Source organism: Ursus arctos, unplaced genomic scaffold, assembly GCF_023065955.2.
Source record: "Ursus arctos isolate Adak ecotype North America unplaced genomic scaffold, UrsArc2.0 scaffold_3, whole genome shotgun sequence".
NCBI classification, from domain to species: domain Eukaryota; kingdom Metazoa; phylum Chordata; class Mammalia; order Carnivora; family Ursidae; genus Ursus; species Ursus arctos.
Window position 1 is genome coordinate 57,518,942 of NW_026622985.1, and position 103,798 is coordinate 57,622,739.

Consider the following 103,798-nt stretch of genomic DNA (forward strand, 5'->3'; position numbering starts at 1 on the left):
TCGAATGTTATCCCTGCGCTTGTGGTTTGCCACGTGAGTGAATGGATAGTGGCAGAAGGCTGAGGGAATCAGTGAAATACTACAGGTAGAGCAGTGGTCATACACCCTTGGAGCGCAAAAGGACCTTATGGTGCAAAGAGTCCAACCATGGAAACCGTCCTTTTACTTTTAACCTCTTTCCTCTTTATGTTAGAGTAGGTCTGTTTTTGATTTTATTTTTTTAAAGAATGAATATAACTGGATCCTGCTTTTCATTCAGACACTCTTTGCCTTTTAATTAGAGTGTTTAGATCAGCAGCTCTTAACATTTGGCAATGACTGGAGATATTTTTGGTTGTCAAAATGGCAGAGGTGGGGGAGGTCTCTGCTGGTATCTAGTGCACAGAGGCGGGGGATGCTGTTAACACCCTAGGATATAAAGCACAACCACCCACACCAAGAATTATCTGGCCCTAAATGTCAATAGTACTGAGGTTGAGAAACTCTGGTTCAAACCATTGATATTTAATGGAATTATCAACACGGTAGGTTATAAATGTAACATCTTGCTACTTCCATTTGTTCCATCTGTTCTTTGTTTCTCTCTCTCCCCCCACCTTTTTTTTTTCACTTTTTACTTGCCTTCTTTTGAAGAATTGAGGGGTTTTTTGGTATTCCATTTTATATCCATTATTGGTTTATTAGTCATACTGTGTGTTTTACTTTTGATAACTCTAAGATTTACAATATGCATCTTAAACCTATCACTGTCTACCTTCAAATAATATAATTTCAGGTATAAAGCAAAACACTTTCAACAATATCCTTCTATCCCCCACCCCTCCTCACCTTTAGTGTCATTGCTGTCATTTATTGTGGGGGCAGGTTTGATGGTAGTGAGCTCTCTCCAGTTTTGTCTGAAAGACTCATTACACCCCTTTCATTTTTGAAACATTTTCATTGGGTATATGATTTTTGGCTGGGAGTTTTTTTTTCTCTCAGCACTTTAAAGGTACCATTCTGTTGTCATAAAACATTGTCACAAGACTTGCAAAGTTTCTGGAGAAAAGTTAGTGTTTGATTATTTTTCTTCCTTTGTATATAATCTATCCTTACCCCCCTCCTCCCCGCCATGGCTGCTTTTAAGAGTTTTCTCTTTAACACAGTCTTTGGGGAGAAAAAAACCATAGGCTTTGAGCAATAGGATTATGATATACCTTAGTCTGTTTTGTTTTGTTTTTTATTGTGTTTATCCCACTAGGGTTCATTAAGCTTCTTGAATCTGTAGGTTTATAGTTTTCATCAAATTAGGAAAATTTTTTTGCCATTTACTCTACACATATTTTACGCATTGTATGCTGCCCCTCCCAAATTCAGGGACTCCAATTATATACATATATTAGACTACTTCATATTGTCCTACAGGTCACTAAGTTTCTGTTCTATGCCCCCAACCTCCATCAGTCTTTTTTCTCTCTGTGCTTTATTTTGAATATTTTATTTTAAATAATTTGTATTCACTTATCTTTTCTTCTGCAGGCTCTAATCTGTTAATGCCATCAGTGAAATTTTTTTAAAAAGATTTTATTTATTAGAGAGAGAGAGAGCACAAGTAGGCAGAGCGGCAGGCAGAGGGAGAGGGAGAAGCAGACCCCCAGCCGAGCAGGGAGCCCGATGCGGGGCTGGATCCCAGGACCCCGGGATCATGACCTGAGCCGAAGGCAGACGCTTAACTGACTGAGCCACCCAGGTGCCCCAACCATCAGCAAAATTTTTATATCAGATATTTTATTTTTCATCCCTTGGAGTTCTATTTGGTTCTTTTTAATTATATCATCCATTTCTCTTATATATTTTTGCCTTAAAGTCTCTGATCATACTTATATTTTAAAAGCTGTTTTAAATTACTTCTATGCTAATTCCGCCATCTGTCAATTTTTACTCTATTTGTATGTATTGATTTCTCTCTGGCCTCTTTGTCTCTCTTGCAATTATTCATTGGATGCCAGACTTTGTGAATTTTATGTTTTGAGTAATGGATTTTTTTGTATTCCTTTAAAGGTTGTTGGACTTTGTTCTGGCAGTTATTTAAGGATCAGCTTGGCCCATTTTGGCTTGTTTATAAACTATTTAGGACAGGTCTGGGGTAGCTTTAACTCTACTGCTACTTTAGCCCTTCTGCTAAGGTATGACTCACAGAGGGGCTCTAATAAATGTCCCATGCAATCCATAAGGTGATCCCGGCTCGTAGAAATGTGAACAAGTCCCAGTTTTGTGTGGGCTCTGGAAAGTTTGGGGTGCCCAGCACCCAACAGTTATTCTTTCCTCAACTTTGCGGAGATTCATCGTCCGCGTGTGTAGACTGATATTCAACTGATGACTAAAATGCAAATTTCTGAATTTCTTTTCCACTTAGTTTTCTGAAGAACTCTATCCCACAAACTCTAACTGCTTTGACCTTCCTGAACTCTGATCTCTGTTTCCCCAACCCCACAAGACAACTGGGCTCTGTTTTGTTTCCCTTCTCTTTGCCATGTATGGTTCTGGAATTGCCTCCAAGCAGAAAGCTGAGGTAATTGTAGGTCTCATCTCATTTGTTTCCTTTCTCTTGAGAAACAATCCTATGCTGCCCGCTGTCCAATGTCTGACCCAAGCTGTCTCATGTATTTTGCCCAGTTTTCTAGTTGCTTATAATAGGATAGCAAGTCTTATAGCAATTTTCCTTCATGGGCAGATGTGGAAGGCTAGGAACACTGATCTTAGTGCCTGTAAGGAACCAAATGTACTGATACAGAATCAACTAGGCCCATTATTTTATGAACTATAAATGCATAGCTTACTTATAGAAGTTCTGCATCATGCCTAACTTAACAAGAGACATTTATGGAACCCCTGTACCAGGAACTGTGTTTTTGCTACAAAGATGTAAAAGGTATATCATAGCCTCTCCTCTCAGAAGTTAGAGGCAAGCAAGGAAATTAATTAAGTATAAAGTAAATATATGCATATATTCCATGTTCCTATCAGAGTAACCTAAGAGCTATGCACAGATAAATATGTTAATCTAGCTTACTAGGAAACGTGAACAAGTGTGAAAGATGATCATAAATGAGGGTTATCGAAACAGAGACCACTTTAAAAAAATTATTGATGACAACGTTGCCTTTTCTTCTAACAGGAATTGTTGTCTAAAGAACCCTACCCTGGGCAATGATTTTGAGGAGCTGAAGTACATGTGTAATTGAGAAATGCCTTTAACACATTACTCATGGAGGTATTTTCCACTTAGTGCTTCTTTTAGTGTATAATTGTAGCAGGAAGAAAAAGATCTGTCACTGGGCAGATCTCATGGGGATGAACAACAGACAGTATTATGTGAATGAGACACTCATAAATGGGTAAGAAAGCCTGTGTAATTGCTTTGTATGTAATCTTGTGAGAACCAAAGAAAGCAGCTGAGAGAAAAACCATGGAAAAATGAGAAAGAAAAGCACTAGTTAAGATTAGTCAGCCACCTGCCTTAATCCTATGACAACCATCTTTAAGAGGTTAGTGTTCTGAATTTGGTTACCATAGAAACAAACCTTTAGAATGCCCTGAAATCAATTTACAGAATTACTGCCCATATTGAGTATAGGCAACACCAAGAGATTTTAAGTATTAAAATCTATTTTTAAATTATCTTGAGAATTTAAATGATCCATCAAGCCTTTTGAATATGTAATTTACATAGCCATAAATTGTATTTTGGCAAAAGGGTACAAAATCCTATTTATTATAATCAGGTGATGGGTCTTTAAGTTCAATTATTTAAATGTGTCATTTCAATGAATGGCTCCTATTTAATTTGAAATAACAGTTCATAAATGTTCTGGACCTCTTTTAAAAAACGAATGATTATGTATGCTTCACACTCATTGCTATACCTCCAGGAGTCATTCACGGGTTTAGCCAACTGTACAGATAATTTAAAGGAGAATTGCCGAGACCTTGTCTCGTGATCATTAGAGAAAAGACTAGAGAATTCTATGATCAGACTGGGAGTTTCAACCTAGTTCTGTCTTGCTGATGTTTTCCTAGTTTATGTGTGTGGAAAAGGTCCAAGCTTGTTTTTAATAGTCTAGTGACGGCTGAGGCCACCTTTTAATAGATGAAAGCCAATCCAGAATTGTAGAAGTCGAGCCTCCTATATCTGCAACTTTAACACCACTGATCACTTGAGATAATATAGAACTTTAAACAGAAGTTATTAGTTATTTTCCAACCTTCCAAGAACTAAACAAAGTCTGGCTAAATTGCTGTAGAAATTTTGCGTTCAATTAAAGGAGGACTTCCTTCATGCTTCAGTGATTAAACAATGATTCGAAAGATTGAGAGAATGTATAAAATTTCTGACTCCAGAGGAAGAGTATTTTGTTTTGGACATGCTTCTATTTTCCATGAAAGAGCAGAAAATTGGTATCATTTTGTTCCCTGTTGGATTAATTACCTGGCTTTCAGACAGTTGGGAATAATCTAGGTATATGGAGATATTTTAGTTTTTAAATTCCTAATTATTCTTCACTCTCTTTTCCATTGACTTTCTACTATTCAGTCATAAACCAAGCTCTAGGTTTTTACTGTTATTACATCCTTTATACCATTGGTTCCAGCTCTTACATGTGCAAAGGATTTGACTTTTTGTGTACACAGAGTCATTTATTCCTTGGAGTTGGAACCTGTGTCTCGTTCAATTTGATTTTCAAAAAGTACCTATCATATTTTTGAAACAAAAATTAAAAGCAGAAATGTTTTACTGTATGAATTTTCAGATAGTCAGTTTTTCTTTACTGTGAATATAAAGAAAGAATTGAGCTTTAAGAATTATTATGGAAATTTCTAGAATAGGCAAATAGATAAAGTAGTTTGATAGTTGCTTAGGGAGTTGGTGAAAAGGGGGATGGACTACTAATGGGTATGGGGATTTCTTTTTGATAAGAAAAATGTTCTAAAATTAATTGTGATGGGGCACCTGGGTGGCTAGGTTGGTAAGTGTCCAACTCTTGATCTCAACTCAGGTCTTGATCTCAGGGTCGTTGAGGTCAAGCCCTGAGGTGGGTTCCACGCTGGGCAGGGAGCCTACCTAAAGAAAACATCTGTAAAATTAATTGTGATGGTTGCACAACTCTGTGAGTATACTAAAATTTATTGAACCATAAAAAAGTGTTGTATTACATATTAATTTAATTTTTAAAAAGTACCCTACCTCAAAAAAAAAAAAAAAAAAAAAAGACAACTATTTGACATTGCCCAGCTCAGAAGAAATAGGTCAATAATAAAGAGTGAGTACTTTTGAAGAATTATTGTCATAGTAATAAAATGTTAGAGAAAAGGAATCCAAGGAGCAGAGTTGATTTACTGTTCAGTCTTAATGTGAGTAAGAATCAATTAACTTTAGTAGGCTGCTTAATTTTCTTAAAAATTATGAAACAGGGGCGCCTGGGTAGCGCAGTCGTTAAAGCGTCTGCCTTCGGCTCAGGGCGTGATCCCGGCGTTATGGGATCGAGTCCCACATTGGGCTCCTCCGCTATGAGCCTGCTTCTTCCTCTCCCACTCCCCCTGCTGTGTTCCCTCTCTCGCTGGCTGTCTCTATCTCTGTCACATAAATAAATAAAATCTTTAAAAAAAAAAATTATGAAACAAAGCAGAAAACCTTAAATACTAATGCATGTAGCGAGAAAAAAAAAGGCACATGACATTTTGTAAAAGATTACATACCTTATAAAATTTAGCCAAAACAATGCATGGAAAAACAGGAGAGAACAATTATACTGCAGGGAAATCTGGCAATTCAAATGGGGATTTCATTGAAAGATCCTTTTTAGTTCTTTCCTATTTTCTTGCAAGTAAAATGTTTCTTATTTTAAGGCAAATTTCCTGTATTTACACTCGTCCTCTTCTTAGTTATTCTACACAACTATATTACCCATTTAATTTAATTTAGCTCCTAACTTAAGAGATACTTAAAAAAAAATCTAGAATGTCTCAAGCAAAATGTGTTCTGCATGAAACAGCTGCACAGCGATTCAAGGAGATATGATCTTCACAGGAAAAAAAACCCAGTATGTGGCTGAATGTTATAATATCCTAGTCTCCTGCCCAGAGGTAAAAGTATAATCAGTTATATTAACATAAAATACACTGTAGCAGAGTAAGTCCAACAAATGAATGAGAAAGTGTTCTAAGAAATTGGAACTAAGGTCCAAAGGGTCTCCCTACGCTTCTTTCATTCTGTACAGTAATGAGAACCGTCCCTCACGGCCTCAGTTCACATCGTGTGTGGCATTGTTTCTACTGCAACTGTTTACTGGAAAGGAAATTACTTTTACCTTAAAGCAGTGTGGAATTTCAAATTAAAGAAATGACTTGTAAGTTCCCAGAAATCCCCAAGTGGGATATAATTTAGCTATTACTACAGACCAAGGGGACAGCATTCACTTTACTCCAGATTTTTAGAGTAAAACCTCAGCAAACATCTCATGCAATTTGTATTTAGATCATAAAATAAAATTAATGTTAGTCTAGCTCGTAGGCACCTAGATTGGCTTTGGAAATTATCAGCTGACTCATACTCACTAAAGTCATCCATTCTATGCCAGAGGCTTTATTAGCAGTACAGGAACACAGAGGACCGGTAAACAAAAGAATCCATGGAGAGCGTGCTAGGTGTTACAGATCTCCCAAATCTTCCCAATGTGTGTATCCATTTCTTTTCCTTTACAATAATCTATGTATATCAAAAGGAGTCACTTAATTCCTTTGGTAAACCAAAGCTGAAGGGATTTAAAAAAATTATTGTTGGTTTTACATGGAGAACTACTAGGAAATGTTACCTAAATTATAAGCGAAACATAGAAATGTAGGCAAAGTACGGAAAGATTCCAAATTGACCAAATGGAAGTTTAACTGCATGGAAAAGACAAGTCTTCAGAGAAGGGAAATCATGTACTAGAGAGAGCATGTCAATGACTATCTTTGATACAAAACTATATACATACATGCATATGTATGTATATATGTGTAATTTATTCATAATATATGTATATATTATACACAGCACATAGTTTATACACTTTACACACATATACATATATTTATGTTTTTAAGAGAATAGTTTCATTTTTTCCTAAATCTCTTGACCTTATATTCTTCTCAAGGGATAGGCTGTAGATAATTCTGAAAAAAATAATATAGAATAATAATTTTGGAGACGTCTGGGACTCTTTTCTCTCTTCTAGTAGAAAAGTTCACAAAAACATATTTACTGATGATCTAACTTTTTGCTGTAGGAATTCAGAGTCATAAAAAAATTTCTCTCGGGAAAATACTATCTCACACAACTTATCCTTTTGACCGTATATTCATTTTCAGGCACAATTAGTTGCCCCCGTGACCAACACTTTACAGAAGACAAAAAAAGACTATTAAGAGAAAAATATAGGAGACTGTATATTTAAGGGCAGGGAAATAATTAATCATCTCTCAAATTAAGATTCTTAGACCACCCGCATGAGTATCATCTAGCAAGGCAGGTTAAAATGCAGATTCATGGGCCTAATCCAAGAATTAATCAGAATCTCTGGGGAAAGGGTTCAGAAATCTGCATTTTAAACACATTTTCCATGCAATTCTGGTATCCACTAAATGTGAGTGACTGCTACATTTCTGCAACATTTAGGAACCAAAGCGTACCTCTCCTTGTATTTGAGGGTGGAACTATGAAGGATCTTTTCCTGCTGTCAGCCTGGACCTGGAGGTAGCAGAGGCAGGGCTGAAAGCAAAGGCAAAACAATATTTTTTTTTCAAGATTTATTTATTTTAGAGAGAGTGAGAGCACAAGGTGGGGGGAGGGAGGCAGAGGGAGAGAGAGAATCTCAAGCAGACTTCCCACTGAGCACGGAGCCCGAAGACTCAGGGCTCGATCCCACAACCCTGAGATCTTGACCTGAGCCGAAATCAACAGTCTGACGCTTAACCAACTGAGCCACCCAGGCGCCCCAAGGCAAACCAATATTTTAAACAGAAGAAAGAATTTACCTTCCAGTAAAGACTCCAAACCCAGACATAAGAATATATGGATTTCATTGCACTAAAGAGAATATGCAAATCTTACTAAAAACAATGCTACAGATATAGGAGACAGAAGTACTATAATTTTCATGTTTTCAAATGGGCATATAACATTTTAGATTTCAATTCAAACGAAAGTCTGTAAGAAACAGAAACTAAACAAAACACCCTTATGACCAAGTGCTCTGTATCTCTTGAAAATAAGTTCCTTGTTATTTTTCCCCAGGGTGGCTATTACGATGACAATTCATTTTTTTTTAGTAAAAAGTTAAAAGATAGAGTTTTTCCCATAATACTCCACCAAGTCTCTTTTTCTCGAACTCTTGCAATTTCCAAACAACACTGAGAAATCATCCATACATTCAGTTCAGTGGGGACAGATAGCATGCTGATATCTAATATCATTGTAGATGGACAGAATATACTATTATCATGAATAAGGTGAGTACAAATTCATTTCCACAAGTAAAGATTCAAATGGCTAATTCCCCATTCAAATCAGAAATCATTGTTCCCGTTATTTTTATGGCAACCCGGTATTTCATTTAATTACAAAAGGTATTTTATAGTACTCATGTACTCATTGGGCATTAATCATCATAATGTCCATCTCTGACAAAATAAAATCCCAAACCAAAACAATAGTGATAACTACCACCAAAACCAAACAAATTAAACAAAACCCAACACATATACTTTCTCCCATACCCCACGTTCACTATTAACTACTGCCCGTCCTGCTCAATATTTAATGCTTATTTCAAGACAATTTAAAAGGAACCACAGCTTTCCTTACAAATATATCTAAACAGAATAGATAATCAGAGGCACCAAGTGTCACTACACCCCTCTCCTACGACGACTTGTCCATCTTCCCCATCTGGTTTCAACATAAAACCTAGAATAATAGTTAGGAACATCAATAAAGCTGCTGAGGAAACAGGTGCTTGAAGAATTTTTCAGAAAACCAATTATTCCCCAAGTAAAGTTTATTTTGAAAATACAACATTGTCATATAAATTTAAATAGGACACATCTAGCAATATTAATGAGTCAAATTATATTACAAGTGAGGTCGCCATTGATGTCTGATTATTTCCGTGAATGGAAAGACATAAACTTGCAGCTAAACCAAAGGCAGATACTTAAAAACAATCATAACTTATTTATATGCTTTCATTTCATACTTCTGTCTAAATATTTAGATGGGAATTGATATAAAGTCACGTGAGATAAAGAAATATGCTGCCCGAATAATCAAAATTCTTTTTACTTTCCCTGCTCTACCAGAGATAGCATTGCCAGTAATGTCTATACGAGGTGGTACCACGTGACAAGCTCGTTCCCTCCTGATGAACACAGCATAAGGCTTTCATATTGTGGTTCGTAACTCCTCCAGGTTGAGGAAAACAGCAGTGACAATTTAAGAGTTTTCTACATATAGCTGATTTCATCAGAAAAAGGTGTTATATATGTCCTTCCCAAGACCTTTATGTTTTAATGAGGAAAATGCAATATACAACTAGTGAAAATAGCCTGTATATGATATAATAATTATTCGTAATTCTCTAAAACAACAACAACAGCAACAACCTACAGGTAAAACAAGAATGAAAGAACTAAGACACACACCCGGACCTTCTCACAGTAGAGGGTTTTTGAGGGAATTCAGTGCTAACCCCAACAATGAAACCAGAGCCATTCCTAGATCAGGGGAAGAATTCAAAAGCACCCAAAACAGCCAATAAACCATCTTCAAAGGATAAGGACCCAAAGATAAAAACAGCGTTGACTGTTAGGAGAACAAATTGAAGAGAGAAGTAGGCCCAGTGAAGTCAAAGGAGGACAATACAAGATACTGAACTTGGGGACTGCAATCTTGCTGTACAACTTAGCTGTTGACCTCGGGCAAAACAATCTCTTTGAAGAATAATTTCCTCATCTATAAAATAGGTTCGCCAAGATCCACCAGCTTTGTTCATAGGCTTCAGAACAATGAAAATCAAAGACGATGCCCTTGAGATCACTTCCTAAACAATAAAGAACTATTCTTAGTGAAATGGAGATTTGGGGGCTTTTTCAAAGTAGTAAGGATAAAAGCCAATTTCAGGGAAAATTATAAAATCCCATTTTTTTGACCCAGGACAGATTTCTATGCAATAGTAGCTACTGTAGGCCTGTGTCATATTTTTGATAAGCAGAAATGGGAAATTTTTGATTGGCTTATAAATTTCACTCATGATACAATGTTACTGTAGTGGAATACACTAGTTATAGATTTTATTCATTAATATACCAGGAAGGGTCATCGGCTAGACTTAAAAAGTAAACACTGACTAAACACAACTCTGTACCTCAGCTACAAAATTTTGACACATTATTACAAAGAACCACATACATAAATAATTTGTCCTATTAATCATTATAGGTTATTTATTAGTCACTAGGAACCGAACCTTATAGAGCTTAAGTCCTGGGCAGAATGTTTCAATGTATACATATTTATAAGTCATTAACTTTGTTATTCACTGCAGCATTGCACATCTACTCAGTAGAGCAATAACTGTGAACAAGGCCAGTTCAACAACTATTTTCCTCTTCCCTTAAGCAGACTCAAAGGCAGTTACAGACACACTGTTTCATTATAACATGAAAACAGTAAGCCTTGGGCTATCGCCCAAGGCTCTTCAAATGTCAGTATCTAACTTGGAGAAAATAGAGAGAAGTAGAAATAGAGGCGGCTGATTTGTGCTATAACCTGGTCTCATGTTGGGCTTGCTCCCGGCTGCAATATTTTTAAAATTACAAGTAAGCAAGTTAAACAGAAGGCTTCATATGTGAAAGTGGAAAATGGTCCAGAAGTCTTCTACTCAAAGACAAATTAATTTTTTCTTCCCAATAACTCACCAGAAAGAAATGGGCACTTAGGACTCCTAAGGGTTTCTTCGAATAATATTCAGAAAAATATATAGAAATAAAAAACAGAAAAAGAACAGCACATTATTTAAAAATAAGACTTTCTTTAAAAATGGTTGCCCTGTCTTTAAGGATGCATGCCGTAGAAAGTGGGCACGTGTTTCTCTATAACTCATCATGTTTGTATGTAAATTCTCTGGCAGATATAAATCCATCTTTGTCTTCATCTTCTTTATCGAAAATATCCTCCACCAAAACATCATGATGACTTTCATTCACCACTGCTCCGTGCTTTTCAAACTCCTTCTTTAAATACACTTTAACCTATAAAATAATGGGTCTCGTTAATAATTCTAATTCATAAGATACCCATATCAAGCCAGTTAATATCACAGAGCAGACTGGTAGTTCATTTGATTATATATAACAATGACTAAACAACTGTAATATATTTCTAATGACAGTAAAAGAACTGTAAGGAATTTTTTCCCCTTAAAAACTGGTGCTATACTGCTCCAGTAGAGACACAGAATATTGCTCAGAGGCAAAGATAAGCCTTATATTATCTGAAAAATACCCAATGAAAGCATATTATCTATTCTTAATCTGAGTCTAAATAAAGCTAAGCATTTGAAAGACTGCAGTCTTTCACTTCATTGAATTATCCAGATCTCATTTTCTAACTAGGGTCAGAATTCCAGATATTTCTTAAAATAAGATTAAAGGATGGCATTTTTTTAAACTTATTTTTAAAAATCTTTTAAAAGTTTTATTATTTTAAAAAAATCCAGTATAACATACAGTGTTACATTAGTTTCAGATGTACAATATTGTGAGTGATTCAAGAATTCTATACATTACTCAGTGCTCATCATGGTAAGTGTACTCTTAATCGCCTTCACTTATTTCACCCATCCCCCATCGGTCTCCCCCCTCTCCTAACGGCATTTTTTAATTTAAGTAAGTGTATGGTAATAGTACATGCAGTGGACCTGATTATGAGCATGCCTCATGACCTTCCAATCTCAGAAATTAAAGCAAAATCCACCCTAATGAGTGCTTAGACTAAAAATTTCCACTCTCGTTCAGATATTTAAAGATATAAACAAAATACTGTTCTTAATTACCCGCTAGGTTCACCATAATGCAGTTCAACCTGTATTTTCATTTTTAATCAGATCTCTAGTACTCCTTCGGTTAGATCAGTAATTTCAAATCCTTCCCCCCCTACTGCCAATATGCAAACATATGACATATATTAACTTTTAAGAGTCAGGAGATTTAATGAAGTTGTAAAAAAAGAAAAAAAAAAGGATGATTAAAGTTAAATGGATTAATGTAGAATGAATCTCTAGGATATACTGTGTGAATAAAGCAAGATGCCAAATATTATGTATATCATGCTACTTTTTGTGTAAGAAAAGGGGAAATAGGAAAATGTATTCACATTTGTTTGTATTTGCATAAAGAAAACACTGGAAAGACACTTTAGAACCCAACAAAACTGCATGCAGAAAGGGGTAGATGACATAGTTGAAGAGGATGTGGATAGGAGAAAGACTTCTTAATAAACACTTTTTAACTGGATTGATTTTTTTTTTGAACCACGTGAATGTGTTATATATTTAAGATTTTTTTTTAAAGGAAAGGTAATTAAAATTTATCTTGGACAGAAAAAAGTCCTATGACTGGTAATACGATGAGGTGTTATAAATTTAGTAACTTGTAGATCATGACCCTGTGAGTTCATAACAACTTGATTTATTTAAGACTTAATCATTTCCTGGCTGTTAGAATGAAATTGATCAAAACATAAAAAAGGACTTGATTTCTGACCAGCCAAGGAACGGTGGAGAACATGGGCAAACAGAAAAACACAGAGCAGATGTCTACCTCCACTTCTTTCCCCACAGCAGCCAGACTAAGACAGGTATGTGTAAAGATGGCTGCAAAAGCCTAAATAAATAAAGATAGAAGTCTTCTTGCTTTCTCCTTACTCAAACACCAGGACCAAAAGGGGGCTGGGAAAGATCTCCTGCTCTGGAAAACCCACGCTGAAGTCTCCTTTCTCCAGGTGTGAACCAGAACAAAACAGCATGTGGGTTGTTTGCTGCTAACTGCTAGGAAATTATAAGTGCATTTAACAGCCAGTTTACAGTTTTAAACAGAAACCATCAACATGAGATATTTCTCAGGACATCTATGTTTCTTATATAGCAACTCCAAAATGAGAATTGTCTTACCAAAATGGATCTTTCAGACACTCAGGGTAAGGGCAAGATACAGTGAACCTTAAGTATGGTGGGGGGGAGGTGGGTGGGGGCAAAAGAACGAATGATGTTTCTTAAGTCTCAATATATTTCTCTCCAAAACAAGGATTTCCAAATGGGGGGGGGGGGGAGCCAACATTTGAAGCATCAGTATTTTAAGAAAACTTATAAATAATACTTTATCCAAATAAAAATAGACTTTCTTTAAAAATATATTTTTTAAAAAGTGAGAAGAAAGAAAGAAAGAAAGAAAGAAAGAAAGAAAGAAAGAAAGAAAACAGAACATGAGGAAGGAAAGATCACCTCAGCTTTAGAGAGTTTCCAGTCATCATTAAGATCCATTTCTTGGAATGACTCATGGGATCTTGGTCCATTTCGAATTTCCAAAAGATCAATGTTAAATATCAGCGTGCTCTCTGGGGGAATTTTACCTGACATGAGGAGAAAGGAGGTTAAGGCTTATTTAAACAATCCCAGAGTTCTGATGACAGAAAACTTACGATACTGAATAAAATATTCTTTTGATTGAATTAAATGAAAAGCCTTCCTAACATTATCACATGTAAATTACTTATATTTTACTCAAACAAATAGAATAGAGAAGGACTAATCCAAACTAGTAGATCAAAAGCAGTCTGTTTCTGGTTTTGCAATTACAAATTGTTTTGTGCACACAAACAGACACATACATACAGATATGCCTAATGGCCTGGTATTAAATTTCAATATAATTAAGATATTACATATTACATGCCAAGAATGACTTAAAGGGCTTTAGATAATTCAGAGTTAATTATAGTACAAGTGATTTACTAACGTTGGGGTCACCAAAGTCCTGACCTAGAAATATATATAGTTCTGCCATCTCCACCACTGGGAGGCAGTATCAAGCTGAGTGAGAGCTGGTGTCATAGTAGCTGGTATTAAAGCTTACTCCTGCCCTTCTTTAAGCCTTTCCTCATCTGTAAGATGCAGAATTTGTGGAGGATGAAGGAAGATAAATCCACGCAAAATATTTAGCATCATACTTGATAACTAGTGAGCTCTCAGTATATGTTAATAAGACATAATTCTCTTACAGGCTTTAAAAACAATACAGAAAGGTTCAACAATTTCAGAAAGTTAGGCAACACCCCCTCTGATATAGAAGTTATACCTATTTTGAAGACATTTCATGGAGAAGAAATTAAAATAAATTTCTGAGAAGGAAGATAAAAATCTTTAAAAACGAAAAGAGCTTTGTTAAAGTCCCAGGGACCTAAAAAAAAAAAAACAAAACAAAACAGAAAACAAAACCTTTCTGGGAAGTATGAACAGTTTTTTTCAACTCGTTTCCTTATATTTAACATACAGGTCTGGGTAAACATTACGAGTATTTCTTAGTCCTCCCCACCCACCCAAATCCCACACATTTCCATGAAAGAGCATTTGTTAACTATTAAAGAGAACAAAACTTACACTGTGTGCCCAAGCTTACCATTCCAGATCTAGACAGAGAAGGGGCATGCACTAGGTCGTTGATGAAACTGGTGTCTTTCCAAAGGAGGCATGCAAACATGGTACCAAAGGACTACAAAATTAGTGTTAAATACATATTAGCAGAGTTAGTTTCATGGCTCTCAGTTTGGAGGAAATGACTCAAATTTAGATCTCGACTTGTTACAAAGTAAAATTGAGTTAAATACAGTAGGACTAATACTACATATACATTAAAGGTGAGACAATAAAGATACAGGAGGAAGTTGTAAAATAATATTTGAACACCAGAGAAACATTTTCTTTTCTTTTCTTTTTTAAGATTTTATTTATTTGACAGAGAGAGAGACAGCCAGCGAGAGAGGGAGCACAAGCAGGGGGAGTGGGAGAGGAAGAAGCAGGCTCCCAGCAGAGGAGCCTGATGTGGGACTCGATCCTAGAACGCCGGGATCACGCCCTGAGCCTAAGGCAGACGCTTAACGACTGAGCCACCCAGGCGCCCCAGAGAAACATTTTCTAGATACTTGATTTTCTTCCCTAAAGAGATTATTAAAATAAGAATTGAATTTGGTTAGTAAATCCCATTCTGTGCATAAGATTTATATGGCAAGCTCCATTTTAAAATATACAATGCCTCACAGATGGCACTTACTTTCTTCTCAGGAAACTGGGGCTAGGATTCTCACTTTGTAAATGGTTAAGCTTAGACCTAAGGATCCTGTGAAGTCTATATTTCTACAGTATCAGAGTGGTTCCCTGTCTGTTCTGATGACTACTTAATAATTTCTTTTGGGAGGGGCACCTGGATGGCTCAGTTGGCTAAGTGTCCCACTCTTGATTACAGCTCAGGTCATGATCTCCTGGGTCATAAGATCAACTCCTGGGTAGGGCTCAGTGCTCCGTGGGGAGTCAGCTTGAGATTCTCTCCCTCTGCCCCTCCCCCCACTCACTCACACACATGCACTCTCTCTAAAATAAATACTTAAAAATAATATTTTTTCTTCCTTATGTAATACATGCCCATTGTAGAGAATTTGTAAGAGACAGAACCAGAAATAAAAATAATTCCCAGCCATCCATTGTTATCATTCTTAATTATTTCCTTGTGATTCACTCTGTATGTCTATATACTTTTCTCTAATACTTAGTATTATATATACTACAGCTTTATTTTCCACTTTTATATATAACATTATATCATACATACTTGGATATAATTTTTTTTAATCTTTGAAATGCCATTTCTTAATAACTGGGCCCTATTTTATTTAGCTAAAGCCTTCTCATTATCCACTGAAGTTGGTTCCAATTATTTTTGCTATTAGAAACAGTGTAGTAATGGACATCTCTGTTCACAAATCTTTCTCCTGATACCTGACTATTCCCTTAGGCTAAATGAGAAAGGAATTATAGGACACATGCATATCCTACACGGGAAACATCATCTGGTCTCTTGTAAATAGTCCTTTGGAAAGCTGCTCAGCTTCCCATGCAAACAGCAGGAGTGCATGCCCGCCCTGCCACAAACTAGCACAAAGTCTCCTGGAATCAGCTAGCCCATTTGCTTCTGTTTTATTAAACTCATTTCATGTCACTCCATTCATTTTTATAAATGAATTATTAAAAAAGTTATAAAACAACTTTAAAACAAGAGTGAAAACAACCTCCAAAAAAAAAAAAAGCCTGGGTGTAGAAAACTTCAGTTGTGAGTCACTGGCAGCCCACATCTAACCCTCATTCAATGCCTTAATCATCTACATTTTACATGTTCAACTCATCAAAACACATCTGTTGAATAAGCTTTCTTTGCATTGTTAAAATAAATCGATGAGTTTCAGCTGGGGAGGATGAAAAAGTTATGGAAGTGGATAGTGGTGATGCCTGTATAACAACGTGAATGTTCATAGTGTCACTGAACTGTACACTTAAAAAATGGTTAAAATAGTAAACATTATGTTATGTGTACTGTGCCACAATTTTTTTTAAAAAAAACCATTATTTGGGTTATATGGTGGTTAATTGTTAATGATAGAGTTGAAAGTTCCAGAACTTCTTATCATTAGCTCAGTTGACCATTAAGATATAATGGCTTTAATCTGATCATTTCAAATGATAATCAAGACACAATCATACTTCCAAAAAAAATACACATTCTCTACTTACTTTTAGGGGAAAAAAAAACACATAATAGTTACTCTGATTTCGGTCTCCTAAACCAGAGAAAAACTCCAATGCTATAGTAAAAATGTAGAATTGTTATTACCTTTTCCTTCTTTTCCATAACCCAGGGCAGGAGGAATGATGAGCTTTCTCTTCTCTCCTACACACATTCCCTTCAAGCCTTGGTCCCAACCTTTGAGAGCCTCCAGGATGCCCAAGGTAAACCAGATGGGCTGACCATTGTTATGTTTGTGACTACAGTGGAAAGAAAACACATTAGAACTGTTTAGTAACTCTATTTTTTTATTGCTATGGTGTATTTTTTCCACCCATAAGTGATTAAATTTGGAAATTAACAAAAACAGCTACATACATACACACAAAACCAAGTCAATTTTGTAATTCCCTGCCCATATTTCTTGATACAAATTTCACACATGACTCAGGTAGAGAAGGGCAGAGGGAATCATAATAAAAACAGTTAATAACTATTTGTGATTTACTGTTTACCAGGTATTACCCTAAATGCTTTGCTTTTTTTAAACTCTGACAATGATCATCTGAGATAAATACTATTATTTCCCCATTGTACAGAGGAGGAAACTGAGGTTAAATGTGCCAGTGTTGATCCAGCTCCAAAGTTCAAGGTCTTAACGATAGTGATGCTGTCCCAGGAAAATCTTAAGGGGGCAGAAGAGGGAAAGAATAATGGAAAATGGGAGAGTTTGGGAAGGAAGATGAGAAGCTAAGGAGAATTTACTGCCAAGACACACGGGTCCATACCCACATGGACAATGGAGGGTCTAGCCTACTTACAAACTGTCCTGATGTAAGCCTGGTGATGGCTCTGAGAGGTGGAAAAGGCTGTTCTTAACCCTGAACCCTACCTAGATGCTGGCTGCAGGCATCTTCTGTGGGGCTCTGCAGGGAAGCCTGGAGGAATGGCCCCTCAAGGACTGAGGGAGAAGGAGATAAAAGTGTCCTGGCTCATGAGCTGGAGAGAGGCCAGCCTAAGAAACCCAGTTAGTGAGCTACTAGGGGGCTTGCAGGCTGAGTAGTGCCTGAGTTCCAAATAGCTCTTTCAGTGCAATAAGGAAAGTGTTCTCAAAGATATCTTATAGGTGAGAATGAGAAATCACTCTGCTAGGTTTCATGGGCACCATGGTTAGTTACTAAATCCAGGTAAAGGCCATTACTTCCTCTTTTCCTTAATTTCCCCCCATGACTAAAGAAACAAATTGCCAACTGTAGAATACTTGGGAAGGCTAGAACAGAATAAAGAAGGAAGAAAACAATCTGCCACCCAGCGCTGACTACAGTTTTGACACATTTCTTGTCACAGCTAAAGGATTTAAGCTATTTACCACACAGGCTATCGTTCTGAAAACGGCAAATGTGCTTTGCAATGGACCATTTGATGGTAACTCTTCACAAAGCTCAGGGTTAGCAGTTCCTGACCATTTACATTGAGGCTGCATGACAATAGTCCCCTCGTCAGGTACTATAACATTAGTAGCAAACTGCCAAATAGTGTCTTATGGCTACCACCAAAGTCCACATAGGTTCTGAGACCTGAAAGAAATCAGGCTATGTCAATATCAGACTAAAAATAAAGATGTGATTGAAAATTTAAAACACAAATCTTAATATTGTTTAACATTCACTGTGGCACTAGCCTTGTCGATAAAGAGATAGAGCAGTTGAGAATTCTATGGCAAGCCACTGTTTTGGTAAGTTGTGGAAGGGCTAACAGAGTTCAGAGAAGGGTGCCGTTCCCTTCTCCAAAGACAGACCAGGACTGAATGCTCAGTGAAGGCAGGTTATCAAAAACCAGATCTAGGAGGGGCCACAAAGTTTCACTACTTTAGTTCATGCCATTCTCTCTACCTGGAATGTCCCCTCTGCTCCCATTCTCCACCGGGAAGGAACCCTCCACCCATCTTTCAAGGCCCATCTCAATTGTGATCTCTGGGAAGTCTTTCTCTTTCTCCACCTCTCAGAGCATAAATAATTCCAGACTCCATTATGCTTTGTGAACATTTGAAAATGCCATACTATTTGGCATGAGTTACTGACTTGTCTTCCTCCTCTCTGCAGCTGATGTACTGCTGGAGGACAAGAATCCACTCTTAGTCACCTTTGCATCCTTAAGGCCTGATTGTGGCCACTCAACAAGGGTTTGTTAGGTGGACAGATAAATGAATGGACAAAGGTGGAGAAGCCAAAAATTTTTAATCTCCCTAGTATCAAGTACAGGGCCTAACATAAAAGAAATACTCAATAAATACTTTTGGAATGGAATGAAGAGAATCAATGCCTAAGTAGGAATCAGTACACTTGTAAAACTTTTCCATGTCGCAATTTCTTTGTTTATAGAACAGAAATAATGATAGTGTAACCACCTGAAAATCCTTCACTGTAGGTATTGGATTAATCTTCCATAACCACACCCACACCCATCAATGAAGTCTTTGAATTTCTAGAAAGAAACAAATAATGAAACAAATCATGGTACTGTGCTTTGACCAAAATGTCATCTGTAAGAACAAAGTTTAAAGAGATCAATGGCTTAGCATTAGCATACCCTACAACAAGCAAATAAATGATTGTGTATTCTCATCAAGTCGCTATGGAAAGTTTTCAGTAAATTTCACCTACACCAAATAAAAAATGGAATTGGGTCATTTTCCCTCGGGAATGGAATTTGAAAAATGAGAATTCCTTTAAGTTTTTTTTCCCTATGTATTGCCTAACTATACACCTAGATATTTCTGTAGTATTTCAAAGATTCTAGCGCTAATTTTTATAATAAAAAATTAAACCTTTATCCTTATCACGTTTCCAGTAAGAACTTCAAAGGCCCCGTTATGCAAGATTGTCGTTAAACAATTTCCTTTTCCAAAGAAGAAAATAATATATTGCAGTTTTTTAAAAGAGAGGTAAAACCTGATACAGGCTACTTTCCTGCCCGAGAGCTGGCATAGGTGGGTGGGTTTTTCACTATTTTACCTTGAGGGTATAATTACTTACGTGGAGTGAAATAAGGAGCCATCCTTTTCTAAGTAACCTTCATAGTGGACCAACATCAAATCCCCCCCTTTGGTCTTGCGATGGCAGATGAAAGGCTTCTGGAGCACCTCAATTTTCACTTCTGGTTCAGGGATCAGAGCCCCACTCAAAGAAGTGACCAACAGCGTCAGCACCGCGTTCCACAAGAAAAGCCTCATGTTGCTGGAGTAGGAAGGAAGTTCCTACAAAAACAGGGAAAGGGCCCCCGACCTCATAGAGCTAAGAATGTAGTTGAAGACTTAAGGACAGCCTCTGGCACGTTCATAATTCCCTGTTCCTAGCAGACGTGGCACATTTACTACAACTTTCCCACGCACTGCGAACCCACCTCTAAAGAGTTAAATTCCATACCCTGGTCTGACTGGCTCTCACAGCTCTGCCGCCGGCGAAGGACGGCTTCCCATTGGCTTGCGGTGCTGTCCGCTGGAGCCTCTCAAACCAATGATGCTGCAACAGTCACAGCCGGGCGGAGCCGGACACCAGTCTGGCTGTGAACCGCAGGGAGTGGTCCTAGAGCTCGACGGATTAAAGAATTTCACAACCTCGGATTTCGGGAGACCGGGTGAAGCTCTGGGCTAACCGGAAACGCCTCCGGCAGATTTACATCTGTAAAATATGCGAGCTCAGCTTGCTGGGAAGAGTCCTGGGCCAGGTGAAAGGGTAGCGGTTTCCGGAAGCACTCGTTTACTCTCGCCGATGCTGAGAGGCCGCCCCCAGAATTCCATAATCCTGCTATTGCGATTGTTTAATTTACCGTAGAAACGATAAAGACTTAAATAGTTCTGTAGGGTTCGCAAAGCGCGTTCCGGTGCGTAAACCTCACAACACTGCCAGTAAAGCAGGTTCCTTAATCCCATATAAATGATAGGTATGGCTGGGCAAGGAGAGGTTAAGTGTCCCGCTTAAAGTTGTTCAGCCTCAAAGCAGTTGAGCTCCGCCTTCAAACCAGGTCTTCTGATTCATTCTACAACACCGCATAATGTTATGGCTGCTAATAATTTATCACTTAGGTGGTGACCCTAGTGTAGAGGGTCAATGTTACCTTCTATCGTGGCTAAGGACATGCAGACCTTCACTTCAAAAAAGAAACAATCACGGTTATGAGTTACATTGGCTCATCTTGGCTTAAAATTATTAGCTTTACCTTTTTTGCCTAATTTCAAAAGCAAAACATTTCATTATAGTCGATTTGGAAGAAATTGGAAAGCATGAAAGGTTTTCCGGTTAAAATACACGAGTGGAATTAAATATGAATTTCAGACAACGAATCCATCGTTCTGTATTTTATTTGCTAAATCTGACAATCTTATGCTAAAGAGAAAGAGGGGGAAAAAAGATCGCCTATAGCGCCACCATATACAAATGATCACCTTAACATTTTTGGTGCATGCTTCTATGACATATGCCTAAAATAATTTGGACCAGATTGTACACTTTGTTTCGTAACCTGCTCTTTCCACTTAATCTGTTGTTAGCACTTTCCCTCGTCAAATATCCTTAGCAGAGTACTTTCTCACACTTTAATATGCTTAGGAATTCCCCGGAGAATCTTGTAAAAATGCAGATTCCAACTCAGGAGGTCTGGGCTTGAGGTGAGATCCTGCAATTTCGAAAAGCTCCTAGGTGATGCCAGTGCTGCTGTCCATGGATCATACTTCCAGTAGCGAGGCCTTAGAGTTTAGACAACATGTTTCCTCCCGCACAGTATCCTATCGTGAAATTCCCATCAACTCCGTAGGCTCTATTGCTGGCGACCTCGATTTTGTGGGATCAATTAGCCTGGAAATAAGAATTGGACCCTGGGGGACTAGAACGCAGGAGGCACCCTAAGGGGTCACATTGACCCCCAAACATCGAGAGGTGGCTTCTTCCCAATCTACGGTACTATTTACAGTCAAGACTGTATCCCACACAGTCCCTATTGGTCTCCCTCCTTCGCTCAGACCCAACGCCTACTCCCAAGCCCGCCTCCCGGGACTTAATTTTCCTGCCAGCCCCTCCCCTTACGTCAGGCCCTCCGCCGCCGTCGCCGCGGTTGCTGCCAAAACCCGGAGTGGATTTCGGGAACGTGCGCGCAAACGGCGCACTGGGCATGCGCAAGCGGGCCCCGGGCCCGGAGGGTGGAGGACTCAGGTAGCTCCCTGTGGCGCCGCGAGCTAACCGCTGCTTCGCCAGCGGCAACTTGGAGGCTGCAGCCACCGCTCAGGCCCACCCGGTGCCTTGGCCTCCTTGTGGACAGTGCGCCGGCTCCACCGGGCGGGCCCTCTGGCCGGCCGCGTCCTCACGTGCCGAGGCAGCCGCAGTGACCCCGCCCCCGGGCCGAGGATGTGAGACTGGCCGGGCGTCCCCGCACCGGGCCCGGGCTCCGGGAGTCGGCGCCTCGGCAGCGCTGGGCGATGGCCCTGCTGCCGGTGCTCCTCGCCTCCTGGGGCTTGGGGCAGTGAGGGGGCCGACGGGTGAGGGGAAACGGCCCCGGCGCGGCGGGGACCAAGGAGCCGCGGGCGCCATGGAGGGGGTGCTGTACAAGTGGACCAACTATCTGAGCGGTGAGTGGGGGGCGCGCCAGACGCCGGGTCCTTTGTTTGAGCGGCCGGAGGGCGGTGTCAGGACGCGAATCCTGGGGGTCGGGGTCACGGTCCCTTCTGAAACCAGAGAGGCCTGCACGGGCCGGGAGTATTTCCCCAAAGCTATTCTCACAGGACCGTGTCACCCATGCTGTACGGACACAGCCCCCCGTTGGGGCTGGGTGAGGGCCGTAGCTGCCCTTTCACTTCAAGGGAAGGAAGCTACGAGATACTGAGCTTTGGGCTGACTTGAAAGGCAGGATGTCGTCGGTGTCAGCGGGAGAGGGGCGCTGACTCCCGCAGTGAGTCTGTCTTCTGGGGAGTCTATCGAATTCTGGAGAAGGAGCTGGTCTCGCCTGACCAGCAGATAGGTTGGAAGATTTCTAATGAATGCCAAAGGTGAGCTGGAACTCCAGAGGTGAAAGGTCCTTTTTCAAACAAAATCCCCAGTGCAAACACTTCCCTTTTGTCACCTTCGGAGTCATATGTGCGGGCCACGGCATCAGAGTTCCATCTCAACAGTTTCAAAGCTCCAAAGTATGTACACGGTTTTTGCTTTTCTCACTGAGCATTCTTTTTGTTTTACAGACTCAGAAATTACCATAAAATGAAACCGTAGCAACTGTTTTGTTGCACTGCTGAGCAGAATGGCTTAAAAATAGTACCCCGCCCCCTTTCCAATGTGTGGAAGTACTTTATTTCTTATCTTGGAAGGTCATAACTATTCTCCAACTGTGAATATGATTCAGAACGAGCATTTTTTTCATTTGTGCAACCAGTGTTTAGTAAAAGCCTTCTGCTTGCTAGAAACTTGTGTTAGGCACCTTTGGGGAACTAAACTTTATTATGGAAAATTAGCTGGACACTTTTAATTTTAATAGCAGTGTATTTGAAACCAGAAGTATTCTCAGTATCTCTTATAGTGGGAGAGATATATTGTCCCACCCTTTCTTTGATAGAACAGTTTTTTAAATGTTGCAGTGTGGTGATGCTCTGGGGTCGTTTAAGGACTGATTTATCTGGGAGGATCAGTTGGCAGAATGATTTTGATGAGGTTATGTAGCACAGCCAGAAGTGCACCTGTTGGGTGTACCCAGAATGTCTTCCTTATACAAACTGTGGTTAGAAGTGAGTTCTGTTTATTTTTCTTATAATCATTAGTAGAGACTGAGTGAGGAGAAGTGTTTTAGAAGATCTGGCCTTTGCTTTTGAGGACTTTCTTTGATGTCAGGTGATTAAGTTAGATGTGGGTAACTCGTGGCTGGACTTTGGTGAATGTCAGATACTGGTTAACACTCTGCTAAGTTAAAGGGAACATGTTTGCTCAGGTAATTTTCCTTTGAGGTATCTCTAAGTCCTGAGATGTATGGATCTTATGCCCTTGAGTAAAATTTAGTTCCCAGTCTTTCACCCCTTTCTGTCACACATGCTGTTTAACTTTTTTCTTTTATCCTGAACACTCATCTTTCTTTTCTTCTACCTCCTCCCCCCACTTTTTTTTGCTTCACCTTTCTTCCTCTCCTTTTCTATATAGAAAGGTTGGTCTCTGGGTGCAGTATCTGCTTCCTGTTGTGAAATGCCTTTTTTCCCCCGACTGTTTTTATGTATCCTTCAATAAAGTAAAATTTCTCTGGAAGGATCTTTTGGAATCTTTATCATGTGATGCCTGTACCATCTGTCCTGTTGGAAGAGAGTCTTTTTTTTTTTCCTGCCCTAAGTAAGAGAAGTCAATTCTGCAAGTGTGCCAGGGTGGAAGCCCTAAAAAAAAGGGGGCTGGAGCCATTGCCAAGGTAGCTGTCCTTATATCATGCTTGACCCAGGTGCCTTTTTATTCTGGGCACACTGTTCATAGAAACCCATCACACCACTGGGTACTTTTCCTGGATATACTTAAAATTATGTATCAGCATATTGTCTTTCCTTAGGAGATAAATTTACTTCGGAAAGGAGCGGTATAGCCTAGGAGGAACAAATGCATTCTTGTTTCTTCCACCTTTCTCTGTGAGTTAGTCTCACAGAAGTGCATTGTGTAACTGTTAATGACAAGCTTTGATGAAAACGTTGCTACTTTTTCTCTTCTGAAGCTTGGTTTTGTTTGTTTTTTTAAAGATTTTATTCAGGGGTGCCTGGGTGGCTCCGTTGTTAAGCCTCTGCCTTTGGCTCAGGGCGTGATCCCAGGGTTCTGGGCTTGAGTCCTGCATTGGCTCCCTGCTCCTCTGGGAACCTGCTTCTTCCTCTCCCACTCCCCCTGCTTGTGTTCCCCCTTAAAAAAAAAAATAAAGATTTTATTCATGTATTTGATAGAGAGCACAAGCAGGGGAAGTGGAAGAGGGAGAAGCAGGCTCCCCGCCAAGCAGGGAGCCCAACATGGGGCTCAATCCCAGGACCCTGAGATCATGACCTGAGCCAAAGGCAGACGATCAAACGACTGAGCCACCCAGGCACCCCATGAAGCTTGTTTTTAAAAGTAATATTTTTTCTTAGTGTTTTGCATGTAGTAATTTTTAAATACATATAATCCCAGCCCCAGTTTTTGTCCATTCTGAATTTTTCTCTAAATCATACCTGTTTGTGTAATTTTGTCATGCCAACAGCTTGATATGGGAAGCCTTTTCTCAAATTTGAGTGGAGAAATTAGGAAATCAGTTTATTAGCTGATCCTTTGACTACTTGGAAGATATCGCTAACTTCATTCACCACGGGCTGTGGTGTCCTAGGCACTATCTTAGCCGCAGAGCAAACAACATTGAGTAAGATAGACAGTCCTAGCCTTCCTTGAGTTTATAGTCTCATGGGGGAGAAAGATATTCATTGAATAAGTACTGAGAAGCTTGTTCCAAGTGTGTGTGATTTGGGGGAAGGTGAAGGAGAGAAGCTAGTTTGGGTCATTGGGGAGGGCTTCTCTGAAGAAAAGATCTTAAGCAGAGCCTGAAGGATAAATAGAAGCTAGCTAGTTAGCAAGGCCAAGGCAGAGCTGCAATTGGAGGTTGCAAAGAATTTTTAGCTACAGGAAATGTCAGTATGAAGGCCCCAAAGCGGGATGGAGACAGGTGAGTGAGGAAAGGAAAGAAGACCCACGTGACTGCAGAGTTTAGAGTGAGTCTAAGGCTCCAACAAGGCTGAAGGAGTGGGTAGGAAGCTTGATAGGTCCCTGCAGGACCTCTCACACTGGTGTAAACACTGTGGAGTGGTTGGAGTGTGTGAAAGAGAGAGAAATGATGAGATTTCTTAAAAGCTTACTTTGGTTGCATTTATTGTATTTTGTTAAATATTGTATTTATTTTGTGACTTTCTCTTGCCTCTTGAATTAAACTGGTAGGTATCAATTGCTGAAAGTTGGAAACATCATCAAACCCTGAGAATAGCACCTAAATTGCTTGCATGAGTGTAGTGCTAAAATACAGAAATAGAAGCAGTCCCTTTTCCTAATACACTAGGTATTATACTCAGTTACTCTGTGCTCCTTAAAAGGAAAATGAAAAGAAGAAGAAGGAGAAGGAGAAGGGGAAGGGGAAGGGGAAGAGGAAGAGAAAAGCAAGGGCTTATGTGTATTTTCTTCTTCAACAGCCCTGAACCATCCCACTTTTAAGCATCAGAACATTGGACATTCTGGGAGTTAGTGTCAACCCTCTCTTCAAATATTAGATTAAACCTGGAATGAAAAGGAAATAGATCAGACATTTCACAAACACCTATATTGTGTGAGACCCAGAGTTAGGCACGGTATGTTTGTTATTTGTATCTTTCAAGCCCTAAAAGTTGGTCAAGGAATATTATACACGTTCAGTTGTAAATTAATGCTCTACAGTAAAACCCTAGTTGAGGAGTCACTTGATACCAGCTCTATCACTGTCGGCTTCAGAGTCACTTTACCTTTCTGAGCTTAGCATCTTCCTCCATAAAAATGATGAGATTTACCAGTTAATAATTATAAAACCAGTAAAAGACTTAATAATGTTCCAGGCACTATTCTAAACATTTTACATGGATTAACTCATTTAATCTTCATAGAAATTTTAAGGAGCAGTTGCCTTTATTATTCCCATTTTCCAGATGAAGATATTAAGACACAGGAAGGTAAAGGAACTGGCCCAAGGTCACAGTTAATAAGTGCCTTCAGAGTCATTGCTCCATTATATAATACTTTGAAAGGTCCTTCCTGTTTGATCATTATATAATTCTAGCTGATTCATAATGCACCTATATTTAAAGTATGCTGACCTAGAACAGCAGACTCTATTTGGGGGTAGGAGGAAGGGAGGAGTTCAGGAGTGAGGAAGACTTTGTTCAGCATTGTGCATGTTTTGTCACAAGGAGATTTTCTGAGCTGTGCTGTGAGCTTTCTGCTTCACAGTTTTAGGTGCCTTTCCTGCTCACTCAGCAAACAAGAGGACTGCTGCCCTGAGCTCTATCCAGCTGCAGGCTTCATGGGCCCAAAGAGCAGGTTAGGGCACAAGCACATTGCAGTACTGCATTCCAAAAATAACAAAAGCTTGCATCATGCTGACCAGATGGTTGTCTGAGGAGGTGCTATAATTTTGCTTACTACCCCCCCTCAACCCAAGTGGAGGAAGGTGACACTTGCCCATATATGTTTGTGCTGTGTAAACAGTGCCAAGAGAACATCTAGAATGTGAGTGATCCAGAGCAAGATTCTCTGGTCTCATACCCTGTCAACATTTTTGTTGTTGTTGTTTTAACATCTTTATCGAGATAATGATTCTTTTAATGTAATTTTCACCATTTAAAGTATACTAGTTAATAGTTTTTAGTGTATTTACAGAATGCAGCCATCACCACAGTTTTAAAACATTTACATTATTCCCAAAAGAAACCCAGTTAGCAATCATTCCCACCCCACCCCCTCTTGCCTTTGACAACCACTAATCTTATGTCTGTGTAAACTTGTCTATTCTAGACATTTCATATAAAGGGAATCATACATTATGTGTTCTTTTGTGACTGGCTTCTTTTACCTAGCATAATGTTTTTTGGGTTCATGAATGTATAACATGCATCAGTACTTCATTTCTTTTTATTACAAATAATACTCCATTGTACAGGTACACTATATTTTGTTTATCCATTCATCAATTGAAAATTTGAGTTGCTCTGTTTGTTTTGGTTATGAGTAAAGGTGCTGTGAATATTTGTGTCAAGTTTTTGTGTGGATGTGTTTTCATTTCTCTTGAATATAAACCGAGGAGTGGAATTGCTTGTTCATAAGGTAACTCTGTGGAATAGTTTGGAGGAACTATCAAGCCGTTTGTCAAACTGGCTACACCATTTTACATTCTTAACGGTAATGAAAGACTGTCCCATTTCTCCACATTCTCACCAATACTCATTATTATCTGTCTTTTTTATTATATCCATTCCAGTGAGTATGAAGTGGTATCTCATTGTAGTTTTGATTTCTGTTTCTCTGATGACTAATGATGTTGATCATCTTTTCACGTGCTTATGAACCATTTGTATATCTTCTTTGGAGAAATGTCTATTTACAGCCTTTGCCCACTTGTTGACCAGTTATTTTGTCATTATGGAATTGTAAGAATTCTTTATTCTGGATACAGGTTCCTTATCAAATATATGATTTGCAAATATTTTTTCCTGTTCTTTAGATTACCTTTCACTTTCTTGGTGGTATCATTTGTAGCACAAAAGTTTTTAATTTTGATGCCCAGTTTATCAATTTTTTTTTCTTTTATTGCTTGTGCTTTTACTGTCATATCTTGAGAAACTATTGCCTAACTTAACCCAACGTCATGAATATTTACTCCTGGCTTTTTCTAAGTTTTTATAATTTGAGCCCCTACATTTAGGTCTGTGGTCCATTTTGAGTTAATTTTTGTGTGTGATTTCAGAGTTAAGGGTCATCTTTATTCTTCACATTCTCTGTGGTATCCACTGTTCAACTCTTTATTCATGATTAGAGTGACGGGACCATGGGCCGGTATATTTGAATGTTTTACATACAAAAATGTGAAGTCAGAAAGCCCTGAGTTCAAAGTTCTGCTCTGCTCCTTACTAGTGCTGACACCTTGAGCAAGTTACTTGATCTCCCTGAGCCTCGGTTTTAAGACGACAGCAAGAATAATAGCCATACTAGGTTTATTATGAAGATGAGATGGATAACATATATGAACCTGCCTGGTACATAGTTCGCTTACTGTTAGGTTAATTGGGCAGCTGTTTTGATCAATGATGCCAGAGCAATTCAGTTGTTTATTTTATCTGTGTGCAAACTGTGGCTCCTCATGGCTTCTGAGAGTATATGTATCCTGAATTCTTTAAATCCTCCTTTTGGAAGTTGGAGTGGAATAATTTATAAAGGAAAGTATTCAAATGAACCATCAGAATCTTGGAATTGACTCTGTAGTCCTATGACAGTCGTTCTTTTGAATGAATGCTGATTACAGATCATGTAATTTTGTGTACTACTGTACTTTTGCTTCTAGCAAAAATTAGTAATCTGGTAAGGAACATAAGAGATGTTAGACCATTGCCTCAGTGGCACTCCTTCAAAAGCAGTACCAGTCTGCTGTACACATTCTGATGTGTGATGTGGTTGGAGATGTTAGGGGTGACCATGGAATTATGTCATTGAAGTGGTCTGTAGACTGAAGAGGGTTGGGGACCATTTTTCTTTTACTATACTCTCAGTGTTTAATTTTTGCCATTTCCTGTTACCATTACTTTCATCTTGTTTAGAATTGAACAAAAAGCCAGTTAAATTCCATTAGGAATAGATTTGAGACAGATAAGAAAACAGGCAATGGAGCTCTGTTGGACACAAGACGGATGAATGAGACAACAGGGAGGGTAAGTCCAAAAAAATACCACGATGCTTGGGCATTTCTCTCCCTAGATCTATTTTCAAGTTTGTGGATGGTGTGACAGTACCAGGAGAGATGGAAGAATGGATAACTTAAAGAGTTAGCCAGAGAGGGCTGACCTTTCTCAGTATTCCTATTACATCAAAGAAGGCAAAGTGTCATTTGCTTAAGAATCTATTCCATGTCCTTTAGATAGACTTGTTCCTGTATAATCCAAGACAAGGATGGCTCTGTCTTGATTTTTAAATACCTGAGGAATGGTTTCAACAGTCTACTTTTTAACACAGTCTAATAGCCCCCAATCAGTCTATCATTCATTCATTGAGAATGAATGAAACACTAAGTATCAGCTTCTTACTAGACCCTGTGTGGGCGTTAGGGATACTGTTTTGAGTAAGACATGATCCTGTTCTCAAGGCGATCATAGTCTAGTGGATATCCTTCTTAACTATGAAAAATGTCCTTCAAAATTCATGATTTTGACCCTTAAGCCTTTACGTGGTTGTTTCAAGGCTGGCTTGACAAGGATTAGAAGAACCACATTGCATATAGCTGGTCCCTAGGTGTAGTTAGCCGTTACCTATCACCCTCCACTGTCTTTATTGGAATTTTAAAGGCAAATTTGGGGCAACCCTGACAGGCTGGAATGTTAAAGTCTTTGGTTGTCCAGGTTGACATCACACATGTCCTTTTGCTTTTCTGCCTCAACTGGCCAATATATGCAACTTGGATGGAGACCAGCCCTTCATTTTCTGAGGCCTGTGTAAATACCCAGAAATGATACAGAGAAGAAATAATATGAGTAAGGTGTAAAACTGGTCCAAGGAGACAGGCATACCTTGGTCAAGAAAAATATAGGAATCCTAAAAAGAAGGAAGGGAGAGAGAAAGAGAGGAAGGGAAGATGGGAAGGAGGGAGGAAGGAAGGAAGATGGATGGGAAGGGAAAGGAGGGGAAAGAAAAGGAAAATCTAGGAATCCTTTTTCAGGAGTGGTCAGGGAAAACTTCATGGAAGAGGTGGGACCAATAGGTGGGTGGAATAAACCTGGACAGAAGGGGAAGGTGAGGGAACAGAAGCGACCCTCCATGAGGAAATCAGCCATACTAAAAAGGAGAGTTCTGTCCTGAGAGCAGGAGGAAATACTGGGGTGTTATTGGGTTAAGCCAAGTCAAGCCTGAGAGTTTTTAGTTGGTAGGGAGTCACTTGGGGTTTCTGAATAGGAAGGAAGAACGGGTAAAAACAGCATATAAGGAAGATTTAGCTGTCTAAAACATGATAAGGGAGGAGGGAAAGCTGAAATACAGGAGGAGATGACGACAAAAGGGGAAAAGGGAGGCAGTATCCTCCATATCACAGATGAATAAACCAAGGCTTTTAAGGTAAATGATGTAAATGATTAACATAGAATCACACAGCATGGGGCGCCTGGGTGGCATAGTCGGTTGAGTGTCCCAGCTCTAGGTGTTGCCTCAAGTCTGATCTCAGGGTTGAGCCCTGTGTGAGGCTCTGCGCTCAGCAAGAAGTCTGCTTGGGTTTCTCTCTCTCTCTCAAATAAATCTTTAAAAAAAAAAAAAAAATTGCACAGCAATTAAGTCTTGAGCCAGGTCTCTCCAACTTCATGTCCTTCCCATGATTTTATACCATATGCCTCAGCATAGGCACGGTATAGTGTTGAATCCAAGAGTGAAAATGAGGGCAATTGGGAAAGACTTAGGGACTGACCTGGAGGGATGGGGCAGAAGTGGCCCTCAGGTTTAGAGCTAGGATAGAAAGAGGATGCTGGGTTTGTTAAAAGTGATGTTATAGTCAGAAGGAAGATGACATGTTAAACCTTAATTATTCAGTTTAGTCCATCTCTCTCATTTATAAATTGGAAAATAATGCCCAGAGGACTTAAGTAACATGCTCAAGATGATAATTCTAGATGTTATGAGTCTGAACTTGAACCAGTTTCATGACTATGTTCTTGAGTAAGGTGATGGTGGGACATATATGAGAATCATTGCCCAGAACAAGTAAATATAACAAATACCTAGTTTGATAGCCCAGAGCACACAGCAGAGGTGACTTACAGCAGGCTCAACAGAAGAGAATTTATATGATATTTTGTAATTATAGTCTCCCCACCATCTGCATGTCTGACTCCTCAATAGACTATTACTCTTTGAAGGCTGGGATCTTCTTTTCTCTAAATCCCTAAGCCTGGCAAATTATAAGTGCTCAAAAAATGCTTAGTGAATTAATTAATGGTAAATTGAGGAACCTATAATTTAGTTAATGCTTGGTTATTATCTCTTACTGTTAAGGATGTCTCTTCTTCCCTCCTTCCCAGCTGCAACAAAGGTCTTATGAGTGACCTGGTGGAGGAGCCCACAGCCTTGTTATCCCCTGTCCTGTCTGAAGCTCCCAGAGGGAAGCTGAGTTGTGGGGGAGGGCTCTGATGAGGTGAAATATGGCTGAGCACCCACAGCTGGGTGTGGAAAACACCAGGACTATAGCAGTCAGGGGTCAGTAACTGTGCTTTCCTTTAGTGTAAAAATGGTAGGTTTTCTCACCTTTAACATATCTGTAAAACGTTCATAATATACTGTAGTGTAACCATTATATAATATATATGGACTATGAATACAGCAACCATAATTTTATGGTGAATAAATTAAGTCTTGATCACCACTTCACAAAGATTGTTACTCCTATGAAGAAATTCAGTCTCCTTTTATTTTCTTGACATTACTTTCTCTTAAAATAGATTCTGCAAAAGAATTGACTTTCCTGTTACTTTGAATTAAGATAGAGGTTTACAGGTTTTGAAAGCTGGAAGAGACTGATAGACTCATGATGTAATTCTGTAGAAAAGGAAAATAAAGCTGAAAGAAGTTAGAGGCTCATTCAGGTTTTTGCTGCTTCTGTTCCTGTGTGATTATGGTCACTAGTTTTTACCTCTTATGGTTTATGAAAAAGCACCTTCATTTTTTTTCTTTACGTTTAGCTTAATTTTCTTTTCTTTTCTTTTTTTTCAAGATTTTGTTTTTTTATTTGAGAGAGAGTGAGTGCAAGAGAGAGCGGAGCAGGGGCAGGGTCAGAGAGAAAGGAAGTAGACTCCCCACTGAGTGGGGAGCCCAACTTGGGACTCGATCCCAGGACCCTGGGATCATGACCTGAGCTGAAGACAGACGCTTAACTGACTGAGCCACCCAGGTGCCCCTTAGCTTAATTTTCTATAAGAGATAAGAAGCCCCTTCTTGCGTTTTTCTGCTTTTCTACACAACATTATTTCATTAGGGACTTTTAAAAATTCACAACATGTTAATGTTTTTTTTATCTTGTTTTTTTTTTTTTCCTGTTAAACAATAAGATTGTAAACTTCTGGTTTCCCATAACATCTAATCTAATTGGCAGAAATTCTGAAGAAACTATGATGGGTTTATATGCAGAGTGATGTACCTTAGCACGAGGTAGACATTTCACTTAGTGGGTATCCTACTAGTTCTATATAAGAATGTTGTTATTGGGCTAAGATGGAATGAGTTCACTGTAGCCTCTTTCCCACTGATTACAACTAAAAACTGAACAAAGTACTCAAGCAACTACCTGAGAACTCTGAAAAGTAAATAATAGCAAGCAGACTGGGAAGGGAAGACAGAACAACCACCATGGTAAAGGTGAACACTCTTGAAACAAATGGAAAGACACAGATTCTTAGCAGAGAAATATAAAATACTGAGAAGGACGAAATGGACATTTTAGCACTAAGAAGTATAATATAATTTTTTTTAAATCACTCAGTAGATGGGCTCAGTAGAATATAGACGACACAGAAAAGAATCAGTGAGCTTGAGGATAAGTCAATAGAAATTTTCCAGTCTTAAGGGAACAGAGAAAAAAAAATTGGTAGAACCGAAAGGAGAAGTAAATCCACAATTATCTCTGGAAACTTCAACATTCTTCTCTCTTCAATCCATAGAACAAGTAGACAGTAAATCATCCAAAGATAAAGAACACTATCAACCAACTTGACCTAATTGACATTTGTAGAGTAATCCCTCAAACAACAGCTGAATGCTGCATTTTTTTTTCTTTTTTAAAAAGATTTATTTATTTATTTATTTGAGAGAGAGGGTGAGCATGAGCAGGGGGAGAGGCAGACGGAGAGGCAGGTTACCCTTAAGCAGGGAGCTGGACTTGGGGCTGGATCCAAGGACCCCTGGACCATGACCCCAGCTGAAGGCAGCTGCTTAACCACTGAGCCGGCTGCCCAGGCACCCCTACTGCATTTTTTTTGTTCAGATGCACGTGGGACATTCACTAAGATCAACCATGTTCTGGGCTGTAGTAGAAACTGCCCAATTGAAAAGAATGCCCTTGTCTTTAACAGAAATAAACTAGAAATCAATGACAGAAAGATGTGGGAAATCCCCAAATATTAGGAAATTAAACAGTGTATTTCTGAGTAACCCGTGGATCAAGAGGAAGTCTCCAAGAAAATTGGGAAATATTTTCAACTTAAAATGAAAAGACAACAGTGGTCGGCCAGGGGAAAAGTGTGGGAAGAGGGCTTGACTACAAAGGGGCAGCACAAGGGAATTTTGAGGGAAGGGTAATGGAATTTTTCTGTATCTTTATTATGGTGATTGTTAGAAGATTATGCATTTATCAAAACTCAAAACTGTTAACCGAATAAAAAATTTCACTACATGTAAATTTTAAAATATTTTTAAGAATTTAAGTGTCAGGATGCCTGGCTGGCTCAATCGGTAGAGTGTGTGACTCTTGATCTTGGGGTCGTGAGTTGGAGCCTCATGATGGGGGTGGAGTTACTTAAAATAAAATCTTGGGGAAAAAAAGAAGTAAAGTGTCTTTTTTAATGGAGTACCTTTTTTTTTTTCCTTAGTGAAATGTTTGGATGAGTTACTTATCACAAGGGTGCTGAGTAAAAAAAGGAAGCTACGGTATTTTTTAGACATAGGTATGACTCACAAGTAATCACTTTTTGGTTTGGATCTTTAAAGGAATAAGAACATCTCTAGAAATTCTGATTTAAAAATGGTAGTTGTGAAATAAAAAAGGAAGAAAATATAGTATAAATTACCATGAGCTATGCTATTTTAGAACCAAATATATGTACATTTTTATCAAGAAAATTATGCTCATTGAAAAAATAGATATTGTTCAACAATTAGTTGAGCTGAAAAAAGTGCATTTTGCAAACAGTTGCTATCAATTAAGTATAGAAAGACATTGCACTATGTGAGAAAAGACCAAGCGGGTAACGGTTTTAGAATAATGATGTTCAAATCTTCAATTTCTTTGAAAAATGTTTTACAGTTTTCAGAGTATAAGTTTTATACTTCTTTTGTTGAGTTTACTCCTAAGTATCTTACTCTCTTTGATGTTATTTTAAAAGGAACTGTCTACTTAATTTCATTTTCAGTTCATTGCAACTGTATAGCAATACAATTGATATCTGTATAGTGCTCTTCTATCTTGCAACCTTGCTAATCAACTTATTTATTCTAATAGTCTTTTTTATTGGACTCCTTAGGTTTTTGCTTTGTTTTGAAATATACAAGAGTGTGTCTGCAAATAGAGGTAGATTTGCTTCTTCCTTTCCAATATGGATACCTTTTATTTCATTTTGTACCCTAATTGCCCTGGCTAGAACCTCTAATAAAATGTTGAATAGAAGTGGTGAGAGGAAGCATCTGTATGTTGTCTCAGGGGAAGAGCATCCAGTCTTTTGTCATTAAGTATGATGTTAGTTGTGGGGTTTGTTGTTGTTGTTGTTGTTTTAGGTGCCTTTATTAGGGTGAAGAGGTTCCCTTCTATTCCTAGTTGGTTGAGAATTTTTATTATGAAAGGGTGTTAGATTTTTGTCAAGTGCTTTTTGCTTTTTTTTATATTTAGTGAAGTTGATCATGTGATATTTAATGTTCTTTTATTTAGGAAAAAACTTAACTCAGGCTTGAAGTAAAAAAAAAAAAAGGATATTCATTGGCTCACTTTTTTTTTTTTTTTTTTTTTAAGCTCACTTACCTGAAAAGTTCAGTGGGTATCTATCTTATCTATGGTTATAACATGGTCTTATTGTGAATGGTGTTCAAAACTGTCATCTGGATTTTCATCCTTTCCCTGCCTCCCTCAAGTCCTGCCACACCCATTCCCTTTGTGTGTGAATCATATTTAGGTCCCATGTGGTGGCTGAATGACTGCTGGCAGCTCCAGGCAAACATCTTCAAGACCAAAGAAAAAAGAGAGTCTCCATTTCTTTCCTCCTTTGTCCAGACCCAGCAAGAGTCCCAAGTTTATCTTTGGTTGGGTCACTTGCCTGTTGTGGAGTGTATCATTGAGGACAGGGGATGTGAAGCTCCATTTAAGCCTGAATCACATGTCCCCCTGGAGCTGGTCAGCCCCACCCAACTACATGGATAGAGTACGGAAAAGGAGATTTTCAGTAACAGAAATGTGGAGGGTGGATGCCAGGTTGCCAAAAATAAATGTCCACTATACCTTCGGTAGTGAAATAATCCAGGATAATGCAAAGTATGTGAAATTGGCATTTAAATACTTTTATTCCCCTACCCATCCCTGTCAGGGGCAGCTTATAAAAGATAAAACTTTTCTCTGCTCATTGAAGTTTCTTGTCTAATCCTTCCAGGTGGGGAGTTTGGCTGACACCACATTCCATCTCCAATACAGAATGGCCAAAAAAAGGAGTGGGGGTTGGACAGGAAGATTCATCTAGTGGTAATCTAAGAGAGTAGGGACTGGTTACACCCACAGTTTTCATCTGCTCTTTTGTTACCTTGAATATTTTATCATTTCCAAGTGTGTTAGTAAGGTTTCTCTAGAAAAACAGATCCAATAGTATACAGAATTGTATACACCACACACACACGTGTGTGTATGTATATATAATACATGAAGGGTTTTATTATAAGACTTGGCTTTTGCAGTTATGGAGACTGAGAAGTCCCGTGATCTGCTATTGGCAAGCTGGAGAACCAAGAAAGCTGGTGATACAGTTTGGTATGAGTTCAAGGGCCTGAGAATTGGAGAAATGGATGGTATAGGTCCTGATCTGGGTCTGCAACCTGGAGAACCAGGAGCACCAGTGTCCTAAGGCAGGAGAAGATGGATGTCTCAGTTCAAAGAGAGAACAAATTCTCCATTCCTCTGCCTTTGTTCTCCTCAGGCCCTCAGTGGATTGGATGATGCCCACCTGCAGTGGTGAGGGCAATCTTTACACAATCTGCTGATTCAAATGCCTATCTCTGCCGGAGATATCCTCACAGACATACCTAGAAATAGCGTTTTATCAGCTATCTGGGCATCCCTCAGCCCATCAAGTTGATACATAAAATTAACTGTCACATCAGTCAAGGTAACTGCAGATTAATTTAAAACAGGAAATGGATTAATGGCCTCTTCATTCTTGCCTCGTTTCTCATACAGTTATTTCTGAGCTGTATCTGGGCCTCCTAGGACTGGCCATAATGAAAGAGCGGTGTGTCCCAGTCCCACGCTAGACTCTCCATTGCTCTGCCTGTAAATTTCATATAATGGGAATGAGACTTCTGTGGCCTCTTAATGTGCCTTCTGAAAATCCTGTAACTTTATGCTTTAAAGAAAAGTTATTCTTGGTCATGGTTTTTATAGTTACAAACTACGGGATAAAATAATGATATATAGAACTTCCCCTAGTGTAATTATAACTTCTAAGTAAACGTAGAACCCATCACAGGGAAGGTGGTGTTTCGGTTGCTATTACAGTTTACCATCTGCTTTCAAAACTTACCTGCAGCTGTGTTTTGTGTGTGTGTGTGGTGGGGGGAGCTGTTTAACTTTTTTCAGAATACTGTAAGATATACCTAGTTTAGGGCCACATTTTTTCAATTTGTAGATATTTTTTCACATTTCAACCACTGAAATCAGGAAGCATCTTAGAATCAGCACCATGTCATTGTTTAATGGGCAGGTTTTTTTTTTTTTTCTTGTGTTACATAAAATAATGGTACGTCTTCAAATTGATGGTGTGTGATGATTAATTTTATGTGTCAGTTTGCCTGGGCCATGGGGTTCCTGGATATCTGGCTAGACATCTTTCTGGCTGTGCCTGTGAGGATGTTTCTGGATGGGATTGACATTTGAATTGGTCGAGTAAAGTAGATTGCCTTCCCTAATATGAGTGGGTCTAATCCAATCAGTTAAAGACCTAAACAGAATAAAAAGGCTAAGAAAGAGGGAACTCCTCCTGCCTGACTGAGCTGGGACATTGGTCTTTCCCTGCTTTCTGACCCGGACTGAAGCATAGCTCTTCTTGAGTCTCAAGCCTTTTGATTTGTGTGAATCAGGCATCAAACATCTGTCCGTAAGCAGCCCCCAGGGCTGTGCTCAAAGCTCCTACTGGCCATCTCTCTGTCTGCCTCAGCCACAGAAGAGTCTCATCAGAAGAATGTATCCCTAAAAGGCTATAGCATTTCAGAGAAAGAAAAATATATATCCGACTGAGGACTCTGACAAGGCTTATGTAGAAATAGTCAGAGATGACATTTTAGAAAAAAGATCCAGCTCAGGCAATATCCCAGAAGCAGAAAATAAGTTTGGTTTGTCTAGAATATAGATTGGGTAAGAGCACTAGATAAGAAGTATATTTCAACCGAATATGGTTTGTCCCCTGAAATTCTCCAAAGTAAAAGTAGTTAAGCCCTTGGATGTTTTAAGATTATTCCATTTCAGTGGATCAATACTAAGTAGTAAGTTAAAGTTACCTTCTACGGCCCATATGCCCCTACACAGGCTTATTAACACTCTGTAACTCTGTATGACGTCAAAAGGGCTGTAGCCAGGGCAGCGGGGCGCAACGACACCTGGCTCAGTGGGGGTTCACAGGCCAGGTTCAGCCCCTCGCTGCTGACAAAATCCAAAGACAGAGAGACGAGTGGTGGTGAAACAAGAAAATAATGCATTTCAGTGAGACCAACACCAAGAAGTCAGCAGGCTAACGTCTCAAAGATGGTCCAAAGTGCTGAAAATACTCCTGGGTTTAGATAAGGAAAATGTGGAACAAAGGTGGGTATGTGTGCTGGGCAGTAAAGGTCAGGTCAATCACTGTCTTGGGTCAGTTGTGCAAGGTCTTGCTGAAATCAGGGCAGTGGTTAATGTTTGAGGGAGTAGTTTCAGTTTCTATCAGGGAATGCTTTGCCTGTGGGGTCTTTTGCCTGAGTTAAAGAGATAAGCAGGAAAAGAAGAACTTAATCAAAAAGTGTAGACTGAGGTCAAAATGGAAGTGGTTAAAGTCCTCTTTCAGAGCAGTGTAATGTTCTGCCTCATTTCTAAGTTTGGGATCGTTTTTCTTCAGCAGAGGAGAGGAGATCAAGTGTGTGATAACAAAGCCCAGGAAACAATAATCTTTTATCTTAAAAAAATTAAAAACCAGGGGCGCCTGGGTGGCACAGCGGTTAAGCGTCTGCCTTCGGCTCAGGGCGTGATCCCGGCGTTATGGGATCGAGTCCCACATCAGGCTCCTCTGCTATGAGCCTGCTTCTTCCTCTCCCACTCCCCCTGCTTGTGTTCCCTCTCTCGCTGGCTGTCTCTATCTCTGTCGAATAAATAAATAAAATCTTTAAAAAAAAAAAAATTAAAAACCAGAGATTACTAGTACCGTATTAAAGGAAAAGGAAATAAAAATCATCAATAATCCTGTTAACTAGACAATCATCACTACGTTCCTGATCCTTGCAGACTTCTTCTATCCTTCTGTGACTAAAAATATATGCCCTGTGGGTGTTTGTTTTTAATTTAAAAAATGGGATCATGCATACAGGTATTTACTAACCTACTTCTTTCCCTTAGAATTTCCCCTGGAATTTAAGCTCCTCGGAGCTGGGACCCAGCCTCCTTTGTCAGGTTCCTTTCCTGTGTCCTGGGAGGCACCTCCCATGCAGGCAGTAACTGAGACCGTGCTCTTGCTTTTATTTGCAGGTTGGCAGCCTAGATGGTTCCTTCTCTGTGGGGGGATATTATCCTATTATGATTCTCCTGAAGATGCCTGGAAAGGTTGCAAGGGGAGCATCCAAATGGCGGTCTGTGAAATTCAAGGTGAGAAACCAACAGATCTGTAGGTTTTCTTTTTCTTTCTGTCTCCCACATAAAAGAGCATTGGCCTCTGCGTGCCTTTCTCTGACGTTCTTATGGTACAAAGATACATAGTGTTATGTCCCAAAGAAAGCCTTGCAAATAAGACCTAAAACTGCAGCCAATTTTTACAAGGAGGTTGTTGAAGAAGTAGTCAAAATAAATGACAGCAGTATGCTTCACCACACATCTAATGCTCATTTTGTAGTCACTTGCTCACCTAAAGCCAGCGACGATGTGCAAAGCTTATTAAGTTTTTTTTTACTGCAGTGTCAAACACTTCTATGTTTAGATCAGGATGCACGCAGATCTTCTCACCACCACCACATACTTAAAACAAGCAAACACATAAAGACCCACAAATAGGTTTTACTTCTTGGTTTGGGGGCATCTTGAGGCATGGTGAGAAGATGTAGCTCTGAAACAGATTAGAAGAGAAACAGATTAGAAGGGTGTTTTGCAGCCAGGTGGGAGGTGAAGGAGAGTGTGGTTTGCTTATTTCTTCTCCCAAAGGTCCCACACTTTTGCTCTAACTTGTGAAGGACAGTAGAAAAGGAAAAATACTGTGTTCTTTATTGCTTTCCAGTAAACCCAAGAAGATACAGAGGCGCACCCTTACTTGTTGGCATGCAAGCATTTTTGGCCTCAGAGCAGTATTACTTCATACACAAGCCAAAAGAGAGATTCGGTCTCTATTCCGATAAGGAGAATTGAGTGCTTCTTTTTTAGTCTTGGTGATACGTTGGAGCCAGCCAGGGTTTTTCCTCTTCATCAACAGAGGCATCGAGGAAGAGATAAATAAACTAGGGGAGGTGGTAAGAGCTAGCATCCTGTCTTGGAAGAAGCCTGTAGTGAGTTAAACTCAAGAATTTGGGAGGGATGGAGGCTATCCAGATAGGGCTTTTGTAGGTTTCTGACCTCCCTCTGCCTTGCTTCTAGTTCATTCTGTAGATAACACACGCATGGACCTGATAATCCCTGGGGAGCAGTATTTCTACCTGAAGGCCAGAAGTGTGGCTGAGAGACAGCGGTGGCTGGTAGCCCTGGGGTCAGCCAAGGCTTGCCTGACCGACAGTAGGACCCAGAAGGAAAAAGGTAAGTATTGATTGTCCTCTGGTCTGGGAACCTTGTGAATCACCCACTGGCATCTCTGGGTTCTCATATTTGTTATCTTGCCTCTGACCATCTAGCCAGCTTTTTATATCATGCAAATTCCATATACCTCTGGAATTTAAACGACAGCCTGTATCTAACTCTTTTCTCTTAGCATATCATAATAGAGCTAGCACAGGCTTTGGAGCCAGATACAACTGGATTCAGATCGTGGCTTTGTAGGTTACTGGCTTTTTGACTTAGACGTAGGTCACTTAATCTCTGTAATCCTCAGCTTCCTCACATTTTCAAAAGAGGGAATAACCTACATAAGGGTTGCCATGAGGATTAGTAATGATATGAAAGTGTTTAGTACCTAGTCTGGTACAAAGTTGACCTTTGGTAAAGAAGCCTTGAATCAGGGTACTTTCTGCAGTAACACCCTGCTTTCCCCTCCTTTTCCCTGGGGCGGGATGGATACTTAATTGTCAGGTTGCTACTGCTTAATACTCATTAACTCAACATCATTAGGTCTCCTGAGAACCCTAGCACAACTTTCTATGTGGACTGGGGGAGGAGTGCGAGGGCTTACTGCCTGAGCCCTAGTGCCACCTTCCCAGCCCTCGACCCAGTATATACACCGAAAGAGTCTGGCAGGAGACAGGGGCCTCTTTCTCATGACAGGTGTGGTAGATGTGCTTAACTCTGCAAGTAGACACAGGAAAATGGCCTCTTCCTTGGTTGTTTTTTAATGCTAAATCGGGAGCATATTCTAGACACTGTCAGCTTTGACTCAGATCAGGTTGTAACGTGCAGCTTCTTCATGGGAAAAAAACCAGAAGTGATAATGACTAGCTGAGCCCTCAGCGCCAGAGTAGCTGGAGTGCTGTGCTAATGAGGGAGCAGCAGGTGCACCGAGGGTGCCATTAGCCTTGATGGGTGGCATGCTGGACCAGTTCTGTGCGTTAATGAGCCATCTTATTAGTGGTAATTGCACGTTACAGAACAGTTTCCCAGTTTTGGGTACTGATAGCAGGCAGATAGCTATGACCCCATTTTACAGATAGGGAAAACTGTGCAGCAGATGAAACCAAAACCCTGAACCCTTGACTCTGGTCCCAGTTCTGACATGAGGGTTTGAAAAGTATGCTGTATCCTTCTTCCTATACTGGTGATCATTCAGTATGTTGGCCCAAGAAATAATGTAGGTTACAAAAGACCAGAAATCTCCTTTTTCTGTTTTTCTTGCCCCCATTATCTTCATATGTATTGTATCTATAATGCATACCATAAACATCTGACTTTAGATATAGGTTATATATTCCACTCTATGGTACGCTAACTAGTAAATTGCTTATTCGTCCTGGTAATTACATTATCATCATTTTGTTATTTAGAGTTTGCTGAAAACACTGAAAACTTGAAAACCAAAATGTCGGAACTAAGACTCTACTGTGACCTCCTTGTTCAGCAAGTAGATAAAACAAAAGAAGTGACCACAACTGGTGTGTCCAATTCTGAGGTAAAATATTATTTGTCTTAATGACAGGAAAAGTAGCAGCAGATGTTGCTTACAGGTTATGATTACTCTCGCACAGTCCTTGACTATTTTGGAGTTTACTATTTTTTGGAGAAAAAAAGTAACAAAATTCAACAAAGAGAAGAAATGTGTGCATTTCAGCATATGGAAGCATATAGTTTTCCTTCATGGAATGAATTCAGGATTAATTAGTTGATAAACATTTGGAACCTTTAACATTGGTGCCATTAGCCTAGCTGATATACTAAAATATGTTTCTCCCCACTTTTCATCACTTTATAAATACAGCCTTACCTGTCTAGCACAGCTATTTCTGCAGGTGTGGCTACTCACATGCCAACATCATGTCTATCAATAATGTGTACCTGTCATCCTTGATGAGACTGTAACAAGATTTTATTTACCTATTTATTTATTTTTTTAGTAAGCTCCACACCCAGCATGGGGCTTGAACTCACCATCCAGAGATCAAGAGTTGCATGCTCTATGGACTAAGCCAGCCAAGTACCCCTGTAACAGAATTTTATTGGTGACATAGTAATTGTGCTTTAGTATAGAGTAATGCTTTCAAAGATGGAGACACAGCTTTTTTTCCCTGCCCATTGTCAGTAAGGATTGCAGTTTTTAATGTTTATTAATAAAGTTGTCATTTACTCATCCTAAAACATGTATTAAAAGATCTATCTGGTGTTAGTCTGTGTGTTGAGTGGCTCATACTACTCAGGGAGGGTCTCTGCTCTATTCTCAGAGTAGTTATAATCTGAACAACAATGCCTATGAAATGAAGAATCTATGGATTCTAATTAATGGTTGTAGTAGAAGAACATTATGCTGCTAGTGGTATATGTGCTTTCAGTTTTTCCTATAAGGGTGATTTAACTCACTTTCATTCACTTCCTTTTGGGCCCTCTTACTCATTCAGCAACTGCCTGTTGTGTATAAGACACTATGCTGGGAGGGGGGAGGAGAGGGATACCAAAAAAACATTTCAGTCCTGCTCTTGGGACGCTTGCCATTCAGAGCAGTGACTCTCAGCCCAGAGCAGTTTTGCCCCTCAGGAGACATTTGGCAGTGTTTGGAGACATTTTTGGTTGTCACGACTGAAGGCGTGCTATTGGCATCTACTGTATGGAGACTAGGGTGCTGCTTCACATCCTGCAGTAGGCAGGAGAGCTCCCCCACTGACGTCTCCCACTCCCAAAATTACTCAGCCCCCCATGTCAGTTGTGCCAAGGTAGAGAAGCCCTGACCTAACGGGGAAGGGAAAATGTGAACATAGCAATTTTTAATCCAAGAAGATGTTGAGAGTGCCCTGGGAACTTGCTAATGAAACTGTGGCTGAGATATTGTGATTTATATTAAGAAATATATATTTGGTCTTCATAAGAAATATATATTTGGCGGAGCTCCTAAAACCCTTGGAATTTCCTGTGATGAGAATGATAAAGTTGTCTTTTGTTATGTTAACGAGGCAACTTTTGGAAAGTACCTAAGGATGGGGGCTGGTTGACCCAAGACCCAACCTTGCGATTAGAGGGTTGGAACTTTCTGACCCACTCACCCACCCCACTCTCATCTCCTGGTAAGGAAGAGAGGCCGATGATTGAGTTTAATCCCAATGGCTAATGATTTCATCAATCATGTCTGCAGTGTAGCCTCCATAACCCAAAGAACAAGGTTCAGAGAGTTCCTGAGTTGGTGAGCACATGGAGATTTGGGGAAAGTGGCGTGCTCAGAGAGCATAGAAGTTCCGAGCCATTCCCAGGTGCCTTGTCCTATGTATCTGTTTCTGGGTTGTATCCTTTTATAATAAACTGGCAATCTAGTAACTAGTAAAATGTTTCTCTGAAATCTGTGAGCAGCTCTAGCAGATTAATCAATCAACTGAAAGGTGGGAGTTAGAGCCTCCAATCTGTAGCAGATCAGTCAGAAGTGCAAGTGACAGCCTGGGCTTGCCACTGGTATCTGAAGTGTGGGGTGGGGAGCAGCCCTGTGAGATCTGACACTGTCTTCAGGGAAATAGTATCAGAATTGAGTTGAATTGTAGGACACCCAGGTGGTGTCAGAATTGCTTGGTGGTATGGGAAAACCCACACATAATTGATGTCAGAATCATAGTGGTCCATAACCAGTGACATCACCGGCTAGCTCGTTAGAAGTACAAAGTTGAAGAAAATATAGAGGCCACTCTTACAAGAGAAAAATTCAACTGAGTAAATTTTAAAAATCTTATTGGCTTTATTCAGCAACTCATGAATCAGGCAACATCTCATCTAGCAGATAAGAAAGAACTCTAAAAAGCCTTGAGGCTAGAGATTGCTATAGACCAAAGTGAGCAGGAACAACGAAGTTCTGCTGGGCGTTAACTTATTGATTAAAGCAGGGTTACTTTCTTCATGTGGAGCAAAGGGAAGTCTTGGAGCGGGGTCAGGTAACTTGTGCTGATTGGTTGGCCTAGGCCTGCCTTTTTTGGGACAATCAGGCATAGAAACTGAAGTGTTGGTTTGCTGATGTGAGGCTTATTAGCATGAGCGACTCCATCTTGGGCCCTGTCTGGTTTCTTTTATACCACTAAGATATGTTCACTATACTGTCTAATCAGGGTGTGGCCTCAGTTTCCTGAACAGCTTATTAATATCAATATTCAGAGGAAAAACACCCCAAACAAGTAAAATAACTGGGAGAAAAGGTGATTAGATATTCAAAAGAATTCCAGTTGTTAAAAGCTCTTAAACTCATCTGTACCAAAAGACAAAAACCCCATTCTGAAAGTAAATAATGAATGATTTATGGTTTCTATTTCTTCTATTCTAGAACCTCATTTTTACTCAGGCAATGGGAGACATTTTTCCATTGATTCCACTGGTCTTCAGTCCATGTGATTCCCTGTTTCATGCCTGCCACCCTTATAGACTGGAAACTCCCTGAGGGCTCTGCCCAGCACCTGGCACAGTGCCAGCATGTGATGCTGTGGAATTGAAAGAAGTTGTTACCTTCAGCTGGAACAGTGGGGGGAGAGTGTGAAGGGTCAGAGGGAGGCTTATATAGGGTTAGTAGATAAAGTTGACTCAGTATTTTCCTTTTGTAAATGATGTACATATTTGTCCAGCAAAATAGGTGGGTACATTATTACTACATTGTGGATAAAAACCTCTAAGGACATTCCACCATTGGGCTCCTTTTTTGGCAAGGTAAAGGCGTCTTCCACTTTTGTTGTTTTGTAGGAAGGAATCGATGTGGGAACTCTGCTGAAATCAACCTGCAATACTTTTCTGAAGACTTTGGAAGAATGCATGCAGATTGCAAACACAGCCTTCACCTCCGAACTACTCTATCGCACTCCCCCAGGTTCACCACAGCTGGCCATGCTCAAGTCCAACAAGGTAAAAGCCAGCTCAGCTTGGCAGCAGCAGGACATAACGAAAAGCTGAAAAGTTAAAAAGTGATGTAGTGAACCATGTTATCCGTCATCCTTATCACCCTTTGGTGACTGAGAAAGACGTTTTTTTAGTAGCCTCCCCTTTATGTCCACTTACATATTTCTGCCCTCAGTCCTTCATATCCATTTATTTTTAGCAATTTTACCACCTAAACCTGTCTCTGATGTAGCTAGACTCCTTTCAGCCTCCTTGTCCAGTGAATCTTGTCAAGATTTGTGGTGACCTTCTAACTAGTTACTTTCAGCCTAATTCTTCCAGGCAGCCAACAGTATTTCTGCTCATGACGTATAAACTGGACCGCTTTACCTAAACCTCTCAGTGCCTCCCTCATTGCCAAAGGTTAATGTCAAAACTTCTTGACCCATTCCCACACCCCCAGCCTCTTGCTCTGTCATTACCTGGCTGAACATGCTAACTGCATATAGCTCCCCTGACATCTTCGCACCATTTCCCAGTGCCAGGAATGCTGTTCTCACTTGCCTTCCCCTCGTTAGCACTTCCCCATCCTTCAGTGTGTAATCTCTCCTTCCCTGAATCCCTAAGTTGGTCTAGGAGCTCCTCTTCTCTGCATACCCATGTTTTAAGGTTACTCTTTATTGAAATTACCTTAAGGGGAGGAACCTCTATACTGTTTATCTTTATACTTCTGGTGTTTGAAACAATGCTGCATCATAATCTTTAGTGAACATAACTAAAATTATGAGAAAGCCGACCACCAATGGTTTGGCTATGATAATAAGATCCTTCAAAAGAGCCATCTTCCTTTTCCTTAGAAATGTGGGTACACTTATTTGAAAAAATACAAAGGACTGATTGAGATCAATGACTCCCTTCTTTTGGGAGGGTCTAAAATTGTTCCTGTTGAGTGGGGCAGTTGTGTTATGGTCATATTTACGACTTTTATATGTGATGAAACTTTAAATGTGCTCTGTTGGAAGTTTAACATGAAGCTTGAAGTTTGACTTGAAGTTTTTTTTGCTTCTTTTAAAGATGAAACATCCTATTATACCGATTCACAATTCATTGGAAAGGTACAGTAACTCTTTTGGATTTTCCTTCTTTCTAGAAATAAATAATTTTTTATGGTTTGTTTAAAAAAAATAAGACTTTTTTTTTTTTTAAGATTTTATTCATTTATTTGACAGAGGGAAACAGCCAGCCAGCGAGAGAGGGAACACAAACAGAGGGAGCGAGAGAGGAAGAAGCAGGCTCCTAGCAGAGAAGCCTGATGTGGGGCTCGATCCCAGAACGCTGGGATCACGCCCTGAGCCGAAGGCAGACGCTTTAACGACTGCGTCACCCAGGCGCCCCCCCAAAAATAAGACTATTTTGATCATGATTTGAGATAATACCAGAAGGAAACAGTATCTGATTTTCCTCTTTGGGGTGAGCTTGAAGCAGTGCAGACCTTTCACTCAGCACAGACTACCTGTAAAGATGTTTACATTTTCCCTCAGGTATGGATGGACATACCCACCACATGTAGTAGCTTTTAATCGCTGAGGGTTGGAACCTCCTCTCTTGTGGAGGAGTCAGGCATTGACTTAAATGTGCTTTTATCCAGAAAAGATAGTACTATTTTGTTTTATATAAAAATAAAAATGTTAGGTAGCCTTACAGGTTAAAAAAAAAAACTTAATATCAAAATCTAAACTATTTCTTCCTCTAATTGCTCCTTCAATTTTAGAAAAAAGTGCACATTTACATCGTTGTGTTCCTATTATTTGGGGTCTGTCTTTAGTTATTATTTAATATAAGCATTCCCGTATTTTGACATACTCCATATATTTGTCCTTTCAAATTTTTTAACATTTCATCTCTTTGTATACTATTGTTTGCTGTAGTACAGGGATTGTTCCAATTTGTTTACCATTTTTATCTTGTTCTAAATATTTCTACTAGAAAAAATTGTAGACTTTTTTCTCATGACGTTTCCTTAATAAACACCTACAGTTTTAATTGCTAAGTTGAAATATGGCATTTCTTTAGAAAACAAATGCTTTTCCTGCAGTCACCATATAGCTTGGGCCCTTTCCCATTGTTTTTATTAGGAGAAAATATTTTTGTTCTAATTCGGTTGGGTCTAATCACTTATAATAAGATGTTATGGTTGTCCCTTTAACAGAATTAGCTGTTCCACTTGCGTGTTAAGTAGACTTTTCTGGTACCCCGAAGAGAAACAGATCCTCAGGAAGTATCCTGTGTCCTCCTGGGTTTTTTCTGTCAGACATACTTTGCAGGAAGTATTCTCCCCTGACCACAGCATGTAGCTTCTAGATAGTTAACTGACAGGCAAACATAGGAGGAGTGGCCAGTGATTTTGAGAGCTGAAGAGAGAAAAACTTCCCAGGGAGAAGCTGAGGAAAGTGAGAAAAGTGTTAAATGTTTATGTGTAGAAAGCTGGTTGAAAACCAAAGAGCTGTCAATGACTATTTCCTGTTGCTGGTGGGGAGCAGGAAGTCTGAGTCACCTGAGGGTCCATGAGAAGCCGGGAATGGCTTTTTGATTTCAGAACCTCAGTTTGGAGACCTGCCTGCTCCCATCACGGGCAGATACCTGTCTAAGAGGCAGGAAGCTGAGAGGTTTGGCTGATTCAACAGTACTGGGGTTTTTAATCACTGTTAAAAGGAGATGGTGCTTGTGAACCCCTCCCTCCTTTCTCAGAATAAGATGTACCTAGGCAGTCTATTTAAGACCAAATAATTGGACTTTTTGGCTTTTCCCCTTATAAAAAATTTTCAGGCAAATGGAGCTAAACAGTTGTGAAAATGGATCTTTACACATGGAAATAAATGCTGATGAAGAAATCCTAATGAAAAGTAAGAGCTCCTTATATTTGAAACCTGCAGAGGTAGATTGCAGCATATCAAGTGAAGAAAATACAGATGATAATATAACAGGTAAAAACAAAAATAAAGTCTGAAGCAAACTGTTGAGCCCAAACCATTGATCTTGGGAGTTTGATTGTTTATTCATCATGTGACACTTGATAGGGCTTGGCCTCAAGACAGTATACTAGTAGCTCCTGAGGCAGATGTTAGCTTGATGACACAGGTCACTTGACCACATTGTGCCATCCCATCCGACCCAGCGCTGAAAAGGCAGAATGAAGAGGATTTTTCCCACTCATTGTTCTTATCTGTGATGTCTGTGGGCTGCTGTGAGCAGCAGATGTCTGTGCTGACTTTGTAGAAAATATGAGTACTTCACTGGCCTTCTACTCTAAGTTTCAAGATCCTTTGAACTTAAACTATGATGTCAGACTTAACGGTGTAAAAGTGTGGCAGTTCAGGTTGCTCTCCTCCTGGTTTCCGGTGAGGCCAGAGATTTTCACCCAGACTTCTCTGTGTCCGTCAAGCCTGAGTCCCACATCTCAGGTAACAGCTTGTAGTTGAAAATGCCGCCCTTTCAAATTTGCTAATTCCATTGGCTCTAACCACTAGAACCAGTTTCAGATCAGTCCAAGACAACCGTATTAGAGCTTTTGTGTTCTAAGTGTTTAATAAGTATTTTGAAAATAAAATTTTAAACAAATCTCTTGCTCATCTCCCCTGAAATAAGAGACCCTGTTTTTTCCAGATTAGTTGGGGGAAAAGAAGCTGCATTTCGTAGCTGTTAATCTGAGGCAAGCAATCCACTGAATCACTGAAGTCTTATCCCTCGAGTAAATAATAAAGATAGGAGAATTTTTGTGGAAACAGTACTGTTATTTGACCAATAATTTTACTTCTAAAAATTTGTCTCCAGGGAATCTCTGTGTCTCTGTGTCTCAGGGAATATCTGTGGACAGAGATATTCTTTATGACATTACAATTGATTCTCATTATTCATGGTTGTGTTCTATAAAGTTGTGTTCCATAAAGTTACTGCAGACACTGAATTAGCAAATGCTGAACCATAGCTTCTAGGGGAAATACAGTTTGATTCCTACAAACCTCTGTTCACATTTTGGTTGACTGATCAGTATATAGACTTGTTTTATGTGTGTTTCTGTTTAAAGACACCTTATTTAGTATGTAATGTTGATTCATTAACATTGATCCCACAGCCAGCAGTACAATATCTCGTGCCTGAGTGAAGCTTACCTGACACATGTATTTTCTCCATAAGGCGCATCACAGTCTTCTTAGGAACAGCAGACAGCACTGCATTTGGAGGCACCTGTAAACAGTAAAATCAATAACAAAATGCACAAAGCATGACCTTACATAAACACACTTGTGTATAGTATAAGAACCGAAGCAAGAAGGCAGATTGTTACCTTGTTTGACCTTAGCCCACAGGCAACTCAAATTTTTCATCATCTACACATGTTTAGAAATCACTGCAAACATGCCACAAGAGTTGATTTTAGGATTACAAATAAACTATCATGAGAAGGCAAATTCGCAAATACAGACTACACTAATAATGAGGATCGACTGTATTGATAACATTAAAATTTTAGAAACCCCTAAGTGCCCTCCATATGAGCTTGATGCAGTATTACATGGTCATTAAAATCACATTTTAAAGAGTATTGAATGGTAATGAGAATATTCCTGATAAACTGTTGAGTGAAAACAAGCAGGATACAAACCTACATATTTAATTTAAACCCAATTTTGTTTTTATGTGTATATGTGTGTCTATATAGTATTTCACTGATTTTTATTTCTGTAAACTTTTCTGTGTTTTAGAAATATTCAACAATGAATATATATTAATTTTTATAATATATAAATAATAGTTTAGTAATAGGTATTTTCTGTGTGCAGTCCAAGGTGAGATTATGAAGGAAGAAGGAGAGGACAACCCAGGAAATCATGACAGCAGCTTAGCACAGCCTGCATCAAACTCCTCAAGTAGCTCTCCGGAACCCCACTGGGAAGAAGGCCAAGAAATCATCCCAACTTTCTTTAGTACCATGAATACCAGGTATTCTATACTTTCTATAATAAGTGACAGTTGAATACCAGCTTCCCTTCTGGAAAATCAGTCATGGTGTTCCTTCCAGGTGATAGCATATTCTAACAGAACAGAGGATATGGTACACCAGGTATCTGCTTTACCTTTCTGAAACAGTGGGGAACTGGATTATCAGACTATACTCTGAACACATTTTAGCTTGCTTTGGTAGATTATCTTTGGAAAATGATTTTATTGGACCATATTATAATAGAACAATCACTGAAATCAGGCCAAATGACTTGCTCTACAGAGGGGCAACTGTTTTCATGACTACCTCAGCTGCAGAGAATGTTAATGTTGTACTTTCCATCTTTCCCCTTCTGTATCACCAAATTGTTTAGCTTCAGTGACATTGAACTTCTGGAAGACAGTGGCATTCCTACAGAAGCATTCTTGGCGTCATGTTATGCTGTGGTTCCAGTATTAGGTAAGGTTACTGCATTTGTCTTAAATACATTAGTCTCTAGAATCTGTCTCACTGTTGTTATTTTGTAGTAGAAATATCCTGAACCATATGTACAGTTAAATGACTCTCCTTGGCTACCTCTCCAAATCACCAGCCACATATAGTTAAAACTATATGACCTTGAGCATGGTTGCATATTTCCTTTTTATGCCTACCTATGATTAAGTATTGACCACAGAGTAGTGTAAGGAAAAAGGGAAATTTTTTTTCGGGAAATCATACTTAAAAGCAAGAATGAAAGTAGTTGAGGGACAGACCTCCAAATGCAATGGTATAATGAAAAAATTTTACCAGTTAAAACATTTTTTTCAAAGATTTAAAAATATATATGTATAAATTTAAGTTCAAATTGCATTTACTTTTTATATAGAGTCAGTAGAACTAGGCATCACTAATGTGTTGAAATTTGTTTTATGACCTATTTAGCTGTGCATCTTTTTTGAATTCATTTTTAAAAATTTTACATATCTTTTTTTGAAATTGAGATATAACTTACATAGAACTTAAGAATTCAGTAAGTTTTGACAAACATATGCACCCCTATGTAATCCATATCCCTATCAAGATGTAAAATGTTTTCATCACCCCAGAATGTTCCCTGTACTAGTCAGCCTGCAAATATCACCCAGCCCAAGGCAACTATTTTACTGATTTCTGTCACCATAGATTAGTTTTGCCTTTTCTAAAGTCTCATATAAGAGAATCATACTATCTACTCTTTTGCATATGGTGTTTTTCTCTCAGTATAATGTCTTCATCCTCGTTGTTGCATGTATCAGTAGTTCATTCTTTTTATTGCTGAATAGTATTCTACTAAATGAATATACAGTTTTATTCATTCTTCTATTGATGGGTGGACATTTGGGTAGTTTCTTATTTGGGGCTATTATAAATGAAATTGCCCTGAATATATTTGTGTCTGTGGGCTTATTTTTTCATATCATGAGTAAATACCTGAGAGTAGAATTGCCAATTCATTGGGTTCATCTGTTTAACTTTATAAAAAGTGATTACACAGTCATACAGTTCCAACAGCAATGTATGAGTATTCTGGTTGCTTCACATCTTCACTAATACTTGGTGGTATTGAGGTTTTTGGTCTGACTATTCCTCTGAGTAAACGTTTAGTGGTATTATTATGGCTTTAACTTGTGTTGGGGAGGAAGAAATTTACTCTGCCCTCAAGGTCCTTCTGGCTGGACCAAGAATCAAATTGATATGAGACAGAATAACATGAGAAAATCAGATTTAATTCCATACCCATGGAGAATCCACACCGACATGAAATTCCAAAGACAGGGAACATGAGGCTTATATGACATCCTGACCTAAGGAAAGGGATAGGGGCTTGGGGGTGGGGATATAAAGGGGAGGAAAACCATTAGTAGGAAGATGAGAGGAGATGGTTGGAAAACCAAGGCTGCCCTGTTATGCACATAAGTTTCTTAAGTAAAGAGGAATCTGTTAATTGCACTCTTCCTGGGACAGGCTTTCCTTTCCAAAGTAAATTAAGCAGTCATGGGGAAGTCAAAGAATTTTTCCTGAATCTGCTGGGTTTTGATTGCTTTTAACTCAAAATAATCTTCTTGTTCAAGTGGCCCACCTTGGGGTGCCCTTGTCCTCTACACTTCCCCGATGACTAATGATGTTGAGCGCTTTTTTATATAATTATTGGCCATTGCTATCTCCTTCATTGTGAAGTCTTTTCAAATCTTTAATCCATTTTTAAAAGTTGGTTAATGTTCTTTGTATTGAGTTGTAAGCATTCACTATATATTCTCAAAAGCATTCCATTATATGCATTATGAATATTTTCCCCCAACTATGGCTTTCTTTTCTTGATGTCTTTGAAGAGCTGTTTTTCATTTGCATGAAATCCAATTTATCTATTTTCTTTCTTTTATAAAAGTTAGTACTTTTGGTGTCCTAAGAAATCTTTGTTTACACCCAAGATCATGAAGATATTCTCATGTGTTCTCTATTCCCTTTGTTCTTGATTTTATGTTTACATTTATACATCTTGGAATTAGTTTTTGTATATGATGTAAGGTAAGGGTTGAGATTTTTTTTTTTCCTTATGATATCTGGCTGTTCAAAGACCATTTCTTGAAAAAAAATTATTTTCCCTTTTATATTATTTTGGCAGCTTTGTTGAAAATCAGTGGACCTTTTAGGTGTGGGTCTGTTTCTGCACTCTGTCTTCTGTCCCAGTGGTCTGTTAAATTTTTTTATGCTAATACTTTATTGTCTTAATTACTGTGCCTTTATAATAAAGCTTGAAATCAGGTAATGTAAGTCTTCCAATTTTGTTGTTCTTTTTCAAGATTTTGGCAATTGTAGGTCCTTCATAGGTCCATATAAACTTTAGTTTTCCAATTTCTATTTAAAAACCTATTGGGATTTTGATTAAGATTTTATTGAATCAGTAAACCAATTAAGAGGAAGTTTACATCTTAAACAATTTTTAGTCTTCTAATCCTGGAGCATGCTATATCTCTCCGTTTATTTAGGTCTTCTTTATTTTCACAATGTTTTGTATAGTTTTTAGTGTAGAGGTTGAAGTAGGAAGATGTTAGGGTTCGAAGCCGACGGCCAAGAAAGAATTCTTGAGAGGTCTTTGGTGCAAAAAGGTGGTTTTATTAAAGCACAGGGACCGAACCAGTGGGCAGAAAGAGCTGCCCTGGGGTCATGAGGAGTGGCCCATTATAGACTTTCAAGTTGGAAGGGGGTTAGGGATAGCTTAAGTGTCTAAGGAATTTTGGAAGCAAGAATTCCAGGACCTTTCAGTGCATGAAATCTCATTCAGAAACACGTAATTGTTGAGTTTTACACTCAAGATGAAAAGTATAGTCCAGCTGTGAGAAAGGTTCTAGCTGTTGTCGGGAAAAGGTCATTTATTACCGTCTAATAAAACCTTAGTCATGAGACCCTTCAGATGTGTATCGGTGGGCAATATGCTTGGGGGATGATTACCAACACGCTTCTTGGGGGTTAGAGATAAAGGAAGTTTCCAAAGGAATTTTTATATGTTAAAGTAGACTTACAGGATCCTGGGGAGGGGGGTGGTTCCGGCTAGGATTGCCTTTTGCCCTTAGCAAAGTATTAACATTGAGGCAGTTGAGTCCCTAGAGGAATGTCACTCCGCCTTGTTTCAAGGATTTGTCAGTGGGCTCTAGGTAGTAAGGAAATGAATAATTTTTCTTCTGCCTTTGTTTCCCACATTAGAGGTCTTACACATTTTTTGTTAGGAATACATTTTAAAATTTTATGATTCTTGATGCTATTGTAAAGAGTATTTTTCCAATTGTTTGTTGGTAACATACGGATACAACTGACTTTTGTGTTTGAGTAGTTTTTTATAATCATGAATGAGTTAATTTTATAAAATACATTTTCAGCATTTATTGAAATTGTGGGTTTTTTCCTGTAGTTTTGTTAATATAATACATTACATTGTTTGAATGAATTTATATCTATTATCTTGCTGTTTGTTTCTACCATCTTACTGTTTATCTTCTATTTGTCCTATCTGTTCTTTGTTCCTTTTTTATTTCTTTCTTAAATTCTAGCCAATTAATCAATTATTTTTTACTCTATTTTATTTCCTGTTTTAGCTTGTTAGCTACCCATATTTGTTCCTGTCTCCACTCCCCTTTTTTTTCCCAATCAAGTATTTTTTAGAATTCCATTATTTTTTCTCTTCTGGCTTTTTAGCTATACCCATTTGGTATTTGTTTAGTTGTTCTTGTCCCACAGAAATATTTGAACCGTATATATGATTTTACATTTTCTAGCAGACACATTAAATAGTAAAACAAAACATAAAACTATTTTTTAAACTAATTTCAATAATATATTTTATATAACCTAGTATATCCAACATATTATTTCAATATGTAATCAATATAAAGGAATCGTTAATGAGATATTTTGTATTCTTTTTTTGATACTGAGTCTTTGAAATCTAGTATGTATTTTGTGATGACTGTCTTAGAAGCCTTTGAAACTTATGTTTGGAAAATGATTTAAAAACAAAAAATAAAAGTTTTGGGGAGAAAAACATGCTAAATTTTTTGTTACTATAAAAATATTGGCCACTTAAGAAAATTGCTTTTTCAAAGATGTTTTCAATCTTTTCTTCTAGACAAACTTGGCCCTACGGTGTTTGCTCCTGTTAAAATGGATCTTGTTGGAAATATTAAGGTGAATATACTAGCATGTCTCTATGGAGACCATATATGTGGAGGGAGTAGTGCATGAAATCTCTTTCCAAACACGTGATTGTTGAGTTTTATACCCAAAATGAAAAGTATAGGCCAGCTGTGAGAAAGGTTCTGAGGCAGAAAAAAATACTTTAAAAACAGTATTTTAAAGCCTTGAGACTATTTAATTTTAGCTTAAGCCTCATAAAAGTGCTCAAACAAGAACACATTACCTTGAAAATGTAAAAAAGAAGATAATAGAGGCTTAATTTATTTTGATTTCCTAAAGACCTGCTTGACAAGCTTATCAGTCTCAGTACTATACTGATTTACTTGATAGCTTTAGCATTTTTAAGTTAGATTGTTTCCCTGCTTTTCCTGCAGAAAGTAAACCAGAAGTATATAACCAACAAGGAAGAGTTCACCACCCTCCAGAAGATAGTGCTGCATGAAGTGGAGGCCGATGTAGCCCAGGTTAGGAACTCAGCTACAGAAGCCCTCTTGTGGCTGAAGAGGTGAGGCAGCTGGGATGGGGCAGCAGTTGAAATCCGACTCAGCTGAAATGCTACCAGCAAAAAGTGTTATGCAAAGACTACTTCTGAGTGGAGGAGCTAACCCAGTAGCCTTTTCTAGAAGGCCTGATGAACAGAACACCAACTCTTTTTTTTCCTCCCTTCTGATGAACAGTGGTAATATTAACAGTATATATAAGATAGGAATCTTAAAGGATGGTAGAGTTGACTGGTTCTCTTTAAGTCAGTGGATCACAAACCAGTAGCATCCAAATCACCTGAGGGGCTTTCTTCAGAACACAGATTGCCCCACTCCAGACTCAGACTTTCTGACTCAGTAAGTCTGGAGTGGGGGCCCAGAAACAGCATTTCCAAAAAGTTCCCACTGGTCCTTGGACCACTTTTTGGAAACCACTGTTTAGGTAGATCAGATGAGAAGGGCCTAGAGTAAACTAAAAGGAAATGACAGGGAAGAAAGTCAGAAAGGACTGCCATGTGATTTGACCTGTTTGTTGCTATATAAGACACTGATGTCTGCCATTTCTTTATACCCATTCAGTATAAGTAAACTTTGAAAATAATATTTCTTCCTCTTTTTTGTTTTAGAGGTCTCAAATTTTTGAAGGGATTTTTGACAGAAGTGAAAAATGGAGAAAAGGATATCCAGACAGCCTTGAGTAGGTATCCTTTATGCTTTGATCGTTCCATTGAATAGGATGTGGAATGGAGACCCCTAGAGGAGGAGACAGGGTATAGGGGGAAATTTCTGCTTCTCCAGAGTTGATTTTGTTTCTTTTCTAGTTCATGATTGTTTGTTTCCTACATTCTCTGTTAGAAAAACATGAGATGGTGACTTCGTAATGTAGATCTAACTTATTAAAAATCAGTATATCTTAAAGAAGAGCTAAATTAATGGAGAGCCATCTCTTAATAGGAAAGCCTGATATTTTTAAGAAGTGAGTTCTTCCTAAATTAATCTTCAAATACAGTGCAGTTCTCCAAAATCAGTATCCCAAGAGAAGCTAGTTTTAGAGACCATAACAGGGAGGGTTTGGGGAACCCTGGGAATTTGCTCTGGAGTGAGACAAAGGGTAGGTCATCATTGTCATCATCTTGTACTCCTCAGATGCCTCGTGTTTGTAGTGGTAGAGCTGAGACCAGGATGAAGGCCTTGGTCAAAGGTCATCCTGTATCTCCAGCATCTTATAATGCAGGGGCTGGAACCTTGTAAGGTACTTAGTAAACACTGGGTGGGTGGGTAGATAGGTGGATCTATCAAATCAGTTTTGGAAAACATTAACTTGGGAGCATCCTCGTAAGTGCTCTTGACAGAGTGGCTGAACTCTCACTCTTCACCTAAGAGAAATTCTCCCAGCGTGGGCCTTGAGGCTTGGGGGCAGGGGAGTGGATATTGAAATTCCATATTACTTTGAAGCCCTATATTATTGTGATGTAGAGAAGCACATGGTCAAGCTCTAAGTAGCCATGATTATAAATAATGAAGTGAATGAATTAGATGCTTCTGTTGTGGAAGTATTCACTGCAGCATTTCCTTGCTATCAGAAGTGAGCTCTTCCTTCTGTTAATCTTCCCTCTAGGCCATGAATCCTGAGGGATTCTGCCCCATGTAACTTTCTCAGGCCTTCCTATCTAGCAACTTGCTGATATTCTGTGAAACAATAAAAACTTTTTTCTGTAACACTCTATAAGAATTTAGACAACCTAATCCTTACATCAATCCATTTATGCAGGTTAAGTAGCCAAAATTCAGAGAGATTAAAATACATGCTAAGGGCACAAAAGATCTGAACCAGAGTCACTTTGGAGTGAGTGTCAAAACTCCTCATTTCGGGGCACCTGGGTGGCTCAGTCGGGTAAGTGTCTGCCTTCAGCTCAGGTCATGATCCCAAGGTCCTAGGATTGAGCCCCACATCAGACTCTCTGCCTAGAGGGGAGCCTTCTTCTCCCTCTCCCTCTGCCTGCCGCCCCGCCTGCTTGCCTGCTTATGTTTTCATGTGCTCCCTCTCTCTCTGTCAAATAAATAAATAGAATCTTAAAAAAAAAAAAAAAAGTCTTCATTTCTCCCACAAAATGTCTTCTCCACCATCCCTGGGCTACCTGTATTTTTTGGGCTTCTCGTGAAATTCTCATGAATTTCTAGGACAGTCTTTTGTGTTCTCCCCACGTGTCCTGATTTCAGTACTAAAAGTATTTTCACTGTAACTATTCATGCCCCCTAATCAGCATCATGGAACTTTATGACTTGTGGACTGATGAAGATCATGGGCTCTCTGGATTCCACCACTTGATAACATTGTGTCATTAGGCAATTTACTTACCCTTTCTGTTTCCCGGTTTCCTCATCTATAAAATGGGAATGATGATACCATTTCCCTAAAACCGTTGTTGTAAAGATTAAATAGGTTCATGCACATAAAAAGATCAGTAAAGTGGTACATAATAAATACTTAGTAGAGGTTAACTTCTCTTGTTTATGTTTTCATCATCATGACATAAGAAGTTGATAACTTTTCAGAAAATGGGGCTTATCTGTCCCAAATCAGAAATGAGAAGTTTACAAAGCTCTGGTGCCAAGCCAGAAATTTCTCTCCATACACACTTCTTAGCGTGGAAATTTCCCACAGGGAGGAAGACTCCTCTACTGCAGGAAGTCCAGAAGCTATGGAATTCAGCAGTGTGCCTGCTAGGCTCCAGCCATCACACGATGCTCTTGCTTTGCTATGGCTGTCTGTGTGACGGAGCAGGCGACTGCTGACCTCATTCGCCCCTCCACTGGTGTGGGGGCAGGATAGACCCCAGCTGCTTCTTGAACACTCAGGGAAAAAGAAAAGCTTGGCCCCTGGAGGGCGGGAGGAAGTTGAGGATATCCCCTTTCTGCCGTACCTCTGCCCCCATTCTGTCTTTTTTTTTTTTTTTGCTTTCTGTGTCCTTGATTTGGAGTCTGGACCTTCCTGAAGAGAGAGGAGACTAGAAGGCGAAATACTGCTTCAAAATCCGAATAAGTGCCATCAGTCTCAGCTCTTCCTTTCCTCTCTCCCCCTTCAGCACTGTTTTCAATGGGAGGGAAGCGAGGGCTGTAAACTTGAGATTTTCATCCTGATATGCAGGATTATTTCAGAAGTTTTCATGATTTAAATCCTAGTTTTGCTTGTCGGGGTCCCTAGTTTGCTGCCGCTGTTCAGTGTGAAGAGAAGTTCTAACCACCCACCGTCCCCTCCAGTTGTAGACACAACAAGCTCTGTGCAAACAAATACAGCTTTATAAGAAGTGCTTACACATTAACTACTTAGAACCCATAGGCTCCTTGACGCGGATTTCTCTGGCTCAAAGCTTCTCTTCTCATTTTGAAATCATAGCCTTTATAAGTAGAACTGATAACTTGTCTGAAATGAGGGAGTTTAGGAATGTAGATAAAAGAAAGGGTTTATGCCTATATTTATATAGGCAAATTAGCTTGCATGTTTTAAGTTCTAAAATTGAATTTGAATTATTGTAATAGCAGCTACTGTTTATAGAGCACCCAGTGTAGGAATGACACTAGGTTCTTGAGAAACATTTCATTTAATCTTCCAAATACTCTTTTTTGACAGTGAGTAAACTGAGGTCTAGAGAGGATAAATACCTTCCCAGAGGTCTCAAATCTAAAACAGTGGTTCTCAAAATGGTACAAGGGGAGCATCTTCATTACCTGCAAACTTACTAGCAATGGAGGCTGCCAGGCCCTACCCAGCACCTGCTGATAAAAACTCCCTGGGGATGGGTCACAGCAATCCATGTTAACAAGTCCTTCAGGTGATTCTAATCCATGTCAAAGTTTGGGACCCACTCAGTAGAGCTAGGATATTGAAGCCAACCTGTCACTAGGCTACATTTTGATTATTTGGGAATTTTGATTGCTTCTGAGTGATTAATGAATAAAATGAAATAAAAGCACTGAAATCAGTGCCATAGCATCAGTTAATTTTGCCTCCTTTTCATGGTAATTAGCTAGTTCTCCAGTAATAAAATTTTTCCTAACTTAGAAACAGTAAGATAATAGGGGTAAACTAAGGATAAACCTTGACTGGCACTCCCAAATTTAAGAACACTGCTTAAGAAAGGTTTTGAGGTAAATGTTCATAAAACTTACATAATCTTAGTGGCCTTGAAAATGAGAGGTGATATTTAAAAAATCCTAAATGACACAATGGAAACCTTGACATCTATTAACTCTCTGGAGAATATATGTATAGTCATTGTATTGCTGAAGTTCTGTGACCTAGAATGAGTTCCCAGGATCTGGAAAGAGGCCTTAGGCTTTATACTGCTCCCTTTTGCATTTGAACCATCACTTGGATTTCCTATCATGATGGTCAGAGTGGACAGTTCTAGGTGGGCTCATATCAAGAGCTGCTGTGAACCCTTCAATGTCCTATGGCATTCTCTAGAGTTCATTCTAAGGGAAGAGTTAGGTCCACAGGCAGGTACGTTGAATGGTCTCCCGTATAGCTGAGCCCCTCCACTCTCTTTTCCAAAAAGAGCTTTTGGAAAGCCTCCTTGTAAGTAGAAGGCAGAAAAGTTGCCCTGGCATTTTATGCACCATTATGCTAAGTGTTACACACTCTGCACTGTCCCCTCAGCGGGACAGCATATTGCCGCATCCCTCACCTCAGAATGATTCCATGAATGTCAGGTACACGCTCACCCAACCAAGATCTTTAGCACAGAATGGGAAAATTTGTAGTAAGATGCTCAGTTATGTATTTAATATAAAAGGCTTTCCCGGACAAGGAGGGCTCTGTGAGAGAGCTAAAGTCAGAACTCATGACTTGATACTTTCAATCAAATCATAACTTGACTAGTTATTCTGAAAATACTGTGGAAGAGGAATCAAGTCAAGCCCTCTCCCAAACTGCTCCCAGCATGTGCATTTCTTGAATGGCCGCCTTGGCTTATAATACATGTTTTTGTCTTGATAATGCATAAAGTTAACAAAGAGTATCTCTGGGTACTTGTTTCACTTCTGTCCATTGGTTATTGATTTAGCTTTTGATACAATTCATTTTGCCTGAAGCTTAGTCATTATTAAAGAATTCAGTACTTTCCTAGTTAGCTCAGTTTTTTTGTTGTTTATTTTTTTGTTTTATTATAGATATTTCAGGCATTTAACAAATATTTACCACTTGACCAAATACATAAAACAGTTCAATACTGCACCCATGTACCACCCCTTGGCCCCGTTATTCCTTCCATTATCCAGAGAAGATCTTCATCCTGAATTTGCTATTTATTATTATGTAATCCATGTTTTCATACTTTTACTCTATATATCTTTAAATAGTATCTAGGGTTGTACTGCATATTTTAAACTCATATACTTGGTGTCACGTTATATACATTATTTTTCACTCAGTATTATTTTTCAGATTTATTCACTCTCAAACCTCTTCTGGTTCCTAATTTTTGCCAAGGACTGACTGCATAGTTCATTACAGAGCTGAGGTGATTATGATCTCCTAAACTCAGTGAATGATTGAGTCTACCTTTCCCAGCTCTGCTTATCTACTTCTGAAGCTCTCTCTTAAAACTTAGATTTGCATTTCTCCTTTGTCTTCTCTACATCCCAAAGTAACTTGACAAAGTCTTACCAGTTACAGATGACAATAGAGAAACACTGTCATATATGCAGTTCCTGGACAGAACAGTTACCTACCAACAGTAATGGAAAAGTTGTTCTCTCTCACATGCTGTAACAGGTTTAAGCATAATCAGTCTCTAAATACCTCAGCAAATTTCTGGGGTGCCTGGCTGGCTCAGTCAGTGGAGTGTGCAACTCTTGATCTCAGGGTTGTAGGTTCAAGCCCCACATTGGGTGTAGAGACTACTTAAACATAAAATCTTTTAATACATACATACATACGTACATACCTCAGCACATTTCTGAGTTACCAGTAAAGAAATCATATTTATTTTGTTTCCATAAACAGTATAAGGTTCTAATTCTTGCTGGAAAAGGGATATTTTTCATTTTTGTTATTTTCTTTCACAAAGAGTAAACATTAGTTTTTTAGAATGGTTTAATGGGACAAGAATACTCCCAAGTTCTCATTGTTTTTAGCTTTCTTACCTTGGCCAAGTCACCATCTCTCAGGGTCTTCTGTTTCTTCTTTTGTAAAAGGAAAAGAATTGGGGAAGGTGATTGTCAAGACTTCCTACTTAGAAATTTGGATTTAGCTCTGAGGAACTGACACATCTCAAAGATCTGGGAGAAGGGGCTCATTTATGTCTTTCAGAGGCCAAAAATACTTCCAGATTATAGAACACGCATTATGATAATGAATGGATATTACGGTGAAGATTAATGTATTTCATTATCTAATCTTCTCTAGGTAACCAAAATAGGTCATGCTTAGACTGCATTTTATTTTAATGCAGCCTCGTGTAGCAGGGATATTTGCAGCCCTTAGAAGCCAGCTAAGGACTTTTGGCAAGTGTGTGTGTGTGTGTGTGTGTGTGTGTGTGTGTGTGTGTGTGTGTGTTCTTTAATGAGTTTTCTCTCATTTGCTGGTTTTAAATTCTAAGTGTGGTTTTCCTGGACCTGGGTCAGGACCCAGCCCAAATTCTCTGATCGATTCCTTCTTCTATTAGACTTGCTGGCCCACATTTTGCACCGTGGCAGACTCTTCCCTGGCAAGGTACAGGCCCAGCAAGGAACAGCTGCCTCCTCTAGGAAGGCCAGGCAGGAGGACACAGATGCTGCACTCCGCCTTCCTTAGACCAGACCGCCCACATTATCGGGACTCACAGCACCCTTATTTTCCTGCTCTCCTAGAAGGTGCATGGATGGAGAAGGGTGTCTGGGCTTTTTTGAAAGGTTGACTTAAATAGCAACGTGTAGGAAAAGCATAGAGTCCCTGAGGTTGAAGTAACACTGGATCCAGAGCCTTTGTAAACAGGCAGAGTGTCCAGCCAGGAGCGCTTTTGTGCTGAAGACTGAAGGACCATGACAGCTGCATTTGCGCCATACCATCAAGAAATGTAAATCTCACCTTGTTACTTCCCTACCACAGTTCCCAATCAGAATAGTCATGACTGTTAGAAGATCATAATACAATCTGTGTAGGAAAAAAACTCTAGGAGAATATACCCCGAGAATGCCCACCGTGGTTATCTCTCGGAGGCATGATTATAGATTTCTTTGGTTCCCTCCTTTTTGTGTTTTCCTTATTTTCAACAATGAGCATGCATTACTTGTGGAATTAGAAAAAAACAGTTAAATGTTATATTTTTTAGAAGTGCCACTGGGCCTCCAGTGGGAGTTTCAGAATCCTTGGCTTGGCATATAAAGGTCCTCACCATTTGGCCCCAGCCCCAGCCATCTTCAGCCCCAGCGAACTACTCCCCTTTGCACAGCATGCCCCTATCTCTCACAGCTCCTTGGTCCTTCTGGCCACAGCCCCAGCCACCACCCTTCTCTCTGCCCTACCCAGCATTAGAGACTTCGTTGTCCACATGTCCGCAGGCTGGGTTCGTTTCTGTCTTCTTTTTATTCCTATGCACATCTTTATTGTATACACATCTGTACTCCAGCAATTGTCAGTTTACATAATACCACTTGGTTAAATGGCTGCTCTCATAAGCCCAGGAACTTCCTGAGGGCAGCGGGCTGACTGATTTTAAATCACACAAGGATCTCCCCGACTTGCACAGTATGGGGTGTGTAGTAGACCCTCATTCCATTGTGGATGTCCGCCAGCAGATTTTGATGTCATTTAATTCCATCTGTTTATTTATAATGTCATTTAATACTTGGCCTGGATTAAGATACGAGAAATAAAGTATTCCCACTATCTTATCTCTGTGATTCACTTCAGGAGCAAGCACACATGGACCCGTACGGTATCCTGCCAGCCCAAATGGCTTCTGGGAAAGGATGGGTAGAAAGTTGATTGTCTTCCTGATTTACCTCAAAGGCTGTGCCTACTATTTTCTGCCTGTCTGCACTGTATACTTAGTGGGCCAGCAACCCTTTCTTCACTAAGGTCTTAACCGCCTGCAGTGTCCCTGATACCATCTGTCCCCTTGGAGAATCAGATAGATTTCAGGGGTGGCTTACGTTGAAGACTTATATCTGTGAGCACACCCTAAGTCTGTTCAGACAGTTCTCCTGAGAAAAAAATTCAGTTGAATCTTGACTTCTTCAGGCTGTTTGTAAGAGTCTTCTCCATACTTGAACTTATTGGGTGCTGGCATTTCCACCTGTTTCTAAAACCTTAGATAACCAGAGAAATCTGTAACATTTCAAATGTATAGTCTTCTTTTATATAAAATACAAATGGTATTTTATGCGAAGTTGAATTATGTACAGTTGATAGTGGGGTATGCTAAAGCCTCATCCAAATTTTAAAAAGAAAAGTTGACAAGAATTACATTTTCAAAGCTAGAGGGCCTGAGTGAATTGTGAAATGTGGTTCAGCTACAGCCACGTGGCCAGTAAAATGCAGGTCCCTGACATCCTTTGGCGGTATTCTGTGAGCCACACAGTTGTTAACTGCATGAACTTGTGGCTGCGGGTCTCATGTCTGCTTTTCTGTTATCTTAACATCTGCTCTTGTTATAATTTGAAATATTTCTATATCCTATTATAATGTCACTTAAGCATTGATTAAATGGTGGCAGCACTTGTACTGGTGCTGAAACTAGCACATGAAAATACTTAAGTTTGGAATAAGGTTTCTGGTTTTGTTTTTTTTAAGATTTTATTTATTTGGGGAGGGGGAGAGCACAAGCAGGGGAGCAGCAGGCAGACAAGAGGGAGAAGCAGGCTCCCTGCTGAGCAGGGAGCCCAACGTGGGGCTTGATCCCAGGACCCTGAGATCATGACCTGAGCCGAAGGCAGACGCTTAACTGAGCCACCCAGGCACCCCCAGAATAAAGTTTAGATGTGATAAAGCATGATGAAGAAGGTCAGATGACCCCCGTGATACCCTGTACTATTATTTAGGAATGAGCACTCTGTAAACACTGGAAATGCCGCTTAGAAATGAAATGGAGCGTTGATACAAGTGCACAGTGGTGATACAGATCTGTGCCTCCGGAGAATGCGTTTCTTCCTATGGAAAAATCAGTTTTGAATTTTGCATGTGTTGTTCAAAGCCTTCGGGAACATATCCCTTGCATAAAATGCAATTATTCTTGAGATTTTTTGGTAATTAAAATTATTATATGCCAGTTTTTAAATCTCATTTTAAAAACACATTGGCACAAAAATCATAGGTTTGTATCTTTAAAGTCTAGAATATGAATGACTTTCATTAATCGGTCTCACCAAGTACTTTATAACTAGCTTAGTACCTTCAAGCGATTCTTTCCATAGTAGTTTTAAAGGTTTCTCGGTTTAATACTGCATATCCAGGGTCATAGGGACATCTAGGACAAACATTTGACATCCCAAAATAAAATGTTAGAATTGAAAAGAGATTCAGCGATCAGGTTACAAAGAGGGAAACCAAGAGGACAGCTAAGGGACTGGCTCAGAATCACACAACATTCAGAGATCTGCATTTTTATATTCTTTTAGTGTATTTTTTCCCAGTATCCCCCTCCCCTTATTTCCTGATATGGGTGGGACTTTTCCCACTGTGGTAATAAACTGAAGTTCAGATACATTTACACAAGATAAAAGTGGAATTACCTGTTTTTCTTAAAAAAAAAAAATCTCTGTAGACTTTTTCCCTACTCAAGACTTTGGGGGCACATAATCTTGTAATAAGACTTTCCTCGTTAGCTCATAATATCATTAGGATCATGCTACCATGTACTTGAGAAAGGAGGTGCTACAAAGAGCACATCAGATTCTGGTAAAATTGTGGTTCATGAAGTTTTTCTTCTTTTCAAGATAACGCGTATGGTAAAACATTACGGCAGCACCACGGCTGGGTGGTTCGAGGGGTTTTTGCGGTAAGTAATCCTCCTGCCTTCTACTGTTCTGATGGTCACAGCAAGATGTTTTGTTTGTTTCATGTGGGTGGCATTTCTGTTTGCCTTGTTTTCAAGAGTAAGAACACAGTGTTGCCTATTTAAGTCTGTAGGTCTTTGTTGTATGGAAATGTTGGCAATAAAGAATGTCTAGACTAGAAAAGACTGTTAGCATGTTTTCCCCATCCAGCTCCAGTGACCGTGTGGAGGTTTTGGTTGACTTTCTGATCAGTGCAGAGATAGGCAGGAAGCTGCCGAAAATTCACCGGTGATGGGAGACCAGTGGTGCTGTGGGGCTTATAGCTCCCTCTACTGCCCATGGTATTCAGTCCTGTTTTAATTCTCAGGTTTTAATTGATTTTTTCTGCTGCTCAAATTTTATCTTTGAATATTAACTAAATTGGGTGTGCCAGCAGCTAGGGCTTCTTAGAAACCTCTTCTTAATCAGTTTTTTTCATTGTTGGAGGTGTTTGTCTTCAGGTGTTTTGGCTCCTGTTACCCCGCTGCTCCTTCCTTCCCAGCATGTTGACCTAAGAACACGTCCCCGAGAATCATAGTGCGGGCACAAATCAATAAACCTGCTTTGTAAAACAGCAGGAGTAGGTGGCCCCTTTATGTCAGCAGTCATACTCTGTCATTCTCCCGTCATCTGAGGAGTGGGCAGCCTTGGGTACAACTGTGAAAAGGCAGAGCCTTTGTCGAGGTACACTAGCAAACACCACAGAATGTGAGTGTTCCGTAGAAGGTCCTAGGGTAGAAATAGTCCTGCACATGTCTTTCACTAATTTAAAGGCTAGGAGACATTATTTGCCTGTTTAGGTCGTGATTTATTAGGGGGTAGGTAGAGAAAGTGCGAAGAATTTAGAGTGGAAGAAATAAGTTTTAGTGAAACGAAATGTGTTTTGAAAGCGTGGAGATGACTAGCTCCATACCCCAGCACTCCCTGGAGTAGAAGCCCGAGCACTTGCCCTGCAGAGTGCTCCCACTTCCCTTCAGGACGTGTGTCGTAATCACCATGATAGCTGCCTGTGGCTGATGGACACCTTTGCGTACCAGGCCCAGTGCGAGGTACCTCCACATTCGTTATCTTAAGTAATCCTCAGGATGTGCTCTCCCTGTTCTATAAGTTCAGAACTGTTCACTCGAGTCCCACAGTGAAGCTGTGGCACAGCCTCGGTCTAACCAGCTCTGCTGTCGGCAGGTGTGCGCGTCCCCACATCGCCGCTCCCGGCAGTGGAGGCAGTGATGGAGAGGCTGCTGCTGAGAATTAGGCAGTGCAGGGGGGCCGTTCAGTGATCTCCCGGAGTAAACACTGATTGCTTGTAGGCGCCTGAAACCCAGCTCCCCTGGGGAGATGACAAAGCATAAAAACACTGAGTTGCCCTATTCGCAAGAAACATAAATGTGTTGTTGCAGTTGTTGCTGTGGTACGGGAAGTCAGAGTTTAATCTTGAGTAGTAATGATCTGAAAGATGTTGCCAACAAGAACGCAAGTGTAGCAGAAAATTTAATGTAACGTACCTAAGAGGACTTCTTAATTCATAGTGTTTTCCCCAGTATATAGTAATCTAGACTCATAAAAAAAAAATAGAAATCATGGAAGAATAGAAAGGGAAAAAATTAAAATGTTCATATTCTCACCATTCCATAATAACCACTTTTAACATTTTTGTGTTTTACCTTCTTAGCTTTTATTTTTATATATATTTACATATTCTTTTAATATTGTTCTATTTAATTTTATATATTTATCAAAATATATATCTCTTTATAGGTGTTTATATTTTTATATCTACATGTTACATGTGTAAAATTATTTTGTATACTTTGTATGTGTATGTAAATTTTTTGATAGTTAGCTTTTAGTATAATTTTTTATTATTTTACCCCCATTTAACAGATTCTGTCATGGCCATTTTTAAATGTCAGAAGGGTCTTTGAAAATCATTATTTTTAGTGACTGTATAATATTTCCCTAGTATGGAGGTGCCATGATTTATTTGCCAGCCCTCTGTGTTGGAAGTTTAAGCTGTTTCTGAGTCTTTTGTTAAAAATACAACAGCATTCGTTTACATGCATTTTTGACTAAAACTCTTTTATTCCCTAAAAATAGGTTCCTAGAAATGGGATTGTTTTGTCTAATACCAAGAACTATCAGAACTTAGAATTTTGAGCACTTACCGTGCACCAGCTGTTGTTTTAAGTGCTTTACATACACTTAGTAATCTCATAATTGCGAAGTATGTTCTCTTCCTTTCCCTATGATAAACAAAGAAACCTGAGACACGAGAGGTGAGGTAATACACCCAAAGTTAGAGAGGAAGAACATTCTGAAGGCTCTTGATATTATTACCAATAATTTTTAATAGTTGTTGGTTTTTAAGAAAATAGATTACGTTGAGTGTTTGCCAACAGCCGTATCCACGGAAGAGCTAGATTGGCCCTTCCAGGTTCTCTCCTATTATTCTGCAAGTCGTCCCTACTGTAGAAAGTGTACTGTTTCCCAGTGTGCTAAGTGATCGGCAGGGGGCAGAGTCATTAACTGCTCTTAGTTGCTCAGGGAAACATCTTTTATACTCCAGGAATTTGAGTCATTTACCAGCCAAATAAATAGTGAACTTTTACCTTCAAGCAGGTGTAATTCACAGGACGGAAGCCCGGTCCAGGCTCTGCCTCCAGCGTGCATCCTAACCATTTGTCATTTGACGTTTTTGGTTTCCTCCTCAGTTGAGTTCAATCACTGGTTCCCAGGTAGACTTGACTGCATCACAGTCCCCTGGGAACCTTGAGAAATACACTCTCGAGAATCTTTTCACATATTGTACCTAAATACACATTCAGAGGGCTTGATTTTTTTTTTAATCAAAAAGTCCAAATAGGTTATAACAAAAAGTAGCGGTCCCTGCCTTCTGTCCAAGCCTTCCCAGACTCACTCCAAAGAGGCTGCACTTTCAACTACTGTGACTGTTTCTTTCAGTACCTCCATAATCCCAAAAATGGTTGCTGTTCTTTTTGACCTCATCAATTTTAGTCATTAATGTTGACTTCCTGTTATGATTAGAATTTAGCTTTCTTTAGACCTCACTATTACTGCCTCCCTTCCCCTGCTTCCACCTTCGCAATATAATTATATCACAAGTTAACATGATGAAGATGAGCCAAAATTCTGTGGGGGTTTTTTTCTTATACAAGTTTTTTATTTTCCCCTGCATTATCAAATCTCTCAAATCACCATCATTCTGAACCCATAGATGTATCATGTTATCTGTGTTGGTGTTTTTTTTTTTTTCTTGGTGCCTTACTTCCAGAACTTTCTAAACTCAATGCCAATCTTAATTAGCTGTTCAGCCCTGTTGTACTGGTATGCCCTAGGACTCTTCTTTACAAGTTTTCCTGTGCTGAATCCCCATCTCACACTAACTTCCCTGGTTCTGTTACTTCCTATTTCTTGATCTAATCCCTTGTTTTAGTGTTGTCTTCTAGTAGCTTCCTAAAAATGGTACAAGGGAGCTAAACTTCTGAGTTCCTGCATGCCTGAAAATGTCTTTATTCTGCCCTTCTTTTCTAGAGTGTTGCTTTAGTTTGTGTAGAATTCTAGATTAATAATAATTTTCTCTCAGAAATTTGAAGGCATCCCTGTGTTGTCCTTTAGCTTCCACTGTTACTACTGTAGAATTGAATGACATTCTAATTCCTGTTCCATTGTATATAAACTGCCCCCACCCCGTTCTGGATGCTTCCAGGATCTTTTTCCCCACATTCTAAAATTTGATGATATTCTCCTTTTAGTCTTTATCATTCATTATGCTGAGTACTGGGTAGGTCTTTAAGTCTGAAGACTCATATCTTTCTGTTCTAGGAGATTTTCTCACATTATTTTTTAGTTAATTGCCTTCCCTTCATTCTCTGCCCTCTCCCATGTACTTCTACCATCATTTGAGTATCTGGTACATGTCAGAAAGTGGGCTAAATATGTCATACGTATTCCATTAATCTTTCAAATAAGGAAAGTGATACCAGTCCTCTTCTACAGATGAGGAAATGGAGGTTCTAAGAGGTTGATTAAGCACCTTGCTTAAATTTCTCAAGCTAACATGTGAAAGATTTGAGATTCAAGGTTAGGTCTCCTTCACCCAAGCCTGTGCTTTAACCACTGCGTGATCATTCCAGTCACTCTACAGTTGCAAAAGGGGGGGGGGTGGCTTGATTCTCAAAGACTTTTAAAGAATAAGGAAGCTCAAGAAAGAATGTAGAGTAATTAATTCAAGTTTCCAGAGTCCCCAGAGCTGTCAGCAGAGCCAGTCCAGTGGATACCAGACAGCAGATTTTGGCAAGCTTAGGGAAGAGCTGGCCTACAACGGGAAGAAAGCTATCCGGAGCCATCAGGGAAGTGGTATGTTTGGCAACATGGTTGAAAAACACACAGAGTGGCTCTTAAATTCAGACCCTGGCCCTGACACTCATTAGTATATAATGTTCATCTGTAAAACAGGGATAGCAACTGCACAAGATTCTTACCCATATTAACTGGTATAAAATATGTTAAAGCATCAGTGCACAAAGCAAAAAAACAAATGTGAGCTCCCTTTCCTTTTCGAAAATATTCAAGGGTGCAGAGGAAATATTATCAATGGGGGAGAAAGAGATATAGGCAAAGAACCCCACATGGAGATGAGACACAAATGAGTGAGGTGCCCTGGAAGGCTGGCCACATGGGAACAAGACTGTGGGAGCAACATGCACGCAGGCGGATTCTGAGGATGCAAAGGGAATAGTCTGGATCACACTGTGCACGAGGAGGGAGCTTTTCTCAAACTCGTTTCTCCCAGCACTCCCTGATTTGTTGGCATCGATGATCCTCAAGATGGCCCAAGGACATACTTGCTTCTTCCAGCCTTAAAATTTGTTGTGTTGGTGTTTGAATGCATGGATTGGAAGGGTATGTTCCTGCCGTTTTGTTCTGCTCATCTCTGTGTATGTGTGTGAGGGTGTGCGCGCATGTGCACTCGTGCATAAGAGGACGACGGGCAGCAGCAAGAGACGTGATGCAGATTCTCACGGGCAGTTCTTTTGCAGTTAGCTCTGAGGGCAGCTCCATCCTATGAAGATTTTGTCGCCGCATTAACCATAAAGGAAGGCGACCACCAGAAAGCAGCTTTCAGTGTTGGAATGCAGAGGGACCTCAGCCTTTACCTCCCTGCCATGGAAAAGCAGCTGGCGATACTGGACACTTTGTACGAGGTCCACGGGCTGGAGTCGGACGAGGTGGTATGACGTCTGCAGGACTGCGCCGCCTCCTAACTTCAGGGAATCAAGTCTGCTAAAGTGTTTTGTTGCCCTGCTTAATTTCCAACAGCAGCTTCAACCCTCTCCAGCCCCTTCCTTGGGGGGATGGAGAGAAGGAGGCAAAGCCTAGTGCTTTTATATATAATTTTTTTAAATGCATATGTCTTTTGTGTGTTTAAAAATCAAGGTGCTATATATATTTCAGTTCAAAGGGCCTCCTGGAAACCAAATCATAGCTGTTATATTAGAATTGAACAGCAAGTTATAAGAGCAGATTTAACAAATGAATTTGTCGGTATTGTGTTTTGTTTTTACCTTTTAGTTTTAATGGTCCTCCCAAACCCAAGCTGAAAATGAGCAAATTCTGTATCAAGGACCATAACACATAGCCAGTGTTTTAGTCAACTTAGACTAAAAATTTGGGGGAAGCTAAGTCCCTTTGTTGAAGCTATTGAAATGTAGAGTCTGGTATTCCTAGACAGTCAGAGAATCCTCTTCTCCATGGCTCTGTAGGCAAGAGATTGTGTCGTCCAGGTGTTCGGGGCATTGGTGTGGGCGTGTCAGTGTGGAAGGAGGAAGACACAAGGAGTGCCATCCCTGTTTATGTGTGGGGAGACTATGGCTCCTAAGGGATGAGTGGTGTGCCCTAACCCCAAGCTGGAGGACAGTATGGCAGCGACACAACATGTCATCCAAGATGACCCCACACTTTGCCCACACTTTGCCAGCATGCTTCCCTATGCGTCATCTGAATTGGACATTACGATGAAACTGTGACATCCAGGGTATTATCCATTTCAAAAGCAAGGTTGAAAGGTTGAGGGATTTGCTCACAGTCACACAGCCTCTAATTAGAGGATGCAGGTCATTGCAAAGTGTGATCTGGACCACCTCTGCATCCAAGTCACATGGAGTGCGTCTTCAAAAAACGCATTCCCAGGCCTTACCAGGACCTGCAAAACCAGAATAGTGGGGGTGGGACTTAGGAATCTGCATTTGAATCAACTTTACAGGTGATTCTTCTGCACCCAGGGTTGAAGAACCATAAGATTAAATTCTAGTTTAAATTCTAGTTTACAGGCCTCTCCATCTTCTGCATGAACTGAATGATAGGTCCCTTTTTTCCCAATGTGGAAGAGGTTTTCATTGAAATAAAGCATCGACGGGAGAGCGAGAAGTGGAGCAAGTTTACTCACCGTTTTCTTGATTGAACCGGCCTCAGCGCCCAGCCAGCAGGCTTTGGCGTTGCATTCAGGGAGCACGGTTCTGAATGTGCAATCTGATCGATCTTGGTATAATCGCCAGTAGTGCAAAGCAAGCCAAATACAGCTGCTTATCAATCTCAAAAGCTTTGGGACTGTGTCCGAATTTAAAGGTGGGATTTAAACTTGCATCAAGCAACCCTGGGTAGGCATTCTCCTGAAAAGTGTGTGATGCCAGGAGTCTCTGGTAGGCCAAGCTGCCACGGGTGGGTGTGAGCGGGAAGTATTGTGGCTTCCCCATGAGGGGCTGCTTCCTTCTAGTAGCTGGAAGAGAAGTTCCAGCAGGAGCTAGTGCCCCAGAGTAGAAGGTGAGTTCCTTCAAAGGGCACAGGCGAACGCTACCTGAACAGCCCCAGACGATACTTTCCTAGGGCAAAGGGAACCCTCTCTGTAGGCAGAGGTTGATGTAGAGAGGAGTTTTGATTTTGTCTGTTGTTTGTCCTTAACCAAATTGAGATTTATTTAGTCAGGTTAATGAAGCAGGTACTCCACTCACTAAGGACTTCTGGAAAATGCTTAAACTTAGAAAAACAAATGTTTTAAGGCTGGGGGAAAAGGTGCTAAAATAGTATTGATTCTTTTGTATTTTAGCACTTGCTGTTGGCAACTGCCGAGGGGGGGTGTGTCACTTTCCCTACTCCCACGAGTAGCTGGTGTGGCTCTCCTCTGGCTAGTGTGACTATGATGGCAGAACTAGAGGATAATTCAGACTTCCTGCCCTTAACATAGCCTAAAAGGGAAAAAGAAAAAAAACAGCCAGTCTTTGCTTGAACCTTGAATGAGGATACTTTGGGCATTGTGCTATTGGGAGACTGTAAGTATCCGTCCTGAGCATGCTGCTGCCTGCCCCCTGTCACCTCAGGTGAGCTCGTGGGGGCTCTTGGAGAAGGGGCGGGCACACCGACAACACCGTAGATTGGCCATCGAGGCTCCGGATACACTCAGAAAGAAAGCTGCTCAGCATGGCCCTTTCACATTTATTTAGGTACTGCCTTGGTTTATAGAATGCTGTTTTCTGGGGAAGAAGGGTTTAATATTATCTAGGACCCTTGGGAACCCAGGTCAGGATAGCTTGAATAACTTGAATAGGTTATATTTTGTACTCCTCCTTTCCCACCCCTGTAGAAAGGGGGTAAGGTTATTGATAGTGATTGTCCTCACTGGAGCATGTTCGGTTTGCCTGACATGTATAAAGCTTGGAGGGTCCTAAAAAAAGCTTAGATTACGTGATATACTAGGTGATAAATTTAACTTGGCCCAAAGTTTGGCACAGCCAGAGCTTCGTCCTGGATCTATGGAGTTAGCTTCTCGTTCAAGTACTAATCTGCAGGTACCGCCTAAGATGGGAACAAAGAGAAAAGATAGTTAAGACCTTTTCTACGTAATCCTCCCAGATTTCTGGGACATCGCAGCTTTCTTCCCCCAGACAGTGAGAGGAGATGAAAACACTAGTGTGCTTGTTGACAGAGGAACCACCTTGCTCTCATTGCTCAAAACATTTTTAGGAGTCCTTTTTTAGAGTAACCTTTGGAGAGATCCTGAAGAATAAGGCAATTTGTCTTCAAGGTATTAATAGAAGCTAGTAAGTAACATTTGGATAATCCTTTACAAAGTGCTTGCAAACGCATAATTTCATCATGTGTGCCCTTCGTCCCACAGGAGAAGCCAGACTTGACACGTAGGAGGGATCGATGTGTATTTGTCCAACGGAACAAAATCCTTTCACTGGCAGTTTTTTTTGTCCTTTGAAAGTAAATTTGATTCATTATAGCTAATCCTGGTGAAAAATGTTAAGTTGGAGGGATACCTTTTGGGGGCAAAACCAACTTACGACTATGAGGTGGAGATGATTTTCTTGTCAGCTCTTGATCGGCTCTGCAGGAAGTTCTAGAAGCAGGGCTCTCAGGATGTGGAGCCTCTCAGTCCCCAGGGAATGGACTTTGAAAGGCAGTGTTAATTAGGATGTGTAAGTAGTGGCTTGAGGCACCTCGTCATCACTATTTGCATGTCATTCCGAACATAAAGCTTCCTCAAATGCCAGTTTGCACACAAAGGGATATCTGAACTCCAGAGCTCGGGCCTCACTGCTTCCCCCTCCTGTTTTCTCTCACGAAAAATTGCCAGCAGAAACCCTCTGAGCACCAAATCCATCCCCCTTTCAGCTGTTCTGTCCCCATGCCTCAGCAGCGCCCCTGAGCACGGATGTGGAGCACCTGGTACAGACCTCGCCTAGCGGGAGGTGTCCAGTCAGTGCGAATTCTGTTCCCCTCCTGGACTTCAGGAGCTTCTCCAAAGACCCCCGTTCCCATCTGTAAAGCAGGTGTGCGCCGTGTGCAGAAAGTGACCTCTCCTCCAAGGCGCGCTGCTGGAAAAGCATGCGGGCTTTGCTTCTTGGTTCTTAATTGGGTATATGTATATTTCCCCAAAGTTGATGCTTTCAACTTTGTATTTTCAGAACAGTGCTTTTAATTAAGAAAAATATGTGGTAGGAGCCAGTAAATACACTTTTCTTTATTAAATTTGAAGTAAGGGCGCTGAGGTAAGAGGCATCGTATTAAGGAGACTTAATCTGGTGATGAAAGTCATAGATGTGAAGAAACATCCTTTAAAGCAGGAGAAAGAGGGTCATGAGCAGCATAAGATGATGTGACGCAACTTTCTGAAAGACTATTTTTATGGTTTTTTTCTACTTAAATGACTACATCCCACAAGAAGTTGGGTACTTAGTGGTGCATTTCTGAATCATTGATTAAAATCAGTTGCTTCTGGTTTTAGTCCTAGGTTTTACAACTCTTCAGCCTCCCTATTCTGATGTTTTGTGGCTTTTTTTAAGGTAAACTACCAACCTTCTTTACATTTTTAGATTTAGGTTTTGTAAGTAAAGTATCTTTGAAGCCATTGTTCTGTTAGCTGAGTTGATGTGTTTGGTCTTAGAGGGCCTGACTTCAGATGCTCCTTGTGGTCCGGACAGTCTGTACACCAGCGCCAGCGTGTGCAGTCAGCCTGCGTCCCCATGAGGTGTATAGAGAGGGCTTTATTTAGAAATACGTTCTGCTTCTGGATGTCCCTTTGTAACCTGCAGTTGCTTACTCAGGGCTTTCATAATAACGACTTAAAAAAAATACTCAGTAGCTGTCTAATGGTATTTAGGACTGCTTATCAGTTAAAGGTTGTTAGGGATCCATTCAACAATTCCACGAACATACTGTTCACTAGACCCTCTCTGTAAACGCTCCCGGTCCCCACCCCGTCGCAGCCAGTAGTCGTGTGTACAGAGGCCATTTGCATGATTTCTCGTTGCACTGCTGCACTAAGGCACTCCAGGGCATGATTCAGTGATCAGTGGCGGTACAGTTGACGCATGCATTAATCTCTCCTCCACTGTTTTTATATAGCCTTTCATTAAAAGGCAAAAAACATACCACTACTCTGTAATGCAAAAGTTTGCGAGATTTTTGGTTACCCTTTTTAATCACTCCTCTTTCAGAGTGAACAGATGTTTTCAGCTAGGCTATGTGAGAACACGAGAAAGAGATCCTGCTTGTTTTAAGCACCATTCTTTCTATTACATAGATTTTAAAGTGTGGTCAGTATTTCCTCCCTGTACTTTATAAACAGCAACCACCCTGGGGTGGCTGGCACCCCTTGCAAAACGGATGGGGTCACAGACTCCTGTGTATGTGTCTCTCCATAGGTGTGTGTGGAGTCAGGGATGACAAGAAGGGTGATAGAAGTATTCTGTTGCTTCCCAGAAGGCTAATGAGCCAGTGTCATGGCATGTTTGATGTCTGAGTCCCCAGTGTCATGGCAGTTTCACTAGGATGTCAGTAAACAGCCCAACTACCTCACGTGAAATTGGCTGTGGACAATCTGTGTCAGATGAGACATGCATTTAAGGTTGACTTAATCTCGTTAGTAGATTGGACAAAATGATGTCTCTATAAAGAAGAAAAACATTAGACCAGATGCCAAAGGCTACAATGTACATAGATTTCCTCAGATTAATTTTGTAAGTCATGTTGAATTCCAGCCCCAGTATTCTTACCTTGAGTGTTTGTGGTCTCATAGATCCGTGCACTTTGAATACCTGTCACATGCAGTCTTGTGTTAACTGTCCTTGTCCTAAAGCGTTTTTGAATGAGCAGTATAATGACAGTAGAAAGCAAGTGTCAAGTAGTTTGTTGGTTTGTTCATTTTAATGGGCCTTTACTTAGAATATAATGTGTTGGAGCCATTGGGGACCAACCAGTGAATGAGAATTTCATGTTTAGTTTTCATGTAAAACTCTGTCCAAGTTCTTTCTCTATATCTTGTGGGGAGGGTTTTACTTTTTTTGCAAAAATGTTTGAAAACATCTGTCAGATTTTATATTCGTTAGTTATAATAAACTTATTTTTAAAGTATTTTATCAAGTGCTTCTCTTAAAGATGTTTGTGTGCATTTCTGCTTAATCGAATAGCCAATAATAAGTATCATTTGTGGAACACATAGTCTTTGCCAGCCATCATTGTAAGCCCTTTACAGTATTAACACATTTAATCATCCTCGTTCTGTAAGGCCAGTACTATTGGTTATCCTCAAATCACAGATGAGAACACTGAGGTGCAGACTGAGGGAAGACCCTGACCTAAGACCCCACAGCTGTTAAGGAGGAGAGCCAGGCTACAAATTCAAGCAGCCTAGATCCAAAATCTATATAAAACCGGTTAAAATCAGGCACCTGGATGGCTCAGTTGGTTAAGCATCTGACTCTTGGCTTCAGCTCAGGTTGTGATCTCAGGATTGTGGATCAAGCCCCATGTCAGGCTCCATGCAGTGGGAGTGCTTGGGTATTCTCTCCTTCTGCCTCTTCCCCCACTTGTGCTCTCTCTGTCTTTCTCTCTAACTCAAATAAATAAATAAGTCTTAAAAAAAAAAAAAAAAGCTGGTTAAAACCTAAACGAAAATTAATTTTGAAGCACCAAAAGACCTCTGTAATGGCATTGCCCTGCGTGTTCCTAGCGTTCTAGAAAGACTAGCTCCTTTCACGGTGACTTTGTTCTTTGGCCTGGTTTAATTCTGTTTTCAGGGAAACCACAAACGCTGAAGAGAAAGATGAGTTTGCTATTGCATAATATTGGAGTGACTTTGTGATTAACAAGTTTACATTCAATAGTTGATACTTTTTGGCCTAAATCACTCGATGCCAAGGTAGGGTTAAACCTGTTGGCTTTCCTCTCTCGTACATTTGTTGGTGGATGTTAAGATACCTGCAGATAGATCTGCATGGCTGTATAAATGGGAGTGCCTGTCCATACCTGAAGTCAGTCTATGAGCTCTGCTTATTCTAAGTGATAGGCATGTCCCCCACAGAATCCTAGGAGCCTTTTTGTACTGGCTTTGTTCTTAGAAATCTTAAACGTCCGTACTGCCAGAGAGGGCCATGTGAGGACCAGCTATCTCTCGTGCCTTCACCACACCCTCCAGGAGCAGTGCAGTCAGAGAGGAGTTGTGTGAAGAGTCGGGTTTTGTCCCTCAGCTCCACCCTCTGGAGTACTTGGGAGCCATGAAAAGATCAGCTTCCTGGAGGATGAACCAAGGTGTGTTGAAAAAGAGACCGTGTTTGAATATCTGTCCTGAGTTTCAGTGGGTGGGCGAGTAGAGCAGCCTGTGATCTTGAGGGACCAACTAAGGAGAGGCTACGTCTGCTGCTCGCTGTTCTAATATTCTACGGTAACATGGGTTCACCTGGAAAATCCGTGCTTAGTAGCCATGATGGAGAAACCAAAAGAGCAATTAGGAATGGTACCATCCTAGAGTTGATATTTTTATTTGTTCTTACATCCATATGCGTCAGTCAGATGTCTGAGACTTTTTATAGAAGCACACCTCACATGTGTATATGCATTTTCACACACACATACCCTGACAACTCATCATCACCAGAGGCACAAAATGGAGATGCCGCCTTTGGAGCAGGGTGAGTCAGGTTGATAGAGAATTGATGAGTGTAGATGGTCTGACATCAGCAGTGGGGACACAGACCACATTTGGGCTGTTTGCTGGGTAATCACATTTCCTTTTTCAGAGCACAGAATTGTCACATCTTTGCTAACACTGAGTGGCCAATTTTAGGGCTTTTTCTTTGGCTCGACAGTCTAAGTTGTTAAAAAGTTTTTAGATGTTCTAAAAGTCAAATCTTGCTTCAGGGTTCTGCATGAGATCACCTTCGACAGTCCCCCTGACCTTTCCCCCTGACCGTTACGTGTCACGGACCAAACCTTCCCTCGGGGTTTTGTGAATCACGGGAGCACGTGGGGTGACTTTCTGTCTGGTTCCTCCTGGTTGAGACCTGGCTGTCTACTCCCTTTCCTGCAAACATGCTAAATGCATTCATCTTCAGATAGCAGCCTCCTTGCAGACAACATTTCAGTCACATTTCAGGTGCAGGTCACTCACCTGGGCTGTGGTTTGGAGGTCCAGCCAGACCCACGTGCCCCCGATCTTCCACCCTTGGATGTCCTACCTTCCTCTGAAAGCCCGGGTCCAAACTTGGTTGCCACTTAAGCTTTGCCATTTAAGTCAGTAGCGCCACCATGATGCCAGTCTCTCGGGCAGGAAATTCAGATGCCCTGAGCTCCCGCCTCACATCCGCTCTCTCCACCCAGCTGGTCATGAAAACCTGCCTCAGCCTCCAAACTCCAGTGGCTACAGCCTTGACCCCTGAATTCCGTGATCTTTCAGCCTGTCTACACTGCCTTCCAAATCTGAGAACACTTTACGACTCCATGCTGTGGTTCTGGTTCCTTCGCAAATTTGGCATGCCTTTCCCCGACCCCTTAAAAGTCCACATTGAGCCTCTCCTCAAAAACTGCCCCACACAATAAATCCCAGCCATCAATTTCACCTCAACACCTCCTGCATTTCTAAACAATACCGCATAAATTAGAACTTAGGGATGGGAAGCGTGACTCCAGGGGAATTAGACTAATTCTTTGGTGTCTGGTTCTGCTTATTGGTTGTAACACCTTCCTCACTAAATCCTGAACTTCACCTTGTCCAAGTCATGGCACCAACACCCGACAGTGCCTTCCTTGCCCATGGGAGGATTCTTTTTTTTTTCTTTTTAAGATTTTATTTATTTATGTGACAGATAGCCAGCGAGAGAGGGAACACAGCAGGGGAGTGGGAGAGGAAGAAGCAGGCTCCCAGCAGAGGAGCCCGATGTGGGACTCGATCCCGGAACACCGGGATCACGCCCTGAGCCGAAGGCAGCCGCTCAACGACTGAGCCACCCAGGTGCCCCCCATGGGAGGATTCTAAAACTGGCTTAGAAGTTGGGCATCACCTCACCCGACGTTCCCTGGGTTCCTCCAGATGTGTTAGTTCCATTATCCAGCTCGATAAAAATACCTGAAGCAAAACCAGGCACATCTCTTCTTCACTGCTTCCTTCACTACTCAAGAGATAATCTGAGTGCCTGACCACTCAGAGTATGAATAATTTGTGTTTTCTATATTTTGCCTTTGTTAATACAGGTATAAAATATTTTTTAAATGGTGCTTGTGTGTATCAAATTATGAACAATTAGAAGGCGAAGTCCAGCTCATGGTTTTCAGCTCTGCTTGTACGTTTAAATAAATCACTAGAAAGACTTAAAAAAAAAAAAGCAAATAAAAACCTGGATGTCTAAGCCTCTCTGATCACTTAGATCTGGCTCTGGAATGCAGCCTGTCACTTGTAATGGTAAAATCTCCCCGGTGATTCTGATATGCAGCCCAGATTGAGAACCCAGAGCTGCTGGTTTAGACGTTGAAAATTGTGCTTTGGGGGGCACATGGCTGGCTCACTCGGTAGAGCATGTGACTCTTCATCTCAGAGTCCTGAGTTCAAGCCCCACGTTGGGCATGGAGCCTAGATAAAAACTTTTTTAAAGATTTATTTATTTATTTGAGAGAGAGAGAGTGTTGGGGGGGAAGGGGCAGAGTAAGAGGGAGAGAGACAGAATCTGGAGCAGACTCCCTGCTGAATGGAGAGCCCGATGTGGGGCTCAATTGCATGACCCAGAGATCATGACCTGAGCCAAAATCAAGAGGCAGATGCTTAACCGACTGAGCTACCCAGGTACCCCTAAATTTTTTTTTTTAATTTTTTTGAAATAAATAAAACTGTGCTTTGGGTTTTGTTTTGTTTTTTTTTTTTTTAAGGATAAATAAGGCCACATCACAGACCCTCCATCCCCTAAAACCTGACAAAATGAACTACCAAAATAAGTAAACATATTAAAGGTGAAAATCAGTAAATAAATAAATAAATAAATAAATAAATAAATAAATAAATAAATATTCACCAGCAATGAAGCAAGGGAAGGAACCCGACCTTGCCATTAAACCCTAAACTTTAAAAGATGATCCCCAAAGAAAAAGACCAGATTTTCTGGGAAGAATGAAAGAGTTCCTAATCCTGCCACCCCATTTGGGTCAAGATGAGTAGACCTCTCTTCCCTCCTCAGAGTGGGGCTGGCGTGTGTGGGGGGGGGGGGGGGGAGAAGGGGAATGTTGCTGGAGAGAGATGGGTGAAACAAGGGACAGGAACAACCAGCCCATCCCTGAATTAAGAGAACAAAACACATCCCAAAGGTCTCCTTCCCCATGATACTGTAGATATGTCTCCTCACCATTCGGAATCCACCCTGGTGCAGGACTTGATGCAAGTATCAGAAGACAGAGCAGAGTCCAGTCCCTCCAACAAAAATGTGTACTCACAGCTCGTCCTTCCTCCCGCGTGCAGACACAGACACAGAAACAGACAAGCAGGTTGGTTTGGCTGGGACACCGTGGTAGGCTCTGCTGGTCACTAAAATATCAAAATACTTCCATACCAGGAGGTAAATAAGCACTAGCTGAAGTGTCTCACACTGCTCTGACCACCCCATCCCCTTTCACAAGAAACCCCCCAACTCCAGACCACCTCTCAGTCTGGCAACTAAAGAAGTAACATGTGACCCACCACGGAGCCTTCGGGGGGCTCCTGCCCCAGAGCTATGGCTCACCTCTGTTCTGCTCGCTCAGTGTCTGTCATGCCGGCTGTGAAGGACTTTGATATCATTCATTCCAGAAAGTACACAGAAGCCCACAGAAGAGAAATCGTTGTCGGATAAGATGGGAAGTGTGCCAAGGGGAATACACCAACAGTATACCAAAGCAAATAAGTGGTCTGAACAGAGCTGCCGCCTTACACGTGAGCAAATGTAAATAAAATGACCTGGTGACTACATAAATACACAGCCAGCAAAAGAAGCAGCGTGGGGAACAGATGAAACCAGTTGGGAAGAAAAACTCACCTAAAAAACAGAAGTTCCTACAGGTAGGTATGCTGTGTTCTCAAAAGAACATGAATTCAGTAAGACGAGAGCTGATATGTGAGCTGATTATACAACAGAATGAAATAAAAAGGCAGATTGCAGAGCTAAGAAAACAACTTGGCCAAAATAACTCTATTCTGGAACAAATGAGTGAATTAGAAATAGCAAGAAATGTGGTTGAAAATGGGATAACAAAGGAGAAAGGCTTGAGAGGGCTGCAAAGACCAAAGTAATTCTTTTTTTTTTTTTAAGATTTTATTTATTTATTCGACAGAGATAGAGATGGCCAGCGAGAGAGGGAACACAAGCAGGGGGAGTGGGAGAGGAAGAAGCAGGCTCATAGCGGAGGAGCCTGATGTGGGGCTCGATCCCATGACGCCGGGATCACGCCCTGAGCCGAAGGCAGACGCTTAACCGCTGTGCCACCCAGGCGCCCCAAGACCAAAGTAATTCTTGAGAGGAGGACTGTAGGAAGACAGAGCTACTCCAGTATGTATATGCATAATTGGTGACCAAGAAAAGGCAAGGAAAAAGTATGGAAAGATAGAATTCAGGCAAGTTCTCCGGAAATGAAGGAATGAGTCTTCAGATTGAAAAAGTGTCCTATATTCTAGGAAATCTGACAGAAAGCCCTTGACACCAAAACATAACCTGATGGAGTTAATGAACTTCGAGAATGAAAAAATTGCGGCAGAGAAAGCAAGTCATCAAAGGGTGTAAACTTCTTTACAAGATTCAGTGCCAGGAGGTAATAGAGAAATGTCTCCAAAATTCTAAGTAGGAAAAAGAGTGGTTAAGTATATGATCGCCAGCCAAGTTGCCAAATATAATGTCAGGTACTCGGGCATGCGAGAGCTCAGGGAATAAACACCCACAACCCCTTCTTTAGGAAACCTTTTGATAGGAGAGTCTAAGCAAGTAGCTCAATGATGGAGGAGCTCGTAGCAGAAGGGCTGGTGGTAAGCATTGAATTTGTATAAAGAACCAAGACCAAACTGGGAATGATACATACAGGTTGCACCTATTATAAGCCTTAATAATATAACTAATAAATTAGGGGTGGGGAAGGGAAATATAAGAGTGTCAATCTCTTATTTTCGTAGCAGAGAGTTGATATTATCTTTAAAAAACAGCAAAAAAAACCATGGTTCACCTCTTTGTTGGTAACTTTTTAAAAAATAAGCTTGAATAGATTTTTAAATAGCTGTTGGGGGAAAAAATCTTTAATTGCTTTAGTTTACTTTGGCTTCTTGTCTTAAATGCAAGCAAAATAGCCGAGTGGTATTTTTTTGAATAAATGTAATTAGAAATAAATATGATAAATAAAAATGAGCATAAATCTGTGTCTATAACAAGATCCTGTATCCTTTTATTTCAACCTGTGTAAAAAAAGAAGTCAAAACTGATAATCCAACAATAATGGTGGGTATTGTTAGATGGGTATTGATTTTGTTTTACTCTCTTTTTGTACTTTATTATATTGCTTCATTTTTATTTGAGAACCATGCTTTTTATTTTAAAATAGAGGTGGGGAGGTATTTTTAAAACAAGGTTAAAAAACACTGTGTAGTGTAGGTGGACGCCTGGTTTATGCTGCTCCTAATAACATTTGCTTCGTGACTCCTAGCAAGATACTTGAAGTTTTTAACTTAATCTCACCACACTTCGTCTTTTTGCACTGGTTATTTTTCACTCATGAGCCACTATCCCTTTAGGCAACAAAGATATTACTCATCTAAAACTCCCATTTTATGCAGTTCATAAGTGTTGTATTCTTTGGGGGCTAACCGGACAAATTGACCCCCAGGATGATACCTAGCGACTTGCCCAGGTCCTCTGAAGCAAATGAGAAGATGGAAAATGAGATCCTTTGGAGTGGCTGACGGTAAATCTCACGAGAGGAAGCCAGAAAGACTCAGCAACATGGGAATTTTGCACATGTATTGGCTGCAGTCCATCAGAGGAGCTAAGAGGTTTCTATCTTTGTGCCTCTCTGAGTTTGGAAATAAAATGTCAACCCCTTCCCCACCCAAGTGAAATTGCTGGGCAGTGGAGCTATGCCATGCCAATTGAGGTGCCATGCTGGCACCCTGACCTCAGGCCTCCAGCACTGGGAGAAGTAAACGTCTGTTGTTTGAGCCACGCGGACTGTGGCATTTTGTTACAGCAGCCCGAGCTGATGAAGACAGTCCCTTTTCTCTGGGTTACAAACTGGGATGGCACGAGAATGACTCATCCGCAGCCTGCCCTCCCTTGGCTGCGGGGAGGTCTGCACTGGAAGGAGAGGAGGCCCACAGAGGAGCTGCGAGATGGCAGCACCGAGGGGCGGAGAGCAAGAGCAAGAGAGAATGTGGGGTGCTGGATCAGACCGTGCCTGGGGCCAGCTCCGCGAGTAATACCTCCCCCTTTATGTGGATGTAATTGGCATTAGGCTTCTGTCACTTGTAACTGAGAGAAACTTGAGAAACTTTGAAATACATCCGAGACATTTGCCCTTGGCCAGATTATCATATTTCTCTCTCAATGCTTTCTGCCTCCACTGAATATATGGACATGAACTTTTGTGGTAAACAGAAGAAAATTGAGTAACATGCCAAAACGGGAGTCTCCTGGGAGTCCGATTCCGTCAGAAGGATTTGGTACCACCACAGCACCAGAACGCTGGGCTGATGCTTTGGTTCCTGTTAGGCTTTCCCTCCTCACCCTCCTTCCTAAATAGAAATGATAATGATGAATATTTAGGTACTACCTGGAACAGTGTGCGGAATGGCAGATAGCAAGTTTCACATAACCTTCAGAACAACCACGAGGTACAGGCTGTCACTGACACCATTAATACATGACGAACTGAGACTTGGACATGTCGCCCTGACTGGCCAGGTAGCATGTGTGCGCGAGGTGCGACAGAGCCGAGAGGCCACACAGGCTGCCCCCACGCCCACTGCACCTAGACACCAAGGAAATTGCATCCTCCGGAGGGACATCTTTAGACTGTTCATAAACGCCATCACTTCTATTACACTTCAGGCTTTTTCTTTTAAGTTCCTCTTAGTCGATTTGATTGAATCTTACTCAGGGTTGGCAGGAGAGGAAGTTTCTAGTAAAAGAATATTATTTAAGAATCTCGCATTTTAGAAAATAAGATATTTAATCAGACACCAAAACAGAGATCTCTGTCTAATAATACAGCTTCTCGCCAGTCCCCACGTTGTAAAACTGACTTCTGTCAGCAGACGTGTTTCCACGCCTGGGCAAGAAACCAAACGCCGCAAACAAATGAATACCCATGGTATGCAGGCATTGTGATAGGTGCCTTGCGGACACAGAAATGACTCAGAGACACTTCCTGCTCTCCAGGAATTTGTAATCTAGGGATGGAGATAAGATGCGTTCTTGAATAACTGTGCCATGAAACAGAATGTAGTACTCGCGCTACAAGAAGTATAAACAGGGCGCCTGGCTGGCTCAGTAGGTACAGTGTGCAACTTGATCTAGGGATTGTGAGTTCAAGTCCCATGTTGGGCATAGAGCCTACTAGAAAAGAAAAAAAAAGCATAAACACAATGCTTTAGGAGCCCAGAGCAAGGACTTTGTCTTTTTAGATGAGGGCATAGGACACAGGCTTCCTAGAGAGGCTGGCAGTGAAGTTGGGGACTAGGAATGGTGTGCCCGTTAGGATTCTTTTGGTTGCAAGTGTCTGGAGACCCGACAAACACTATCCGCCAACTCACCTCACTGACATGCACAGAACACGGCATCTATTTGCAGAATACACGTTCTTTTCAAGTACATGTGGGACATCCACCAAGTTGAGCCCATATGCTGGACCATAAACCATTTAAAATCCCTGATGTGAAGAAAGATTCTGGGAAGATGAGAGTGTAATAGTTCAGTCTCTGAACTCTCATGTAAGAACAGAAGGGCTAGACAGCAAAACCAGAAGTTCGTGAACAGCTACAAAACTAGGTGCATTCATTCCCTAGGGCAATAGCAATCACCACAAACATGATGGCTTAAAACAATAGTCCTTTATTCTCTCTGTTCTGGAGGCTGGACGTCCAAAATCAAGGTGTTAGGTGGGCCATGTTCCCTCTCTAGGCCATAGGGAAGAAGCGTTCTTTACCTCCTGCTGGCTTCTGATGTTGTCAGCCATCCTTGGTGTGCCTGGCTTGTGGCAGCATAACTCGGATATCAGCCTCTGTCTTCACATAGCTGTCTCTTCCCTGTGTCTCCAAATCCCTCTCTTTGTAAGAATACCAGTCATTGGATTTAGGGTCGATCCTTATTCTGCATGACCTCATCTTAACTTGCTTATATATCTGCAAAGACTCTATTTCCAAATGAAATCACATGCACAGGTACCAGGAATTAGAATTTAACTGTATCTTTTGGAGGGACACAATTCAACCTGTAACACTAGGTGGCATTATACCTAAGAATTTGGTAAGGAAGGCTTTCCGGCAAGATAGGAACAAGGTAGGGATGTTTGCTCTCAGCACGCCACTCCTATTCATGATTGAAGTTGAGCTCCTAGCAATGCAGTAAGGCAAAAAAAGAAAAGAAAACGTATACAGATTGAAAAGGAAGACATAATACCTTTTATCTGCAAGTGATATATGTAGAAAACCCTAAGGACTCTACAAAGACTAGTAGAATTAATAGCCGAACTTAGGATGCTTATAGGACACAAGATCAGTATAGAAAAATTAATTGTATTTCTACATACTAGCAAAAAACAAACTGTAAAACATAATGCCACTTAAAATATTATAAAATATTATAAAATCTATAAAATAATCAGGAATAAATTTAATAAGGTATGTACCGAACCTCTACACTGAAAACTATAAAACATATCTAAGACCTCAAATAAATTTTTAAAGATGTACCATGTTCCTAGTAGAACATCTGCTAATGATAGGATGTCTCTGTTATGTTGGTTGGTTGGTTTTTTTTTTTTTCACTCCACCAAGCAATTCTCCCAACAGCAGCTGGGTGTCCTACAGTTCAACTCAATTCAGTTCTGCTATTATCTACCCACAAAAATCATCAGATTCCACCAGTTAAGGGCTCAGTCCTACAGGATTGCCACCCCCCCCTTCAGGTGCCACTCACAAGTCCAGGTTGTGTTACCTTCCAGCTGTAACTCAGAGGTTCCCACAGCCTCCTTCTTGAGTTTGATTAGTTTGCTAGAGTGATTCACAGAACTCCGAGAAACATCTACTGACACTGAGCAGCTTATTATAAAAGGATATAGCTCGGGAAGAGCTAGAAGGAGGTGATGCATAGGGCAAGGTATGCAGGAAGGTGCAAAGATCATCCATGGCCTCTCCAAGTGCACCCTCTTCCAGCATTTCCCCGTGTTCAGCGCAAAGGTCTCTGAACCCCATCCTTTTGGGTCTTTTATGGAGCTTTGTTACTGATTAAATCATTGGCCATTGGTGATTGAACTCCATCTCCAGCCCCTCTTGCCTCTCTGGAGGTCAAGGACAGGGACTGAAAGTTCCAACCCTCTAATCACATGGTTGGCCCCCCTGGCAACCAGCCCCTGTCCTTAAGTGCTTTCCAAAGTCATCTCATTAACATAAAATCAGGTGTGGTTGAAAGGGGTTTATTATTAATAATAAAATGCCTTTATCACTCTTACAATTTAGGAAATTCCATGGGCTTTATTATCTCTGTGCCAGAAACAGAAGACCAAATATAAATTTATTCTAGATTGTAGTATCACAATGTCATTTATTCCAAAATTCATCTAAAGATTCAGTGCAATCCCAGTAAAAATACCAGTATGTGGCTATGACACCAAAAGCATGAACAACAAAAGAACAAAGATAAATTGGACTTCATCAAAATTTAAAACTTATGTGAGTCAAAGACATTGTTGAGAAAGTGAAAAAATAAACTATAGAATGGGAGAAAATATTTATAAATCATATATCCGAGGGACTCATATCCAGAATATACAAAGAACACATAACTCAATAAGAAAAAGACTAACAACCCAATTTAAAAATGGACAAAAGAGAAATTCTCTGAAGAAGATATACAATGGCCATTAAACACATGAAAAGATGCCCAACATCATTAGTCATTAGAGAAATGCCAATCAAAGCAAAAATGAGATCCGCCTTCACGCCTACTAGAATGACTGTCATGAAAAACAAAACAGAAAACAGAAAATAACAAGTGTTGGCGAGAAGATGGAGACATTGGAAACTGCGCATTGCTGGTGGGAATGTAAACTGGCCCCGCTGCTATGGAAACAGTCTGGCAGTTTCTCAAAAGCTAAACATAGAACTACCGTAAGACGTAGCAGTTCCACTCTCAGGCATAGACCCAAAGGAGTTGAAAGCAGGGGCTTGAAGAGACACTTGTACGCCAATATTTATTGCAGGCTATTCACAATAGCTGAAAGGTAGAAATAACCCAAGTGTCTACCAACAGATACACTGATAAACAAAATGTGTGTCTATGAAAAGAATGGATTACTCAGCTATAAAAAAGGAATGATGTTCTGATACAGCCTATCACAGGGATGAATCTTGAAAACATGATACCAAATGAAATACGCAGGTACAAAGGAGCTATACTGTATGGTTACACTTATATGAAATAGCTAGAATAAGCAAATTCATAGAGACAGAAAGTCGAAGCTACCATGGTCTGGGAGGAGGAAAAATGGAGGCTTACTGCATTCTAGCCACAGAATTTCTGCTCGAGATGATGAAAATGCTCCAGAACTAGAGATTGATGCTGTTCATACTACGTTGTGAATGTACGTAGTGCCACCGAATTGTTTACTTGAAAACTATTAAAATGGCGAATTTATGTTGCATGTATTTTACTATAATCTTTAAAAATTAATAAAGTAATATGCCAAAAATCGCTTGTGAATTCTATAATTTGAATTATATACTTGAATTTTACACTTGTACACTTTAAATGAGTAAATTGCTTTTTATCTCAATAAAACTGTTAGGGGAAAAAAAACACTGGTAGAAGAACATTTTGTAGAAATTGACGAACTAAGCCTAATGTTTATGTGGAAATATAGAGGACCTAGAATAAATGAACAATCTTGCAAGTTAACATGTTGGAGGACTTACATTAGCTAATTACAAGATTTTCTATAAAGGTGAAATAATCAGGATGGTATGGTATAAAGATCTGGGGAACAAGAGAGAGTTCAGAAATAAACCCAGACTCATACAGTCAAATAATTTTTGGTCAAAATCAAAGTAATTCAGTGGTGAAAGGAAGATCTTTTCAACAAAAGGTTGGAAGGAACAAATGCCTATCTATATGGGGGAAAATGAACCTTGACCCGTATCTCACACCACACAAAAAATAATTCAAAGTAGATCATATAACTAAGTGTAAAAGTAAAAAAGTCTAAAGGTTCTACGAGGAAATAGAGGGCAATATCTTTTGTGAATTTGGGGTACACAAGATTTCTTGGGACACAAAAGCACTAATGATAAATGTATGTAAATCATATTTAGATTTAAAAAGTTAAATAAAAATCACGTTCCCAGGAACAACAAGTTTAAAAATAGCAGGGCCAATGTTGCAAGGTCAGAATAGCCAGATCAAAACAGCGAGTTCAAAAGATGGTATTCCCACACATCAGTTAGGAAATACACAAACACCATAGGGGAAGTTACAAAGGATATGACCAGGTAACTCACAAATGAGATAATGCAAATTGGATTAATAAAGGGGGATGGTTCAGTCGGTTGAGCATCTGACTCTTGGTTTCAGTTCAGATCATGATCTCATGGTCCTGGGATCAGCCCCATATCGGGCTCCACCCTCCACAGGAAGGTGGTTTGAGGATTCTCTCCTCAGCCTTCTGCCCCTCCCCCAGCTCGCAAACAAACAAACAAAAAATAAATAAATCTGTAAAAAGTGGGGGTTGGTGAGCATGGTTTCTTCTGTTCACTGGCCATTCGGGGTTCTCTCTCTGGGTATTGCTGATATTGATACTGTTCATTTTTCTCTTGGATTGTTGCTTTTCTTTTGAATTCTAATTATATTGATTATATGAGTAGCAAATATCTTCTCTTGGATAGTGGCTTGTCTTTTCACTTTGTATCTCATGACTTTTGTTATAAAACAAGTTTTTAATTTTAATATAATCAAATGTATCAGTGTTTCCTTTCCGATTAGGGTTTGTTGTGCTAATTTGGTTTGGTTTGGTTTGAACATTTGGTTTGGTTTAGAAAATAATTCTGTATGCAGGTATCCCTAAAATGTCATGGGATATTCTTCCCAATCATTTTATAAATTTTCACCTTTAGGTCTTTAAACCGCCTGGAAATTATTTGTGTATGGAGTGTGGTTTGGATTAATTTTATCTTCTCTTTATGGACAACCACTTTTCTCAGCACCATTGGGGCTATCGTTTTCCTATAAGTTAAATGCCATTGCTACCATATGTAAATGAGTTTAATTCTAGGCTCTGTTCCATTGCACTTGCCTAATTGTCTCTGTCTGGGCCAATACCACACTATTACTTAAAGAAATTGCTATCTGTTTGGAATCCATTCCCTCCATTCCACTCCCACATCTCTTGTGTTTTCTCTTAAAAAGAGTTTTGATCATTCTTCACCCTTTAATTTGCTGTATGAATTTATGGATCGTCTTGTCAAGTTCTGAAACATACCTTGTTAAAATTTTTATTATAATCACACTAAATTTATTAGACTGATTTGGGGGTTTACAAATTGTTACTGTTATAAAATTACATCTTCCCATCAATAAATATGGTTAATATTTTCATCTATTTAGCTATTCTACTATGTTCTTCAATAAAGTTTTGTATTTTTATTTATAAAAGTCTTGTACATCTCTTGTTATATTTATTCCTAGGTGACTTATACTTTATTGTTGCCATTGAAAAATATATCTCTTAATTATCACATTTTATAATTTTTGTTGCTGATCAATAGCAATGTAATTGATTTTACATATCTGCTTTATATTCAACAACCTTGATAAACTCTTATTTCTAGTAGTTTGTAAATTCTTTTTATTTTTAAATTTTTTCCTTTCCAATCTTTATAACTTTTATTTCCTTTTTCTTGTCTTATCACACTAGTGAAACACTCCAGCACAATGTTGAATAGAAGTAGTGGTGGAACAAATCATTGTGTTCCTGAGCTCCCAGGGAATACTTTCAACACTTCACAATTATATATGATTTTTGCTATATAATTTTGAAAATTGCTGTAATTTTGGTAGCTACCATTTACCAGGCTAAGGAATCTGCTTCTCTTTTCTAGTTTATTATGAAACAATGTTGCATATTATTAAAAGGTTTTCTACATTTATTGAGATAATCATATGGTTTTCTCCTGTAACCAGTTAGTATGGTAAATCTCACTAATAGACTTTCTAATTTGAGCCATCTGTGCATTCCTAGGATGAATCCAACTTGGTAATGATGTATTTTTAATAGGCATTTCTGGATTCAGTTGACTAATGTTTTATTTAGGATTTTTGCATCTCTGTTTAGAAGTGAGGTTAGCCTTTAATAATTAGTTTCTCCTCCTGTCCTTATCTAATTTTGCCATCAGGATTATTTTTACTTCATAGAATGAAGTGGGCAGTGTTCCCTCATTTTATATTCACTGGAACAGTTTGTTTAAGATAACGATTATATGTTCTTTGAAGTTTGGGTCTGACTGGCAAAATCTTCTGAGCTTAATGGCTTGTTTTATCTTTTTTGGGGGGGTGGGTTTTAAAACTTCTGATTCAAATTATAAATGTAACCAAAATTATATTTCTTCTTGAATAATTTTATTAAGTTATATTTTTCTTAAAAACTGCATTTTTTTAAAAGATTTTATTTATTTATTTGGCAGAGAGAGAGACAGCCAGAGAGAGAGGGAACACAAGCAGGGAGAGTGGGAGAGAAAGAAGCAGGCTCCCAGCCAAGGAGCCTGATGCGGGGCTCGATCCCATAACGCCAGGATCACGCCCTGAGGTGAAAGCAGATGCTAAACGACTGAGACAACCAGGTGCCCCTAAAAACTGCATTTTGTGTATGTTTTCAAGTTACTGTTATGAATGCCAAGTAGAATTGTGCACAAATGACCCTGAGAGCTTACACTGGGTAGACTGGACAAGAAGCTGGCTAGTCCTGGCCCTGCCTTCTCCTAGAGGGAGAGGCTGCACCCAAATCCAGCTTCCCAAAGCCCCCTTCCTTTGGCTCCCCCACAGCACCTGCCCCCAGGTCTCCAGGTGCTGGGCAACTGGTTTTCTCAGCAACTTCTATAAACATCACTCTGCCAAGCAGTCTGCTTGCCTCCCCTTGACAAGTTCATCACCCAGGTCCTGACATGACCCCTTACCATGGTAGGAGGGCAGACACCCACATATCTTGTCTCATCTTGCTGGCTCTTGTGTTGTAGTTTAACCCCCCAACAGAGCCTGTTCCTTATCTCAAACTGTTTCACATTGTGGAATTCATCCTGAGCCCAGACACCCGACAGGTGGTGACAGTGAAGGAAACTACCTTGCACAGCACTAATACATAATTATCCTTAGTATTATGATTACATCTCCACTGTTTTGCAGTTTATATCCTATGTGTCAGTTCTAATTATGTATCTGTGCCTCCTCGATCCTTTCCTCTCTTTCTTTCTGACTCACTGCATCAAGTACAGTAAAGGTTTGCCGTGGTGGTTTTTTACTTTTAGAGTATTTCAGATTTACAGAAAAGTTGCAAAGAAAATCCAGAGTTCCTGTATAACCTTCACTCATCTTCCCTAATGTTAGCAACTCACCTAACCATGAACATTTGTTAAGAAATTAACATTACAATTACCTTAGTACAACACTATGAACTACTGTACAAGCATTATTCAGATTTTTATGAGTTTTTTCTTTTTTTTTTTTTAAAGATTTTATTTATTTATTCGACAGAGATAGAGACAGCCAGCGAGAGAGGGAACACAGGCAGGGGGAGTGGGAGAGGAAGAAGCAGACTCATAGCGGAGGAGCCTGATGTGGGGCTCGATCCCATAACGCCGGGATCACGCCCTGAGCCGAAGGCAGACGCTTAACCGCTGTGCCACCCAGGCGCCCCTAGATTTTTATGAGTTTTTTCACTAATGTCTCTTTTCTGTTCCGGGATCCAGTGTGGCATACCACATTGCGTTTATTGTCATCTGACTTAATTTTTCAAAATGCAATTGTATTGGGCAAAATTTACACACCATAAAATTTACCCATTTAACGTATACAGTTCAATGGTTTTTATTATATTTACAAAGTTGTACAATCCCCACCATAGTCTAACTTTAGAACATTTGCATCACCCCTCAAAGAAGCCCTGTACCATTAAGCAGTCACTCCCCATTCCTCCCTCCTCCAACCCTAGGCAACCCCTGATCTGCTCTCTGTATCCATGAATTTTCCTATTTGGAGGCTTTCATATAAATGGAATCGAACACTCTGTGGTCTTTTCTGACTACCTGTTTTCACGTAGCATGTTTTTGGGGTTCATCCACATTGTAGTGTACACCAATATTCATTCTGCTTTATTGCTGAAGAGTATTCTGCTGTATGGATATACATTTTGTTTACCCATTCATCAGTGGTTGGGCATCTGGATTGTTTCCATTTTCTGGCCATTATGAATAAGGCTGCTGTGAATATTTATGCACCAGTGTCTGTGGTGGCACATATGTTTTCATTTCTCTTGGATATATACCTAGGAGCAGAGCTGTTTGGTACTATGGTATCTCCATGTTTAACATTTTGAGGAACTGTCAAAACTGTTTTCTAAAGTGGTCACACCATTTTTTAATTCATCAGTGTAGGAGGGTTCCAATTTCCCCAGTTCTCACCAGCATTCGTTATTACCTGGGTGGCTTTTTTGAATTATTGTAGATATTTTCATGGGTGTGAATGGTATCTTGTGGTTTTGATGTGCATTTCCCTAATGACTAATGATGTTGAGCACCTGATCAAGTGCTTATTGGCCATTTGCGTATCTTCAAAAGAGAAATGCCTATTCGAATCCTTTGCCCAATTTTTTGAGTTATTTATTTTCATGTTATTGAGTTGTAAGCGTTCTTTATATATTCTGGATAGAAGTCCCTTTTCAGATATATGACTTTTAAATATTTTCTCACGGTCTGTGGGTTATCTTTTCACTTTTTTGATGATACCATTTGAAGCATAAAATTTTTTAGATTTTGATGAAGTCCAATTGATCAAATTTTTTATTTTATTGCTTGGGCTTTTGTTGTTGTATCTAAGAAGTCATTAGCTAAGATCATGAAGATTTACTCCTGTGTTTTCTTCTTAGAGTTTTATAGTTTTGGATGTATAATCCATTTCGAGTTAAGTTTTATATATGATATAAGACAGGGGTCCAATTTCATCCTTTCGCATCTGGATATCTGGTTGTCCTGGCACCATTTGTAGACAAGACTATTCATTTCTCACTTAGTTTTCTTGGTGTGTTTGCCAAACTTCAATTGACCGTTAATGTAACAGTCTATTAATGCCACACTGTCTTGATTTCTGTCACTTTGTAGTAAATTTTGAAGTTGGAAAGTCTAAGTCCTCCAATATCATTCTTTTTGAAGATGGTTCTGGCTATTCCATGTCATCTTGTTTTCACTTTTTTTTTCTTTCTTTCTTTCTTTTCCTTTTTTTTTTTTCTTTTTCTTTTTCTTTTTTTTTGTCTTGTGATTTTTCTCTATTGCTTTTGCTTCTTAGTTCTCTATTTTATTGATTTCTATGTTTATTTCTATATGTATTTATTTATTATTTCCCAGCTTCTACTTTTCTTGGGTTTGTCATATTTGTTTTAGAATTGGAAAATGGACATTTCTCTTACTATTTTTCAGGCTTTCTTCTTTTCTAACATATGTAGTTAAGGCCATGAATGACTCAAGTCCTACTTTGGCTCTATCCCACATGCTCAACTCTGTATTGTTGTCATTGTCTTTTGGTGCTAAATACGTACTCACTTCCGTTAAGCGTTCTTTTTTGATGCATGAACTCTTTAGAAATGAGTTTTTATGTTTTTCGAGGGGTTATCTTTACATTCACTAATTTCAAATGGTAGTACATTGTAATCAGAAAACCTTGACTCTTCTGTGCCCACGGAGTGAGGTAAATTATGTTGTACAAATCTTCCCTATTCTATTTTTGTCTGCCACATTCTGAGCGTGACTTTGTCTGTCTTACTATCTCAGTCTTGCAATTATGCTACGTCATTTGGTGCCTAAAACAGGGGAACGGTTGAGTATATCTGGGAAATTCCTCATGTTTTCATTTTGCTCCTTCTTACCCCTAAAAAATGTAAAAATTGTCATCTTTTTTCCTAATATCAACATGATTACACTGTCCTCTGACCCCTGCTGTGGCTACTGAATAATGTGCTTCCAGTTTTTAAAAAATATGTATTTACGTGGTATAATTTTTTTGCCATTCCATTATTTTCAGTCTTTGTGAGTCATTAGATTTTAAGCGTGCCTAGTGTGAACAGCATGTGGTTGGGGTTTTGTGTCTGATATTTGAGAGCCTATTTTTCAATTAATGGATTTAGAACATACATACATATGTGTGCGTGTGTGTTATTGTTTCTGCTGACTCTCACGGACGATATTTCCTTCTGCATCTCACCATTGTTGCTTGTGAGCTCATATTTACAGGAGTCTGTTTTTTCCGTGAGAAGGCCCTGTGGCCCGAGTCTTGGGTGTATCCCTCAAGAGTTGTTTTGAATTTGCCACAGAGAGATCAGCATACCTATACCACCTTTTTGGTCATGGATCATCATGGTTCTTGGATCATCTGCCAATTTGAGCCCCCAGGTTTGGGGTAGATCTGGAGATTTTCTTTCTCAGAAGGACATTTTTCCCACCCACGCAGAAGCACACAAATACCTTTTGTCTCTGTCTGCTGGTCGATCGGTGTTTTTCCTAATCTACTCTTCCGGGAAAGCGCAGCCTTTTAAAGACTGCTTTATTCAGGGATCCCAGACCTAACACCACCTGCAGCAGCATCTCACGCCCTAGCCCTTACTTTCCTCTTTGTTGCTGACATGCTCGGGCCTTCCTTTCTCTCCTGCCACTTCATTCACACATTTAAAATAATGTTTGCTGTATTGTCGCAAGCATTTCTAGGCAATGTGGCAGGAGAGTTTTTAGATTCTTTTTTCCTCTCATGAGAATTGGAAGTCTCGTTCCATCCTTTTAAAAACTATGATGTTAATCATTTTCTCTATAAGAATCGTAAAAAATTGACGATGTGTATAAAAGTGTTAGGAGGAGGGATGCCTGGGTGGCTCAGTCAGTTAAGCATCTACCTTGAACTCAGGTCATGATCTCGGGGTCATAGGATTGAGTCCTGCATCGGGCTCCCTGCTCAGCGGGGAGTCTGCTTCTCCCTCTGCCCCTCACCCACCCCCTCACCCACCCCGCTCCTGTTCTCTCTCTCTCTCTTGCTCTCTCTCTCTCAAATAAATAAATAAAATCTTTTTTTAAAAAAAGTGTAAGGAGGAAAACATAAGCTACTCATAATACCACCACCTAGTAGTGAGCACTACATATGTGTCTAGATATACACACAAATATATGTATATGTACGTATGCTCCTATTACATAGCTGTGTGCATATGTGTCCATCTGTTTATTGCTTTTTTAGCCTGATATTGCATTCGTTTTTCATTATATCATTAAAATGCATTAAACTTACTTTTTGATACCCTTCAACCTAGAAATGAAAACTGGAATACCTTCTTTAAGAGCCCCATCACCCCAATCGCTTTATGCCACTGACAAATGCTTTGCATTTAAAGCAAGGTAATGTATCTCTCCCACAGAAATGATTCTCATTGACTGTTCTGAAGAACTAGTTATATTTGAATATATTTGCTGCAATCCAATCTTAGACGTTCCCCCCTTCTAGTTTTCTTATTAAAGTGGTTCTCTTAGTGAAGGTTGGAATGTCTGAAGCGGCTCCCCAACACAGTTGCTATATATGAGAGAACAGAATTTACTAGCAAGACTCTCCCTGGGCCAGAGTGTAAAGTTAATCCGAAACCAAAGTTGGGGAATGACAAATATGCTTGCTGGAATGCCATTCCCCTCCTCTCCTTCTAAAAGTAGTTTGGCTTTGGGAGACCAGGCACTGTGTTCTACTTGGCCTTGCAAATGTAGGTCTAACTTTGGCGTAGCCTTTCCGTCTGCCCTCCCAGCGTCCATGCCCCAGCTGACATGACTGTGGAAGTCAGGTTGCACATTACAGAGGAGAAAATCCTGGAAAATGTAAGGGGCAGGCGGGGTCGAAGGATGGAAAGCATTCTTGGGAGACCAGGGTTTTTACTTCCTGGCAATCAAGAAATCAACTCACGCTCATGCAGCATGAGGAAATATGCATTTCCTGGGCCCTCCCCGGTTAAGTCACTGCTATGCCATGTCTCAGCCAAATGGATTTCAGTTCCAGATCCGGTTCTTGAAACTCGAATTAGTTCAAGTTAGATTCGTGGTATTTACAGTAGAAACAATAGTCTTAAAATCCAACACTTTTGATTTCCAACAGCCAGGAATTATGAGGAAAAAAAGCATTTCAAGTTTCAAAAGGCTGTCCTCTAAAAAGACCAGTGTACAAAGCCTTTGTAGGTAAACAGAATATTAGAAAGAAATTAGAATAATAATTGGACGGCTCTCTTTCCTGAAGATTAAGATTGCCTAGACTTTAGTCAATCTTTTTATTAAAAAAAAAAAAGATATAAAAAGACTCAGATGCTGGTGAGTTCCTAAAAAGGGCACAAAACTCCGTCAGTGGCCAAAGAGCTGTGCAGGGCAGTCATGCAGAAGAAGGTGTGTGGAGGGCGGCCTGCCAGGACATGGCGAGCTGGGGAGCTGGGATGGCCGAAATTCATCACGTCTCAGTCACACCTCTCTCCAGGGAGATGGGCATGGACTAAATGCTTCCCCTGAAGCCAGGGTGCCCAAGACATCCAGGGGTAACATATGGAGAGCCGGAAATGTGTGAAAATACCCTGAATTGAGTGAAACCTAAAAGGCCTGGAAAATGCCAAAATGCCTGAGTTTACCTGGAGCTACCTGATTGCTTTTCTGCCAGCAGGTGGAACGAGGGCTCAAAACTGAATTGTGCTACAGGACAATAAAGTTCAGTCGCTTGTGCATTTGAGTTCGTGGCCTATGAATGTCTTGCCCACCAGACATTGAGGAGCAAAATGAGGGAGTTGATTTTAAGCATGCAGGTGGGTGTCTCGTGGAATCCAAGGAGAAAAGTGTGAGCTGGACTCAGAAAGGACTAGAAATGGGAATTGGCAAGTCATCAAGGTCCTTTCTCAGCTCCCATTCTGCTTTTCTCTGCATATCTACTTTCCTCTTCTCTCTTTGAGCATGGGCCTTCTCCGATACCCCCATCCATGTGCCAGAATATAGTGGCATCTAGATCTTAAGTTCTGTGGCAGTTCTAGCCACATACAGATTCTAACTTTGTGTCTCTTGGTCTCAATTCCAAATTCTTGCACAAGAATCTGAATGGCCCACGTGAGCCCCATGTCTGTCTCCCTCAATTCAATCCACAGTGACCCAAGGGGCCGTGGCCAGTGGTACAGAGATGACTGCTGGGGGTCCATCACCCTGATTCAGAGCTCAGTCCCCAGGAAGCCGGAGATGGTTGTGAGCTTGGAAGGCACCCCAAAAGATGATGATGTCTCATTCACCATGAGGCTCGTGCCTCACATTCCCCATCTACAAAGTAAGAAGAAGAATATCTATAACATCCCTATTTCTAGTGAAGGCGGAGGGAACTAACATGTACTGACTTATCTTCATGTACCAGCCTCTACAGCAAGTTAACCAGGTTATCTTAGCTGCTCCTGGAAACAACCCTAGGAGATGGGCATTTTATTTCTATCTTTATAGAAAAGGGAATTGATGCTCACTGAGGTTAAATCTCCTAGCTGCTCAGTTGTAGAGCTCAGCTGTGAACCGAGACACATCCAGGGCAGCGGCCCGAGAAAAGGCTGTTAGTAAGACTGAGAGGACGTCTGGAAGCTGGGCATTACATCCCCAGCTATTAATAAATTGCATGAGACAGTATCTTACACGTAGTAACTGCTCAGAATTGAAAGTCTCATTAACGAGAGCACCGACCCTTCAATTACAGCAGAAGTCTTATCATCATGACGCGTCGGCTCACATTTATCCACCAAACACTTCTGGGAAGTGGGCACCCATCTGCCTTAAGAGGTTTCTGCCAAGACACATTTGATTAAAAATGAAAAGAGAGATGAAAACAGCAGCAGATACCTGTTTTAACTGTAATCGATGGATCAGAGAGGTTCGAAAGCTTCCATTGCCGCTTCTTGCTGAGCTGTGAACTTCCCGGCTTCCCGGCCTGTTTTCACAGGCTTTAGAATGTGCTCTGATCTGCTGACCTCCTGAAGCTAAATAGAACTGTTCTTGGTAGGTGCTGAGCAGATACCCAGAGCTCAGGCTCTCTTTGTAAATGTTTGCTGAATGAAAGGTTTGTCAATAGGTAATGATTAATCACCTACTGTATCCTCAGCCCTGAGAATGCGAAACCTCTAAGGTAACAGTCCGTGACTCTGAGAACAGACAATTTTCTCTGTGCAATAAAAAACCTCAGAACCTAACTAGTAGGAAAAATGCAAATCAAAACCATCATGGACACCTCTTCCTACTCACTAGGATCATATACTCAAAAAAAAAAAATGGGTGATAAGTGTTGGCAAGAATGTAGAGAAATGGGAACCCTCATACATTGCTGGTGAGAGTGTAAAATGACACAGCTGTGTGGAAAACAATGTGGCAGTTCCTTAATAAGTTAAACATGGAATTACCATGTGACCCAGCAATACTACTCCCACCCAGGTCTACACCCAAAAGAATTGAAAGCAGGGGTTCAATAAGAGCTCACACACAGATATTCACAACAGCCACGAGCCGGAAACAACCCAAATGTCCATCGGCTGATGAATGGATAAATAAAACGTGGTTTTCTTCGTATATACTATGGAATATTATGCAACCATAAAAAGTCACGTAGTACGGGTACATGCTACAACACGGACAAAAACGCTGGGTTAATTGAGAAAAGCTATATACAAAAGACCACATGTTGTATGATTCTATTTCCATGAAATGTCCAGATTTCTTTTCTTTCTATACATCATATATACATTTATATTTCTGCATTGAGAAACGTAAAAGCTATGACCAGAGATGGGAATGTCAATGTCTAACGCCTTGTGGTTCTGCCTGGGCATTCCATCAGATGGCCTTTCTTCTGGGAGGTACTATCAGGACACGGGAGCCTGGGAGCTGCTGTTGGAAATTGGTGCACCTGCTTATTCTAATTGCGTTCAGGAAAGAAACACCACCAGATGCATATTTTGATGTATCAGTAACCTCATTGCCAAATATATACGTAAATCTTACAAGACCCTAAGACTAGTTATGTGTTATACTGTGGGTTACACTTCCCACTGTGTTTTTTCAAACACTGTTATTATGACTCATGTTCAGTTTCCTATACTCTGAATCCACCCACTTCCAAGAAGATTGTTTAATCACGTTCATCTATCTACAAGTCTTACAGTGGGAAAGTTCCTTTTTTCCTTTTTTTATTATTAAGGTATAATTGATAGATAACCTTACATTAGTTTCAGATACACAACATAATGATTTGATATTTGGAAATACTGCAAAATGACTGCCACAGCACGTCTGGTTAACAGCTATGCCACACACAGTTGCAAATGTTTTTTCTTGTGATGAGAACTTTTAAAATCTCCTGCCTTAGCAACTTTCAAATGTACAATACAGTGTTACTAACTGTAGCCACAGCGTTGTCCGTTACATCCCCAGCACTTACCTATCTTATAACTGGAAGTTTGTACTTCTTTTTTTTTTTTTAAAGATTTTATTTGTTTGTTTGAGAGAGAGCGAGTGAGAGAGAGAGCGGGAGGAGGAGCAGAGGGAGAGGGACAAGCGGACTCCATACTAAGTGCAGAGCCTGACTCGGGGCTCAAACTCACCACCCTGAGATCATGACCTGAGCCGAAACCAAGAGCCAGACATCCAACCGACTGAGCCCCCCAAGCACCCCTGGGAGTTTGCACTTCTAATCACCTTCACCCATTTCGCCCACTCCCTCACCCCCTACCTCAGGCTACCACCAGTCTGTTCTCTGTGAGTTCAGTTTTGGGGAGGGAGGTTTTGATTCCACATATAAGCGAGATCATATGGAATTTGTCGTTTAATGTATGACTTATTTCCCTTAGCATAATGCCCTCGAGGACCATCCATGTTGTCACAAATGGCAAGATTTTCTTCTTTTTTATGCCTGAATAATAGGCCACGTCTTCTTTATCTATTCATCCGTCAAGGGACATTTAGTTTCCTTCCATGTCTTCTTGATTATAAATCATGCTCCAATGAACACGGAGGTGCAGATAGCTTTTCAAGTTAGTGCTTTGTGGGGTTTTTTTCTTTTCCGATAAATACCCAGGAGTGGAATTGCTGGATTATAGGGCAGCTTTATTTATTTATTTATTTATTATTTATTTATTTGGCAGAGAGAGCGAGAGAGCGCAAGCAGGGGGAGAATCAGACTCAGGAAGCCCAATGCGGGGCTCGATCCCAGGACTCTGGGATCATGACCTGAGCTGAAGGCCGTCGCTAAACCGACTGAGCCTCCTAGGCACATAGGGCAGTTCTATTTTTAATTTTTTAAGGACCCTCCATACTGTTTTCCATGGTGGCCGCACCAGTTTACATTCCCACCAACAGCACACATCCCTTCTCTCCACATCCTCACCAACACTTGTTATTTCTTGTCAAGTTCTTCTTTCTTAGTAGTTGTGTCCCGCACTTGTCTGTATAAAAAAAATTACACTGACTGTTGAAATAGATACTTTTGGGGATGTCAATAACCCCCTTTCATTGACAGTATCTCCATCTCCATGAGGCAACCCTGTTTGGGATTGATAACCCCGTTTTGCTGGCCATGAATGGACACCTGACCCGAGGTGGAGCAGTCAGATTGGAGTTGGCATTCAGAGATGAGTGACTGCCTTTCAGATGGAATGGGGGTTACGGAAAGCGATGAGCAGTAATCATGGAAAGCCGTTCTCATCCACATGCCAGAAGAAGCAGAGAAAGTGGACATTTAAAGACAAGAAGGGGTCGGGATATAGTTCCCGGGGCTAAGCGGCTGCCTTCAGCTCAGGTCATGGTCCAGGGGTCTCGGGATCGAGTCCTGCATCGGGCTCCCTGCTGAGCAGGGAGTCTACTTCTCCCTCTGCTTGCTGCTCCCCCTGCTTATGCCCTCTCTCTCCCCCTCCCTCTCTCTCTGACAAATAAATAAAATCTTTTAAAAAATAAAAGAAGGGACAGATGTGTAAAGTTAGAGGGAGAAAGTGATCTGGCCAGAGAAAGACAAAGAATTAGAGAAAGAGAATGAGAGGGAGGCAGGGAGGGAGGGGAGAAGGAAAGAGGAAGGCAGAGGGAGGGGAAGGGAGTGAGAGAGAGGAAGGAGGGGAGGGGGGGAGTGGAAGGAAGGAGGAAGAGAGAAATTAGTAGTTCCTGATGGCTTTCTAGTTCCTAGTTCTTGGCTATCAGGAGATACACTCCTGCCCTTGGGTTCTGTGAGATTCTCTGGATGTTTTTATGAAAGTTCTCTTGACATTTTATTCTTTTGCCTGACTAGCATGAATGAGTTTCTGTGATTGATGGACAGAAGACCATTGACTAAGACTGCTAGAACCTACTTCTCTATCTTGTTTTGAGCCCCAAAACAAAAGAATAGACCTTGACTCTAACTGAATTCATGAAATGCAGTTATAGATATTCAGACCTGGAATCATCGAACCCAAACCATTTATTATATAGATGAAATAGTGGCGTGTGAGGAAGTGAAATCACCCAAACCTTCCCACTGCACCCTGAATGTCAGCTGTGCTCTGTTTTAACAGCTACTCCCCCGGCATCGTAGCTGAGGACGTGCACAGGCTCCCAGGCAAGGCTGGGAGTTCTGCACAACGTGCTGTCATCCGGGTCATCGTATCTCATAAGAGATCAGTCTGCTAATACGATGACAGCAGTTTCTGGTTTGCAAATTACCTCGATACACGCCTTTACCCAGAGGAAATCCACACCCTCGTAGGAGTTCTGGAGTAATGCTCTTGGGACCCCTCTCTAGAAGACGAGCTAATCTAACCGGGTCCTAACAAGCCTCAACAGACAAATAAAAGACAAACAGAACAATAATCTTTATCAGAAATGGAAAAGAGAAAAATGTTAAAATAACCGTTCTGCCACCTTAAAGTCTATGTTTCTCTCTCAGCAGCACCCGTGAGATAATACTGAAAAGGAAGTTTTGTGTGTTTTGCTGAAGGAAGGCAAGACAAATGCTTTGAAATAGGGAGTATGAGAAGCCATTTTAGTTGAAGGTGAGGGCAAGGAGGAGAATGATTGAAGAGCATAGAACATTGAAGTGTTTCGGGGGAAAAAAGTACTTAAAATATAACCTCATACTATTTGTTTCTTTGACATATATAAAAAGAAAATATCTACCAGGTGAGTTTGCTCAGAGAGACATGTTTTGTAGGCAAATGTAGCCAAATTGTGTAACCTAGAGCTTCCTCGAATTTTACATGCACACTTTTTAGAGGGATAACAAAAAAAGAAGTGATTCTGTAAAAATTTAAGATTGACAGATTCAGAAACAAATTTTGGAATGAATTTTTCTGGCCAGAGGGCAGGAATGCTGGAGTAAATCTTTCTCCTGAGGCTGATGGGATATTTGGGTCACAGTGACTCATTTAAGTCGATTTTTAAATTTTTGCTGATCTTCCAATTTAACTTTTTTTTTTTCCAAACGCTAATTGCAATGAAACAAACTGGCACACTTGTGTCTACCCTCTTCCCCCCCCCACCCCCACTGCCTGGGTGTCCCCTTTCCTGAATGTCTTCGGAAGGAGAGGGGATAGCTCTCATCCCTCCTAGGTTGGCCTCTCAGATGTTGCTTCTCCAGATCCTGGGCTCCATTTACCTTCCCCAACACTGTGGTGACAAATCACACACTTCTCTCCTGACCACAACCTCCTGGACCTTGGGGTCGACCGTCCCCCTTGATACCGTGAGACTACCCCGGGTTCATAGGGACAATGTGGAACCAGC

The 103,798-nt window shown here is 40.2% G+C and overlaps 2 protein-coding genes across 5 annotated transcripts; one reads left to right on the forward strand and one right to left on the reverse strand.

The window, feature by feature from the left end:
* Nucleotides 1–7,812: 7,812 nt before the first annotated feature.
* FKBP14 (FKBP prolyl isomerase 14) lies at nt 7,813–20,319 on the reverse strand. Its single transcript, XM_026508593.4, has 4 exons — nt 19,941–20,319; nt 17,014–17,165; nt 13,578–13,705; nt 7,813–11,328 (listed from the first exon to the last, which is right to left on the reverse strand). The coding sequence occupies exons 1-4, from the start codon at nt 20,135–20,137 to the stop codon at nt 11,170–11,172; spliced, it is 636 nt and encodes a 211-aa protein (XP_026364378.1). The 5' UTR covers nt 20,138–20,319; the 3' UTR covers nt 7,813–11,169.
* Nucleotides 20,320–22,069: 1,750 nt separating this feature from the next.
* On the forward strand, nt 22,070–97,244 carry PLEKHA8 (pleckstrin homology domain containing A8). Of its 4 annotated transcripts, none has more exons than XR_006410473.3 (14): nt 22,070–22,525; nt 39,364–39,480; nt 40,456–40,611; nt 42,006–42,130; nt 45,373–45,531; nt 46,579–46,619; nt 48,331–48,488; nt 50,346–50,505; nt 50,880–50,965; nt 55,149–55,207; nt 55,591–55,680; nt 56,325–56,395; nt 65,617–65,678; nt 70,773–70,815. XR_006410473.3 is itself a non-coding variant. In XM_057304150.1 (14 exons), the coding sequence occupies exons 1-14, from the start codon at nt 22,486–22,488 to the stop codon at nt 91,556–91,558; spliced, it is 1,467 nt and encodes a 488-aa protein (XP_057160133.1). In that variant the 5' UTR covers nt 22,070–22,485; the 3' UTR covers nt 91,559–97,244. The 4 variants fall into 4 exon arrangements, 3 of the variants coding, with proteins under 3 accessions (XP_057160133.1, XP_026364396.2, XP_057160132.1); XM_057304150.1 differs by lacking the exon at nt 70,773–70,815 and adding an exon at nt 91,457–97,244 and having other exon boundaries at nt 55,591–55,721; XM_026508611.4 differs by having other exon boundaries at nt 55,591–55,721; nt 70,773–76,645.
* Nucleotides 97,245–103,798: the final 6,554 nt, after the last annotated feature.

Bases quoted from the DNA above. Each gene is read 5' to 3' on its own strand.
- PLEKHA8 (XM_026508611.4), top strand. From the start codon at position 22,486: ATGGAGGGGGTGCTGTACAAGTGGACCAACTATCTGAGCG. The intron at 39,481-40,455 runs GTGAGAAACCAA...CCTTGCTTCTAG, and splicing joins GGCGGTCTGTGAAATTCAAG to TTCATTCTGTAGATAACACA. The intron at 40,612-42,005 runs GTAAGTATTGAT...TTTGTTATTTAG, and splicing joins TAGGACCCAGAAGGAAAAAG to AGTTTGCTGAAAACACTGAA.
- FKBP14 (XM_026508593.4), bottom strand. From the start codon at position 20,137: ATGAGGCTTTTCTTGTGGAACGCGGTGCTGACGCTGTTGGTCACTTCT. The intron at 17,166-19,940 runs GTAAGTAATTAT...TTTCCACTGTAG, and splicing joins GGCTCCTTATTTCACTCCAC to TCACAAACATAACAATGGTC. The intron at 13,706-17,013 runs GTAATAACAATT...TCCTCATGTCAG, and splicing joins TTATGGAAAAGAAGGAAAAG to GTAAAATTCCCCCAGAGAGC.